Here is a 144,179-nt window from a genome sequence, read left to right as displayed (position 1 = left end):
TCATCTTGTAAGGTTAATATCTTTTGACTTCAATCGATTTCCATTTCAAACTGATAATCACTGCTTAAAGAAACACCATATGAAAATATGAATTGTGTTGGAATATACTGGAACTGCTGCTTCTGCCATCTTAATGCAATGCTAAAATATATCTTGTCAACTTTAAGATTTTTATTCAAATACATAAACAACTAAACTATTTCACATATCACTGGTTTACTACTAAATTAAGTATCATTCATTCATTAATTTTGTAGGCATTTCCGTAACACCATTTCAGACTGCCATCAACCTCTGGCAGCGAGCTTTGCAGATGGGGTAGAGAATGCAGAGAAAAAGACCAAAACACACAGAGAATTGCTCACTCTATTCCCTAGCATCCTGTGCCTCCCACCTACCATTAAGCTACAGCATAAACGTGCTACTTCTATACTCAAGTGAAAAAGCACACACTGAACAGACAATCATTAAGTCAGTCTCACTCAGGATTGTGGGGCTAGCATTGCCTTACGCAGTATTTGCGTGCCCCCTGCGCACCAAGGACAGAACTGGAACAGAGGTAGGATGCGTGACGATTGGTTAACATGTCCGGATAGTGCTTCCGCAACTCAACAATTAAGTAGGACAGCCCAATCAGGGAATTCTGAATTCCCCGAGCCCGTCGGCTGGTCTGTGTCACTCATCTGAAGAAGCTATGCCCTGCTTCCTGCCACCCTGCCCGATAACCATGGTTATGTAAGCCTTTGAACTCCTGGATATTAAGTTTAGCCCAGTATTGGTAAATTATTGGATTTGCTGTTGTTTTGACCTGAATAATCGGACTACTGAATTACTGGATGTGTTGTCGTAACAACACAGATAATTGTACTACTGATGTCCTGCAGAAAGTGAAATTTTCCACTTAGCAAAACTACAAACCACCTGTGCCTTGGGAAAAGAATTTGGGAGGGAGCTAAAAGATATGAAAGTATTTGTTTAAGTAACGAACCGTGGAAAACTAACAGCTCTAACCTTGAAGAAGAGCTAACAAGCCGATAAAAGGGAACATCTTGGCACCAAAGACTGGAAGGTGGCCAGAGAAGCATGAAGTCCGATAAAACTGCAGAAACTGGGTGAAAGGTAAATGCTGCGAGGGGAGATCGCGACCACCGACTCAATTCAGGACCGAAAAGACTTGCCCCCCCCCCCCCCCCCCCCCCCCCCCACCTGAAAGGAGCATGCGTGCTAATTTACATAGCAAGCGAGGCTAATTTAAATACAGTTAACCAATAGTGTATGAAATGTTAATCACCAACCAATAAGTGTAAATTTAGGCAGGTTTATACTAATCATGTAACCTGACAAACATGCTGTAGTTTTGTATAACGGTGCGCTTGATTTGTGGAATTACCACTGAGCACCCTGCGCAAAATAAAGCAATGTCGGCTCTCTAAACTAGACTTTTAGTCTTTCGTTTGGAGGGTTTTCTCAATTACGTGCAACACTACTGACCTGTATTTATTACTGTACCTATGTTTAGCAATAACTTGTTTATCCCTAAAGCTGTTGGTCTAGCATCTGTTACTGTATCCCGAACCTATAACTTGGCGGTGCCACCTTGGGCCCTTACAAGGATCAGAGATAAATATCAATCATACTTTGGGATTTTGAGTATTTCAATAAAAAGAATCTGTTACATATTGACAAACTCCTCCCACTGCTAGAAAATTAAAGAAATCACATTAAAATGTATTCCCATTTTCCTGAGGTACTTGGAAAAGAGAAGAGGAAGTTAATCATAGAATGGCTTGGGCTGGAAGGGACCTTAAAAGATCATCTAACTCCAGCCCCTCTGCCATGGGCAGGGACGCCACCCACTAGACCAGGTTGCTCAGGGCCCTGTCCAACCTGGCCTTGAACACTGCCAGGGACGGGGCGTCCACAACCTCTCTGGGCAACCTGTTCCAGTGCCTCACCACCCTCACAGTAAAGAATTTTTTCCTAACATCTAATCTAAATCTCCCCTCTTTCAGTTTGAAACCGTTCCCCCTTGTCCTATCACTATCTGCCCTTATAAAGAGTCTCTCCCCCTCCTTTATATAAGCCCCCTTTAGTTACTGGAAGGCCGCCATAAGGTCTCCCCGGAGCCTTCTCTTCTCCAGGCTGAACAACCCCAACTCTCTCAGCCTGTCTTCATAGCAGAGGTGCTCCAGCCCTCTGATCATCTTTGTGGCCCTCCTCTGGATCCGTTCTAAAAGGTCCACATCTTTCTTGTGCTGAGGGCTCCAGAGATGGATGCAGTACTCTAGGTGGGGTCTCACGAGGGCAGAGTAGAGGGGGAGAATCACCTCCCTCGACCTGCTGGCCACGCCTCTTCTGATGCAGCCCAGGATACAGTTGGCTTTCTGGGCTGCTAGTGCACATTGCTGGCTCATATCCAGCTTTTCGTCCACCAGGACCCCCAAGTCCTTCTCTGCGTGGCTGCTCTCAATGAGTTCTTCTCCCAGTCTGTACTCATGTCTGGGATTGCCTCGACCCAGGTGCAGGACCTTACACTTGGACTTGTTGAACCTCATTCGGTTCATATGGGCCCACTTCTCAAGCTTGTCCAGGTCCCCCTGCATGGCGTCCCGTCCTTCAGGTGTGTCATCCGCAAACTTGCTGAGGGTGCACTCTATCCCACTGTCTATGTCATTGATGAAGATACTGAAAAGCACCGGTCCCAAGACAGAGCCCTGAGGGACACCACTCGTCACCGGTCTCCACCTGGACATAGAGCCATTGACCGCAACTCTCCGGATGCGTCCATCCAGCCAATTTCTTATCCATCGAGTGGTCCACCCTTCAAATCCATATCTCTCTAATTTAGAAATAAGGATGTCGTGTGGGACTGTGTCAAAGGCTTTACAGAAGTCTAGGTAGATGACATCGATCGGTCTTCCCTTATCGACTGTTGCAGTCGCTCCATCATAGAAGGCCACCAGATTGGTCAGGCACAATTTGCCCTTAGTGAATCCGTGCTGGCTTACTCGGATCACCTCCTTGTCTTGCATGTGCCTTAACGTTGCTTCCATGAGGATCCATTCCATGATCTTCCCAGGCACAGAGGTGAGGCTCAGTGGTCTGTAATTCCCCGGGTCCTCCTTCCTACCCTTTTTAAAAATAGGGGTGATGTTACCCTTTTTCCAGTCACCGGGGACCTCACCTGACCGCCATGACTTTTCAAATATGATGGAGAGTGGTCTCGCAACTACATCAGCCAGTTCCCTTAGGACCCTGGGATGTATGTCATCAGGTCCCATAGACTTCTGCTTGTTTAGTTTTATCAGGTGGTCTCGAACTTGCTCTTTGCTTACAGTGGGAGGGCCTTCACTCCCCCAGCCCTCTCCTAGAGGTTCCGGTACTTGGTAGGTGCAGGAAGCCTGGCTGCCAGCAAAGACTGAGACAAAGAACTTGTTGAGCACCTCAGCCTTCTCCATATCCGTTGTCACCAGTTCCCCATTCATGTTTATCAGAGGGGGGACGCTCTCCTTGGCCTTTCTTTTCTGACTAATGTACTTATAGAACCCCTCCTTATTATTCTTCACATCCCTTGCCAATTTCTGTTCCATCTGTGCCTTGGCCTTCCTGATCCCATCCCTACATGTCCTAGCCATTTCCCTGTACTCTCCCCAGGCTACGTGTCCCTGCTTCCACTGGCTGTGCATTTCCTTCTTATGCCTTAGATTGAGGAGGAGGTCCTCGCTCAGCCACACCAGTTTCCTTCTTGCCCTGCCTGATTTCTTACACAGGGGGATGGAGAGCTCTTGCACTCTAAGAAAAGTGTCCTTAAAGAGTTGCCAGCTCTGTTCCGTTCCTTTGTCCTTAAGGACAGTTTCCCAGGGGATCTCATCCACTAAATCTTTGAACAGCTGAAAGTTCGCTTTTCTAAAGTTCGGGGTCCTGACTTTGCTCTTTGCCAGGCCCATGTTTCTTGAGATCACGAACTGAACCAGGGCGTGGTCACTACAGCCTAAACTGCCTCCAATCTTCACCTCTTTAACAAGTTCCTCTGCATTGGTGAGCACCAGGTCCAGCAATGCTTCTTCTCTGGTTGGTTTGTCTAATACCTGGACCAGAAAGTTATCTTCAGCAGGCTCCAGGAGTCTCCTGGATTGCTTGCAGCCTGCTGTATTGCTTTCCCAGCAGATATCTGGGTGGTTGAAATCACCCGTCAGGATGAGTGCCGGCAAGCGCGATGCTTCCTGCATCTGAAGCAAGAAGGCCTCATCAACAGGCTCCTCTTGATCAGGCGGTCTATAGTAGACCCCAACCACAAGGTGACCTTTATTGGTCTGATCCTTAAGTTTTACCCACAAGCTCTCAACTAGCTCATGGTTGGTTCTCAGAGGCAGCTCTTTGGAATCTATCCATTTCTTAACACACAGGGCAACACCCCCTCCCCTCCTTCCCAGTCTGTCTCTTCTGAATAGCTTGTAGCCTTCGATTGCCATGTTCCAGTTGTGTGAATCATCCCAACATGCTTCTGTGATAGCAATCAGGTCATAGTTATCCAATTGCACCATGGTCTCCAACTCCTCTTGCTTGTTACCCATGCTGCATGCATTAGCATAGAGGCAGTTCAGCTGGGCTGCCAACCTTGTCACCTTTTGGGAGGAGCCTTCACTAGTTTCTTTGGGATGATTTACAGGCATTTCCCTGCTGCCTCCTGAGGTGTTCCCTTGTTCTTCCCTGTTCCTCTGAGGTACATCCCCTCCCCCCGCTGAATCTAGTTTAAAGCCCTGTTAAATGTATTAGGTGTTTGCTTATAACATTAAAGTGACAGATCTTTGTTCTGGTAATAAATCAGGAGTTCGATTCTATAAAAGCAGATGGTATGACTACAAAGAAAGGACACTTCCAAAATAAAGCATCAAGACTGAAAGGATACAACTTACTATCAACATACAGCTAATTTAAATGACTTAACTAAGAATGGTAAAAAACTGACTTTGTATTAAAATAGATGCATGAAAAAGAAAAAGGTTTCTGATTATTTTAGTTAGCCAACAACTTTTTTTTTTTTTTTTGAAAAGTCACAAAAAGGATAGGTTACGAAGAAAAACCAGTTAAGTAGATGGAGGTATAAGTTTCTGAATCAATTTTTTAAAAATCTATTTTACTGCTTAGATGTTTTTATATTAAAGTATCTGCAAGAGCAAATACTCAACTACACAGTTATGCTGGTCCTGCAAAGACTTCAATATCCCTTTTGTCTTAATAAGGTAAGTAGCCTCATCGACCAATACAGAAAATTAGGGCCTTCGCAGTCTTCCCCCTAGAACATGCTTTTTGTCAGAAATTTTGTATCCTCTTTTATGAAAGTTAACCTTCATGCTATCATATGAGTTACAAGACAACACTCTGACAGCAAAATCCACTTACATTTGTGAAAGTAGTAACAATTACTTAGTATCAAATACATGATCATTCATCAAGAATTACCCCTCTTTCTAAAAATATTTCCAAAAAAAAAGACTACTTTCTGAGAAAACAGTTCTAAGAGAAAAAGCAGTCTGATCTTTCAGAGAGAAAACCAGAAGACCAGAATTCTGTATCTCTCTGACTTAATACACAATACTGAAGAAGTAACTTCACCTTTATCTAAACTGTCTGATTATATTGCTAGCTCTTTATGAAAGTGTACAACTTCAAAATTATTCAAACACTGTCTTCACAAAACAAAGTCTTATCCTTTATTAACTTCCACAAAAAGTCAAAAATTTAAGAGAGGAAAGGATTAGTAGAAAGCCTGTCAAGGTTAGAGAGATTAATTCAAAAAAAAAAAAAAAAATCATTTAATATTACAGTTTACCTCCTCCTTACAACTGCAATGGCTTCTGAAACCTTGGAAATACCTGAAATAATGCAGAAGTTAACTCTCTGACACTGGAGTTATGAGAGAAGGTAAAAATGAACCCAAATTCAGATGGGTTTTCAGATGAACTTTGACCTATACCTTGAACGTATCTGCCATCCTGTATCTTGAAACCCTGTTATCCTCTATACTTACTATAACTTCAGGAATAACATATTTCTAGATACCAACGCAAGCAATTTAAGCCTTTGAAACTGTTTCATTTTGGGGAGAATAAGGTACCTGCTTGAGGGCTGTTCCAATACAAGCCTTGCAACCTTTTTATGTAAATCTGCAGACTTTCTAGAATTAGTTCATTGTTAAATCCAAAGGTTGTGTTTAGAGTACTCGCTAGTTACATGAACCCTATATAACATTATCTGATTTTTTTTTTTTTTATTTCACAAAATATAAACACAGAACTGCTCTGCCTCTAGTGCAAGATTCTTTATATAACTAGCACTGTAGGAATCCCGATTAACCTAATGGAAGGATAAGTATAATAAAAACCTTAATGAAGACTTGCAGTTTCTTTTTTCAATTGCCTCTTCTCCCCAAACATAACCTAATTAAAAACTTCTGCGACACTTCTGTGGAAGCTTGACACAAACTTTCCACTGAGAAAAGGTGGGGGCCCGACACCGCGCTCCCCGCTGTGGCGCTCCCGCTCCCCCTCCCCACGGGGGAAGTGCCCAGGGGTGGCGAGCGCCCGGCGTGGCACGGAAGCGCTGCTACTCACTGGTTCGTGGGGGGAGCGTTGAGCGGGATGGCCACCTCCTCCTCTTCATACTCCGGCCCATCCAACGAGTCGCCTTCGTCCACGGTCCCCAACCCCCCCGCCAAGGAAGGTGGCTGTGGCGGCGGCGGCAGCGGGGGAAAGGCGACAGTACTGGGTTTCGGTGGGGGCAGCACCCCCCCGGACACCTCCGGCCCCTGGCCCTGACCAGTTGCTGTCACGGCGCCACCGCCTCCGGACACCAGAGGGGCAGGCCCCGAGCCTAGCGCCAGGAACCCCAGCGCCGAGCACAAAGCCGGACCGCCGGCGCCCGGGCTGTCCCCGCCGGAGCCCACCAGGAAGAGGCCCTGCGGCCCCAGCTCCTTGCCCCGGCATAAGGTGGGGTAGTGCTCCGACTCAGCTCCGCCAACGGCTCCCACCATCCCGGCGGAGGTAACCGAGCCGCCCTCCTCAGCCCCGGCCTCGGCCGCCATCATGTTGAGCCTCGCCCCCTCCTGCCTCCCCCCGCCGACCGCCGCACGCCGGGGAGGTGGCGACGACTTCCCCCTCCCCGCGCCTCCGCCTGCAGGGAGCAGAGCCGGGACGAGGGGAAGATTTCTCCAGCAGAGACGAACTCCGAACAATAGCCGTCTGGGCGCCTAAAGCAACTCCACAAGGCCCCAGCGCTGCTGCCTCATCCCCCTGCGGCCGCGAGGGGAGCAACTCACGCAGAGACACAGCTCCACGCTCTCACCCCACTCCGAGAGCCAGCGAGGGCGCGCGACTGCATGGGCGGGGCAAAGAGGAAAAGAGGGAGGGAGGGAGGTAGCTAGCGACAGAGAAAAGAGCAGATTGGTGAGCTGCACCTGCGTGTTTAGTGGCTCGGCTCGGCTTAGCTTAGTTTACGCAGGGAGCAGGCAGCAGCTAGCGGAGCGCGAGGTAGCCGAGAGAAAAGATGGGGGCAGGTTTCCTGCTCCCTCCTGAGGGGTGTAAGGGATACAGGGAGGGGAGAGAAGAATAAGGAGTTCCCCACCATCCCCGCCTCAGGAGGAAAAAAAAAAAAAAAAGGCAAAATAACGCCACAACAACCAAACCGGAAAAGGCGGATCTCCCCAGATCGTGCCAGAGTGTATTCCTCTCCCGAGTTACGGCGTCGAAGTTGAAAACAACTGTGCGAGCCTCTTGCATTACCAAAGCGTGAAGCAATAAATACACACGTAGGTCTGTAGGGAAAACAGGGTGGTTCGCAGGTCATTCCAGCGTGATTAAAAAAAAAAAAAAAAAAAAAAAAAAAAAAGCAGGAATTTGCTCAGTGCTATGCTGCTGCCTACAGGGAGAACAGGTCTAGTGAGGCACCGTAGCGCGGATGCTGCAAGTGCGGGGAGAGAGCGGGCGTGCTCGGCGAGGGGCTGGGGAGGGGGGAGCAGATCCGGGTGGGGGGCGGTGCCACAGGCTCCGGCCATTAGGGGCGGGGGTGGCAGGGGATCGAGAGGAAATCGGTTTTTGTGCCCAGCCGCCGTATACACGGTGATGAAGGTCTCGCTGGGTACTCACGTGCTTATTCAGACGGTGGTGTGCTTCGAGCCGCAAGTGGGGCCTTCCTGGTGGGTTAGTTTCTGGGTAAAATTGGGTAGTATTCTGACAGGATTTAGTCAGGGGTAGTTTTTGGTGATGCTCTGGTACTTGGATCCAGACTTTCTCAGCACACTGAAAGTTGCTGTGCTTGTACAGTGGTTTGAAAATACTGCATAAGAGCCTAGATGCAAAAAGCCCAGAACGATTCAAAAGATCTAGCATCAATTCACCACTTCTGGGCCTGACTGTCTTCACGCAGGATGACGACACTGCTCATGGAGATGGGGTTTTGTATAGTGTGGTGGGTTAACCTTGGCTGGCCACCAGGTGCCCACCAAGCTGCTCTATCGCTCCCCCCCCCCCCATCAACAAGATGGGGAGAAAATACAACGAAAACCTTGTGGGTTGAGATAAGGACAGGGAGATCACTCAGCCATTACCGTCACAGGCAAAACAGGCTCGATGTGGGGAAATTAATTTAATTTATTGCCAATTAAACAGAGAGTAGGATAATGAGAACAAATCGTCCCCCCCACCCCTCCCTTCTTCCCGGGCTCAACTTCACTCCCGACTCCTCTACCTCCTCCACCCCCAAGCGGCGCAGGGAGATGGGGAATGGAGGTTGCGGTCAGTTCATCATGCGTTGTCTCTGCCGCTCCTTCCTCCTCATGCTCTTCCCCTGCTCCAGCGTGGGGTCCCTCCCACGGGAGACAGTCCTTCACGAACTTCTCCAACGTGGGTCCTTCCCACGGGCTGCAGTTCTTCAAGAACTGCTTCAGCGTGGGTCCTTTCCACGGGGTGCAGTCCTTCAGGAACAGACTGCTCCAGGGTAGGTCCCCCATGGGGCCACAGTTCCTGCCAGAAAACCTGCTCCAGCATGGGCTCCTCTCCATGGGCTGCAGTTCCTGCCAGGAGCTTGCTCCAGCATGGGCTCTCCATGGGCTGCAGCTTCCTTCAGGGCACATCCACCTGCTCTGGCGCGGGGTCCTCCACAGGCTGCAGGGTGGACATCTGCTCCACCGTGGACCTCCATGGGCTGCAGGGGAATCTCTGCTCCGGTGCCTGGAGCACCTCCTCCCCCTCCTTCTTCACTGACCTTGGTGTCTGCATAGTTGTTTCTCTCATATAGTCTCACTCCTCTCTCCCAGCTGCTGTTGTGCAGCAGTTTTTACCCTTTCTTAAATATGTTATCACAGAGGCGCTACCAACATCGCTGATTGGCTCAGCTTTGGCCAGCAGCAGGTCCATCTTGGAGCCGGCTAGAACTGGCTCCTTCTGACATGGGGGCAGCTTCTGGCGTCTTCTCACAGAAGCCACCTCTGCAGCCCCCCCCTTACCAAAACCTTGCCACATAAACCCAATACATAGAGAAATTCACTTAAAAACAAACAAACAAACAAACAAAAAACAGGATCCTTTCCTTTGTAAATTATTATAAAAATTTACAAACACCTGGTATTCCAGCAATAAGAATAAAAATACATACCACAGTCTACAAGATATTCTTTATCTTGTAAGAGTAGCAACTACATTGCTACTAAAAATGTATTTAATCTGCACTTTCCTGAAATTATAGTGTTTTTTCTTATTAGCCAAGCCCATGAGCTTTCACGCCCAAACTTATCTTTGTCATTAGATAATTCTGCTAACTTCAGTGGGTTTACTTGGATACATTAGGTTCACCTCATAGGTAAGTACCTCCATGATCAAGACATTGTGTGACACTTTACCAGGCAATATAACATGTAGATATCTTCTGATTTTTTTTTCCATTATTAAAAGAGCTAACAAAAAATAGCATGTTGACACTTGCATATCTCTCAAGAGTTCTCAGAAGGCATCTAAACATTCAGGTTTTCAAAGCTTTGTATTACCCAAAAGTATTAAGTGAATTTCTCCTGAGGCCACTAAAACAAACTAATACTCCCACTTTCACAGCTTTCTGGCCAACATCCTTTTATCTGCTGAAATGAAGTTTCATATCTTGCCTACTAAAGGCAAAAGTTACTTCTGGTTACACCACTAATGTCAGTGGAATTATGCTGGATTTGTGCCAGTGTCAATGAAAGCAGAATCAGGCTCAAGTCCTCAGTTTACAGGATTCTAACACATTTATACCCTGCTGTTTTTCTGTTTAAGAAATTGCAGCTTCGATAGCAATCTCTTATGACTTTGATTTCTGTATTACCATGTTTCAGTATTATATATGTAATTTCAAATAATCTTGTAGTTTACTGTCTCTGTGGGCTTCTATTTAGTGCTGTTTGCTTTTCCTCACAGATTTTCAAGTAAAATGATTTTAGCACAATCTTGTTGCTTTTGTAGAAGTGATATTCTGAAATATAGAAATGCAGCATAAATATTTATAGGATTCCCTTTATGAGGCAGTCTTTTCTAAGTGCCTTCAAGGGCAACAGCATGTGTATAGGTATGTGGGAACTAGAAGGACAGCTGCGCTAAGAATTCCTTGCAGGAGAGGGTAATGTAACTGCAGCCCTCCTTCATGAGATTTGTTTTAGGGAGAGCAGTTTTAAATTCAGCAAGGATTCCACAGAAAGAGAGCTTCTTGTAAGATCAGCTAAATTGTTGCATCTCTGCCTCTGACACACCATTTCTTTTCATTTTACAGGCAAAGCTGTCTGTCCCAGGTTGCTTGGCATTGCAGGTAACATTAATACCCATGCGTTTCCTCTTTCTCTCTGTTAAGGCCTACAAGTTGTCTTCCATTATACAAACTTTCATGGGGCTTTATTTACATTACTATATTTGGATGAAGGAACGCTACCAAAAGCTTGCCATGCAAACCCAATACAGGCCAGCAGGCTGGGGGCAGGCAAGAGGTTGGGAGGGGACATAGCCAGGACAGCTGACCCAAACTGACCAGAGAGATATTCCATACCATATGACGTTGTGCTCAGCAATAAAAGCTAAGAGAAAGGAGAAGGAGAGGGGGCATTCGTTATTAAGTGGCTGGACATCGCCTGCTGATGGGAAGTAGAGAATAAATCTTTTTGCTTTGCTTTGCTTCCGCGTGCAGCCTTTGCTTTTCTTTATTAAACTGCCTTTATCTCGACCCACGAGTTTTTCATCTTATTTTCTTCCCCTGTCCCACTGAGGAGGGGGAGTGAGAGAGCAGCTTGGTGGGCACCTGGCAGCCAGCCAAGGTCAACCCACCACATGGTGGCTGACCCCAGCCAGTAGCCAAGCACCCAAGGGTAAGGTGAAAAGAATCCCCAAAGCAACTTATGCCCCACAGAGAGAAAGGCCTCTGGGTGAGCTCTTTGGTCTGCCACTAGTCTGCGTGTGGCTTTTAACCAGATAGTCCACATGGAGTTCAAAACCAACTACATCTTATGCTGTCTCTTCCTCAGGCAGTATTTAGGGAAGAAAAGAAGAAATAGTGATAATGTGGGAAGATGCAGGAAGCAGGAATGCACAGGAATGTACGGCACAAATACATAAGAAACTTCTCCTTATGGAATTGCTTGGCTGATTTTAACCTTCTTGCAGACTCAGCTGAGACCTTGCTTCTCTGTTGCCAAGGTACCGTTCTTAAATATGCTATATTTTCTTTTACTGGTTTTGTCTGGGATAGAGTTAATTTTCTTCATAGTAGCTAGTATGGTGCTGTGCTTTGTATTTGTGATGAAAACAGTGTTGATAACACACTGATGTTTTAGTTATTGCTAAACAGCATCAAGGCATTTTCTGCTTCTCACACCACCCTGCCAGTGAGTAGGCTGGAGGTGGGCAAGAAGCTGGGAGGGGACACAGCTGGGACAGCTGCCCCCAACTGACCAAAGGGATATTCCATACCATATGACATCATGCTCAGCATATAAAGCTGGGGGAAGAAGAAGGAAGGGGGGGGACATTTGGAGTGATGGCGTTTGTCTTCCCAAGTAACCGTTACACGTGATGGAGCCCCGCTTTCCTGGAGATGGCTGAACACGTGCCTGCCGATGGGAAGTAGTGAATGAATTCCTTATTTTGCTTTGCTTGCATGCGCAGCTTTTGCTTTACCTATTAAACTGTCTTTATCTCAACCCATGAGTTTTCTCACTTTTACCCTTCCGATTCTCTCCCCCACCCCACTGCAGGAGGAGTGAGCGAGAGGATCACAGAATCATAGAATCGTCAAGGTTGGAAAAGACCCTTAAGATCATCGAGTCCAACCGTTAACCTATCACTGCCAAGTCCATCTATACCATGTCCTCGAGCACCACATCTATCCGTTCTTTAAATACCTCTAGGGATGGAGACTCAACCACTTCCCTGGGCAGCCTGTTCCAATGCTTGACCACTCTTTTGGTGAAGAAGTTTTTCCTAATGTCTAACCTAAACCTCCCCTGGCGCAGCTTGAGGCCATTTCCTCTCGTCCTATCACTCGTTACTAGGGAGAAGAGACCGACCCCCACCTCGCTACAACCTCCTTTCAGGTAGTTGTAGAGAGCAATAAGGTCTCCCCTCAGCCTCCTCTTCTCCAGACTAAACAACCCCCGTTCCCTCAGCCACTCCTCATAAGACTTGTGCTCTAGACCCTTCACCAACTTCGTTGCCCTCCTCTGGACACGCTCCAGCACCTCAATGTCCTTCTTGTAGTGAGGGGCCCAAAACTGAACACAGTACTCGAGGTGCGGCCTCACCAATGCTGAGTACAGGGGCACTATCACCTCCCTGGTCCTGCTGGCCACACTATTCCTGATACAGGCCAGGATGCCATTGGCCCTCTTGGCCACCTGAGCACACTGCTGGCTCATGTTCAGGCGGCTGTCAACCAACACCCCCAGGTCCTTTTCCGCCAGGCAGCTCTCCAGCCACTCCTCCCCCAGCCTGTAGCATTGCATGGGGTTGTTGTGACCGAAGTGCAGGACTTGGCACTTAGCCTTGTTGAATCTCATACAGTTGGCCCCGGCCCAACGATCCAGCCTGTCCAGGTCCCTCTGCAGGGCCTTCCTATCCTCCAGCAGATCGACACTTCCACCCAACTTGGTGTCATCTGCAATGGATGTGTGGGGCTTAGCTGCCTACTGGGGTTAAACCACAACGTTTCTATATCTGACATCTAGGATTTGCTTTTACTTCTTCCTAGACTCTGATAAGACCCACGATCTTAGCTCGGGTGAGGAATCACGGCACAGGTCTATCTAAAAAAGCATGTTTGCTAGCTATGCTGATATCAAAAGTGTAGGATAGAAAAAGGCACATGTCCAAGCCCTAGCATTCAAACAGAGATCTTATCAGGCATTGGTGATGTCCAGGGGCTTTATTCCCTGGGAAATAGAGGTCATACCAATAAGTAGATTGGCTGGTTAGGACAATGAAGTGTTTGGAAGGGTGAGTAATCAGAACAGGAAGGGAACTGGAGAATTGCTAGAAAGTTTGGCATGGATGCAACTAAATAAATTTATTTTAATGCAAAACACTCTTCATGCCCACAGGAATAAATTATCCAGAGGAATTATTAGTTACAGAAATGTGAGTTAAACTTAAGTTGTAGTCTGGAACAGCATTATGTACACTGCTGTAAACCTCTCATATACACAAGCCCCTAACTTTTTAAATTAACATCTGCTTTATCCTGAGACATGAAATCGCCATACATTTAACGGCAATACAATTAATGGTAGGAGGTGATGTGGTAGCGCACAATTTCCCTACTCATACACAAAAAATCAGAAGCACCCTTTGTTAGGGAGAAGGGACAATTCTGTTTTCTTGTGCAGACATGACACGACCTAATCTCTCATCAGTTCTATAGGAAAAACATATTTTAAATGAAGCAGCAGTAAGCTCAAAAGCCTAGATAGGTATGCACTAGTAAAGTCCCATCCCCACTGCCAGCTCTAATTCAAATAGATAACTTAAGCCTTGCCTGAGACTTGCCAACCTGACTTTATTCCTTTTCTAGTTGCTGACTATCAACCTACATGGATTTAGCCACAAGCCAGAACCCTTTGTTCTCTTGAGAGAAAACGGCTTCTGATTTACTGCAGCCTGTCTCACCAGCCCCAGAGGAAAACCTCCAGTCTCTAACCTTGAGAGCTTCATTGATCCTCCTCTAACCACCAAATGCAGAGGTACCTTTAGCTCATAGCAGTCTTTCAGATACAAGCTTCTTCTCTCAGAAAGCAAAGACTCTCAAAAAAAACAACTGGACTATATCTAGATCATCTGCTTCCTCTTCTTTTTGAGGTACTATTAAATTGTTTTTTGTCTTAGTGTTATAAGAAGTAGCACATTCCAACACGTAGCCTCTATGATCTCTTGATGCAGGGACTGTGAATGTGCTTATTACTTCTGTATGTCAAGGAGGCTTCTTGGTTTATAAATTCATTTTAACCTTGTACACTGAAACTTCTCATTAGTTGGGTTTTAGTATTTAACCTCCTCTAATTTTCCATTTACTGAGCTAATACTGACTAGAATCTGCTCCTGTTATAAATTCTGTGTATATGTACTGTATAGAAAAATTCTCAGAATAGAGGCCATAGCTTTGTGTATTCCTATTATATACCGATTGACATATTTCTCTAAATAGTTGCACCTTTCACAGTTATTCATATATACATATATATAAAAAAAGTTTAATCATTGATTATGAGGAAATTAATATCATTGCAAATTGCACTACCTCACGGAAAGTTGCAAAGACATTCCTAGACTCATATTCCTACTCTTTATGACTGTGGAACTGATTTTAAAGTCAGTAAAAGAAATGCAACTGTCTTAAAAGAATTTCATACAAACAAATACTATCATAAGCAAGAAATAAAATAGTAATAGAAATAGAAATAAATAGAAAATCTGAAAAAAGTATACATTTAGATTAACAGATTATAAGGTCAGAAAAGTTATGAGTCTGGGCAATTACATAACATAGGCCATAGAATTTCACCTAGCAGTTCCTGCAACTAGATTAATTCCCTGTCTTAATTAAGCATACCTACCTCCTTGTATCCTATAAAGAAAATAACTAAAAATTGGTTTTAGCACACTGGATTTTTTTTAACATTTTGTTTCTTCTTTCTACTTTAGAAACATTTCATAACTGAAAAATTTATCCTAGGATGGAGGACGTATAGGAACTAACCTGTAGGTAGAAAAACTGGACACCTAAATTATCCCAGTGTAATACTTGAAGGAACTTGTGTCATGGGAGTATAAACATACCCATATGGGAATAGGAATCTTCATATACAGAATAGATACTTTAGATGTGTAAATATGACCTTACACACAGTTACCAATTTTGCAAATACATTTTGTATGCCTAACATGAAAATATTGGTTTCTGTACATTCAGTAGGTGTATACACAAATTTTGTTGGCACCATGTAAGTAGCCATCTGTCGAGGACTGTTATGGAACCAGAATTGTCTCGACATTGCCGTTATACCGCCATCTTCTGGCTTCGACATCCAGCCCCCGACGAAACCGCCACAGGACGCCTGCGCAGAGACCAGGGCGCGAAAGGCAGGAGCATGAACTGCACGTACGCCTGCGCAGAGACCAGGGCGCGAAAAGCAGAAGCACGAACTGCGCGTACACAGACACGTTCTGCGCATGTGCATGGCCCTATAAAAGGACCGCGTGCGCCTTTTGAGGGTCTCTTCTTCTTCTTCTCCTCCTACCCCGCGCACTCCTCGGAAGCTGCTCCTGCGGACGCAGAGCCTGGACCGTCTGGACATTTGATCGACGGGATAACGCCGGACTCGGAGTGATGGTAGCTAGTTCCCCCACGTGGCCCTCTTCTCAACTGTCTGAGCACGCTCTTTCTCTCTCTTTTCTCTCACCCGCTCTCTTCCTCTTTTTCCCTCTCTCTCTTTCCCCCCCTGTCTCCCTACCCGGTCCTCACCCCTTTGTTCACCAAAATAAAGTCCAAGGGTTGTACGGCATCTGACCTCTTTTGCGTCTTAATCTCATCCCTGGGATCGTATCGAAACCTCCCCTGACATTGGATTGGGACACCATCTTTAAAAATTACTGGCTACTGATTTGATGTGTGGGATATCTGAAAAGCCAAGGACATGTAGTGAGCAACCCAGACTCAGACTATGTGGACTTAATCTGCATTTAACTCAAGAGGAATTCAAGGATGCTGCAAAGGTCGACTGCGGTTTGGAAGACATGAAACAAGCAGATTAAGAGGAAGAAACTATTGGCTTGCAATGTTGAAAACAAGATATGGGAGAAGCGGGCGGTGCGTGTGAACTATTGTTATGAACGAATCAGAATATTGCTAGTAGCGCATGAACAGCATATTGCCAAACATAGTTAACCAATTAGCGATAAGTTTATGCATGATTAGGAAGGCAAGAAACTATATTAACTAAGCTGTGTATGTAATAAACCGACATTTTGCTTGATCATATTGATCGTGTGCTGTGTCCGTGACTTCCGCGTCAGCAGGCAGCGCCCGAACAGGGACCCTCAGATCGGAGTTGGATTTTCTGACGAAACCGAGAACGCAGGGGGCGGAAGCCGGCCGAAGGTGAGTGCTGCCCCGGCACTCGGGAAACGCTAGCGCGAAAGGTGGAATCTCACCCTGATCAGGTGAGCGGCCGGGGAGGAGATGGGGGCTACCATGACAAAAGAAGAGTCAGCGGTGGTTAAGCTCCTCCAACATATCCTCTCAACGAGAGGTATAAGTTGTGACTCGTCTACTCTGAAAGCATTATTGCTCTGGGCAAAAGGAAAGGATTTGATCCCCACGGTTGGAGTTGCCTTTGATGCTATGACATGGGAGAAAATAGGGGCAGAACTGTGGGGAGAAATAAGTAAAGGATCCAAAGAGACGAGCAAATTCCCCACTGTGTGGAGACTGATTAATGAAACTTTAAAAAGCATGGGGGAGGAGCGGCAAGTCGCTGCATCGGCATTCGCGGCTTTGACTCCAGGGGGCGGGCCCACCTCTGCAACCAATATGTTGTTTTCGGGTCCGACAATCCCTGCAGCGACCCCAGCCCGCATTGCAGGAGGGGTCCGGATCCTAGCAGGGACTGCAACTGCAGCTCCCACCGCCACCGAAGTGCAGTCACCAGAAAAAAACGCTGCGGAGGCTACTCCACCATCTCCCGATGTACCACAGTCGGACCGCCCTCCGAGTTACGATGAGGCTGATCCACCAAATCGACCTCCCTCACCGGTGGTGACCACCTCACTTTACCCTCCTTTGCCACCAGGTGGCGAAGAGGAGGAGGAAAACAATGGTGTTCTAGAGGAGAAAGCTGAATTACAGGAATTGATAAAAAGACTAGAGACTTTAGAAGCGCGATTGGCGGCCCCGCCAGAAAACCCACCAGCGTCACTGTCCGCATTATACCCAGGACGGTCAGCACCCAACGTTTTTGCTCCAACTAGGACACCGGTGGAAACTGGTGCTTTTCCGTCTTTGCCACCACAACAACCATCGGGGGGGGGGGTGTATTCGGGCAAGGGATGTTGGTGGGAGGAGTTGGGGATCCGTCAATGCGATGGAAAGGTGTTATCCGAGATGCCATGGTAGAGGGACAGGTTTTACCCATGGCTTTTCCTGTTGTAGTTGGTAATAACGGGAGAGGTGTATGGGAAGCACTGGACTGGAAAATACTGAAAGAAGCGAAAAGCGCTGTTACTCAATATGGTTTAAAATCACCATATACTCAATCTATATTACAGCACATTTTTTCAGCACAGTTATTAACTAACTCCTTATGATTCTAGAATGATTGTCCAGATGCTATTACCACCATCGCAACAATTACAATTTTTCCAACATTGGCAAACTGCCTGTGATAGGGCAGCTTCAATACCTCGACAACAAGGCGATCCGTTATTCGGAATCCAGGCTCAAATGTTAATGGGCGCAGGGCCTTTTACGCGACCTGATTGGCAAGCGCAGTTTGCTACCGAGGTATTGCAATTGAGTCAGGAGTTAGCTTATAAAGCTCTTATTAACGTGCATGATGAGAAAATTAGACCTGCTTTTACCGCTGTAAGGCAGGGACCCACTGAATCGTACGGCAAGTTTATTGATCGTTTGCACGCTGCAATTATGGCTCATCCAGATATGGATGAGGGAATGAAAGTAAAGTTCTTAGATATGCTTGCTTTTGATAACGCTAATGAAAAAACAAAAAGAGCACTCAGTGTGTTGCCAAGAGGATCCAGCACAGGACAGTTGCTAGAGGCTGCTGAACGAATGTTAGAACAAGAAAAGGCTACGGTTATGGCCGCAGCTGTAGGTGCAGCACTGAAGCCGTTGGTATCAAAAAAGCAAGAGGGAAAAAAGGACAAGAAGTGCTTTAATTGTGGAAAACTAGGCCATTTTAAAAAAGAATGTAGGAGTCCAATTAATACTGAGGGTCAGAAAGAAAAATGGTGTACGAATTGTAAAAAAGATAATCACGACACCCAAGAATGTCGAAAATTGGGAAACACGGCGCGGAGCGCGCCACACCCACGCGTGAAGACACAAGTGCAGGGTGCTTGGACCGCTGCGCAGCCGCCACAGCCGGTAGCGCCGGAGTGGACCTGGCAACAGCAGTAGACATAACCTTAACAACGTCTGAGGTTAAATTAATTGATTCAGATCAACAAGGACCTCTAGGGCATGGGTTGAGTGCATTGCTCATAGGCCGTTCTTCAATATCACGAAAAGGTATATTTATAGTATCAGGACTCATCGATGCGGATTTCTGTGGAACCATAAAGATTATGGTATATACCTTAACGCCACCACTTACAATACCAGCACAGTCTAAAATAGCTCAATTAATACCATTTCATGCGTGTGTCCCTAAAGCGCATTCAATTGTACGTGGGCATGGAGGTTTTGGATCCACAGGAGTACCAAATGTGTTATTAGCAATAGATATTGCCAAGGGAAAACCTGAAGAAAGGGTAACATTAAGACATCCTAATGGACAATCTTTAGTACTGTCAATGTTAATTGACACGGGGGCAGATGTAACTATTGTCCCTATCACAAAATGGCCTCGTAATTGGCCACTGGTACCTGCAGCTACCAGTGTTGTGGGAGTCGGGGGGGGCACAATGCACGATGATTAGCAAATTACTGATAGCATTCAATTTTGAAGACGGTGCCACTGTTACCACAAGGCCATATGTAATGCACTTGCCTGTAGCTCTTATAGGTCGGGATATATTATCCCAAATGGGAGCCAAACTTGTAACCCAGCATTTTTAGGAGCGGCCATGGTTGAGCAGCCCATCTTAAAACTCACCTGGACTACGACAACGCCAGTGTGGGTAGACCAGTGGCCGCTGAAACAGGAGAGGCTGCATATTTTACAAAATTTAGTTAAAGAACAACTAGAAGCAGGTCACATTGTGCCTTCTACAAGCCCTTGGAACACACCCGTTTTTACCATCCCCAAAAAATCTGGAAAATGGCGATTGTTGCATGATTTACGAGCGGTGAATGCTGTAATGCAAAATATGGGGGCATTACAGCCAGGATTACCCTCCCCTGTGACGATCCCAGAAAATTGGGACTTACTCATCATTGATTTGAAGGATTGTTTTTTTACTATTCCTTTGCATCCTGAAGATGCAGAAAAATTTGCATTTACAGTACCATCAATCAATAAACAGGAACCGGCAAAAAGATACCATTGGGTGGTACTACCTCAAGGAATGAAAAACTCACCTACTCTGTGTCAAAATTTTGTAGCATGGGCCTTACAACCATTCCGAATGAAACATCCATTTTTACTAGTTTTTCACTATATGGATGATATCTTAATTGCTGGAGAAAAAATGGATGTGGAAGGAACTTTACAAAGGTTAATAGAAACCTTAGAACCGAAAGGTCTTAAAATTGCTCCAGAAAAGGTACAACGACAAAATCCATGGCAATATTTAGGATGGACAATTACTGGGAGCACAGTCAGACCACAGAAGATCATACTCAAAACAGACATTAAGACGCTCTCAGATGTTCAAAAACTAATGGGAGATTTACAGTGGGTAAGGTCAGTTAGTGGAATAACTAATGATGATCTAGCTCCCTTGATGCCTCTGTTGGGAACCTCAACCAGAGCCGATGAACAACGAAGCCTGACGAAGGAACAAGAGCAGGCATTGGATCACAATATAAAAAAGGTTTTGACAACAGTTGTACAAAGAAAAATTAGTGATTTGCCTTTGCAATTTTTAATTGTTAACTCATCACCCAACCGAAAACACTTCATAGGACTGATAATCCAAATAGATAGCCCACGCATCAACATTTTAGAGTGGGTATTTTTATCCTATCAGCCAAAAAATACCGTCTGTACACGGATTGAACTATTAGCTAATATGATCATCAAAGGTAGAAGAAGGATTTGTGATCTGACAGGACAAGAACCTGAAACCCTGTTTGTACCTATAGCACAGAATTATTTAGATTGGCTTTTAGCAACATCAGAAAGGTTTCAAATCGCTTTAGCCGAATATCCAGGTACTGTAACCAATAACTATCCTTCCACGAAAATTTTGCCGCTTTTACAAAATCAGGACTTTGAAGACATCCCTTATAGATCAGAAGTACCAGTTGAAGGGCTTACAGTATTTACTGATGCTGGTAGAAAATCGAAACGAGCTGCTATTGCTTGGTATGACAATAATCAATGGAATCATCAACTTCTTACAGGTCATACCGCCGACTCTTTACAAACCCTCGAGCTGAGAGCGGTGTTATGGGCCTTTCAACGCTGGCCTGACAAACCTCTAAATGTAATTTCAGATTCGCTCTACGTAGTAGGAACGGTACAGCGCCTAGAACGCGCTATGATCAAATCACTGAAGAATAACACCTTATATATGTTATTAATGCAACTTTTATTTTTATTGAATCAACGCACTAAACACTATTTTGTGACACATATTCGTAGCCATCAATTTGATCAAGGCTTGTCGATTGGAAACAACATAGCCGACAAGTTGGTTGCTACCATCTGGAAAAATCAAAATATTAACCTGTTTGAGCAGGCCCGTTTATCTCATGAATTTTTACATCAATCTGCAAAAGTATTGGCGAAACAATTTGATTTAAAACTATCAGATGCCCGAGGCATCGTCCAATCCTGTCCTGCCTGCCAAAAATCAGGATTCGGTTTAGGTCTTGGGGTCAACCCTCGAGGTCTGGGAGCCCTACAGTTATGGCAAATGGATGTCACCCACATCACAGAGTTTGGACAGCAAAAATATGTACACGTTAGCATTGATACTTATTCGCATGCAATCTGGGCCACTGCTCAAACAGGGGAAACAGCCAAACATGTTGTAAAACATCTGTGTGCAGCCATCGCTGCTTTGGGGATTCCTCAAGAGATAAAAACAGATAATGGTCCTGCATATATCTCTAAGACATTCAAACATTTCTGCCACTTGTGGGGCATTCGCAGAATCACAGGCATACCACACTCTCCTACAGGACAGGCGATCGTAGAACGCGCACATGCTACGTTAAAATCGCTGTTGCAAAAACAAAAGGGGGGAGAAATAGCCCCTGCTGAACGTCTTGCAAAAGCGATTTACGTTTTAAATTATTTACGGTTAACAGGGGACCGTGAATCTCCTCCAATTGTTATACACCATATGTCATTTCAATCGGGAATACAGAAGATCGATTCAGTATCGGTAAAAGTACGATATCGTGACTTAAAAACTGGAGAATGGAAGGGTCCTGCAGAAATTAAGATGACAGGTCGAGGATATGTTTGTGTTTTGACAGACGAAGGTCCGAGGTGGGTGCCTAGCCGCTGGGTGAAACCATGGAGAGAAGAGTCGGGACCACAACAGGAGTTACCATGATAGGTTTTCTCACGTCATTCCTCTCCATCATTGGTAGTGGTCACTCATGGATTTCAGTACAACCACGTACAAATGTTTGGGTAACTCTAGCTAATAAAACAGGGCAAGATTCAATCTGTTTAGCGGCAGCAAATGCAGGCAACCCATTTATGACATGTTTAGTGGGGACTCCGATTGGCGGTAAAGAGCGGGAGTATGTTTGTAACTCCTCCACCATCAGGCATGCATGCAGAGATATAGCTAACGACGTCAATGATTTTGAATATTAAAAAACAAACCCACAGATCTTGAAGAAGTATTGAAAAATATTCAAAGGATTGTAAGTCAGATTTAGATTTCTGGACAGCAGATACAACAATTGTAGAAAGACTAGCTCTTTAGGTTTTAATTCATGGTTAGCTGGGTTAGGCATTTCAGGTTGGGGAAAAGATCTAATTATCCATGGGTTTATATTATTATTGGGATTATTATTATTAACTATACTTATATTAAGATGTGTTTTTAAATATTGCATGAAAGCCGTGGAGCGTATGATGAATGGAGTCTGGATTGCTCAAAAACAAAAAGGGGGATTTGTGGGATATCTGAAAAACCAAGGACATGTAGTGAGCAACCCAGACTCAGACTATGTGGACTTAATCTGCATTTAACGCAAGAGGAATTCAAGGATGCTGCGAAGGTCGACTGCGGTTTGGAAGACATGAAACAAGCAGATTAAGAGGAAGAAACTATTGGCTTGCAATGTTGAAAACAAGATATGGGAGAAGCGGGCGGTGCGTGTGAACTATTGTTATGAACGAATCAGAATATCGCTAGTAGCGCATGAACAGTATATTGCCAAACATAGTTAACCAATTAGCGATAAGTTTATGCATGATTAGGAAGGCAAGAAACTATATTAACTAAGCTGTGTATGTAATAAACCGACATTTTGCTTGATCATATTGATCGTGTGCTGTGTCCGTGACTTCCGCGTCAGCATTGATGTCCATGAAATTAGATCTAGCTACATCATGGCTAAACTCATGTCTGTTACATGAAACCGTATTTCCTGATTTTTCAGTTTTCAGTGACACCGTTCATGAAGATTTTCATTTTTAAATGCCAGATCAAGTAAGCGATGCTTAAAAAAAATAACACAAATGTTCTGAATGTCTATAAATAGAGTTGCTCAATACATATAGGCTCAGGAGAGAATCCATACTGGCTTTATGTGCATATTTCAAAGCATAAGTTATAAATATAGACAAGTATAAATAGACAGGTCTCTCACGTTTAAATATATGCAATAATAGGGAATGGAAATTAAAGAACTGCGAATTAAGACTGACAGAGCATTCACGTAGCACTTCTTTGGTATGAGACGTACTCTTAGTACGAAGCGAGTGCGGAGTCCTGACTCGCAGTTTCGTTGTCCCGCGAGGGAAACGGCCGGAGACAGACGAAGCGAAAGAAAAAGGTTGTATGGATGTAAAACAGTAATTCTGTAACCCTCTAAGTGGTAAAGTGTGGACCGTGGAACTAACTGTTAAGATACTGCGGGAATATGGGAGAGAACTGGGACCAATAAAACGGGAGGGTCACAACAAAGTAAAGAGATACCAAAGAAAACTCCATTAGGTTGCATTTTATACCACTGGAAGGACATAGGGGGTCCTCCTGGAGGAAATGTGAGCAAGAAAACTCTAATCAAGTATTGGGATTAGTGGTGGTCATTGTATAAATTAGAAGATGAAGAAAAGTGGCCTTTGAATGGGACTCTGAAGTATAATGCCTTGCTGCAACTCCTGTTATTCTTAAGGAGGGAGGGAAAATGGGACGAAGCTATGTATGCGGATATGTTTTTCACCCTCCGAAATCACCCTGAGTGGCAGAAAGACTGTGGTTTTAATTTTGCTCCCCAAGATCCCATGGTGTTGGCTTTGGAAAAGGAAAATCAGAAAGAGTTAGGAAAGTTGAAGTGATGTTGTTCAGCATGTAGTATTGGACAGAGGTGTTTGAAGGTGAAAGAGAAACCCAGAAAGGCGGAGGAAAGGATAGAGGACTATGTGGCACCCCCGGGTCCGGGACCAGCTTCAACTTCAACCTCTCCAACAGTCCCAGACAGTGAGGAGGAGGTTTCGGAAGGAGACGTGGGACCCTCTATTTCCCCGAGACATACTCCAATTACCCGCAGTAAAATGAGACCTATTATAGAGGCGCCTTTAAGGCAGGCAATGGGCCCTGGGGGACCCACGGTAATAAGGGTGCCTTTCCAGATGGATGATGTGGATAAGTGGAGGGATGCAGTTAAGGGGTACAGGGAGGACCCAAGTGGGGTTGCGAAAAGGTTTGAGTGGATTACTAAGAATTTGGACCCGGATTGGAAAGATGTGGATCTTATGCTAGATGCTATGACTGAAACTGAGAAGCAGCTTGTATTAAAGGCAGCCTGAGCTCATGTAGAAACACAGATTGAGGGACAAGTTTTACAGGGCACAGCCCTCTAGGGACCCGGCTTGGGACCCTAATGATCCAGCTCAGTACCGTTTGTTGCAACAATACTGAACCTGGATTAAGTTTGGAATAGAACATGCGATCCCAAAGGCAGTTAATTGGTCTGCTCTGTATGCTATCAAGCAGGGGCAGAATGAAACGCCCATGGAGTTTTTAGATCGCTTACGGGCTGCTGTGAGAAGATTTACTACCATGGAGCCAGAATCAGAAGCTGCCACACAGCAGTTGGTATCATTATTTTGGGGACAATCCACTAATGATATCAGAAGGAAACTTCAGAAACTTAAGGAACCAGATATAAGGAATTTAGAAAAGTTGTTGGAGGAAGCGTGGAGAGTATATCGGAATAGGGAAGGAGAGGACAGAAGGAAACTTGGAAAGGAGATAGTGGCTGCTTTAGCTCAGCAAAATTTGGAAAGAATGCAAACAGGAGGAGCTGGGCAAGTAGGGCAAGGAATGAGTAACAGAGGTAGGGGTAGTTTGAGATATAATCAATGTGCTTATTGTAAAGGGTTCAGACACTGGAAAAAGGAATGCCCCCAGCAGACACGTAATTTGAAGACTGTGGCAGAATTACAAGAGAATGATTGACGGGGACCAGGGGAATCCTCCCTAGCGGAACCCTTGGTAAAAGTTCAGCTAGGGAAAGAAGAGAAACCTGTAGAATTTTTGATAGACACAGGTGCCACATTCTCTGTATTGAATCAAACCTTATTACCTATAAGTAAACAAAATGTTAATGTTGTGGGAGCAACTGGGCAGGTTGAAAAAGCTTTTTTCTTGAAACCACTAAAATTTAGAATTGGGAAGAGTGTGGGGATTCACAAATTTCTCTACCTGCCTGAGGCTCCTAGACCGTTACTGGGGAGGGACCTATTAGAACAACTAAATGCCGAAATAAAATTTAGAAATGGGGAAATTGAATTTAAAATACCAGATGAAAATCACATTGAAATGTTAAGTTTGGTTCTTACTGAACCCCAAATTGGAGAAGAAGAAATTATACAAGAAATAAAAGACTAGGTATACCCAGGAGTATGGGCCTCAGGAATACCTGGAAAGGCTAAAAATGCTGAATTGGTTGTTGTTAAACTCAAAGAAGGGGCACGACCTGTTAAGGTAAAACAATACCCCTTGAAATTGGAAGATAGGGGAGGGGTAAGAAGTATTATAGAAGAGTTTATAAAATTTGGACTATTAATTGAATGCTCTTCAGAATATAACACTCCCATTCTGCCTGTCAAAAAGCCTGATGGCAAAACTTATCGATTGGTGCAAGATTTGCAGGCAATAAATCAAATAGTTGAAGATTTGTATCCAGTAGTGGCAAACCCATATACTCTGCTGACTGGTTTAAAGGAAACCTATGAATGGTTTACTGTGTTAGATTTAAAGGATGCATTCTTTTGCCTTACCTTGGCTCCAGAAAGCCGCAATTTATTTGCCTTTGAATGGGAAAACCCTGATACAGGACGAAAAACCCAACTGACCTGGACAGTGTTACCCCAAGGATTTAAAAACAGCCCTACCATTTTTGGAAATCAATTAGCTAAGGAATTAGAGACCCAGGAGAGGCCCTCAGGAAATGGGATTCTTTTGCAATATGTGGATGATACCTTAATAGCCACAGAAAAGGATGAAGAGTGTAAGGAATGGACTGTGAGCTTGTTGAATTTTCTGGGATTAAGTGGTTACCGAGTCTCATTACAGAAAGCCCAAATCTTGAAGAAGGAAGTAATATACCTGGGATTCGTGATTTCTAAGGGACAAAGACAGCTCGGGAATGACCAAAAGGAAGCTATCTGCAGAACTCCAGAACCAACCACGGTAAAAGAGCTTCGAACCTTTTTGGGAATGACAGGTTGGTGCCGATTATGGATCTATAATTATGGACTTTTGGTTACACCTTTATATGAACTGTTGAAAATAGCCAGACACAATTAATATGGACTGATGAAGCTAAGAGGGCATTCAAGGAAGTGAAACTGGAGCTAACGAAGGGTCCAGCTTTGGGTCTACCAGATGTAACGAAACCTTTCTGGCTGTTCTTGTATGAAAGGCAAGGAGTGGCTCTGGGAATTCTGGCCCAGAAGTTGGGTCCTTATAAACGAGCTGTAGCATACTTCTCTGAACAATTGGATGGAGTAAGCAAAGGATGGCCGGGATGCCTTCGGGCAGTGGCCGCCGTTGTTTTGATTATCCAAGAAGCTCGAAAATTTACTTTGGGACAAAAGATGATTGTGCACACTTCCCACACTGTAACCTACGTTTTAGAACAAAAAGGGGGACACTGGCTTTCACCATCAAGATTCTTGAAATATCAAGCAGTTTTGATGGAACAGGATGATATAGAAATCGTCACATCTACAATTATCAACCCTGCTTCCTTTTTAAGCAATAAACAGGAAATGGAGACTGTTGTACATGATTGTATAGAAACTATTGAAACTGTATATGCAAGCAGACCAGACTTGAAGGAGGAGCCGCTGGAGGAAGCTGACCACATGTGGTATACTGATGGGAGCAGTTTCGTAAAGAATGGAGTTCCAATGGCAGGATATGCTGTAACCACCACAGACCCACTGGTGGAAGCAAAGTCACTCCCTAAGGGTACATCTGCACAACTAGCTGAAATAATTGCTCTAGTGAGAGCGTTGGAGCTGGCCGAAGGGCTGCGAGTAAATATTTGGACGGATTCAAAATATGCCTTTGGTGTAGTCCATGCCCATGGAGCAATTTGGAAGGAACGAGAACTCTTGACTACTCAAGGGAAAGGTATAAAACATGCTGATATAATTTTGCGACTTTTAGATGCTGTACAACTTCCATCATCAGTGGCAATTATGCACTGCAAAGGACATCAGAAAGGTAACACTGACAGGGAAGTGGGAAACAAATTGGCTGATCACGAGGCAAGACGAGCTGCAGAACAAGGTGAGGTATTAAGTATAATTCCTGAAAAATCTTTGCCACTACCGGAAACAATTGAATATGATGAAAAGGATCAAAAGCTGATCACTAACTTAGGAGCTGAAATCAACCCATCAGGATGGGCACTGTTGAAAGATAACAGAATAATAGTTCCCTTCAGCATATTATGGAAACTTATAAAAACAGAGCACGACAAAAGTCATTGGGGAACTGAAGCCTTATACAACTCTCTTACTAAGCAAATTGTAGCTAGAAGTTTATATCAGACTCTAAAGACTGTAGTTAATAGATGTGAAGTATGCTTAAAGAACAACCCAAAAGCGGAAAACCGTGTGAAATTTGGAAATATCAGCAAAGGAAATGTTCCAGGTCAAAATTGGCAGATAGATTTCTCGGAACTCCCCAGAAAAGGGGGATATAGGTATTTGCTAGTATTAACTGACACTTTTTCTGGATGGCCTGAAGCCTTCCCTTGCAGAACAAATAAAGCCCAAGAGGTAACGAGAATTCTGTTAAAGGAAGTTATTCCTAGATTTGGAGTACCAGAGGCGATGTCTTCTGACAGGGGACCACATTTCATATCACAAGTGGTCCAGCAAGTTAGTAAGTTTTTAGGAATCAATTGGAAATTACATACAGCTTATCGCCCGCAAGCAAGTGGGCAAGTGGAGAAAATGAACCATTTAATAAAAACACAACTAAGTAAAATTTGTCAGGAAACCAATTTAAGATGGGATCAAGCCCTCCCTATTGCTTTGCTAAGACTCAGAACCAAACCAAGGACTCAATTTGAAAAATTGAGCCCTTTTGAAATCCTATATGGGAGACCATTTCAAACCAGATATCAGGGGCAAGATCTTACCCATGTGGGAGAGATAAATCTGCAACAATATTTAATAGCATTAGGGAAACAATTACAAAAGGTAAATGAATTAGTGATGTCCAATAGAGCATGGGGTTTAGACTCCCCGATACATCTGTTTAAAGCTGGAGATTGGGTTTATGTTAAAAATATTTCAGGTGATCCCCTCGAAGAAAAATGGAGCAGCCCTTTCCAAGTTCTGCTCACCTACACTGCGGTCAAGCTGGAGAAGCACGCTGCCTGGATCCACTATTCCAGGATTAAAAAGGCTCCCGCTCCATGGACAGTAGAACAGCAAACTCCTCTCAAACTGAAACTGAAAAGATTATGATTGGACTTTACATTTTATCTATGACTATCATAGTAACCATGGGCCAAATTTGGCCGGACTCACAATGGAATCAAAATCTCCACTTTGTTATGACCCAGGAAATTGCTCAAACCTTACACAAGAATGATTGTTGGGTGTGTACTTATTTTCCCGAACACGGCAATAAGGGAGTGCCCTTAATAGGAACACCAATTCCTTTTAATACATCCTGGAATAATTTGTGTATAAATCCCAAATTCACCAAAAAGAATGAAACTAACCTTCAAATTTGGGATGTATGGAACCCTAATCTTTCAAATGTCAAGTGCGTAACAACAAACAAGACTGGAATGGGTAATATTTCAGTAGGACATTACCCATATTGCGATTGGTCGATGCAACTACAAGGAAAGAAACAGCAGAATGATTATTGGAATGTTCCTAGAGGTAGCGGTTGGTATTGGTTATGCGGTGGTAAAGCCCAAAAAGCCTTGCCTCCAAATTGGTCGGGAACATGCACACTAGGAACAGTGGTCCCTAACATGACAATAATCAATAGGTTACAGGAACAAAGTGGTTGGATAAAAACCTATGTTAAACGAATTAGAAGGGCTCATAATGCCATAGCAGATCGCCCTCATACTTTTCACAGCTTTGTAAGATGGTTCCTCCCTTGGCTTGGAGTAAGTGAGCTAGAGAAAATAATCGTAAACATATCTGCTGCAATGGAAAAGATAGATAGTAAATAGAACCACAGACACCATACAGGCGTTACAAATCGAAGTATCCAGTCTGTCTCAGGTAGTGTTACAAAACAGAATGGCCCTTGATTTATTGCTGGCCTCACAAGGGGGAGTCTGTGCTGTAATCAATACCAGTTGTTGTATGTATGTCAATCAAAGTGGGAAGATCTCTACAGAACTGGCAGAAATTTGGGAACAAAAGTCCTACATCAGACTGCCCAAGACAACACATCCTGGGGTTTTGAAGAATTATGGCATGATCTTACCTCATGGCTACCTAATTGGACATGGCTAAGGAATCTGTTTGTAATAGGGATAATGGTGATCTCTGTATGCATCCTAGCCTGTGTTATGATACAATGCTGCTCTTGTATTTCCAGTCTCCCTAAACGTTGATTGAGGCTTGAGCTCTAAAGAGCTACAACCCTCAGTAGGTAAGGGGGGAATGAAAGGGTTAAAAACCACAAGAGCAAGAAAGATGTTGTAAATACCTTAGTCACTTAATTAGATCAGAAGACACCCTGGTGTGATTTAAGGGTGTTGTGAATGCCTTACAGTTTGATGTGATTTAGGGAGTAGCTAGAAGAATAGTTATAAGATAAGGGGGGCTCCAGGATAATCTCGTTACAGACAACTTGGCCTTGGGAGAACAGATGCACGGAACCATGAAGATAGGAAGACACAGAAGAATGGCAACAATAGTCTTGAAGGACAACGTCTACGTGATCCTAGGACTGAGTTTGCGCAGAAGCAAGGGTCAATCAGCAAGCACAGTGAAGGAGACTACGAGCCTTCATCTGAAGACCCCCAAAGACCCCTTGAAGACCACCATGGGAGAGGACTGCGCATGCGAATTGGATATTTACATATGCTAATAAGTTCCTGGAAATCTCATGTTTATGTAAATGAATTCCTGGAAATCCTGTGAATATGTATGATTGTATAGTATATATCCTCTAAAAATTCATTAACTCGTTGGAGCACTTATGGTGGAGAATCCCCAGTGCTGCCCAGCGCTGCAATAAAGGATACCTGCTTAATAGTAACTTCGTTGCTATTGAGTTTCATTTCAGGGACTCTCTGAATACTCCGTTTCTCCCTTGGGGAGATTCGGACTGTGAGGAGAAGCATCCGTGAATTTTTGTATCACTGCCACCAATCCAAGTCCGGCGTTATCCCGTCGATCAAATGTCCAGACGGTCCAGGCTCTGCGTCCGCAGGAGCAGCTTCCGAGGAGTGCGCGGGGTAGGAGGAGGAGAAGAAGAAGAGACCCTCAAAAGGCGCACGCGGTCCTTTTATAGGGCCATGCACATGCGCAGAACGTGTCTGTGTACGCGCAGTTCGTGCTTCTGCTTTTCGCGCCCTGGTCTCTGCGCAGGCGTCCTGTGGCGGTTTCGTCGGGGGCTGGATGTCGAAGCCAGAAGATGGCGGTATAACGGCAATGTCGAGACAATTCTGGTTCCATAACAGTCCTCGACAGATGGCTACTTACATGGTGCCAACAAAATTTGTGTATACACCTACTGAATGTACAGAAACCAATATTTTCATGTTAGGCATACAAAATGTATTTGCAAAATTGGTAACTGTGTGTAAGGTCATATTTACACATCTAAAGTATCTATTCTGTATATGAAGATTCCTATTCCCATATGGGTATGTTTATACTCCCATGACACAAGTTCCTTCAAGTATTACACTGGGATAATTTAGGTGTCCAGTTTTTCTACCTACAGGTTAGTTCCTATACGTCCTCCATCCTAGGATAAATTTTTCAGTTATGAAATGTTTCTAAAGTAGAAAGAAGAAACAAAATGTTAAAAAAAATCCAGTGTGCTAAAACCAATTTTTAGTTATTTTCTTTATAGGATACAAGGAGGTAGGTATGCTTAATTAAGACAGGGAATTAATCTAGTTGCAGGAACTGCTAGGTGAAATTCTATGGCCTATGTTATGTAATTGCCCAGACTCATAACTTTTCTGACCTTATAATCTGTTAATCTAAATGTATACTTTTTTCAGATTTTCTATTTATTTCTATTTCTATTACTATTTTATTTCTTGCTTATGATAGTATTTGTTTGTATGAAATTCTTTTAAGACAGTTGCATTTCTTTTACTGACTTTAAAATCAGTTCCACAGTCATAAAGAGTAGGAATATGAGTCTAGGAATGTCTTTGCAACTTTCCGTGAGGTAGTGCAATTTGCAATGATATTAATTTCCTCATAATCAATGATTAAACTTTTTTTATATATATGTATATATGAATAACTGTGAAAGGTGCAACTATTTAGAGAAATATGTCAATCGGTATATAATAGGAATACACAAAGCTATGGCCTCTATTCTGAGAATTTTTCTATACAGTACATATACACAGAATTTATAACAGGAGCAGATTCTAGTCAGTATTAGCTCAGTAAATGGAAAATTAGAGGAGGTTAAATACTAAAACCCAACTAATGAGAAGTTTCAGTGTACAAGGTTAAAATGAATTTATAAACCAAGAAGCCTCCTTGACATACAGAAGTAATAAGCACATTCACAGTCCCTGCATCAAGAGATCATAGAGGCTACGTGTTGGAATGTGCTACTTCTTATAACACTAAGACAAAAAACAATTTAATAGTACCTCAAAAAGAAGAGGAAGCAGATGATCTAGATATAGTCCAGTTGTTTTTTTTGAGAGTCTTTGCTTTCTGAGAGAAGAAGCTTGTATCTGAAAGACTGCTATGAGCTAAAGGTACCTCTGCATTTGGTGGTTAGAGGAGGATCAATGAAGCTCTCAAGGTTAGAGACTGGAGGTTTTCCTCTGGGGCTGGTGAGACAGGCTGCAGTAAATCAGAAGCCGTTTTCTCTCAAGAGAACAAAGGGTTCTGGCTTGTGGCTAAATCCATGTAGGTTGATAGTCAGCAACTAGAAAAGGAATAAAGTCAGGTTGGCAAGTCTCAGGCAAGGCTTAAGTTATCTATTTGAATTAGAGCTGGCAGTGGGGATGGGACTTTACTAGTGCATACCTATCTAGGCTTTTGAGCTTACTGCTGCTTCATTTAAAATATGTTTTTCCTATAGAACTGATGAGAGATTAGGTCGTGTCATGTCTGCACAAGAAAACAGAATTGTCCCTTCTCCCTAACAAAGGGTGCTTCTGATTTTTTGTGTATGAGTAGGGAAATTGTGCGCTACCACATCACCTCCTACCATTAATTGTATTGCCGTTAAATGTATGGCGATTTCATGTCTCAGGATAAAGCAGATGTTAATTTAAAAAGTTAGGGGCTTGTGTATATGAGAGGTTTACAGCAGTGTACATAATGCTGTTCCAGACTACAACTTAAGTTTAACTCACATTTCTGTAACTAATAATTCCTCTGGATAATTTATTCCTGTGGGCATGAAGAGTGTTTTGCATTAAAATAAATTTATTTAGTTGCATCCATGCCAAACTTTCTAGCAATTCTCCAGTTCCCTTCCTGTTCTGATTACTCACCCTTCCAAACACTTCATTGTCCTAACCAGCCAATCTACTTATTGGTATGACCTCTATTTCCCAGGGAATAAAGCCCCTGGACATCACCAATGCCTGATAAGATCTCTGTTTGAATGCTAGGGCTTGGACATGTGCCTTTTTCTATCCTACACTTTTGATATCAGCATAGCTAGCAAACATGCTTTTTTAGATAGACCTGTGCCGTGGTTCCTCACCCGAGCTAAGATCGTGGGTCTTATCAGAGTCTAGGAAGAAGTAAAAGCAAATCCTAGATGTCAGATATAGAAACGTTGTGGTTTAACCCCAGTAGGCAGCTAAGCCCCACACATCCATTGCAGATGACACCAAGTTGGGTGGAAGTGTCGATCTGCTGGAGGATAGGAAGGCCCTGCAGAGGGACCTGGACAGGCTGGATCGTTGGGCCGGGGCCAACTGTATGAGATTCAACAAGGCTAAGTGCCAAGTCCTGCACTTCGGTCACAACAACCCCATGCAATGCTACAGGCTGGGGGAGGAGTGGCTGGAGAGCTGCCTGGCGGAAAAGGACCTGGGGGTGTTGGTTGACAGCCGCCTGAACATGAGCCAGCAGTGTGCTCAGGTGGCCAAGAGGGCCAATGGCATCCTGGCCTGTATCAGGAATAGTGTGGCCAGCAGGACCAGGGAGGTGATAGTGCCCCTGTACTCAGCATTGGTGAGGCCGCACCTCGAGTACTGTGTTCAGTTTTGGGCCCCTCACTACAAGAAGGACATTGAGGTGCTGGAGCGTGTCCAGAGGAGGGCAACGAAGTTGGTGAAGGGTCTAGAGCACAAGTCTTATGAGGAGTGGCTGAGGGAACGGGGGTTGTTTAGTCTGGAGAAGAGGAGGCTGAGGGGAGACCTTATTGCTCTCTACAACTACCTGAAAGGAGGTTGTAGCGAGGTGGGGGTCGGTCTCTTCTCCCTAGTAACGAGTGATAGGACGAGAGGAAATGGCCTCAAGCTGCGCCAGGGGAGGTTTAGGTTAGACATTAGGAAAAACTTCTTCACCAAAAGAGTGGTCAAGCATTGGAACAGGCTGCCCAGGGAAGTGGTTGAGTCTCCATCCCTAGAGGTATTTAAAGAACGGATAGATGTGGTGCTCGAGGACATGGTATAGATGGACTTGGCAGTGATAGGTTAACGGTTGGACTCGATGATCTTAAGGGTCTTTTCCAACCTTGACGATTCTATGATTCTGTGATCCTCTCGCTCACTCCTCCTGCAGTGGGGTGGGGGAGAGAATCGGAAGGGTAAAAGTGAGAAAACTCATGGGTTGAGATAAAGACAGTTTAATAGGTAAAGCAAAAGCTGCGCATGCAAGCAAAGCAAAATAAGGAATTCATTCACTACTTCCCATCGGCAGGCACGTGTTCAGCCATCTCCAGGAAAGCGGGGCTCCATCACGTGTAACGGTTACTTGGGAAGACAAACGCCATCACTCCAAATGTCCCCCCCCTTCCTTCTTCTTCCCCCAGCTTTATATGCTGAGCATGATGTCATATGGTATGGAATATCCCTTTGGTCAGTTGGGGGCAGCTGTCCCAGCTGTGTCCCCTCCCAGCTTCTTGCCCACCTCCAGCCTACTCACTGGCAGGGTGGTGTGAGAAGCAGAAAATGCCTTGATGCTGTTTAGCAATAACTAAAACATCAGTGTGTTATCAACACTGTTTTCATCACAAATACAAAGCACAGCACCATACTAGCTACTATGAAGAAAATTAACTCTATCCCAGACAAAACCAGTAAAAGAAAATATAGCATATTTAAGAACGGTACCTTGGCAACAGAGAAGCAAGGTCTCAGCTGAGTCTGCAAGAAGGTTAAAATCAGCCAAGCAATTCCATAAGGAGAAGTTTCTTATGTATTTGTGCCGTACATTCCTGTGCATTCCTGCTTCCTGCATCTTCCCACATTATCACTATTTCTTCTTTTCTTCCCTAAATACTGCCTGAGGAAGAGACAGCATAAGATGTAGTTGGTTTTGAACTCCATGTGGACTATCTGGTTAAAAGCCACACGCAGACTAGTGGCAGACCAAAGAGCTCACCCAGAGGCCTTTCTCTCTGTGGGGCATAAGTTGCTTTGGGGATTCTTTTCACCTTACCCTTGGGTGCTTGGCTACTGGCTGGGGTCAGCCACCATGTGGTGGGTTGACCTTGGCTGGCTGCCAGGTGCCCACCAAGCTGCTCTCTCACTCCCCCTCCTCAGTGGGACAGGGGAAGAAAATAAGATGAAAAACTCGTGGGTCGAGATAAAGGCAGTTTAATAAAGAAAAGCAAAGGCTGCACGCGGAAGCAAAGCAAAGCAAAAAGATTTATTCTCTACTTCCCATCAGCAGGCGATGTCCAGCCACTTAATAACGAATGCCCCCTCTCCTTCTCCTTTCTCTTAGCTTTTATTGCTGAGCACAACGTCATATGGTATGGAATATCTCTCTGGTCAGTTTGGGTCAGCTGTCCTGGCTATGTCCCCTCCCAACCTCTTGCCTGCCCCCAGCCTGCTGGCCTGTATTGGGTTTGCATGGCAAGCTTTTGGTAGCGTTCCTTCATCCAAATATAGTAATGTAAATAAAGCCCCATGAAAGTTTGTATAATGGAAGACAACTTGTAGGCCTTAACAGAGAGAAAGAGGAAACGCATGGGTATTAATGTTACCTGCAATGCCAAGCAACCTGGGACAGACAGCTTTGCCTGTAAAATGAAAAGAAATGGTGTGTCAGAGGCAGAGATGCAACAATTTAGCTGATCTTACAAGAAGCTCTCTTTCTGTGGAATCCTTGCTGAATTTAAAACTGCTCTCCCTAAAACAAATCTCATGAAGGAGGGCTGCAGTTACATTACCCTCTCCTGCAAGGAATTCTTAGCGCAGCTGTCCTTCTAGTTCCCACATACCTATACACATGCTGTTGCCCTTGAAGGCACTTAGAAAAGACTGCCTCATAAAGGGAATCCTATAAATATTTATGCTGCATTTCTATATTTCAGAATATCACTTCTACAAAAGCAACAAGATTGTGCTAAAATCATTTTACTTGAAAATCTGTGAGGAAAAGCAAACAGCACTAAATAGAAGCCCACAGAGACAGTAAACTACAAGATTATTTGAAATTACATATATAATACTGAAACATGGTAATACAGAAATCAAAGTCATAAGAGATTGCTATCGAAGCTGCAATTTCTTAAACAGAAAAACAGCAGGGTATAAATGTGTTAGAATCCTGTAAACTGAGGACTTGAGCCTGATTCTGCTTTCATTGACACTGGCACAAATCCAGCATAATTCCACTGACATTAGTGGTGTAACCAGAAGTAACTTTTGCCTTTAGTAGGCAAGATATGAAACTTCATTTCAGCAGATAAAAGGATGTTGGCCAGAAAGCTGTGAAAGTGGGAGTATTAGTTTGTTTTAGTGGCCTCAGGAGAAATTCACTTAATACTTTTGGGTAATACAAAGCTTTGAAAACCTGAATGTTTAGATGCCTTCTGAGAACTCTTGAGAGATATGCAAGTGTCAACATGCTATTTTTTGTTAGCTCTTTTAATAATGGAAAAAAAAATCAGAAGATATCTACATGTTATATTGCCTGGTAAAGTGTCACACAATGTCTTGATCATGGAGGTACTTACCTATGAGGTGAACCTAATGTATCCAAGTAAACCCACTGAAGTTAGCAGAATTATCTAATGACAAAGATAAGTTTGGGCGTGAAAGCTCATGGGCTTGGCTAATAAGAAAAAACACTATAATTTCAGGAAAGTGCAGATTAAATACATTTTTAGTAGCAATGTAGTTGCTACTCTTACAAGATAAAGAATATCTTGTAGACTGTGGTATGTATTTTTATTCTTATTGCTGGAATACCAGGTGTTTGTAAATTTTTATAATAATTTACAAAGGAAAGGATCCTGTTTTTTGTTTGTTTGTTTGTTTGTTTTTAAGTGAATTTCTCTATGTATTGGGTTTATGTGGCAAGGTTTTGGTAAGGGGGGGGCTGCAGAGGTGGCTTCTGTGAGAAGACGCCAGAAGCTGCCCCCATGTCAGAAGGAGCCAGTTCTAGCCGGCTCCAAGATGGACCTGCTGCTGGCCAAAGCTGAGCCAATCAGCGATGTTGGTAGCGCCTCTGTGATAACATATTTAAGAAAGGGTAAAAACTGCTGCACAACAGCAGCTGGGAGAGAGGAGTGAGACTATATGAGAGAAACAACTATGCAGACACCAAGGTCAGTGAAGAAGGAGGGGGAGGAGGTGCTCCAGGCACCGGAGCAGAGATTCCCCTGCAGCCCATGGAGGTCCACGGTGGAGCAGATGTCCACCCTGCAGCCTGTGGAGGACCCCGCGCCAGAGCAGGTGGATGTGCCCTGAAGGAAGCTGCAGCCCATGGAGAGCCCATGCTGGAGCAAGCTCCTGGCAGGAACTGCAGCCCATGGAGAGGAGCCCATGCTGGAGCAGGTTTTCTGGCAGGAACTGTGGCCCCATGGGGGACCTACCCTGGAGCAGTCTGTTCCTGAAGGACTGCACCCCGTGGAAAGGACCCACGCTGAAGCAGTTCTTGAAGAACTGCAGCCCGTGGGAAGGACCCACGTTGGAGAAGTTCGTGAAGGACTGTCTCCCGTGGGAGGGACCCCACGCTGGAGCAGGGGAAGAGCATGAGGAGGAAGGAGCGGCAGAGACAACGCATGATGAACTGACCGCAACCTCCATTCCCCATCTCCCTGCGCCGCTTGGGGGTGGAGGAGGTAGAGGAGTCGGGAGTGAAGTTGAGCCCGGGAAGAAGGGAGGGGTGGGGGGGACGATTTGTTCTCATTATCCTACTCTCTGTTTAATTGGCAATAAATTAAATTAATTTCCCCACATCGAGCCTGTTTTGCCTGTGACGGTAATGGCTGAGTGATCTCCCTGTCCTTATCTCAACCCACAAGGTTTTCGTTGTATTTTCTCCCCATCTTGTTGATGGGGGGGGGGGGGAGCGATAGAGCGGCTTGGTGGGCACCTGGTGGCCAGCCAAGGTTAACCCACCACACTATACAAAACCCCATCTCCATGAGCAGTGTCGTCATCCTGCGTGAAGACAGTCAGGCCCAGAAGTGGTGAATTGATGCTAGATCTTTTGAATCGTTCTGGGCTTTTTGCATCTAGGCTCTTATGCAGTATTTTCAAACCACTGTACAAGCACAGCAACTTTCAGTGTGCTGAGAAAGTCTGGATCCAAGTACCAGAGCATCACCAAAAACTACCCCTGACTAAATCCTGTCAGAATACTACCCAATTTTACCCAGAAACTAACCCACCAGGAAGGCCCCACTTGCGGCTCGAAGCACACCACCGTCTGAATAAGCACGTGAGTACCCAGCGAGACCTTCATCACCGTGTATACGGCGGCTGGGCACAAAAACCGATTTCCTCTCGATCCCCTGCCACCCCCGCCCCTAATGGCCGGAGCCTGTGGCACCGCCCCCCACCCGGATCTGCTCCCCCCTCCCCAGCCCCTCGCCGAGCACGCCCGCTCTCTCCCCGCACTTGCAGCATCCGCGCTACGGTGCCTCACTAGACCTGTTCTCCCTGTAGGCAGCAGCATAGCACTGAGCAAATTCCTGCTTTTTTTTTTTTTTTTTTTTTTTTTTTTTTTTTTAATCACGCTGGAATGACCTGCGAACCACCCTGTTTTCCCTACAGACCTACGTGTGTATTTATTGCTTCACGCTTTGGTAATGCAAGAGGCTCGCACAGTTGTTTTCAACTTCGACGCCGTAACTCGGGAGAGGAATACACTCTGGCACGATCTGGGGAGATCCGCCTTTTCCGGTTTGGTTGTTGTGGCGTTATTTTGCCTTTTTTTTTTTTTTTTCCTCCTGAGGCGGGGATGGTGGGGAACTCCTTATTCTTCTCTCCCCTCCCTGTATCCCTTACACCCCTCAGGAGGGAGCAGGAAACCTGCCCCCATCTTTTCTCTCGGCTACCTCGCGCTCCGCTAGCTGCTGCCTGCTCCCTGCGTAAACTAAGCTAAGCCGAGCCGAGCCACTAAACACGCAGGTGCAGCTCACCAATCTGCTCTTTTCTCTGTCGCTAGCTACCTCCCTCCCTCCCTCTTTTCCTCTTTGCCCCGCCCATGCAGTCGCGCGCCCTCGCTGGCTCTCGGAGTGGGGTGAGAGCGTGGAGCTGTGTCTCTGCGTGAGTTGCTCCCCTCGCGGCCGCAGGGGGATGAGGCAGCAGCGCTGGGGCCTTGTGGAGTTGCTTTAGGCGCCCAGACGGCTATTGTTCGGAGTTCGTCTCTGCTGGAGAAATCTTCCCCTCGTCCCGGCTCTGCTCCCTGCAGGCGGAGGCGCGGGGAGGGGGAAGTCGTCGCCACCTCCCCGGCGTGCGGCGGTCGGCGGGGGGAGGCAGGAGGGGGCGAGGCTCAACATGATGGCGGCCGAGGCCGGGGCTGAGGAGGGCGGCTCGGTTACCTCCGCCGGGATGGTGGGAGCCGTTGGCGGAGCTGAGTCGGAGCACTACCCCACCTTATGCCGGGGCAAGGAGCTGGGGCCGCAGGGCCTCTTCCTGGTGGGCTCCGGCGGGGACAGCCCGGGCGCCGGCGGTCCGGCTTTGTGCTCGGCGCTGGGGTTCCTGGCGCTAGGCTCGGGGCCTGCCCCTCTGGTGTCCGGAGGCGGTGGCGCCGTGACAGCAACTGGTCAGGGCCAGGGGCCGGAGGTGTCCGGGGGGGTGCTGCCCCCACCGAAACCCAGTACTGTCGCCTTTCCCCCGCTGCCGCCGCCGCCACAGCCACCTTCCTTGGCGGGGGGGTTGGGGACCGTGGACGAAGGCGACTCGTTGGATGGGCCGGAGTATGAAGAGGAGGAGGTGGCCATCCCGCTCAACGCTCCCCCCACGAACCAGTGAGTAGCAGCGCTTCCGTGCCACGCCGGGCGCTCGCCACCCCTGGGCACTTCCCCCGTGGGGAGGGGGAGCGGGAGCGCCACAGCGGGGAGCGCGGTGTCGGGCCCCCACCTTTTCTCAGTGGAAAGTTTGTGTCAAGCTTCCACAGAAGTGTCGCAGAAGTTTTTAATTAGGTTATGTTTGGGGAGAAGAGGCAATTGAAAAAAGAAACTGCAAGTCTTCATTAAGGTTTTTATTATACTTATCCTTCCATTAGGTTAATCGGGATTCCTACAGTGCTAGTTATATAAAGAATCTTGCACTAGAGGCAGAGCAGTTCTGTGTTTATATTTTGTGAAATAAAAAAAAAAAAAATCAGATAATGTTATATAGGGTTCATGTAACTAGCGAGTACTCTAAACACAACCTTTGGATTTAACAATGAACTAATTCTAGAAAGTCTGCAGATTTACATAAAAAGGTTGCAAGGCTTGTATTGGAACAGCCCTCAAGCAGGTACCTTATTCTCCCCAAAATGAAACAGTTTCAAAGGCTTAAATTGCTTGCGTTGGTATCTAGAAATATGTTATTCCTGAAGTTATAGTAAGTATAGAGGATAACAGGGTTTCAAGATACAGGATGGCAGATACGTTCAAGGTATAGGTCAAAGTTCATCTGAAAACCCATCTGAATTTGGGTTCATTTTTACCTTCTCTCATAACTCCAGTGTCAGAGAGTTAACTTCTGCATTATTTCAGGTATTTCCAAGGTTTCAGAAGCCATTGCAGTTGTAAGGAGGAGGTAAACTGTAATATTAAATGATTTTTTTTTTTTTTTTGAATTAATCTCTCTAACCTTGACAGGCTTTCTACTAATCCTTTCCTCTCTTAAATTTTTGACTTTTTGTGGAAGTTAATAAAGGATAAGACTTTGTTTTGTGAAGACAGTGTTTGAATAATTTTGAAGTTGTACACTTTCATAAAGAGCTAGCAATATAATCAGACAGTTTAGATAAAGGTGAAGTTACTTCTTCAGTATTGTGTATTAAGTCAGAGAGATACAGAATTCTGGTCTTCTGGTTTTCTCTCTGAAAGATCAGACTGCTTTTTCTCTTAGAACTGTTTTCTCAGAAAGTAGTCTTTTTTTTTGGAAATATTTTTAGAAAGAGGGGTAATTCTTGATGAATGATCATGTATTTGATACTAAGTAATTGTTACTACTTTCACAAATGTAAGTGGATTTTGCTGTCAGAGTGTTGTCTTGTAACTCATATGATAGCATGAAGGTTAACTTTCATAAAAGAGGATACAAAATTTCTGACAAAAAGCATGTTCTAGGGGGAAGACTGCGAAGGCCCTAATTTTCTGTATTGGTCGATGAGGCTACTTACCTTATTAAGACAAAAGGGATATTGAAGTCTTTGCAGGACCAGCATAACTGTGTAGTTGAGTATTTGCTCTTGCAGATACTTTAATATAAAAACATCTAAGCAGTAAAATAGATTTTTAAAAAATTGATTCAGAAACTTATACCTCCATCTACTTAACTGGTTTTTCTTCGTAACCTATCCTTTTTGTGACTTTTCAAAAAAAAAAAAAAAAGTTGTTGGCTAACTAAAATAATCAGAAACCTTTTTCTTTTTCATGCATCTATTTTAATACAAAGTCAGTTTTTTACCATTCTTAGTTAAGTCATTTAAATTAGCTGTATGTTGATAGTAAGTTGTATCCTTTCAGTCTTGATGCTTTATTTTGGAAGTGTCCTTTCTTTGTAGTCATACCATCTGCTTTTATAGAATCGAACTCCTGATTTATTACCAGAACAAAGATCTGTCACTTTAATGTTATAAGCAAACACCTAATACATTTAACAGGGCTTTAAACTAGATTCAGCGGGGGGAGGGGATGTACCTCAGAGGAACAGGGAAGAACAAGGGAACACCTCAGGAGGCAGCAGGGAAATGCCTGTAAATCATCCCAAAGAAACTAGTGAAGGCTCCTCCCAAAAGGTGACAAGGTTGGCAGCCCAGCTGAACTGCCTCTATGCTAATGCATGCAGCATGGGTAACAAGCAAGAGGAGTTGGAGACCATGGTGCAATTGGATAACTATGACCTGATTGCTATCACAGAAGCATGTTGGGATGATTCACACAACTGGAACATGGCAATCGAAGGCTACAAGCTATTCAGAAGAGACAGACTGGGAAGGAGGGGAGGGGGTGTTGCCCTGTGTGTTAAGAAATGGATAGATTCCAAAGAGCTGCCTCTGAGAACCAACCATGAGCTAGTTGAGAGCTTGTGGGTAAAACTTAAGGATCAGACCAATAAAGGTCACCTTGTGGTTGGGGTCTACTATAGACCGCCTGATCAAGAGGAGCCTGTTGATGAGGCCTTCTTGCTTCAGATGCAGGAAGCATCGCGCTTGCCGGCACTCATCCTGACGGGTGATTTCAACCACCCAGATATCTGCTGGGAAAGCAATACAGCAGGCTGCAAGCAATCCAGGAGACTCCTGGAGCCTGCTGAAGATAACTTTCTGGTCCAGGTATTAGACAAACCAACCAGAGAAGAAGCATTGCTGGACCTGGTGCTCACCAATGCAGAGGAACTTGTTAAAGAGGTGAAGATTGGAGGCAGTTTAGGCTGTAGTGACCACGCCCTGGTTCAGTTCGTGATCTCAAGAAACATGGGCCTGGCAAAGAGCAAAGTCAGGACCCCGAACTTTAGAAAAGCGAACTTTCAGCTGTTCAAAGATTTAGTGGATGAGATCCCCTGGGAAACTGTCCTTAAGGACAAAGGAACGGAACAGAGCTGGCAACTCTTTAAGGACACTTTTCTTAGAGTGCAAGAGCTCTCCATCCCCCTGTGTAAGAAATCAGGCAGGGCAAGAAGGAAACTGGTGTGGCTGAGCGAGGACCTCCTCCTCAATCTAAGGCATAAGAAGGAAATGCACAGCCAGTGGAAGCAGGGACACGTAGCCTGGGGAGAGTACAGGGAAATGGCTAGGACATGTAGGGATGGGATCAGGAAGGCCAAGGCACAGATGGAACAGAAATTGGCAAGGGATGTGAAGAATAATAAGGAGGGGTTCTATAAGTACATTAGTCAGAAAAGAAAGGCCAAGGAGAGCGTCCCCCCTCTGATAAACATGAATGGGGAACTGGTGACAACGGATATGGAGAAGGCTGAGGTGCTCAACAAGTTCTTTGTCTCAGTCTTTGCTGGCAGCCAGGCTTCCTGCACCTACCAAGTACCGGAACCTCTAGGAGAGGGCTGGGGGAGTGAAGGCCCTCCCACTGTAAGCAAAGAGCAAGTTCGAGACCACCTGATAAAACTAAACAAGCAGAAGTCTATGGGACCTGATGACATACATCCCAGGGTCCTAAGGGAACTGGCTGATGTAGTTGCGAGACCACTCTCCATCATATTTGAAAAGTCATGGCGGTCAGGTGAGGTCCCCGGTGACTGGAAAAAGGGTAACATCACCCCTATTTTTAAAAAGGGTAGGAAGGAGGACCCGGGGAATTACAGACCACTGAGCCTCACCTCTGTGCCTGGGAAGATCATGGAACGGATCCTCATGGAAGCAACGTTAAGGCACATGCAAGACAAGGAGGTGATCCGAGTAAGCCAGCACGGATTCACTAAGGGCAAATTGTGCCTGACCAATCTGGTGGCCTTCTATGATGGAGCGACTGCAACAGTCGATAAGGGAAGACCGATCGATGTCATCTACCTAGACTTCTGTAAAGCCTTTGACACAGTCCCACACGACATCCTTATTTCTAAATTAGAGAGATATGGATTTGAAGGGTGGACCACTCGATGGATAAGAAATTGGCTGGATGGACGCATCCGGAGAGTTGCGGTCAATGGCTCTATGTCCAGGTGGAGACCGGTGACGAGTGGTGTCCCTCAGGGCTCTGTCTTGGGACCGGTGCTTTTCAGTATCTTCATCAATGACATAGACAGTGGGATAGAGTGCACCCTCAGCAAGTTTGCGGATGACACACCTGAAGGACGGGACGCCATGCAGGGGGACCTGGACAAGCTTGAGAAGTGGGCCCATATGAACCGAATGAGGTTCAACAAGTCCAAGTGTAAGGTCCTGCACCTGGGTCGAGGCAATCCCAGACATGAGTACAGACTGGGAGAAGAACTCATTGAGAGCAGCCACGCAGAGAAGGACTTGGGGGTCCTGGTGGACGAAAAGCTGGATATGAGCCAGCAATGTGCACTAGCAGCCCAGAAAGCCAACTGTATCCTGGGCTGCATCAGAAGAGGCGTGGCCAGCAGGTCGAGGGAGGTGATTCTCCCCCTCTACTCTGCCCTCGTGAGACCCCACCTAGAGTACTGCATCCATCTCTGGAGCCCTCAGCACAAGAAAGATGTGGACCTTTTAGAACGGATCCAGAGGAGGGCCACAAAGATGATCAGAGGGCTGGAGCACCTCTGCTATGAAGACAGGCTGAGAGAGTTGGGGTTGTTCAGCCTGGAGAAGAGAAGGCTCCGGGGAGACCTTATGGCGGCCTTCCAGTAACTAAAGGGGGCTTATATAAAGGAGGGGGAGAGACTCTTTATAAGGGCAGATAGTGATAGGACAAGGGGGAACGGTTTCAAACTGAAAGAGGGGAGATTTAGATTAGATGTTAGGAAAAAATTCTTTACTGTGAGGGTGGTGAGGCACTGGAACAGGTTGCCCAGAGAGGTTGTGGACGCCCCGTCCCTGGCAGTGTTCAAGGCCAGGTTGGACAGGGCCCTGAGCAACCTGGTCTAGTGGGTGGCGTCCCTGCCCATGGCAGAGGGGCTGGAGTTAGATGATCTTTTAAGGTCCCTTCCAGCCCAAGCCATTCTATGATTAACTTCCTCTTCTCTTTTCCAAGTACCTCAGGAAAATGGGAATACATTTTAATGTGATTTCTTTAATTTTCTAGCAGTGGGAGGAGTTTGTCAATATGTAACAGATTCTTTTTATTGAAATACTCAAAATCCCAAAGTATGATTGATATTTATCTCTGATCCTTGTAAGGGCCCAAGGTGGCACCGCCAAGTTATAGGTTCGGGATACAGTAACAGATGCTAGACCAACAGCTTTAGGGATAAACAAGTTATTGCTAAACATAGGTACAGTAATAAATACAGGTCAGTAGTGTTGCACGTAATTGAGAAAACCCTCCAAACGAAAGACTAAAAGTCTAGTTTAGAGAGCCGACATTGCTTTATTTTGCGCAGGGTGCTCAGTGGTAATTCCACAAATCAAGCGCACCGTTATACAAAACTACAGCATGTTTGTCAGGTTACATGATTAGTATAAACCTGCCTAAATTTACACTTATTGGTTGGTGATTAACATTTCATACACTATTGGTTAACTGTATTTAAATTAGCCTCGCTTGCTATGTAAATTAGCACGCATGCTCCTTTCAGGTGGGGGGGGGGGGGGGGGGGGGGCAAGTCTTTTCGGTCCTGAATTGAGTCGGTGGTCGCGATCTCCCCTCGCAGCATTTACCTTTCACCCAGTTTCTGCAGTTTTATCGGACTTCATGCTTCTCTGGCCACCTTCCAGTCTTTGGTGCCAAGATGTTCCCTTTTATCGGCTTGTTAGCTCTTCTTCAAGGTTAGAGCTGTTAGTTTTCCACGGTTCGTTACTTAAACAAATACTTTCATATCTTTTAGCTCCCTCCCAAATTCTTTTCCCAAGGCACAGGTGGTTTGTAGTTTTGCTAAGTGGAAAATTTCACTTTCTGCAGGACATCAGTAGTACAATTATCTGTGTTGTTACGACAACACATCCAGTAATTCAGTAGTCCGATTATTCAGGTCAAAACAACAGCAAATCCAATAATTTACCAATACTGGGCTAAACTTAATATCCAGGAGTTCAAAGGCTTACATAACCATGGTTATCGGGCAGGGTGGCAGGAAGCAGGGCATAGCTTCTTCAGATGAGTGACACAGACCAGCCGACGGGCTCGGGGAATTCAGAATTCCCTGATTGGGCTGTCCTACTTAATTGTTGAGTTGCGGAAGCACTATCCGGACATGTTAACCAATCGTCACGCATCCTACCTCTGTTCCAGTTCTGTCCTTGGTGCGCAGGGGGCACGCAAATACTGCGTAAGGCAATGCTAGCCCCACAATCCTGAGTGAGACTGACTTAATGATTGTCTGTTCAGTGTGTGCTTTTTCACTTGAGTATAGAAGTAGCACGTTTATGCTGTAGCTTAATGGTAGGTGGGAGGCACAGGATGCTAGGGAATAGAGTGAGCAATTCTCTGTGTGTTTTGGTCTTTTTCTCTGCATTCTCTACCCCATCTGCAAAGCTCGCTGCCAGAGGTTGATGGCAGTCTGAAATGGTGTTACGGAAATGCCTACAAAATTAATGAATGAATGATACTTAATTTAGTAGTAAACCAGTGATATGTGAAATAGTTTAGTTGTTTATGTATTTGAATAAAAATCTTAAAGTTGACAAGATATATTTTAGCATTGCATTAAGATGGCAGAAGCAGCAGTTCCAGTATATTCCAACACAATTCATATTTTCATATGGTGTTTCTTTAAGCAGTGATTATCAGTTTGAAATGGAAATCGATTGAAGTCAAAAGATATTAACCTTACAAGATGAAATAGGTTGTCAAAATACTGTCTTGTTGAAACAAAAATCCTACCCACGGTAAATGTATTCTTACAGTCACTCTTGGTATCTGTTGAGGCAACATATTGGGGGGGGGGGGGGGGGGAAGAGTTGAAGATAGAGAGCTGGGTAGAGAAACAGTAAATAAACATGGTTTGAGTGAAAGTAAAAAAATGTTTTGTCTCAATGTAGTGTGAAGTTATCCTTTCTTCAGATGAGCCTGTCAGAGGTAGCAAGTCCAGAGTTCTATAGCATTTGTTTATTTCAGTAGCTAATAAAAGAAAACAATGCTTTTCTGAAAGTGCATAGTTTTACAATAATTATTGAAGGCCATACTCTGTACCAAAGAATAAATTTGTGTTGTGTTGAAAACTGAGGGGAAATGCTGTTGGCATGTTTGGACTCTACAACCTCTCTGGGCAACCTGTGCCCAGTGCTCAGTCACCCTCACAGTAAAAAAAGTGTTTCCTTATGTTCAGACAGAACCTCCTGTGTTTCAGGTAGTGCCCATTGCATCTTGTCCTGTCACTGGGCACGACTGAAAAGAGCCTGGCTCTGTTGTCTTTGCACCCTCCCTTCAGGTATTTATATACATTGATGAGATCCCCCCTGAGCCTTCTCTTGGCTAAACAGTCCCAGCTCTCTCAGCCTTTCCTCATAGGAGAGATGCTCCAGTCCCTTCATCATCTTTGTGGCCCTTTCCTGGACTCTTGCCAGTATGTCTGTGTCTCTCCTGTACTGGGCTCCAGGTGTGGCTTCACCAGTGCTGAGTAGAGGGGAAGGATCGCCTCCCCCGACCTGCTGGCAACACTCCTCCTAATGCAGTTCAGGATACTGTTAGCCTTCTTTGCAGCAAGGGCACATTGCTGGCTCACGTTCAACTTGGTGCCCACCAGGACCCCCAGGTCCTTTTCTGCAAAGCTGCTTTCCAGCTGGTAAGTCCCCAGCATGTGTACTAGTGCCTGGGGTTATTCTTCCCCAGGTGCAGGATTTTGCACTTCCCCTTGTTGAACTGCATGAGGTTCCTGTCAGCCCATTTCTCCAGCCTGTCAAGGTCCCTCTGGCTGGCAGCATGACCTTCTGGCGTATCAGCTGCTCCTCCCAGTTTTGCGTCATCTGCAAACTTGCTGAGGGTATGCTCTGCCCCATCATCCAGATCATTAATGAAGCTGTTGAACAGGACTGGACCCAGTATTGACCCCTGGGGTATACAGCTAGTTACTGACCTCCAACTAGTAGTGGCTGCTGACCACCACCCTCTGGGCCTGGCCGTTCAGCCAGTTTTCGGTCCACCTCACTGTTTGCTCATCCTGCCCATACATCAACAGCTTCTCTATGAGGATCTTATGAGAGACGATGTCAAAAGTCTTCCTGAAGGCTAGGTAGACAATATCCACTGCTCTCCCCTCGTCTACCAAGCCAGGCATTTCATCATAGAAGGTTATCAGGTTGGTCAAGCAAGACTTCCCCTTGGTGAATCCATGCTGACTACTCCTGGTGATTTTTCTTGTCCTTCATGTGCCTGGAAGTGGTTCCCAGGATTAGCTGCTCCATCACCTTCCCCAGGGATTGAGGCGAGGCTGACTGGCCTGTAGTTCCCTGGGTCCTCTTTCTTGAAGATAGGGGTGACATTTGCTTTCTTCCAGTCTTTGGGCACCTCTCCCAATCGCCATGATCATTCAAATGTTATCGAGGGTGGCCTCGCGATGGCATCAGACAGCTCCCTTGGCACTCGTGGGTGCATCCCATCAGGGCCCGTGAGCTTATGTACATCCAGTTTGCTTAAGTATTCCCTGACCTGATCTTCTTCCACCAGGAGTACATCTTCCTTGCTCCAGTCTTTCCCCCGGTCTCTGGGACCTGGGATTCCTGAAGGCCAGTCTTGCCAGTAAAGACTGAGGTGAAGAAGGCATTCAGTACCTCAGCCTTTTTCCATGTCCTGTGTCACCAGGCCCCCCGCCCCATTCAGCAGTGGGCCCACGTTTTCCCTAGTCTTCCTTTTGCCACTTGTGTACTTATAGAAGCCCTTCTTGTTGCCTTTGGTGGAGGTGATCCTTGAATATTAACCAGCTTTCTTGGGCTCCTCTTCCCTCCAGGGCCTTATCCCATGGAACTCTTCCAAGCAGATCCCTGAAGAAGCCAAGACTGCTCTCCTGAAGTCCAGTGTTGTGATCTTGCTTTTTGTTCCCCCGAACTCCGCCATCTCATGGTCACTGCAGCCAAGGCTGCCTTTGACCTTCACATCCCCAATGAGCCTTTCCTTGTTTCTGGGTATGAGGTCCAGCAGAGCACCTCTCCTCGCTGGCTCCTCTATCACCCGTGTCAGGAAGCTGTCGTTGATGCTCTCCAGGAACCTCCTGGATTGCTTATGTCCTGCTGTGTTGTTCCTCCAGCAGATATCGGGGTGGTTAAACTCTCCCCCCTTCTCCCCCCCATCCATTGTGGACGTGAGGCTAATTCTAGCTGTCTGTAGCTGTGATGTAACTTGATTTTAGTGTATGAGGTTTCTCTTCTGTTTCACAGTTAATGTGGTTAGCAGGTAACCTTTTTTTCTTGAGTTAACGAGTGTCTCTTACTAATGCCTGTTCTCGAATTGTAGAGGGAAGATAAACCCCTCCCCCCCCAAAGTTGCTGGGTATTTTGCTGATTTGTCCAGATCTTATAATTTGTGTACTTACAGAATAGAATTGTATATAAATCTGGTTTTATTTCTGTCTGAATAGATGGTGTCAGAAATGCTATTTTAAAAGAATGGTTAGGAGCAGCAGAACAAAATTGTACTTTAACCTTATGTTGGAAGCAAAGCAGTAAGTAAACTGAACATAAGTACATATATAAATGGAAGCTTCAGATTTGGAAAAACAAAAGTGGAACAACATTTGATGCTGGAAAAGGTTTGAAGAGGAATTTTTTTGGGGGGGGAGGGTTGTTGTTGGGTTTGTGTGGGTGTGGGGTTTTTTTTGTGGTTTTTTGGGTTTTTTGGTTTTTTTTTTTTTTTTGTCAGTACTTCTAATTAACATCAGTCGAAGGTTATTTAATCTAAACAGTGAATAGAGACTCTTAACCTGTACTTATTTTGTTGTATATTGCCTCCTAGAACTTCAACATGGGACTTATGCACTTCAGCTACTGGCCTACCCTATTGAGAAGCATACTATCATACTATCATGCCATATTTCTTCACCTTTTGTCTTCCTTTTGGACTCTATGCTCTTAAAGGTCTTTTCCAACCTAAATGATTCTGTGATTCCTCTGTTTGTGGGTTTGGTTTTTTGGGGTGTTTTTTGGTTTGGTTTGGTTAGGTTTTTTTTGTTTGGGGGGGGGGGGTGTTTTGTTTTTTTTTTTTTTTTGGCTGGGAAGGAAGACTAATTTTGCTGTTAGGAGGCATTAGATCTCTTCAGCGTAGGAACGCATCTGTTGTTTCAGCCATAAATTCTTAGGATTCCTGCAGTAGTTTTCCTGTTTTCCCCCATATCTTCCGTTTTCCTTTAAAAAAATCCCTTGATATTTATCTCGCTTGTGGGCATAGTAAGAGGACGGAGAAGGCATCTTATTTCAACATTGTGTTTGTGTTGCATAGAAGTATCCCAATGAAACAAGAATTCTGTGTTATTCTGCATTATTCTGTGTTCCTCTAGATTATGGTCGGCACCAATAAAACTTTACCGGTTCTTGACAAGTTCCCTCTACTGTTTTATATACTTTCAGACAGTCTTAATTATTTTTTTATTTTCATGTAAAACATTTGCTTGATCACTCTGGAATAGAAAAAAAAGTTAATTTTTTTTTTTGCATGGATCTATCTTTAAATTATGTTTTGTATATTTATAAATATACTGTTTATAGTTGAGGACCATTATTAGGGGACCTGCTTACTGAAACTTGTTACTTGAAATAGTCTGGGATTATGTCAGTGGGAACAGTTATTAGCAAAGGCTTTGAAGAAAAGTGCAAGAAAAGCCGAGGTGGATAAACAGGGTATTTTATTATTTTCTGTATAGGCAACTTTCCTCCTAATTTCTTCTGTAGAAGCTCAAGAATTCGTCTTGTCTTTTTTAAATTCTTTCTAAGGTAGCTAACAGTGTTGCTTAACTTTAAAAAGGTACACATTACAAAATGATTAAATATTTATCTTTCTATTAATTATTAATGTATAGAAACCAATGTTGCTAAATAAACTTGTAAGCTGTGGTAACACTTGAGGAAAGGTGCAGCCAGCTTGCTAGGGTGCTCAGTGTACCCATTCAGTGTTCTGATAAGTTAGTTAGAAGTCATTCTCATCTTAATGTTCAACTTTATATTTTCAACAACTTCTTGGGACCAATTTCACATAGAAGTAATTTATTTTTTTTTTATTAAAGGTTGGTTGTTTCATTCTGTTTAACACTGAAATTGTAATACTTGTTCATCCTTAAGTGGGATTTGAGATTATATAAGTATAAAGTTTCCTCAGGTTGGAATATGGATGTTAAGGTATTCTAGCTATATGTAATTGTATTTAAAGAAGTTGAGTATGTAACTATATGGAAATATTTAAAATCTTAGTTTGCTGTTAAGGAATCCTGTTATCGGCTCAGCAGGGGTGGGTATATGATTTTCTCTTGTTAATACCTACTTATAGATATTTGGAAAAGGGTTTCTTTTATGAACTTCCCCATGCAGAGTACGTTGCTTTATTTTTCTGGGATAGTTTCCAGAAACTGAGGTTAACGATGCGTTTAGATTTAGCTAACATTTGATAATCAGCTTGGGAGTCTATGGTGATTCTGTGTAGTTTGTATAAGCAGTTTTTTTCTTAATAAATAAAAAATTAAGTCTACCTGTTTTTTCTGTAAAATTAAGCATATGTATATACACGTTCCCCCATATGTAGTATCCCCCCAAAAGGATATTCTGTCTGTGGCTTACTCATTGGGTTTTGCTTGGTTATTTTATAGATAACATTATTTATATTATATATATATATATATATATATAAAATATAAATAAAGTTTGGTGCAATTTAAGAGGAATCATAAATCAATTAATTCCTTTTCCATACATCCATCTGTTAGTAGAATAAATAACATTGGAGACTTTGCAAGATCCAAGCTTGAATATTTGCTTAGTCCAGAAGATTAAGGAATGGCTTGCATTGTCTTGTTCAAACTACAGCCAGATTTCTACACCCTTTCTTCTTATAAAGATTTCCTGAGCATCTGTGGAGAGAGGGTATTTTTTGTTATTCTTTCTACTCCTTGGCAATCTAAGGGATGCTACAGAAATGTCTTTATCTTTCCAAAAGCAGAATGTAACAAATAGCCTCTGTAGTAATCATCTTATTCTATATTCAAGTCTAGAAACAATGTTTTATTTATACCCATACACACACACACACACACACACACACACAAAATTAATAGAATCATGAGGTTGCAAGTCATTCAAAACAAGCATTGAGTTGGATAGTTTACATCCTATTTGTTCTTTTCTTAGTTCTACATGCAGTTCTTTTACATCACGCTATTAGATTCAGTGTGTATATGGATCATACTCTATAGGCAATTCCCGCCTGTTCCTATTGCAGGTGTGAAGCATTGAACATCTATTGATTTAGGCATTGTTTCTATCTTGGATTTTAGTGTATAAAGCTCTAAACTTCAGAGTTTAGGAAACTCTGAGCAGCAGTTCTTCACTGATGAGACGTACCTCACTAGTGAGGCATTTTAGCATCAAAGATTAGGTGAGAGTGGAGCACAAAATAAAAAACAAACTGTGCTTGGTTAGTTTGGGCTCTAATCTAGAGCTGTGCTGCTGACTGGGAGGTGAAAACAAAGATTGGTATGAAGTAAGGTTCAGCACTAGCAGAGGCAGGGACTCTCTATTTTAGCCCCTTGGAACACCAGTGTTGCTTCCAATGAGCAAAGCTGACTGAGTGGGTAGAATAGTAAAAGGATGAGGAGAAAGTCCAAGAAGGCTGGAGGCAGGAGAGGAGGAAGTGCAAGGAGAAAGTCAAGGAAACGGTGGTACTTTTAATGAAATTAATGGCAGACAAGACAAATAACACTTTAGAAATTCTTAACTATTGCCAACCAAAATCTGGTGATTTGCACAACAGTATTAATATTGTTTCCATAGGAGCATTACTCCTAGTTTAAATGGAAAAAGGCATATCTTTGACCTGAGGGCACAAGAATGAAGCATGTAAAAATGAGATACTTCTTGCTGAGAACTCTAATGAGTCCCGGAATTCATTTCTGAAGCTGAGCTTTCAGTAAGAAAATGCGAGCTGCTTCAAGAGCCTATTTAGCTAAATTTCACCTATTTATTGGTGCCTTCCCCCCCCCCCCCCCCCCCGAAATCTTCTGGAGTTGCAAAGCTTGATCTTATGCTGTTGTCACATCTCTGTCTGTTTTAAAGCTTATTATACTGTTTGTCCTTACAGTACTTGAAACTTTTAGAACCTTGCTTTAATAAAGTTATTAAAATGTATTACCTTTTGAATGTACACTTATTTCACCTTCTGTCCTTCTTTACTCTTTTTATGAAGATTTATTGAGGTTTTTGGTTCATGTTTTGTGTAAGTCCATAGTTTGTGTACACTCTGAAGGTATTTTAATGGCTGGTATTGGTAATGTGTACAACTCCCACAGTTAATGTCTTGGCACGGCTGGTATACTGAGGAATGTCTATGAGAGTGACTTTCCATTTTAGTTGCCTGGTTCCTAATCTTGAAGTGCAGTAGTGTTCTATTTTTCTACATACCGTTTCAAAGGGGTTTTAGAACAGGTAACTGAGAAAGGCAGACTTATTCTTTATTAGGCTTATATTTGCTTTGTACCTCCACTTAGAAAAATGTATAGGGATCAAAAAAGGATTAAAAAAACCCACTTTCCTAGAAGAGTGTGAAACACTCTTAATTTCATGTATGCTGGATAAAGGACAATTGCTTGGCTTTTTTGGTCCCTCCCCCCCCCCCCCCTTTTTTAGCTTCAGGTTAGTTTGAACTCTTCTGTTTCATTATCTTACACATGCATCCATCCACTGTAGAAGTTGAAAGGTTTGCAGAGCTTTTTCTGTCAGGAAGTTTTGTAAAGTGGAGAACTGCAAAGACCCAGTCAAAAATTGGTAACTAACAAGACAGAGGAAGGCAATGAATTTAATAAAGTATGAGTGAAACTAAACTTACCTTAATTTAATCTTTATGAATAATGCGCATAAAGGAAATAATGCAACCTTGCATGATATCTGCATAAATCTAACAAAGATGGGACAAGGTGTTAAAAGGCATAGTTTGGATAACTGCATTCTTAGCATCATCATTTTTTAACATTTTAGGCTGAGAGAAGCTAGAAAGGCTAATATGAAGCTTGAACAGTGAAATATGAACATCAACTCTTCAGCTATTTATTATCAGGGATGGAAAGCAGAATAAAAAAGAAACAAATGAGAATACAGGATATCTTGGTTGTTTTCTCCTGTCTTCATGAAACTGTTCTTGAGATTTCTGTATGCCACTTAAATTGAGGATTTTTTCCTGGTTCAAGGTAATCGTATCTCTGCTCCTAATGGGAATAGAACTCACATAGCCTCAGGAAATGATAATAAGATTCTGTAATGTTGTGAAAGGGATGAAGGTGGTGATTGTGAATTTATAGGTAGGGAGCTTTGACCATGTCTCCTAGAAGTTCTCCACTCTTCTTCTGGATTTTGTTGAAGCAGTCAGGTATGGCTAAGGAGAAGAGTGAAATGAGCGTGGCATTTGATGATGGATTTTTGTACTCACTATAATTTGTCTTTTAGACTGAAACAGGGAGGTTTCCAACAGTTATCAACATTTCTACTAAGTTGCTGAAAAACATTTTTGCTCCCCTCCAGTGCTTTTTCCTTCCGTTCCTTTCTCCCTGGGCTACTGTGTTCCTAAGTTAAAATTGCAGCATACTGTAAAAGCAAAATGCTTTAGTGGAACAACAAAGCCTCAGACTATTTGATTTTCCCATCTGTAAAAAGGAAATATGTAAATAAAGGGATTTGGTTGAACCACATGACCTGCTTCCACACGTGGTAGCAACTGCCTCCTTCCAGATGGTAAATTCACTTATCTACTACCTCTCTGTGAACAGCCTGTCTTTCATGAACCTTGTAGTGCTTCAATGTTGGGGGCTGCTAAGTGTCCTGTGATTGTCCCATGAGCTTGCTAGGGGGCTGCAGTGCAATAACATTCCTGCTCACAGTAGAAGGTGTGTTAGCTGGGCCTAATGAGACTGGTGTGACTAGATTTCTGGTACCTAGCTTCTTCAGTGGAAAACTAAGGAGCTTTTGTTTGTAGGCTAGAGATAACTCTCTAACTCCCTGTGCAACTCGTTTCATGAAATTCATGACCTGGCTTATGGCTCTTAACTACATAAAGTGGCTGAAGTGTCAGGAATGGTCTCTTATGCAGCTGTATGTTGCTTGTGCATATATCACAATGCACAGAATCCAAACTGTTTATGATTTCATAGCTGTGTCTTCATTCTGTTTGTTTACTGTAATTAAGGTTGTGATGCATAGGGTTGGAGTTTTGAACATGCTGCTTTTGATTTAAACTGACAGATGGAAATATTTCCTTGCGCAGCATCCGATTGCTTTGTGAAGCATGGAAGTCTATTATTGATATTCTCAGAATTAAATAAATAAATAAAAAATTGCAATATAGGTAACAAGTTAGTTGTAGCAATGGTTAAACAGCTGGTCATGGAAGCAACTACCTAAACCTATGGTCTATAATTAGAAAGACATCGTGTTGTTGGATCATTTCATAACCTTCTGTTGCAAGGCTACTTACGTTTTCTCTTTTGATGCATCTGATAATAGCTATTGTATTGTCAGGGCACTAGCTGTGTGATTCAGAATGTTGTTTAATTATATTTGCTCAAAACATTGTGAAAATAGTGGATTATTGTTGTGGTTTAACCCCAGCCAGCAATTACGTACCATGCAGCCGTTTGCTCACTACCCCCCCCCCCCCCCCCCCCCCCCGTGGGATGGGGGGAGAATTGGAAGAGAAAACTCGTGGGTTGAGATAAAGGCAGTTTAAGAATTAAAAAAAGGAGGGGAAAAAACAATGGGGGGGGGGGGGAACCCACCAACAAACCCAAGAAAAACAAGTGATGCAAAAGAAAACAATTGCTCACCACCAACTGACTGATGCCCAGCCAGTCCCTGAGCAGCAGCAGCCCCTGCCAACCTCCATCCCCCCCAGATTTATTGCTGAGTGTGACGTCATATGGTATGGAATATCCCTTTGGTCAGTTGGGGTCAGCTGTCCCAGCTGTGTCCCCTCCCGACTTCTTGTGCACCCCCAGCCTACTCGCTGGCAGGGCAGTGTGAGGAGCAGAAAAGGCCTTGATGCTGTGTAAGCACTGCTCAGCAGTAACTAAAACATCCCTGTGTTATCAACACTGTTTTCATCACAAATCCAAAACATAGCCCCATACAGGCTACTATGAAGAAAATTAACTCCATCCCAGCCAAAACCAATACAATTATAATTGCTTAAAACTTGCAAGGTTAATGTTGGAAATACAAAAGTGTTCCTAGTTAGGACTAGGCAGGAAAATAAGAGGTGACTAGAAATTATAGGGAACTCATCCTTGGCAATGATGAAGGGTATAAATCTTAGTAGTGGTGAGTTACTGTTTGGAATGAGTACACTTGATAAGAGTCATGGCCAGAGGGGCAAGGTTTTTTTTACTTTGATACCCTCCTATCCAAACTTTAATTCTTTTCATGAAGCTAATATTATAGTACACTGTAGGTAAGACAGCATTTTGCATCTCTTCAGGGGAAAAAAATATATTTGGTGTAAAGCTGAGAGATGCTAAGCATTGCTTCTAACTGAATGCATTAAGCATTTGGCAGTCGGAACAGCATCAAATTGAAGTTATTGATCTTGACCTATAAAATTCTAAATGGTACAGAGACTTCTAAGAGAGTGTCCTGGGTCTGGCTGGGCAGGAGTTAACTTTCTTCGTAGCAGCCCCTGTGGTGCTTTGTTTTGGATTTGTGGCTAAAACAGTGTTGATAACAGGCTGGTATTTTGGCTGTTGCTGAACAGTGCTTGCACAGTGTCAAGGCTTTCTCTGTTTCTCTCTCTGTTCCCCCTGCCCTCCAGCAAGTAGGGTAGGGGTGGGCAAGAAGTTGAGAGGCAGCCAGGACAGCTGACCGAAATTGGCCAAAGGGATATTCCATACCATATCGAGTCATGCTGGGGGGGGGAAGGAAGGGGGTGTGTGTCTTCCAAGGTAGCCATTGCTCAGAGACTGGCTGGGTGTTGGTCTGCTTGTGGGAGGTAGTGAGTGATTGCCTTTGCATTGCTTCTGTTGTTTTGATTTCTGTTTCCCCCAGCCCCCTTCCTTCATTCTTCCTTCACTTATTAAACTTTATCTCAACCCACGAATTTTCTTGGGTTTGCTCTCCCTATTCCCTACCCTGTTCTGTTGGGGGGAGTGAGCAAGCAGCTGTGTGAGTGGTTAGATGCTGGCTGGGGTCAACCCACCACAGACATGATCTTTCTAACATTGCCTCAAGTGCTATACAGTTGTACAGACAAAACAATTCTTTCGCTGGTTTAATTTGTTTTAATCAAGATGAGGAGAAGCAAAGGAGAGAGCTATGCTAACAAGACTGCAGCTTTGCCGATGTAAACAATATCTACACTGGTACTGCTTCTGCTGGTATATGTGATCTGTATCTGTATAGTCTATTTGACTTTCATTCTGATAGAAGTTCTCAAAGCTAACTTTCACTTTCATTTCATAGAAAAAAATGTTTCTGGCAAGTTTTTTATCAACAGCTAAGCTGTTCTTTATTTTTTACTCTAAACGTTGCAATTTTTTTTTTTCTTGTGTATGTTAAGCCAAAAGATCACTTTAATTTCTTCCAAAATGCTTTTTGCTTTTTTTTTTTTTAACTCTTGCAAGACATGCATGAACTGGTAGAATCAATAGGTGAATGGTCTGAAATAGTTGGTAATTTAAATAGTATAAAACAGTAGCTGTATAGAAGTTTTCCTTTTTAAGAGGTTTTGAGAACAACACTTGGCTTTGCTTCAATTGCTCCCTCCACGGCTGCTTCCCCCTCCATTTGATTGTTTGGGGTAGAAAGAGGTCTGACTAGAGTTTTGTAAATAAAAGGAAATTGAGGTAAGGGTAAGGAATGTTTGAATGATGAGTCTAACCTTTGCCTTAAACTGAAGTGTTCTTTTGTCATATTTTGCAGTCTGTGATTTGCTGTGCATCTGTATTTGCTTTTAATAGGCTGTGTGTTGGGTTTGGGGAAGACTCTTTTTTGGCTGAAATATGGTCTGGTGACTGCTTAAATTCAGGTTATAGCCTGAATTGAAGCCTGAGTAAGCTTAAAATACAACAGTCTGACTCAGATCAGTTACCTCTGGTTCTGCTCGTTTACTGAAAATGAGCAAATTGGGGAGGAAAGAAAAAGCTGGTTATAGAGAGCCTTTGTCCTCTTTGGATGGTTCAGAGTGCTTTCCTCCAGTTTGAGTTATTAGGGGAAATGGCCTATCTGAACTTGTGAAGTTTTTAAAACTCTGTGCATTGGAAATAAGTAATTTGAGAGAGGTTGCACATGTAAATATCTGATAACTTTATTTGAAACAAAAGTTTGGAATTGCATCAGTTTTAACTGAGAACTTTCATTAGTTTCACAGGTCTGGTCTGTGAAAATAAACAGAAGCCTTAAATTCTAAGGACACCCATTGTTACATTGTTTTTTAGGTGGTATCATGGAAAACTCGACAGAGCAATTGCAGAAGAACGTCTTCGGCAAGCGGGAAAACCTGGAAGTTACCTTATTCGAGAGAGTGATCGGAGACCGGGTTCATTTGTGCTTTCATTCCTTAGTAAAACAAATGTCAATCATTTTAGGTGAGAATTAAATGTTTTCTTTTAAAATGCTGTAACCTGTTTATTTGTGGTTTTAGAACTTAGTACAGCATAGAAAACAATTGTGTTATAAATTGAATATTTTTTACTTCTCTTTTTATCCATGTATGGTATGGCTCTTTACTAGGGTTTAATTGTTTTAAACGATGCTACTAAAAAATTCCTTTGTAGGCTAAAGAATGAAAATCTGAGGAAATCAACATCATCAGAACAGAGAAGCTGCTTGTTGTGGTTTAACCTGGCAGGCAGCTAAACACCACACAGCTGTTTCTTCACTTCCCCCCCCCCCCCCCCCAGTGGGATGGGGGAGAGAATAGGGGGAAAACAAAGTTTAAAAAAAAAAAAAAAAAAGGTAAAAAAAAAAAAAAGGAAGCGTAAAATTTGTGGGTTGAGACAAAGGCAGTTTAAGAGGACAGAAAAGGAAGGGAAAATAATAATAATAATAATGTTGATAAAAAAAATATACAAGTATAAGTGATACACAGTGCAATTGCCCAGACAGTTCCCGAGCTGCGGTCACTGCCCTGCTGGCCACCCTCCCCTGAGTTTATATACTGAGCATGATGTCATGTGATATGGAATAGCCCTTTGGCCAGTCTGGGTCAGCTGTCCTGGCTATGCCCCCTCCCAGCTTCTTGTTCACCTGGCAGAGCATGGGAAGCTGAGAAGTCCTTGACTGGTGTAAGCACTACTTAGCAACAACTAAAACATCAGTGTTTTATCATCAACATTATTCTCATCCTAAATCCAAAACACAGCACTATACCAGCTACTAGGAAGAAAATCAACTCTATCCCAGCTGAAACCAGGACAATATCCACCCCTTATTCCATACCATCTACATCATGCCCAGGTCTTACACTTTCCAATACATTCCAATTAATCACCACCGCTTTTCCTGTCTTTTGCTATATACACACAGATAACATTCCCTTAGTCTATTAGCCATCCCTCTAAAATGTCTGATGAGTTCATTTAGTCCATGACTTTGGGTTCCATCCGTCATAACAGTCTTTCAGGGCAGGAGAGATGGTGTGTGGTGTTGGATTGTTGCATGCTCAAGCCAGTTCTGGTTCCATCACAGTTCCATCTGGTTCCATGCTCGGTTTCATCGAAGTTCATTCTTCATTAATCTGGGTCATTCTTACTGTAATACTGTTGATATGGCATATAGTAATCACAGAAGTGATGACATCCAGTATTATATAGCAGTTAACATCACAAAATTCAGTTCATTGGCTATTTTCACCCAAAATCAAATCCCCTTGAGGTACACATCGGACTTCCCCATCCTCCCCCATCACCCACCAAGTGCACCCAGGTCATTGAGCAAAAGCAATCCCACAAATGGGTTTACCTCTGCCTGAAGCAGGAGTAACCCAGACTGTCTTCCCCATCATATTTTTTAGGTGCACTACAGGGACTTTATCCCCCTCTACAGTACATAAACAGTTTTGACTGGGCAGGGCCAGCTCAATTGGCAGGTCCCCTAGTGTTGCCTAACCAGGTGGCCTTTGCTAAATGGGTATCCCAGTGTTTGAACGTCCCACCGCCCATTGCTCTCAGTGTAGTCTTTAACAGTCCATTGTATCGTTCGATTTTCCCGGAGGCGGGTGATATACCCACTCAATGCCATGCTTTTTGGCCCAGGTGTCTATGAGGTTGTTTCGGAAACGAGTCCCATTATCTGACTCAATTCTTTCTGGGGTGCCGTGTTGCCATAGGACTTGCTTTTCAAGGCCCAGGACATTGTTCTGGGTGGTGGTATGGAGCATGGGATATGTTTCCAGCCATCCGTATTTATATTTCAGCCATCATTCTCCATACCAGAGAGGCTTTAACCACTTCGCTTGCTTGATTGCAGCGCATGTTTCACGTTCATAGATAACCTGTGCAATAGTGTCCATGGTCAGGTCCACCCCTAGATCACGAGCCCATCTATATGTTGCATCTCTTCCTTGATGGCCTGAGGTGTCATGGGCCCACCAAGCTAGAAACAATCCACCCTTCTGTTGCCAGTCCAGATCCACCTGAGCCACTTCAATCTTAACAGCCTGATCCACCTGCTGGTGGTTTTGATGTTCTTCAGTGGCCTGACTCTTGGGTCCGTGAGCATCTACGTGACGTACTTTTACAACCGGGTTCTCTATCCGGGCAGCAACATCTTGCCACAATGGGGCAGCCCAGATGGGTTTGCCTCTGCGCTGCCAGTTGCTCTGCTTCCATTGCTGCAACCACCCCCACAGGGCATTTGCCACCATCCATGAGTCAGTATAGAGAGCGAGCTCTGGCCACTTTTCTCATTCAGCAATATCTAAAGCCAGCTGGATGGCTTTCACCTCTGCAAACTGACTCAATTCACCACCTCCTTCAGCAGTTTCTGCAACTTGTCGTATAGGATTCCATACAGTAGCCTTCCACCTCCGATGCTTCCCCACAAGACGACAGGACCCATCAGGGAACAGGGCATATTGCTTCTCATTTTCTGGCAGTTTATTATACGGTGGGGCCTCCTCGGCACGCGTCACCTCCTCCTCTGGCGATATTCTGAAATCTTTGCCTTCTGGCCAGTCCATGATCACTTCCAAGATTCCTGGGCGACTGGGGTTTCCTATTCGAGCCCATTGTGTGATCAGTGCGACCCACTTACTCCACGTAGCATCAGTTGCATGATGTGTAGAGGGGACCCTCCCTTTGAACATCCAGCCCAGCACCAGCAGTCAGGGTGCCAGGAGGAGCTGTGCTTCAGTACCAATCACTTCTGAAGCAGCTCAAACCCCTTCATATGCTGCCAATATCTCTTTTTCAGTTGGAGTATAGTGGGCCTCGGATCCTCTGTATCCCCGACTCTAAAACCCTAGGGGTCAACCTCGAGTCTCCCCCGGTGCTTTCTGCCAGAGGCTCCAGGTAGGGCCATTCTCCCCGGCTGCAGTGTAGAGCACATTTTTTACATCTTGTCCTGCCCGGACTGGCCCAAGGGCTACTGCATGAACTATCTCCTGTTTAATTTGTTCAAAGGCTTGTCGTTGCTCAGGGCCCCATTTGAAATCGTTCTTCTTCCGGGTCACTTGATAGAGAGGGCTTATGATCAGACTGTAATTTGGAATACGCATTCTCCAAAAACCCACAACGCCCAAGAAAGCTTGTGTTTCCTTTTTTCCTAGTTGGTGGGGACATGGCTGTGATTTTGTTGATTACATCCATTGGGATCTGACGACATCCATCTTGCCATTTTATTCCTAAAAACTGGATCTCCTGTGCAGGTCCCTTGACCTTACTTTGTTTTATGGCAAAGCTGGCCTCCAGAAGGATTTGGACTATTTTCTTCCCTTTCTCAAAAACTTCTGCTGCTGTGTTGCCCCACACGATGATGTCATCAAAGTATTGCAGGTGTTCCGGAGCTTCATCCTGTTCCAATGTAGTCTGGATCAGTCCATGGCAAATGGTGGGGCTGTGTTTCCACCCCTGGGGCAGTCGATTCCAGGTGTACTGGACCCCCCTTCAAGTGAAAGCAAACTGTGGCCTGCACTCTGTTGCTAAAGGGACTGAGAAAAACACATTAGCGATGTCAATGGTGGCATACCACTTGGCTGCCTTTGACTCCAATTCATATTGAAGTCCTAACATGTCCGGCACAGCAGCACTCAGTGGTGGCGTGACTTCGTCCAGGCCCCGATAGTTTACTGTTAGTCTCCACTCTCCATTAGACTTTCGCACTGGCCATATGGGACTGTTAAAAGGTGAGCGAGTCTTGCTGATCACTCCTTGGCTCTCCAGTCGATGAATCAGCTTATGGATGGGAATCAGGGAGTCTCTGTTGGTGCGATATTGCCGCCGGTGCACTGCTGTGGTAGCGATTGGCACCTGTTGTTCTTTGACCCTCAGCAACCCCACAACAGAAGGGTCCTTTGAGAGACCGGGCAAGGTGGACAGCTGTTTCATTTCCTCCATCTCCAAGGCAGCTATACCAAAAGCCCACCGGTACCCTTTTGGGTCCTTGAAATAGCCTCTCCTGAGGTAGTCTATGCCAAGGATGCACAGAGCCTCTGGGCCAGTCACAATGGGGTGCTTCTGCCACTCCTTCCCGGTTAACTCACTTCAGCCTCCAATACAGTCAGCTCTTGGGATCCCCCTGTCACTCCAGAAATACAGATGGGTTCTGCCCCTTCATAGCTTGATGGCATTAGGGTACACTGTGCACCGGTGTGCACTGGAGCCTTCTACTCCTGTGGGTCTGATGTGCCAGGCCATCGAATCCACACAGTCCAGTACACCCGATTGTCCCTCTCCTCCACCTGGCTGGAGGCAGGGCCCCTGTATGTCTGGTCATAATATCCGTTATTCACTTCTTGTAAATAAGAGTCAGGAGTTCTTTCATTACAGTCAGGAGTAAGATCAGCCCTTCTGCTCTGTCTGGGGAACTGCTCACTGGAAACTGGAGCAGCATTTTTCCTGGGAGAACCCCCTTTTGCAACTTTTTTTTTTTTTTTTTTTATTCCCGGGAGGAGGTAGTTGGCCTCCTGCCCAAAAATAAAAAGTTGCAGAAACGACGAGCATCAACTCGGAGATGGAGAAAATCAGTAATGAAGTGAGGAGGAGGAGATGGAGCTGGATCGGTCATGTCTTGAGGAAAAAAACAACAGAAGACTGCGCCGTGGCCCTTGGGACTCCAGAGCACGCAGCCGCAGACCGATCGAAGTGGAAGAACGATGTTCACGCCTTGTGTGCCTCCTGGCACTGAGAGAATTCAGATCAGAGATTCAGAACCCCTTTTTGTAGTTGTTTTTCCTTGTAACTCATGTACCCGTGCCTCTAGGGTTGATGTAGGTTTTCCATCCCACTTCCTCATGTCCTCTCCACGGTCACACAGGTATAACCACAGGGTGGCCCATGGTGTGTATCCACTATATTCTCTCTTTTGAGCAGAAGGACACTTACTCCTAATGGCTAAGATACTGGTCTGTACAGGTGGAGAGTCGGACATATTCTCTTTGAGTTGCTGGAACTCCTGGGACAGCTTTATCGGACAGTTTTTCCACAACTGAGTTGCAGGCCCATAGGGAGGAAGAGAGACTTTCTTCGTATTGTCAGAGTTGGCCAGCCATTTCATCCACCGTTCGTTCCTCTCCGTCTTTCCAGGTCATTACTGATAATGAGTTTACACGTGATGATGGTGCGCTCCGTACAAACTTCCGCCACATGGGTCATGTGCACCTGACTTCATCTGGATCTTTGGATAACTGCTTGTTGTCTAGGTCACCATAAATCACCTCCAGCACAGCTAATTCCCTCAGGTACTGGATACCTCTCTCCATGGTGGTCCACTTGCCTGGGTGACATATAACATCTTCCTTGAAGGGGTACCTTTCCTTCACACCTGACAGGAGTCGCCTCCAGAGGCTGAGGGCTTGTGCCCCTTTTCCAATTGCTTTGTCAATGCCCCCTTCCCTAGAAAGGGATCCCAGCTGCTTGGCTTCCCTACCCTCTAATTCCAGGCTACTGGCCCCATTATCCCAGCATCAGAGCAGCCAGGTGACGATGTGCTCGCCTGGATGGACGACGACTGAAATCTTTTCGCATATCTCGCAGCTCACTCAGGGACAGGGATCGGGTGGTTACCATCTCATTTATGGGTTCTGCCTCTTCCTCCTCCTGCTCTCTTGATGGCCCTGGTTCATCTACATCCCTTACTAAACGAGTTGATTTTCTTGTGTATTTTTTCTTCTGTATAGGGGCGACTGATACCAGCACAGGTTGGTTCTCTGGATCAGCTGCAGTGCCTGTCATGGGGGTTGGAGTAGCTGCATTGCCTGTTGCCGGGGTTTGAGTAGCCACAATGCCTGTTGTGGGGGTTGGAGTAGCTGCAGTGCTTGTCACCAAGGTTTGAGTAGCTGCAGTGTGTGTCGCGGGTGTTGGATTAGCAGCAGTGCCCATCGCAGGAGTAGATCTCTGGATGGTATTCTTACATAGTTGGTTAACCCTAAACAAGACCTGAACCACATTCAGGAGACATAACAATAGGAACATGCTGGTTCAAACATCCCAAGGATATTCAAAATTCTCAAGAGCTGTTTTAACTAGCCTGAAGGAGAAAGGGAAGGTGAGGGAGAGGGGGAAAGTGTCCCCCCTTGTCTCCCCCATAGACTGGTTCTCCGAGGAGAAGAGGTAAAAAGTGTAATTATTAATAGTTTATGAGAGATGGCTCCCGAAGCATGGGGATGACAGCAGCACTGAGTACAGTCTCATGACTGATAATTTTATCATACCATAAACTGGTGTTACACAATACAGCAAAGTGATAACTTTAATCCAACTCCCAGAGGTGATAAACAGCACCACAGGGAGTGCATATGGCAAGTAAGGTGATATAACACAGCTCTGAGAGCAAATAAATCAACATTGTGACCAGCGACTAGTCAACTAGTATAATGAATGCTTATCACAAATTTGTTTTAACACACTCTGGTCAGATCTGTTGTTATCTCAACCCTTCGTGCCCCACGTTGGGCCCCAGAAAGGACTGTTGTGGTTTTACCTGGCAGGCAGCTAAACACCACACAGCCGCTCGCTCGCTTCCCCCCCTCCCCAGTGGGATGGGGGCGAGAATCAGAAAAAAAAGGAAAAAAAAAGTAAAATTCATGGGTTGAGATAAAGACAATTTAATAGGACAGAAAAGGAAGGGAAAATAACAACAACAACAACAACAATAATAATAATAGAATATACAAAAATAAGTGATACACAGTGCAATTGCTCACCACCTGTCAACTGATGCCCAGCCAGTTCCCAAGCAGCGGTCACTGCCCCCCCGGCCAACTCCCCCCAGTTTATATACTGAGCATGATGTCAGATGGTATGGAATAGCCCTTTGGCCAGTCTGGGTCAGCTGTCCTGGCTGTGCCCCCTCCCAGCTTCTTGTGCACCTGGCAGAACAGGAGAAGCTGAAAAGTCCTTGAGTAGTGTAAGCACTACTTATCAACAACTAAAACATCAGTGTATTATCAACATTATTCTCATCCTAAATCCAAAGCACAGCACTATACCAGCTACTAGGAAAAAAATTAACTCTATCCCAGCCGAAGCCAGGATACTTGTCTAAAGCTTTTGTGACTAAATTTACAGTAACATGCAGGCTTCTTATTAGTAGTCTGAGGAGATTGTTTTGAGTCTATTCCTCAGTTATTGCAGCTCACAGGACATACTTGAATGTCAAAGTCGTTGCAAATCTGGGTGCTTCCTTTATAAGAAATAAATAACGAGGAGAAACAAAGAGGTTATGTGTTTAATAATACGAGGATTTGCTTGAATCAGCTTTCAGTATGCGTTAGAATTAATTGTTCTAAATACAAATAGCCCTTTATTTGAAATTGTAACCAGGATTATTTTACCATTAGTAAGTTATATACATTAATTTATTCTCATTTAGTTTAAATGAGATATGTGCTGGGAAGCGTTTGAATGTTAGTCAGCAAGTAGTGTGCTGCAGTGTAATGTTCGTCTTCACAAAATAGGATATCAAGTGCATCTTTAGCAGTAGAAAAAAACCTTTGTCAGCTGTCTAGATAACAAGAAATAAACAGAAAGCAAATTTACTTGTAAAGCAAACAGAAACAGCATGCTCATGTTTGCATCATACTGTCTGAGCTAACAATTCTTGCTTCTCAGCTATACTGATTCTTGTTTGGGAACTGATTACTATGTAGCAGTAGTAGAAAATTAAATTATGTTAATACTTGCTTTTTAAGTGCTGCTTTCAACAGTCTTATTTTTAATAACTTCTGCTTATTGTAGCCAATATCAGGTGTTGAACGTTGGTTCATGTCCACCATAAAATTGTTTCTGGCGTCTTAGATAGAAAATAGGAAACCATTAAAGACTTTCTAAGAAAGGGACCCTTAATAATCTTTTTAAATCTTAAAGAATCTTTCCTTCTTGGATCTATTAAATATGTGAAGAGATAACTATTCAAAGGAAACTAATTTGTTTGCTGATACTGTTCTTCGTAGAACAGACCTGTTTTTGGTTTCATTTGTTGACTGCAGAGTGTATATGTTTTTTTTATTGGAAGGGCAGATGCTACACTCAAACTTTTTTCAGTCTCCAGAATAGCAGTCTTGAAGTTATTTCAGTCAAATATAGGGGTGTGTCCACTGGGTCCCACAGACTGGAAGTGTCACTTTCACCAAAGCTTGTTCTTTGCCAATTGCAGCCTTACAAAAATGGGTGAAATTTCCGTTGCTCAACAATCTCACTGATATTTTGTTTCCTAAAAGTGATATTTTTCAGATTAAACTTTCCTTACATATTTCTGTTTGAGTAAAATACCAATATTTTAGGTGAAAATTCTCCAAATCCCCCCCCCCAGTTGGATATGGGCATATGTTCATGCAGCATATGATTGACAGATAGTTTATGAGTCCATCAAAACTAAATTCTTTTTGGCTGAAGTAGTGTGTTTTTTGGTGAGCTGTTGAGTGATATAAAATATTGGGAAGGAAAATCTTTATCTTTTCATCTTGTCCTTCAGAATTTTCTGTGATTACAGAAGTCTTTGTATTTACTAGTCCCATGTGTTCTGAAGAAAGGTTTCATTTGAGCTTGATTTAATAATAAAATGTGAAACACTAAATTTCTTTTAGAAGCCTAATTTCTGAATAATTTACCATGGATTTTATAAGGAATCTGGTAGAAAATATGCCAAGAGATCTAGTCTAGATCCTTAAAGTTATATTATTTGCTGACTCCCCTTGCAGTGATATATGCTTAAAAACTTCAAATTTCATCTCTGAAGATTGATCTTAGTACACGTTTTACACTCCTGTTTGGGAGAAATAATATAGTTTAAACAACTGACCCGAGAAGAGATTTTTAAAGCAGGAATGTATCCGAATACTGACCTGTTAAAGAAAAATAGAATAAAAGTGTAAGAAACCAACGACAGATAAATAATATACTTATCTGAGTTTCTCAGTAGTTAAATTTTTTTCCTTTTGTTTTTGAATTGTTCATGAGCTTTGTAAAGAAGTCAAATGCGAAGTACAAAACTAAGTAGAGTCAGACATGTTTAACCTTTTTTACTGTAACTTGTTTTGAAATATCTAGAGATGTAACTTGTCTTCTGGAAACTGGAGAGTGAGGTAACATGATGTTAGATGTTAAGTTTTTTCTTTAAGTGAAATTTGATTAGTTGACTAATAGTTTCTCTCAATTTCTTGTATTTTATTGCATATTTTTATCTTCACTGATCAATGACATTATATATTCTTAGACTTCAGTTTGTGAAGGTGTGTCATAAGACTTCCTCCTTTGGTGGAAGTGCTCACCAAGCCACTTTCAATCATTTATCCCCTGGCTAACTGGGGAGGTCCCAGTTGACTGGAGGTTAGCAAATGTGATGCCCCTCTACAAGAAAGGCTGGAAGGAGGATCCGGGAAACTACAGGCCTGTCAGCCTGACCTCAGTGCCGGGGAAGGTCACGGAGCAGATCATCTTCAGTGCCATCACACAGCATGTATGGGACAACCAGGGGATTAGGCCCAGTCAGCATGGGTTTATGAAAGGCAGGTCCTGCTTGACTAACCTGGTCTCCTTCTATGACAAGGTGACCCACTTAGTGGATGAGGGAAAGCCTGTGGATGTTGTCTGTCTGGAATTTAGTAAGGCCTTTGACATGGTTTCCCACAGCATTCTCCTGGACAAACTAGCTGCTCATGGCTTGGACGGGCATACTCTTTGTTGGGTAAAAAAACTGGCTGGATGGCCAGGCCCAAAGAGTTGTGGTGAATGGAGTCAAATCCAGTTGGCGGCCGGTCACGAGTGGTGTTCCCCAGGGCTCAGTGTTGGGGCCAGTTCTGTTTAATATCTTTATCAATGATCTGGACGAGGGGATGGAGTGCACCCTCAGGAAATTTGCAGATGACACCAAGTTGGGTGGAAGTGTTGATCTGCTGGAGGGTAGAAATGCCCTACAGAAGGATCTGGACAGGCTGGATCAATGGGCCGGGGCCAACTGTATGAGGTTCAACAAGGCTAAGTGCCGGGTCCTGCACTTGGGTCACAACAACCCCATGCAAACGCTACAGGCTTGGGGAAGAGTGGCTGGAGAGCTGCCTGGTGGAAAAGGACCTGGGGGTGTTGGTTGACAGCCGGCTGAATATGAGCTGGCAGTGTGCCCAGGTGGCCAAGGCGGCCAATAGCATCCTGGCTTGTATCAGGAATAGTGTGGCCAGCAGGACTAGGGAAGTGATCGTCCCCTTGTACTCGGCACTGGTGAGGCCGCACCTTGAATACTGTGTTCAGTTTTGGACCCCTCACTACAAGAAGGACATTGAGGTGCTGGAGCATGTCCAGAGAAGGGCAAGGAAGCTGGTGAAGGGTCTAGAGCACAAGTCTTATGAGGAGCGGCTGAGGGAGCTGGGGTTGTTTAGTCTGGAGAAGAGGAGGCTGAGGGGAGACCTTATTGCTCTCTACAACTACCTGAAAGGAGGTTGTAGCGAGGTGGGGGTCGGTCTCTTCTGCCAAGTAACAAGCAATAGGACGAGAGGAAATGTCCTCAAGTTGCGCCAGGGGAGGTTTAGGTTAGACATTAGGAAAAATTTCTTCACTGAAAGGGTGGTCAAGCATTGGAACAGGCTACCCAGGGAAGTGGTTGAGTCCCCATCCCTCGAGGTATTTAAAAGACATGTAGATGTGGTGCTTAGGGACATGGTTTAGTGGTGGACTTGGCAGTGCTAGGTTAATGGTTGGACTTGATGATCTTAAAGGTCTTTTCTAACTTAAATGATTCTATAATCCTAAAAATGATTGGGTTTTGGCACTCTTCAACAAGAGTTCTGGTGGAAAGTATGATGTTTTTCCCATTTACTACATAATTTATTGGAAACTAGCATTCTGCAGGTTTTATAAAACTGCTGATTTCACAGTTTTTACCAAAAATTATAGTCTTTAAGTAGATCAAATGTCTCGTTCACTTTTTTTTTTCCTATGCATAACTAAAGGAATAGTTCAGTCCCTCTGTCAGTATTTTCTGCCTTCTCCAAGTTGCTTTTCCAGATAGCTCTTCACATTTTTAAAGAAGTGTTATTACTCAGGACTGTTGTCCAACTTCTGCGTTGCTGGAAAAATTCAGGTCCTCTTGATGCCATCAATTTACATAACTGATTATTTCTTTGGATTGTCTGGTCGAAAATATTGTTTCAACTTATGTACTTTTTTTCCTTGTACAAATGACTTGTGTAATAAAAATGTTTTAAAAACTGTTAACTCTCTTACCTAAATCAATTCTTTCTGCCTGTTTTTAGAACTTGTATTGCATAGCAATATGAACAGACATGATATTTTCCATTTTTTGGTATGACAAGTGCGTTCACGAATCTGCGTTCATCCCCACCACTCCGCAAAAAAAATAACCACCCCAAAACAAACACCCCCCCCAACTACATAAGTTAGCGAGTAAGATGAGCAATTTTATAAGAATTTTCTTTTGTGTTAAAGTATTGAAATGTTTTTTAAGCGTTTTTCCTATTTATTTAGCAGGCTTTTAAATTGAGTACATTATTATTACAAAGTTATTTCTTATTTTTTAGCATGGATACTATAGTAACTGTAGAAAAGTGGCTAGTTTTTGAAGGTATTTCAGTATTCTGCACTGTATAATTAAGTGCAGTTATTTTGTTACCAAAATATATTGATACTTTGCCAAATTTATACAGGCCTATGATATAAGCTCTATGTCCTGCATGATAGAAGTATTAGCACTGCTACTTCTACTAATGTAGTATGTCATTTGTCCAGGATGCTGGTAATTACATTTTTGTGTTTAATTTCATTTAGTTCTAGCAAATCTGCTTACTTTTTTGTGAATCTACATCTCCTTTACAGTCTTCAAATATTTTATGTCATGATGTTTATCAGTAATTGCTGATGACATATTCATTAGTTAAGGAGGGGTGTGTGTGTGTATATATATGAGAGAGAGAGTTTGTAATATTGCATTTTGTTGAACGTAGACAGCCTGCTTTAAAAACTCAACGTTATCCTAACTTCCTTTTAAAGAAATAAAAAATCACAAAACCAACAAAAAAACCACCCCAACGATTTGTAGCAAAAGATTTTCTTCTGTCAAGCTTCCTTTTCTTTATTAACAGGATTATTGCCATGTGTGGAGACTATTACATTGGTGGACGTCGCTTTGCTTCACTCTCGGACCTAATTGGTTATTACAGTCATGTGTCTTGTTTGTTGAAGGGGGAAAAACTATTCTTTCCAGTAGCACCTCCAGAGGCAAGTAGTAAAATTTTTAAATGTCGTTTACTTAAATATTAATATCATTAATCTTGCATTTGATATTCAGAGTTTTCTATGGAAAAAGCATTGTAGACAGCTTCCCCTAGTTCTAGAGCTGTCTCAGCGTATGGTGAAGTATAAGGAATATATAAACATGTTCTTACTGATAGAAAGTAATGATAAAAATTTGTTTTTTAATGAAAATCTGTAATGCGAAAGCTAGATATCAGGTATTACAGTTATCTCCAAATGTAGTAATGAGCCAGCAATGTGCCCTTGCGGCCAAGAAGGCCAATGGTATCCTGGGGTGCATTAGGAAGAGTGTGGCCAGCAGGTCGAGGGAGGTTATCCTCCCCCTCTGCTCTGCCCTGGTGAGGCCACATCTGGAGTACTATGTCCAGTTCTGGGCTCCCCAGTTCAAGAAAGACAAGGAACTACTGGAGAGAGTCCAGCAGAGGGCTACGAAGATGATTAGGGGACTGGAGCATCTCTCTTATGAGGAAAGGCTGAGAGAGCTGGGTCTGTTTAGCCTGGAGGAGACTGAGAGGGGATCTTATCAACGCTTACAGATATCTTAAAGGTGGGTGTCAGGAGGATGGGGCCAGGGTCTTTTCAGCATTGCCCAGCGAGAGGATAAGGGGCAACGGGCACAAACTGAAACACAGGAAGTTCTATCTGAATATGAGGAAAAATTTTTTTACTTTGAGGGTGACAGAGCACTGGAACAGGCTGCCCAGAGAGGTTGTAGAGTCTCCTCTGGAGATATTCAAAACCCGCCTGGACACGATCCTGTGCAACCTGCTCTAGGTGAACCTGCTTTAGCAGGGGAGTTGGACTAGATGATCTTCAGAGGTCCCTTCCAACCCCAACCATTCTGTGATTCTGTAATAATATCGTATGTAAACTGAGATAAACAAGAAAACATGTGGTTCTTGGCTAGGAAAGAGCACCACTGTAATGTAGTTAGCCTCTAGGGTTTTACACTGACTTAATAAAGTATTTTAAAATAATATTACTGTTTTGTAGCAAAGATTTCAAAATACACATCCTGGAAATAACCAAAGTTCCTGAAAGCTGGTCTTCTTTCAAGTGACTATCCTTAAGACAATATCAGTAATTAAAAAAAACCAAACAACCCAAACAAAACAGCCCCCCCAAAACACCTGCCAGACTGTGCCCCCACCCCCCCAAGATGTTTCTGAATGTTAAACTTTCATAAATTTCCACTAAGTGGAAGAAAGTTCTGAAATACTCTTTCATGGGAATTACATTATTGGTAATTTGATTTTTAGAGATAACGTGAGCAATAATGTTACAAGGCTAGAAACAAAATAAGAGCTTTTGTAGATAAATTTAGGAATTAAGCCTTTCCAGCTCTTACTATTTTTGACCCTTTGAAAAATTAAAACTAGCAAAGGGATACAAATGACTATTACCAGTCTTTTGCCACAGAATAGCATGATGTTAGGGAGAGGAAGTCTACACTAGAATGAAAGGGAAAATTAATATCTTTGCACTCTTCTTTTAAATTGTAGCCTGTGGAGGACAGAAGGAGAGTTCGAGCAATTCTACCTTACACCAAAGTGCCAGAAACTGATGAAATAAGGTATGTTTTAATAATAGGTAGAAGCAATCGTGAAATTCTTGGAGTATTTATAAATACTAATTATTTCAGTATATGTTCACTATGCAAATACTTTCCAATTGCATCTTAGACTTAATGCTCTGGGAGGTTAAAGGTATGATGCCTCTTTTTCTTTTTCTTTTTTTCTTTTTTGTCTCGTGTCTTGTCATCTCTCTCCTTGTCTTTTTTCTCTTTTTCTCCTCCCCCCCCCCCCGATATAGCAATAACACTTTTATTCTGGGTATACTGTTTGTATTAATTGTAAGGGGAGTTACATCTAATTGCTAGAACTATGAAACTTAGTTTAGAAGTAGAACATTACTAATTTCAAAGGCTTACCAACTTTGAGAAAAATGTAAATTTGTGCATGAAGGAATTCTGTACGAAAATGTCTAATGTGAGCGTTTGAAATAAATTGGCTTCGAATTTGCCTGAAGAAGTAACTAGTAACAAATAAATAGTTCAAGCCAAACCAATCTTGATCATTAGAAAAAGAATGTGAGAATTGACTCTGATAAAATTAAGAACAGTATTTTTAGTGTCTTCCTTGAAATAAGGAAAAAAAGGAGACACGGCCATAAAACTTGCCTTTAATGTTCTAGCACTCCTTTTGTTGCCTGTGCCTAAAAACTATTCTTAAAATGGAGCAAGAATGATTTCCTTTCCTTCTCTCTCTCTTTTGGAAAGAGTCTGTATTGAAATGATACTTTTAAATGTGTAATCTTAATATTTTAAGAAGTTATTGAATTGCCTCTCTGGATGCCAGGTGCCCTCCAAGCTGCTCTATCACTCCCCCTCCTCAACTGGACAAGGGGGAGGAAATATGACAAAAGGCTCTTGGGTTGAGATAAGGACAGGGAGATCACTCATCAGTTACCATCACGGGCAAAATAGACTCGGCTTGGGGAAATTAATTTAATTTATTACCAATCAAATCAGAGTAGGATAATGAGAAATAAGAACAAATCTTAAGACACCTTCCCCCCGCCCCTCCCTTCTTCCTAGGCTCAACTTCACTCTTGAATTCTCTACCTCCTCCCCCCAAGTGGTACAGGGGGATGGGGAATGGGGGTTGCGGTCAGTTCATCATACATTGTTTCTGCCACTCCTTCCTCCTCACACTCTTCCCCTGCTCCAGTGTGGGGTCCCTCCCACGGGAGACAGTCCTCCACGAACTTCTCCAGTGTGGGTCCTTCCCATGGGCTGCAGTTCTTCACAAACTGCTCCATCATGAGTCCCTTCCATGGGGTGCAGTCCTTCAGGAACAGACTGCTCCAGAGTGGGTCCCCCATGGGGTCACAGGTCCTGCCAGCAAACCTGCTCCAGCGTGGGCTCCTCTCTCCATGAGTCCACAGGTCCTGCCAGGAGCCTGCTCCAATGTGGCTCTCAATGAGGTCACAGCCTCCTTTGGGGCGCATCCACCTGCTTCAGCGTGGGGTCCTCCACAGGCTGCTTGTGGATATCTTTTCAACCATGGGCCTCCATGGGCTGCAGGGGGACATCCTGTTTCACCATGGTCTTCACTGCGGGCTGCAGGGGAATCTCTTCTCTGGCACCTGGAGCACCTCCTCCCCCTCCTTCTTCACTGACCTTGGTGTCTGCATAGTTATTTCTCTCACATATTCTCACTCCTCTCTCCCGGCTGCAGTTGTGCAGCAGTTTTTTCCCCTTCTTAAATATGTTATCACAGAGGCGCTACCACCATCACTGATTGGCTCAGCCACTGCTGCAGCCCCCCCCCCCCCCGCCAAAACCTTGCCACGTAAACCCAATACACTCTCTCTCATACTTTTTTTTTTCTGTGAACTGCTATTTATTTCCTTTCTAACGTTGATCTATCAAGAAAATCTATGGGATGGTCTTTACTCCCCACTTCTTTTGCATTTTCATGATATATGTTATGTGGAAAGGATGCAAAACCAACCATCCTATATCTAATTGAAGAACATATGCTAGTTGCTTGGAATTAATACTGCTTTCTTTAGATGTCGGTTTTTTTCCAGATAAAAAAAAAAACAGGAAGATTTGGAAGAGGTTTGTAGTGATTTCTAATGAGACCATCTTGGTTTCACAAGTTCATAGAACATTCTGGTTGAATTGGGAATTGGGTTCTTGATAGGACTATTAGCCTAAGATTATAGACAAAGGTATATGACAGCTTTATATCCTCATTGGGGTGGAAATTTATCCCAAGGTTGCGTGTCCAGTCCATTCTGACCTCTTTAAAAAACACTGTTAGGATATTCATCTTTGAGAAGACCTTCTAAGCATTCAAGAAGGTGGTAAGACAGGAGGGAACTCCCTAATTATGTATTGCAAGTAGGGCTTCTTTCTATTCTTATGCATAGTAGGATCCATCAAGTCCAGTAAATGCCTGATTGCACCTACCATCTTAAGAGGAAAAAGCATTTCATTACTCTGCTATGGTAAAAAGAATTGCAGGAAATTATACCTTCTCTCCCTCTTTTAGGATACAGCTGAAATGTAAAGTTCTATGTGTCTGGCTAGGCTTCCGAGATCTGCATGGTAAAATAGCTCTGTTCATAGCAAAGCTGGGACAAAGTACTCTGTTTTAGGTCAAATTAATGTACTATACTCTTGTACTGTAATATACTCGTGAAGATTTTATGTATTTCAGGGAATCTTGACTTAATTTTAATGTTATAATTAATATTTAGAAAGCTTGAAGTATTTCAGCGTTAATTTCAACCAGTCTTCCATGCAATAACTTACTGTGAACTTCTTTGTAATAGAACTGATGTAGAATGGCCTTGCTGTTTATTGTCCATTGTTAAGATTTAGGTTCATTAGTAGCTGAATTCATTCTAAGCATTTTCATTAGGCTTTTTTTATTCTTGCTGTTTGCTTTGTGCTCAAGTGAATGCATTTTCTGTTACCCTCTGTCGCAGATGAATTATCAAGAGAAGTCATCGTTGTGGGGTTAACTAAAAGAGTTTTATTAATGATTAAATGATGATCAAATGGTAATTAATCGATGATTGAATGAAAATCAAATGGTAATCAAATGATGATTAAGCAATAATTGAATGGTAATTAAACAGTGATTTAACAATGATTTACATTATCATTTAAATCATCATTTAAATTATCATTTAGACGGTGATTAGACAATGGTTTAGACAGCGGTCAAACACTCTACTGCTTACTGCACTTGTAATAATTAAGCTATAGTTGGATATAGAAATGTTGCTAGCATACAATATACTCTTAGGCCTAATGTAAAATGTTGCTTACTTCGTTATAGATATCAGATGCTGGGTAAGGGGTCTCTCAACCTCGAGGAGTAACCTTGAGAGGCGTTCTTTCTCAAGGGGGAGATCGCCGCCGTGCAGCCTGCTGCCATACAGGAGAGCTCAGTGGGCTCGGAGTGGGGGGCTACAGATATTTATAGCGTAAAGTGATTGACTCCTAGTCAAACCCCCTTTTGGTGTATGTGTAGTTGTGCAGCTGTAGCAGTTTTAGTTTTGTCTAGTCCCAGCTTGGGCTGATACTGTTAGCTCCTGATAAGACATGGCCTAGACTCCTTGGTTCCTGAGAAGATATGGCCTAGCACAGTTCTCAAGGTTTGCACAGCAGGGCTGATTTCAGTCAGGCCTACTTGTCAGTAATGCCTGAACCAAAGTACTGTTCACTCAGAGTGGGTGCATCTGTCACACCCTCTCAAATGAGAGATATTCCGTAGAAAATTGCTGTCTAATCTTGGATTGAACTAGTAGTTGATGAGCTTCAGTACCTCATAGCTATTGCCTGTATCCCTGATGCATCATCTGACTTGACTGAGAAGTCCCCCTGTGCTCCAGTGAAAGGTTTTCATATGACCTGATGTCGTGGTTTAACCCTGGCCAGCAACTAAGCACCAACAGACACTGGAGCAGTAATTTTCTTGGATGGATGCCTTTTGGCTATTGTTTTTTCTTGCTGTTCCTGTACTTGAGCTTCTAGTCTCCAGGTAGGTTCACCATCTCACTTCCTCATGTCCTCTCCCTGGTCACACAGGAAGAACCACAGGGTGGCATGTGGTGTGCGCCACTGGTAACCCACTCCCCTGAACACAAAATAGCTGACTTTTAATAGCCAAGACATTGGTCGATATGGGTGAGGAAGACATATCCTTCTTTAATTGCTGCGACAATTGTTGGTACAGTTTCTCCACAGCTGAGATGCAGGCCCATAGGGAGGAAGCGAGATTCTCTTCGAGTTCTCGGAGATGGCTGGCCAATCTATCCACAGTTGGTGCTTCCATGTGTCTCCAGCTCATTATTGCCAGGGTGTTGGCATATGACATCAGTGCACTTCGTATAAACTTTTGCCACATGGACCGTGTGCACCAGATTTCATCCGGGTCTTTGGATACCTGGTTGTCATCCAGGTTGCTATAGATCACCTCCACCTCAGCTAATTCCCTCAGATACTGGATACCTCCCTCAATGGTGGTCCACTTGCTTCAGGAATTTGCAAGATCTTCCTTGAAGGGATACCTGTCCTTCACACTCGATCGGAGTCACCTCCAAAGACTGAGGACTCCTGCCCTTTTTCCAGTCCCTTTGTCAGTGGCCTTATCCCTAGCTAGGGATCCCAGCTGCTGGGCTTCCTTACCCTCTAATTCCTGACTGTTGGCTCCAATATCCCAGCATTGGAGTAACCAGCTGATAATTTTCTCACCTGGTTGACAGCTTCTCATATCTCACAGCTTACTTAGGGATAGAGATTGGGTGGTTTCTGTCTCGTTTATGATTTCAGTCCATTCCCCCTCCTGTTCTTGTGACTGCTCTGCTGCAGAATAGGCTGCCTCTTCTGATTCTTCCTCCTGCTCCCTCTTAGGAGAAGCTTCTTCATTACTTACTAAATGAGTTGACTTCTGCTTCCATTGTTTCTTTTTAGAGGTGACTGATATAGTTGAGGGCTGGGTCTCTGGTTTATCCATAGTGTCTGTTGGTATGTTTTCAGATCCAGAGACCCTCTCTTCTCCTTGAGAGTGCTGAATAGTACTGAGCAGTGTTCAGGAGGTGCAGGCCAGGCCTCAACACAGTGCGATAACCTCTTTGGAATAGCCAGGGCATCTTTTTTTCAAACATTCTATCACTTCATCAGGATCTGGGAGTGAAGTTCCAGACCATTGGAGGTGACAACCTTTCTAGATACCTGCCCATATTCTCCCACATGCCTTGCCACCCATAACCACACTGCCGCGGGGCCTGGGTGATATTCCTAAATAGTTGGTTAACCTTGGAAAAAGCTGAAACAATATTCCGAAGAAATACCAATAGGAGTATTTTGGTTACCCAAGGATGTTCAAGATACTGAAGAGTTATTGTAACAAGGGAGAAAACATCACAGAAGAAGGTGGTGAAGGTGCCACTCTGTATTTCCTCCACCAAAAACCTCTTGGAGGAAAAAGTGTAATTGTTAATTGTCTCCATGAGATGGTTCCCGAATTACAGTAATGGCATCAGTACAGAGCCCAAATAGCAGATTAAGCTCAAGGTCAGTGTTTTAATAATAAATCTCCCAGGCAAAGCACCACTAATCACTACAGAGCACAGCAAACTGCAAAAGCCAAAACCAGTCTTTACCATGTACAGCAAAAACGGGAGCATGGCACAGATCAGATAGATAAACTAATATCGAGAACAGATAAATCAATATTGTGACCAGCAACTGTTAACAGATATAATAATTATAAATTCCTTCTAATACACTCTGGTCAAATCTGTTATTATCTCAAACCCTTCGAGCCCCATGTTGGGTGCCAAAAAGGACTGTCATGGTTTAACTCCAGCTGGCAACTAAGCACCACACAGCCGCTCGCTCACTCCCCCCCAGTGGGATGGGGGAAGAATTGGAAGGGTAAAAATGAGAAAGAAACTTGTGGGTTGAGATAAAGACAGTTTAATAATTAGAAAGAAATTTAAAAAAAAAATGTAAGAAAAAAAAAAAAACGACAAAGAGAGAGGAAAATAAAACCCAAGAAAAACAAGTGATGCAAATGAAAACAATTGCTCACCACCAACTGACTGATGCCCAGCCAGTCACCGAGCAGCGGCACTCCCTGCCAACCTCCACCCCCAGTTTTATTGCTGAGCATGGCGTCACATGGTATGGAATATCCCTTTGGCCAGTTGGGGTCAGCTGTCCCAACTGTGTCCCCTCCCAACTTTTTGTGCACCTCTAACCTACTCGCTGGCAGGGCAGTGTGAGGAGCAGAAAAGGCCTTGACACTGTGTGAGCACTGAACTAAAACATCCCTGTGTTATCAACACTGTTTTCAGCACAAATCCAAAACAAAGCCCCATACAAACTATATAACTTATACTAACCTTCCAGTAATGAAACTCCCTTGGACATTTTAATGCTTTGTATTTATGCTCTTATTGTAGCTAACTGCATGTCTTTTCGAGGAACTATTCTGTATCTTCTTTTTAGCACTTATGTTCATATGCAAAGACCTAAATAGTAGATATTCCATAGGCTTTATCATACAAAATTAGGTTTTGATAAAAGTATTATTTTCTTAGACTGTTAAGGGAATCTTTGTTTTTACTTGCGTTTAGTATTTGATCCCTCTTGATAAAAGAAGAATGGTACTATCTTTTAATGTTGTGGTGGTTTTTGTTTTATGCATCCTTAGCACACTTTAAAGTATCTATTAGATTCTAAATCTAAATCAAAGAAGGATAAATATTCATCTATCATAGCTACTTAAACTGTGTGAAAAATGCACAAGGTGTGCTTGGGATACCAATAAATGTATCTTTCATGATCAGATTTCCTCAAATGTTTTGCTGAAACTATGCTCAAGAATTCATCGTGTTCATTAAACTTTATATTATGATTGTACTTCTAACATAAATCTTACTGTAACTCTCTTCAGTTTCCTTAAAGGAGACATGTTTATTGTCCATAATGAATTGGAAGATGGCTGGATGTGGGTTACAAACCTACGGACAGATGAACAAGGTCTTATTGTAGAAGACCTGGTAGAAGAAGTGGTAAGTAATTTTATATTAAAATCTGTTGCAGAACTGAGATTTGATATTTTTTTTTTTTATTAATTGTGTGTGTGTGTAAGTTAACATTGAAATAAACCCAAACTAGTGGCATTTAACTGCCTGACTTTATGTACTTTTCTAAACCTTCCTGCAGTAATTGAATCTGCCAATTTTTAAATAGTGTAACAAACCTTTAAGTCTAATTCAGTATCCAAAGTACTTATTCACATGTTATCCAAACAAGTTCATGTGCAAATGAATGATACTGTGAACTTATTAGGCAGTTCCCTAAACTCACCAGTCCTGATAAAGAACTTGCTAGTCATTCAGTTGCATTCTTTTTTTGTTTGATTGTTTGCTATGAAACATTCATAAATATATAGACTGAAATTTTGCACTGTGGTATGTCTTTTTATTTTAAGGGCCAAGTGTGGATTAAAAAGTATATTGATGAGTTAATTATACCTAGAAGGGCTTATGCTAAGTCAGGAAGCTAACCAGGTGACCTAAAGATAATTAAATTACTGCAGGAGAAGAGATGATTTAATGGACAAAAACACTCACCCCACCCTCCCACATGCTTTTTTTAAAGTTCACCATTGTTTTGGAGTCCTGATGATGTTTGCTTTGCAGCATATATATTTTGCTATTAGTAGAATTTGCTTCACCTGTTTCTCACATCTATATATGTGAATGGCTAAATTGAAATGGCAGCGTTAGAGTATCTAACTGTAGATTTCTACATTAGTGGTTGAAGTTCAGGAAAGTTGTGATTTAAGTTACCATATGTAAAGAAGGACTTGAAGAGTGACAGAAACAATCTTTTGAAATAATGTGTTATGGCTGAATTTCCACTCTAGTGAATGAAGCTGAAAACCTCTTTACATGAACTGTGCAATAAGCCATCTAGTTCAAAAATGTCTTGGACTTCTTAGTGATGTTTATTTCTATGGAAAGAAGGTCTTAACCTATGAAGTTTACTTTTTGTAAACTCAAGCATACTGTTGTCATGCACTTAATATGTTAATTCTCCTATTAGGGAAGAGAAGAAGATCCACATGAAGGCAAAATGTAAGGATTTTTGTTTTGTTATTAAAAGCAAATCATAAAATAACTGTTTCTAAACTTTAGCTATGAGATTGGGAAGGTGAACCAGAGCTGTGTGTACTTGTTTTTTTGATCTTAAGACTTTTCTTCTGTACTAGCTGTTGAAAATGCATAGGTAATTGACATGAAGTCTTATATTAGTTATGCCTAATGTTAATGGGTTTTGCAGTGATAAAATCTTGGATGAGTCTCTGTGTGATCACTTTACCCAGAATATGTACAATGGAGGGTGTGGTGTTTTCCGATTTGTGTGGGTTTTTTTATACACATAGTTTGCCTTAGAGGTAACCTTTTTTCAGGTCTGCTCAACTCTAAATGCAGGAGAGGGAACAAAGTATCATTAGAGGAATGATAGTGTAATAGTAACACTTTCTCTATATTAGCCTTATATACCAACACTTAAAGCGAAACCCAGGAGACTACAGAATAATCTGTTTGCAGTGAATTCCAACTTGTTAAATACTTTAAAAAAAAAAAACAAACCAAAACAACAAAACCTAATACAATTTACAATGAACAATGAATTGATATTATGGGAAACTGTTGATTGTTATATTATTTTCAGTAGTAAAGATGAGTAGCAAATGAAAGTTACAGAAAATTTCTAGTAGCTTGATAACTTAATCTGTCCTCCATTTGCTTGGTATAATTGCAGCTGCTGCTTCCTGTATTTATTGCCCAGTTTGCGGTCTCTAAAGGACTGATGACTGAAGAAAGCATTTCTTGGGTTTTTTTTGTTTGTGTGGTTTGTTTTTTTTTTAATAGGGGAAAGAAAATCATTGGTGTGTGGCTTCAGTTTACTGGTCTCCAATGTTCTGCTAGTCAGTTTGGCATAGCAGCATAACAGTAGTAGGGATGCCTTCAAATACAGGATTTTTTTTTTTTTTTTTTAACAAAGTAGTTTGTAGCAGATTCTTAGAGCTTTGACACTGTCAGTCCAGTTACTCATGCTGCTCAGAGGATTCCAGGGGAGGCAGGGATTTCTGCAAATAATCCAATAGCCAGAGATTGTCCTGTAAAGGTAATATAGAAAGCAAGTTAGAACTAGAGCTCTTTTTTGATGCATAAAAGAGGCTTTCTTTTACACACTTAAACACACACACACACACACTCTCTCTCTGCAATGAAAGGCCATATTTCTAGCTTTCCTTTAAAGGACAGGATGAGCTCTTAAGACGTAGCATGTGGTGTCCCACATGTAAACTGAATAGCCATGCAACGTCAAGCTGTTTCCTATAATCATAGGTATCAGATTGAGACTGGATAGATTGCTGTATTTTTTAGGATTATGCTCTGATGCAAGACTGTGGAAGATGCAAGGTGTGAGATTAAAGCAATTCATATTCAATAGCCTAACAAAGCTAGGTTTTATTTTCTCAGCTTCTAGCCGAATTTAATTTTAGTTATTCTGTACAGTATTTAACTTTCATTAATCTCTTTGTTTGGGCTTTGCATTTCACACTTCAAATAAATTGCTATCTGAGACTAACTTCAAATATGCCTGTCAAATTATCTAGCTTTTAAACAATGACTTTTCATCTCTAAACACACTTGAATTTGAACATCTACTTTGTGTTGGACACTTGTATTCAAATGAGTTTATTTATATAGCTGTAGATATTTATTTTTCATTCTGTTGGTAGAAAAACAGAATCACTGAGTAACATAATGGTTGCTTATATAATCTAGATGTACTAGATTTTTTAAATAAAGATTAATTCATAGGTGTCAGAGCATTAGATGTCACAACAACTAAAAACGAGAGCTGATGATAGTCTTGCTTTCTAATTTTTCTCTTCATCTTTAAGATGGTTCCATGGGAAGATCTCCAAACAAGAGGCTTACAATTTGCTGATGACAGGTAATTGTATTTCAGATGGAAATACAGTGGTAGTGGAATGACACAAAGTAATCCTGTTTATAACAGACTGCAACAAAACCTGTTTTTTCTGTATGAACATATGAGCATCAGACCTGTGGTTGTTACTACATTGGAAAAAAAATCTCATGGCTGAGCATTGAGTATTTTTTTTATGTTCTCAAGTACAGTTAGTTTCATAATTCTAATTGAAATAGTTAAATATTTTTTTATTTTTGTAATATATACAAATAAAAAATATCTTGGGCTTCATCAAAATGCTGAGGAGAAAATACTGTTATGTACTTATGGGAGAATGTATTATAAACTTTTTTTAGTCCCCTCATAGAGGAAATAATTTTTAAAATGAAAACTTCAAGATTTCTGACTCATACTGTCAAATAACATACCTTAAATATAAGAACAAAAATCTTTAGTTTTTTTGAAAACATTGTCAAACCTCCCACATGCACACCATATGCTCTTGTAAATTGGCGGCAAAAGTGGGGATAGGTTGTCAGCTACAGCCAAATGATTTTGCGTTAACTTTGGCAGTTTAGTACTACTTCTTCCCATTTGGATGAAGAATGGGGATCGCTGTTGGAACTTACATCAGACTTTCTCCTTTAAGTGTGCAATTCTTGCTAATTTGTACAGAAAGAGCTTTGATAAGAGCTCATAAATGACACTAAGATAAGTAACAGTGAATAATACTCTATTATGATATCTTTTCAGTTGGTCAGGTGTGCAGTTTTCTTGTGAGGCCTTCAGATAATACACCTGGTGATTATTCACTTTATTTTCGGACCAGTGAAAATATTCAGCGTTTTAAAATATGTCCAACATCAAGCAATCAGTTTATGATGGGAGGCAGATATTATAATAGGTAAGTTTTAATAGTTGTGTGTATTTTATACTTCTGTAAAGAATTTGTATAATGTATTGCTGATAACTTACTGATATGATCATAAGATTTCAGTATTTCTTAAGAATATACTAAGAGTTTTAACTAACTTGCTTAGTAGTTAGTTGTAACTAAGCACATTCTAAAAGCCTTCAAAAGCTTAAGTGTAACTTGTTTCTTTTGAAGTATTTTTCTCCTTCTGTAAATGATTTTCTTCACCCTATAAATTGGATTATGACATGTAATTACATGGAGAAATGTAGGAGAATGCTGTGTTGTCTTGGAAGCTACTATTTATAATAGGGAGTTTCGTGTATATGAAAGGGGAAAATTAAAATGTTAGTTTTATCAGAGACATTCAGTAGGGATTTTAAAGTATAAATAATAGAAATGGGTATTGACAGGAAAGGGAAAAATTATCTTCATCGTTGAATAAAGTCATTAAATTAATCACCTTAAAATATGTGAATGATACTTTGGTCAGAAGTGCAGATCACTTCATTTAGAGTGATGAAACTTGGGATGGGTTTGTTTTGCCATGGGTATAAAAATATGGTAATATGTACAAAAAGAAATAACAAGAGAGAAGTTTCCCCTTTCATGGGAGAAGCTATCAATACAGCTCCATCCTTGAATCTGACACAACTCTATGAATAAGATTATCAAGACTTCTCAGTAGTGAAAACTCACCTTTCTCTTTTAATTGAGGCCATTGCCTGTCACATAATCAGAATTTTTCCAGACTTGTTCACCTAGAACCAGGGCATTCTTCATCCCAATAGAGAATTTCTGTCACTTCCAACTTGGCTTCTGAGCAGGTAGAGATCTAGCAGCTGGTGTGTCTGAGAAAATGTCAAGGTCTCCTAACTAAGAAGTTCAGTGGACTTCTTCATATGATTTCAAACAGACGATGGTTTGAGACTAAGCAATTGGAACCTTATTAACCTATGTGTATCCCACACACAGGCTGCTTGAGTACCTTCTACATTAATCAGTCTGGCCTCCAGACATCCTCATTGAAAATCAAGCTAGCTGCAGTGTCAGCCTTTGATGAAGGTAAATCCTCTTTTGCCCATTCTCTAGTTACATGGCTTATTAGGAGGATGATAGGCTAAAAGCCCACACCCTAGGTGATGTCAAACTAATTAGCAAATTAGTGGAAGTCTTATTAGTCTCAAATGGCTTTGCGACATTAGATAGTATAGCTCCAGAAGCTTACTGCAATAAGTTATTACTTTAGGAAATTAATTTCCCACTGCTGGATTCACTTGAAGTGTATATATAAAATACATTTACCTAGAGAAGATTCTTTCCTTGACACTGGATGGAAAACAAGATTAAAAGATTAAGCATCACTGTTATGATAATATGCTTTTAGAGGGTTTTTTGAATATTTTGGTACCTAGGTTACAAAAATCCCCCTTGGTGAAAGAGATCTGCTTGGCTGTGAAAGACTTCTAGGTTTAGTTTAATGTTTTTGGGAATTACTAATATACTCCTAGGCTCAAATTCTGTCCAAGTTAGTATTTACTAAAAGTTGATAAACTTCTTGGAAGTTCAAACAGTATGTAATGCAAGATAATAAGGATGCAAAACAAAGGTGGTAACTGCCCCAAATTTTTTACCATAAGATCTACTGCAGAGGGCAATAAATAAGAAGCAGGAAAAAAGGAATAACTTTCTGTGGGCTTTTTAATTCTTGCACTGGTTTATTTGTTATGGACGCTGGAAGAAGGAAGTCTTTAAATATATGAAGACTAAGGTGGATTGTTGTATGGAACAATCAGAAGTGGCTGAAAAGCATCAAACGTCATTGAATCCAGAACAGAAACATAGGAAGTATGAATTTATGCAAGATAATGAAATGATTTATGAGCATTTCTTGGGGCAGAGAGAACATCTGTTTTTCTTCTTTATAACTTATCTAAAAACATAGAGTTTGTCTTCAAGGTGAAAAACTAGAGGTTGAAGAAGTGCTGCTTGTTTAAATGCATCTGTTAAACGATTTTCATTGATCTTTCTATAATAAGCTATTTCTTTAAATGCTCTGAAGGTATCTGCTTTAAATCTGATTCTAGTATTAGACTGGAACTTTAAAAAAAATCATCCTTGGTAGTAGTGTTGTTTCTCTTAATATTCTTCTCTTGCTGTTTTAGTGATTGTAAGTGGGATTAAAAAATGGATAAAATAAAGCCAATTTGTTCTTTGTTTGCAGAGTATTGATTACAGTTATAGTGACATAAATTATAGACCAAGATTTTCCATAAAAAAGTAAGAGCCTGAAGAATAGTAAGGAAACCAACTCAAAAGTTAACTATTATTTTATTTCCCAGGTAATCTGAATATCCAGACATGGGACTGGAAGGTCCGCAACTTATATAAGCAATGCTACGTCTCTGCCTATATTCTGAAAGCAAGCCAAAATTATTCTGGGTGATCATGGCGAAAAATTCCTGGGTACATCTCGGGAATCTAGTGTTCTGTGATGCATAGGAAGACTACTTTTTCCACTAACCTTTTCTCTTTGCATGTTCTCCCACCATTCTGTATAAGAATTGCTCAAAACTTCTATTGATGAGTATAACTAACAGACTGTATTTACACTCTCTAATATGGAGGTCTGCTTTCATTATTTCTTATTCTTATATCATCTCTACAAAACAGCCAACTGTAGTCTTTTAGTTGTCTATTTGAAGGTCCTAATATATAGGAAATGTTAAATACATATTGAGTGAATTATTTTGATTATATAATGAAATAGTATTTTCCCATGGACTTCAGTAAAAAATGTAACTTCAGTGATCTTTCTGTTTATTCCATGGATAAGATAGGTGACTACTGGAGTAATATCTACTTTTTCATGTAAAAATTGGCAAAGTCCGTTGGGGGGGGGGCGATTTTACAAACTGCGTATCATGAAATCTCAAACAGAAAATGTATGCTTACTAGCCTGTGGCCACACAATCCTGAACATGCTCTGTTTCATCTCATCTCAGAAGCTAAGCAGCATTGGGCCCAGTTAGTACTTGGATGGCAGACTCCTTGGGAATACTGAGTCCAGGTGTTGTAGGCTTCTAGCAAAGGGCCATGAAGATGATGAAGGGATTAGAGTATCTATCTGTCATATGAGGACAGGTAGAGAGAGCTGGGACTGTTCAGCTTTGAGAAGAGAAGGCTGGGGGGGGGGGGGAATCTTATCACTGTGTATAAATACCTGATGGGAGGGAGCAAAGAAGAGAGAGATAGACTCTTTTTAGTAGAGGCCAGTGACAGAAAAAGAGGCAGTGGGCACAATTTGAAATATAGAAAATACCATCTGAACACAAGCCACTTTTTTTTTTTCTCTCTACTGTGAGGGTGATTGAACACTGGAAGAGGGTGCCCAAAGAGGTTGTGGAGTCTCCATCCTTAGAGGTACTCAAAAGATTTTTTTTATTGTCCTTCACAGTACTGGCCAGCTTCAGCAGTTTCCTAACATCCAGTCTGAACCTCCCCTGACGCAGCTTTGAACCATTCCCACGCATCCCGTCACTGGATTCCAGGGAGAAGAGATCAGCACCTCCCTCTCCACTTCCCCTCCTCAGGAAGCTGTAGAGAGCAATGAGGTCACCCCTCAGCCTCCTTCTCTCCAAACTAGACTAACCCAGAGTCCTTAGCCTCTCCTCATAGGACATGCTTTCCAGCCCTTTCATCAGCTTTGTTGCCCTCCTCTGGATGCGTTCAAGGACCTTAACATCCTTCTTAAATTGTGGGGCCCAGAACTGCACACAATACTCAAGGTGAGGCCACACCAACACTAAACACAGAGGGCTAATCGCCTCTTTTGACTGGCTGCTTATACTGTGTTTGATGCACCCCAGGATGCGTTTTGCCCTCTTGGCTGCCAGGGCCCACTGCTGACTCATGTTGAGCCTGCTGTTGACCAGCACCCCCAGATTCCTTTCTTCAGGGCTGTTCTCCAGCCTCTTCTCTCTCAGTTTATGCTTGTGCCTGGCATTACTGCATCCCAGGTGCAAAATCCAGCATTTGTTCTCATTAAATTTCATGCCATTGATGATTGCCCAATGCTCCAATCTGTCTAGATCCCTCTGCAAGGCCTCCTGTCCCTCAAGAGAGTCAACAGCACCTCCCAGTTTGGTATCCTCATCAAACTTGCTAATGGTGCATTCAACTCCTGCATCCAGATCGTCGATAAATATATCAAACAGAACTCGCCCTAGGATTGAGCCCTGAGGAACGCCGCTGGTGACTGATTGCCAGCTAGATGTAGCCCCATTCGCTACAACCCTTTGAGCCCTGCCCTTCAGCCAGTTCTTCACCCAGCGCACCATGTACCTGCTCATTTCACAGATGGACAACTTGTCCAGAAGGATGCTGTGAGGGACAGTATCAGAAGCCTTACTAAAATCCAGAAACACTGCATCCACCACCTTCCCTTCATCCACCAGGCGGGTGACCTTATCGTAGAAGGATATTAGATTAGTTAGACAGGACTTTCCCTGTTGTGAACCCATGTTGACTGTGCCTGATGATTGCATTGCTCTTCAAATGCCTTTCAATAGCACCCAGTATGATCTTCTCCATAATTTTTCCAGGAACTGAGGTTAGACTAACAGGTCTGTAGTTTCCTGGGTCTTCCCTCATGCCCTTCTTGTAAATTGGAATAACGTTGGCTAGCTTCCAGTCAGCGGGGACCTCCCCAGACTCCCAAGACCTTTGGTAGATGATTGAGAGGGGTCCTGCTGTAGCATCTTCTAGCTCCTTCAGTACTCTGGGATGAATCCCATCAGGCCCCATGGACTTGTGAACATTCAGCTGATACAGCTGGTCCCTTACAGTTTCAGTGTCCACAAATGCAGTCCTGGTCCTCCAGCTCAGGGGACCGGGCAGCCCAAGGTCGATCAGTATTATTAAAGACTGAGGGGAAAAAAAAGCATTGAATGCCTCCGCTTTTTCTTCACCCCTATTTGTCAGGTGACCATCTTCAACAAGTATCGGTCCAATGTTTTCCTTAGACCTCCTCTTGCTATTAACATACTTAAAAAAAAGCCTTTCTTGTTGTCTGACACAAGACTGGCCAGTTTCAGCTCTAGTTGAGCTTTGGCCTTTCGTGTCTTCTCCCTGCATATGCAAACCAGGGCTCTGTAATCTTCCTGCAAAGCCTGACCTCCCTTCCAGAGATCATACCATTTCTTTTTCCTCCTGAGTTCCAAGAGGAGTTCCCTGTTCAGACAAGCTGGTCTTCTGCCCCACTTGCTTGACTTGCGGCACAATGGGATTGCCTGCTCCTGTGCTTCTAAAAGGTGGTTCTTAAAAACTGACCAGCACTCGTGGACCCCTAAGCCCTCAAAAGCCGATGCCCGGGGTACTCTGCTAACTAGCTCCCTGAATACCTTAAAGATTGCTCTCCTGAAATCCAGGGTAGCAACTCTGCTGACCTTTTTCCTCATTGCACCGAAAATTTTAAACTCAACCGTTTCATGATCACTGTGGCCAAGACAGCCACCTACCATCACATCTCCCACGAGTCCTTCTCCATTCACAAACATCAAGTCTAGGAGGGCACCTTTCCTAGTTGGCTCACTGAGTACTTGTGTCAAGAAGTTATATCTTCCACAAGCTTCAGGGATTTCCCAGACTTGCTTGTCACAGCAGTATGGTATTCCCAGTTGATGCCTGGGAAGTTGAAATCTCCCATAAGGACCAGGGCTACCGATCCAGAGATTTCTCCTAATTGCCTATAGAATAACTCATCAGTGCTATCATCCTGGCTGGGCGATCGGTAGTAGACACCCACTACGACATCTGCTTTGTTTTCCATCCCCCTAATCCTCACCCAGAGGCTCTCAACCGCATCATCCATAACTGTAAGGGCTGTGCAATCAAACCTCTCCCTTATGTATGGTGCGACACCTCCACCTTGCCTGCCCTGCCTATCCCTCCTGAACAGCCTGTTTAATACCTTCATCAAAGACATAGTGGGTCCTGTCAGGCCCCAGCATGCCTTGTGTCTCAAAGACTCTTCCATGGTTATAGAAAGCAAAGTTCTGGTGGAGGCACCAGTCCTGGAGCCAGGTATTGATGTCTTGGGCTCGCCTGTTTCTTCCAAAGCCTCTCCCCATTACTGGGAGGATTGAGGAAAACACTACCTGTGCTTGCTTTTGGAATATAGGCAGAGACGTAGTATTTCTTATATAGGTTGTGGAACTTCTGGTCCCATGTCTGGATATGCAAACTACCTGGGAAATAAAATAATATTTAAATGTAATTTAGCATTTATTAATACTTCACTTCTGATTTTAGAAATCAGATATTTAGAAATATCTCTTGCCCCTTTCTCCACTCCATCTGTTTTCTTTCTGAAATCTAACCTTTCTAAGAGAGAGTTTTCCAAAAACTTGTAAAATTTAGCGGGGGGGCAGCAGCACAGGTTGTTGTATCTGGTGATTCCATGTCAAAGTAGAAGATAAGAAACATTGACCCAACAGTTATACATTGAACAAGCTTTCAAGTTATCTTTAATTTGAGAGGTGCGACAATTTGAGACTAGAAGACTGGAGTTGTTGGAAGCCTTTTTTATTTTAACTGATAGATTAATCCTTTTTTTGATAGGCTGAACAATGTGGGCTTAACATGTTAATTCTTTTTCTTTTTAATTTAATCATTTTACAAAATTGAAAGAAATCAGGCAATTGCTTCTTATGTTGAGGGGTGACTCCTGTTTTTTTAACCAAGGAAGGAGAGGAGACCTTGACAGTCAAGGTATTCTCAATTTGATGAATGAGGAAAAAATTATATAAAGCTGCTTTATTATTGATTGCCCTCATAACAAGATGTTGGCAATAGCTGTTCAACATGCAAAATGCAATGAGTGATTATTTTATGTAGTGTGATAAAGCTTAAATTTTAATGGAGAAAATAGCACATGCATATTGCATATCAATAAAAATCGAAATTTATTTGTTTTTTAGTAATACTGAGAAATTCAAGTCACTTTACAAACCTCAAAAATAAAAATGTTCATGGGAAGATTCATTGACTTAACAAGCATACACTAGTTCATAGCTTTAGAAGAGTGAGATAGAGAAAAAGCAAAGAAAGATGTCTTTCTATTGGTTTATTTACATGTTTTTATGAGCATTTTTATAGTATCCTCTATCTTTCCTTTGGACAAAATTTTATCCAACTGTAATAGGCTAAATATCTCATCATGTGTGCCTTATTGATTACATTTGCACACACAGCTAACAGTATATATGAAGTGAGAAAACACATAAAGTATATTTTTGTTCTCCACTTAATTACTTAGTTCTTTCTTTTCAGGTTGATATTTTGTATATGAATGATTCATCCGTATTGATGTTAACATTACTTCTCTTTATTACAATGTAACTTTCAATAACTGCAAAAATAAGAGCAACTCAAAGATACGTTGAATTTTAGCTTGCGTCTGTCACTACCTCTCTCCTGATCCTTCAAAATACAATTTAAACCTGATTCTGGTAATTAGAATGCAAGCTTCCCTGTAGAGGACTGTTACTGACTGGATAGTTAATTTAACATGATAGCTCAGTGATTTTGAAGTACAATCTGCATAATCCACATTACAGAACTTTTTTATTTCCCACTCCTGTCTTCCTAGAAAGAAATTGCTTTGCACAGTTTGAAGTATCTCCCATTGCCCTTCCCTAGTTACTCTAGGACTTTGAAAATTATTACCAATGAAATAGCAATTTTCAGCCTGGTTGGAGAGCTGGGAAATGTGCATGCGTTACTTGAATGTGGAAAAGGTAGTGTATTCATTTGGCATTGCGGTGGGTTGACCTTGGCTGGCCACCAGGTGCCCACCAAGGCCCTCTCTCACTCCCCCTCCTCAGTGGGACAGAGGGGGAGAAAATAAGATGAAAAAAACCTTGTGGGTCAAGATAAAGGCAGATTAATAAAGAAAAGCAAAGGCTGCACACGGAAGCAAAGGAAAACAAAAAGATTTATTGTCTACTTCCCATCAGCAAGCGATGTCCAGCCACTTCCTGGGAAGCAGGGCCTCAGTATGTGTAGCAGTTGCTTTGGAAGACAAATGCCTTAATAACGAATGCCCCCCCTCCTCCTCCTTTCTCTTAGCTTTCATTGCTGAGCATGACGTCATATGGTATGGAATATCTCTTTGGTCAGTTTGGGTCAGCTGTCCTGGCTACGTCCCCTCCCAACCTCTTGCCCACCCCTAGCCTGCAGGCCTTTGGGCAGGGAAGTTGGAGAGACAGCCTTGATGCTGTGCAAGCACTGCTCAGCAGTAGCCAAAACTTGGTTTGTTATCAATACATTCTATCTACAAATACAGAGCACAGCACTATGAGGGCTGCTATGAGGAAAGTTAACTCCATCCCAGCCAGACCCAATACAGGCATTTTCAACATTGAAAATGTTCTGTGGAGTTCAGAATTAATACATTATGAGTACAGTTCTGTGAATTTTCTTGACTTCAATGTATTAGTAAATTGTCATTGCTGCAAACGAGATTATGATGTTTAACACTTGATTTTTATTATAAATTTGTGAGGAAACGTAGTGTGATTGCATGGAAAAGCAAATTCTCATACAGAGGAAAAACTAACTGGTTTAACATTTTAAATCTTATTTTTCTTATTTGAACAGTATTGCTGAGATCATTGAACATTATAGAAAAGAACAGATTGTTGAAGGATATTACCTTAAAGATCCTGTTCCAATGCAGGTAAAACTTCATCTCTGATCACTTGTTATTGAAGATATTGACTTAATCCTCAAATATTTATAATATAGGAACTGAATTACAGCAGAAGTATCCATGATAGTTAAACAGCATCATCCTCTCCTGAATTATTGTTTTGAGCTTGTGTGTTTCTTTCGTTTTATCCTCATATACATTCACTTATCTAAGGTTGGCTTGTAGTAAACAGAAGATATGGTAAGCTTTGTCTGTGCTCTGGGGTGTAAATGCTCCATCTTGTGCCCCCAGCTCTGGTCCCTGATTGAACCAATGCTGTGCCTTAATACCATGTTGGGATGCGGGTGAACTGGGCTACCCTCTGTTCTTCTGTTTCTGGTGTCTTTCTTCCCCCAGAGAAAACCTGTACGCACAGAAAAGCTTCAGAGATGATCAAGGGGCTGGGATTGCAGGGCGTGTTCTGGAACATTGTTGCCCTGTAGCATAAATTTATCCTAAGAGACCACCGATAATAAAAAAAAACACATCATCTAGTTTTTCATAAAGTTATAGCTAGCTCTAAAGTATATTTGTATACTTTGTTCCCTATCTATTCTCAAACTTTCCTGTTTTGATGGTTAGAAATTTGGTTTTAATTTCCAACCTAAATAGTTGCCCCTTTGTTAGATCTATTTTATTAATACAAGGGCATTTCTTGTATTCTCCCTTAGTCAGCTCACTAAGCTGAGCATACCAAATCTGTTTTTTGTCTCTTCATAACATTCTTTTAGTTGCCCTACTACCACCAATTCCAGTGTGAGTTTGTGTTTCTTGAATGTGATGGACCAGAACAGCTCAGAATACCATGTCATTAGTAATTCCTTTTTTCTGTGAGAGTACTTACCAGATATATCCTAGATATTATCTGTGTTGTTATCGTAGCCACATTATATTATATTGTTTTCTATTGGTAAGTATCAGCAAATGCAAATTTTATGTTGTATTACTAGACTTCTGCCTTATTATTCTGATCGTTCCTTTATTGCTGATTGGTTTGACATCAATTCTTCCCAGCTGTCTGCTACTATTAACTCACGCTCTGTAATGTGGTTGAGACAGATATGAGGAAATTTGAATTCCGAGACTGATCCTTGAAAAGCTTAACCTAGTAACTTTCCTTGTTCTCCATAATTCTTTTTGGATCATGGCAATCATCTTCACTTTGGCACTTTGTATATCCACTTATGGTTCCCGTGCCAATAACTTTCTCTGCGTTGACTAATTTTCCGCGTGAGACTGCATCAAATTCTTTTAAGTTATTCAGATATATTTGTGACTTTCCTTTCTTAAAAAAAAAAAAAAGTTATTGGTGGTGTAATTACATTTGGTTGTGTGTTCTCCCACATACTGTCATGCTCTGTTTTTGAAGAAAAAAATTTCAGAAGTCTTGCATACTATTTGGTTCAATCTAATAGACTTCCTGTTTCTATTTTGGAATTTACTTTAAAACATTTTTTACTAGATCTGTTGTTTTGTACATTGTTTCTTTCATAGCTATGTTATGGAGATTATCTTGAGTTAGTAAAAATTTGGGTATTGCTTCCATTGTGAGTCCTGTAATTCCTATTACTGAAATGTTTTTCATCTTGCCTTTATCATGTTGTTCAAAACCATAATTCTTATAGATATATGGGGAAGAACGGAGAAAAGTAGAGTATTTAGTATGGAGCCAGTGCATATATCACTTCATCTCAATACTGTTGTCACTGCTTGACAGTCTTGCTTTTCATGTTTTCTTACGGCTAAAGAACTTTTGCTGATCAGCTGACTTGGTAAGGTCAAACTTGGCTTGGCTTTTGGCCATTCTAGCTTGGTATTTACATTTCCAGATCTTAGTTTTCTATGTGAATTTATCCTTTTTCTATTTCCTGTTTCTACTTTCTCCTATTGTTTTTTGTTAGAATGATACTCATTTAGGACGTGAGTGTTAATAAGATTAGTGAGGGACTGCGCAACTTTGTGTGTTAATCATTCAATTTTAATTGTGATCTGCACCATTCTTGTTGATTCAGAGTTATCCTCAATTACTCAGTCTCAAAAGCCTTGGTAGAAGACAGCTAGAAGCTAAATAACCTTTAAAGACTTGTGTAAATTTTGCATAAATCACTGAAAGATGCTGCTATCTATTTAGTGTTAAATAAATACAGATGTTACTTTGTGAAAGTTGGTCTGTATTTAAACCTTATTTTTCTTCTCATATTATAATTCTGGCCTAATCATTCCACAAGAAATAATTATATTACATTTCTGGAAAAGGTATTGTATTAAATTATATTAGTTTGTTAAGACATATGAGAGAATAATAATAAAGAATTGGTAGCATTCAATAAAATTTCGGTTGCAGCTTCATAGTGTGCAATTGTTTCACGGTGATTTCTGAGCTTAAAAAAATGTTGATTTCTTCTTTGTTTACCAGCATCAAGAACAGGTGCTTAATGATACAGTGGATGGAAAAGAAATCTATAATACAATTCGTCGCAAAACAAAGGATGCTTTTTATAAAAATATTGTCAAAAAAGGATATCTTCTGAAAAAAAGTGAGTTCTGTTTGCTTTTATGAATTGTTTTTTTCTAAAAAATGCAGATATGGATACATATTTTGTGTAGTACTGGTACTAGTGGAGGCAAAATTGAAGTGAGCAAAAGGTGGTAGAAAGCCTGTAAAGGGATTGAAAGGTTCTTTTTCCTTAAGAAGTACATAAATAGAAAGGCATAATACATAAAATGACATGCAATATAAAGATGTTGATTGGCAGCTCTTGCCGAAAAAATCAAAAAACAGCACAAAAACTAAGTGCCTTCTGTCAAAGGTAACATTTAGACTCATTAAATGAAGTACTTTTTCATAAAATGTATTAATATTTAATATACAACTTGTTTAAATTTAAGCTGATCACATGGATAAAGAGAGCTAGATTAATGTAAATCAGTATATTCATTGGAGACCAGAGCTGGTTTAATTTTGTTATTCCAAGTTAGGTAATATGTTTAGTTTTAAATGTGTATTCTGGTGTACAGGGTACATTGAGACTTTTTTAAGGTTCTAACACTGACAGTCAGCATAGAATAATTGGATTAAAAGCTGCCTGACTCATCTCAATATATCCCTGAAGAATTACCATTGAGCAAGATTTTGAAGTTCTGAGGAAGCTAGTCCCTTTCCAAGTATCATGATTTTACTTTTTCTGTTTCCACTAAAGTTGATCTAAAAAAAAAAATTTAAAAAAGAAAGAGTAATAACTTTTCTGCATATGACAAAGATAGTAGCTAAACCAATAAGTAACAGATAGTGATCTGGATAGCAAGCAAAAGTGATAAAGAAGCTAAGCATTTAAATATAGCCAAATTTAAAAGACGCATTCAAAGGTAATAAAAACCAGATCCTCTGAATAAAGCAAGGAAAGCATCTCTTCTCTTGAGAGTGCTAATTCTGAGAGAAGGTGTAGAGGGATGTGGTAGGGTGAGGAATCAGCTGAGAATGAACTTGAAGTGAAAATCTTTACCTAAAAGGGATAATGAGATACTTTAAATGTGCAAGCAGGAGTACTGAGTAGGTGTGGAGAGATGCACATACCTGCATACAGAACAGAAATTTAATAAAATCACTCTTCCATCTAGTAGATTATAACTGGATGTTAAAGTTAGTTTTCCAAAACAGTGAGTACTAGTGCTTGTTTATGAAGGGCTGTGGTGGATCTGTGATGATCAAGCTGAAAATTAAGGCTGAATGTTTTTCTTAAAGGTACTGTGGTTTATATATGAATTAGTTGCAGCAAGTTCCTTATTAGTTGTAATTCAGAGGACATTAAACAATGAGTGATTTATTTTTGGTTTAGTCAGTGGCTAAATCCACATTTTACTGATACATCTAATGTGTCTTCCAACAAACCTTGACATTTAAATCTCTGGTTATTAAAATTTTTTTTTAATGTTTTTTTTTCTGAAACATGTGGAAATGGTCAAATTTTTGGATATAGGTGTGTTTGGGGTATGGTTGTGATACAAGTTTGTATATATTGCATTCCCATTTCTATTCTTCAGTCATTCTGATTTAAGATATTGTGATGCAATCTGTTATGCTGATCAGTTGATTAGAGTTTAGGAATAATTTTCTTATGTCAAGAGAAATTATTTCTTAATTAAAATAGCCATAATAAATTGGATCGCTTACAGCATCACACATTATTTGCAAACTGTGTAGACGCAGTCTTCCCACTGATATGAATGGAGCTCATATGCACTTGCTTAATCCTGTTGAGATTAATGAAAATGTTTAGAGAACCATCTAAAATTGATTCAATTGTACTTGAATCTGTGAAGAGGGTCTAGTATTAGCTACATGCTGCAAAAAATTGAGTATGTATACTGATGTTATTGCTTAAGCGTGATTAACTGTACATTGTTCTTCTGTTTGTATTTTGACAAAAACCTTACTGCCCTCTTTTTTCTTCATTTACAAAATTTACATTTTCTTTAAAACATTATTGTAACTTCTTACTTGCTTTCCTTACAGGTAAAGGAAAGAGATGGAAAAACTTGTACTTTATATTGGAGGGAAATGATGCCCAGCTTATTTATTTTGAAAGTGAAAAACGAGCCACAAAACCTAAAGGATTAATAGACCTTAGTGTGTGTTCAGTCTATGGAGTACATGACAGTTTATTTGGCAGGTAGGGCACTGGCTTTTAATTCTTGTACATGCAGCAGAACAGTTAACTACTAGTTTGAGGCATATACAAAATAGGGACAATATGTCACTAATGAACAAGTTGGCCTGGCACAATAAACTTGCTTTTTGACACCTGAGCCCTGGTAATTGTCCACGTGTGTTTTTTTAGCTGTTGCTGATTGTGAAATGAAAGCATTGTGACTCTTGGTTCATATTGCATTTTATTTCATAGTTGGCGTAGATTACAAGAGCATATGTAGACAGATTTAACTGATTAACGGTAACTTGTTAAGCCATGGGAACTTGATTGCTAGCAACTGTTCATAAACAACTTCTAGTAAGAAATTTTAGAACTTAGTCTTAAGATTTTCTCATGTAATATGATGTGATAATGATTTGGCCTTTTGCATTGTCATTTTTCAATATTGTGTATTAATTGTTCCACATTTTGTATTACAGGCATTAAAAAGATTATGAAGCAACTGTATTGAGGGTTTTAATCCTATTGAATCAAGAATTGATAAGATCAAGAATTTTGTCAATTCCAAAAGACCTGCATTATTTTGTTGATAGGTATTAGTAAGCTAAATTAGTTAGATAACTTATCAGTGCTTTTCCATTTAAGAATCAGTAAGAATCAGATTAGACCAACATTAGAACAGTAAGTTAGTTCATATAAGCAAACATTTTACAAATTATTTTTGCAAGATAGTTAGATTCAGAGATCATTTTCACAGTTTCATTTACTGTACTAATTTTGATAATTCACAATATGTCAACTGCAAGTGATGTGACTATTGGCAAAGAAGTTGAGAATCAAAACACTTTCTCATATCATTGGTAACTAAGATGAAAGAGGTCACATCTTTTTTTTCATTGTTAATTACAAAAAAATGCGCAGTCCTGTGTGATATAGAAGAAAAAGATGCATTTACTCCTACAAATGTTATTATTTTGTCATAACAGATAGAAAACCACATTAAACAGAAGCTCTGGTTATTCCATGCATCTTAATATTTATTAAAAGTATTTAATCAACTTTAAGTCTTTTCACAGAGATAATGTGTAGATGTTTAAAATTAGTGGCATTTCTTAAGCTGCAAAGATCTGGTGTTCTTGCACCATCTGATTTTTATACATTTCTCAATCATTTTGAAAAATCTACGCAACTATTGGAATGAGGAGCCATAGATATGAGAGTACCATTTAAAAAAAAATTACTGAAATGTTCCTCATGTAAGTTGGCAATTATACAGGAAGCTTTGGTGTAGACTGTAAACAAGGAACATTTTGGTTAATGGTGACTGTCTGTTGAGCAGCTTCTAAGAAACACTGTACTGTGGGTTAAAATGTAGTTGAATAATAAGTAACACTAAAAGTGTGAGTAGAAGGAGATGCATGATTGCACCTGCTTGGGAAAGCTGTTGGTGAAGAACTGTAGCTGAGACAAAATTCCTCTTATATTTTAAGTAGGTGGTAAAAACTACCTTTTCCCTTTTCTCAGAAGTACAGTGAGGGCTGTAGCTTTGCATGTCTTTGGTGACAATGATTTAAGTAGCCCCTGACCTGGCTACTTCTTGCCCCCCTCTCCAATCCTCCTTTGGGCATGGCCACAAAATGCCATGCCAGTATTTCCCTAAGCAATAGATGGGGGGAAGGGAAGACTGAAACATCATTTGCAAGTGAAGTAAGATCCTTCATGTAACCCTGTTTTTGGGAGAACTAAATTCCCTTGAACATAATGTGGAAGGCTATGAATCAAGTGTGCACTTTAGCTTGTAATGTAACAGTACAAAATATTTTTGATACTTCTTGACAAATGAGTGTAGACACATAAAATGGCAAAGATGTTATAATTGCATTTAAAGCTTTAGAAGTTTATATCACATGTATTCAATGATTAGTATGTGATACAATACATACATACAATTAGTCGTGAGAGCTGTGGAATGCTTTCAGATAAGGAATTCCTTATGTTAATATAGTTTCCTGAACTCCTAAAACAAGAAATCCATAATGCATGATTAATTGATTGGGAACTAATGCTGAACCTGTGCATCATTTAAAATGTTTGTGGGGAATAGTCCTTGTTAACAAGTCTTTTATGTTATCAGGTGTATTTTGCCTCAACTGTAAGTCAGTGTACATGCATGTTCAATACAAACTGTTCCAAGTTTCTTAAATATTCTGAAACAAACTAGTTGAACTGCAGTGCAATTTTCTTGAAATTACATAATTCATTCAAACCAAAATGCACTTCTGAAGCATGTAGAAACTTTTCTTGTTGGGATTTTTCCTGTTTCCAAGTGTGATGATGCTACATTCTTGTTTTGTTTGTTTTTAAGGCCAAACTGTTTTCAGATAGTAGTTCAGCACTTCAGTGAAGAGCATTACATCTTTTACTTTGCAGGAGAAACTCCAGAACAAGCACAGGTGAGAGCTTTTGTTGGTAAATATAATTTTAAAAGTAATTTTTTGTTTTGTAGTGTTTAATAATATTATCCTTCTCTAATAGAAAGCAAGCGTACCACAGATGGTGGCTATGTCTACATTAGCAAATATTACTATGCAATAGTAGCAGATCTGTAAGGGAAATAGTTGGTGCTGAGAATCCAGCACCTACATTACCTGCACTTTAGGGATTTTACTTTGGACAAGTTCTAGTCTGGTCCTATGGACTGAACTTCCATTAGATATTTCTGGAGAATATCTTTCGGAGTAGTTCAGTCCAAAAAAATTGTTTGCTCTTCAACACTCTTCCATGTAATGAACCAGAGCATGGTAAGTGGGAGTTTTGCTTCAAGAGCATGTTCCTGATATGAACTAAAATGCTAATGCACCTATGCCCACCAATCAAATTCTGTTGAGCCTTTTACAGTTATTTGCCCTGTCCATAAATTGGCCCTGATCTTGCACGAAAAATAAGGTGGGGTTTTTTTGTTTTACATTGGTATCATTCAGTTATTAGCTCTCTAGCAGTTAATGTTTGCTGATTAAGAATGGAGTCTAATTCTCTAAAAGTCACTCACCAACAGGAGAGCATATGGAAGACGTGACAATGTTCTTATTCATTAAGTTGTTTTGGTATTCTAGAGCTCTGAAATATACCTGTTGTGTCAGAAGTTAAGCTATGCATTTGATTTTATTTAAGAATGTGTAGTAGGCAGAATATCCTGTCAGGACAGGCAGAATATCCTGTCCTGTTTTCTGAACATTTGGTATAATCTGCTTTTAGTTTAGATTTGCTTGACACTTAAGCTGTTCACTGCATTTATACAGAATACTGGGATTTCTTTTATAAAATTATTCTGGTTCAGGCAAGTCAGATGTTTTACTGATACTTCTGTTCTCAGAAGTTACAGCTGTCTGTACCTTGTAACATTTCACAGAATAATAGTTTTGTTGGTATACTAAGGAAAACTTGATGGATTTCATATAATGTGGTAAATATCGAAGCAGCTGTCCAATGGATTGCATGTTGTCTGAGGTTTGTACAAACCATTAAGTGAATGTAATGTAAAGTGTAGCCTCATATGCTAGTGTCATTGTGCATACTATGGTGCATTGCTCATACTTGCTGCTATAAACTTTGGTATTTAAGGGGATTGGTTTTCCTGTTAAGAGGGGGAATAAAGATGACTTTGTATCTAGGAAATATTTAGATTAATTTAGAGTATTTAGTAGGTTCTATGGTTCTTTATTTGCTTTTCCTTATTTGAATAAGAAAGCAAGCTAATAAAAATGTGATGCATAGTTGACAGTTCTTCCTTTTGTGGAAGGTTTTGAAAGCTAAAACTTTACTCCCAAAGTGGTTTACCTGAGAATAGCTGCAATATAGAATGTACCTGTATTTTAAAAATGTGGAAGGTAATGTAAAGGGTAAGACTGAAAATGTTTTTTTTTTCTTTAATGATATTATTAAATTGTACTTTGAGAGTAGGTAGCAGATCTTTGAGCTACACCCTTATGAATGTTAGTCAAAGCCTAAATTTTGTGCTTCATAAGAGCTTACAAAATTTGAGGGGGGGGTGTGTGTGTGTGAAAACATGAGAATGAGGCTATAGCATATCTTCCACCTTCCAAAGTATCTACTCTGCTTTATGTATTTGTGAGCAGAGAGAATGGGGGTGTAGGTTATACTTTTCAGTGTTTTTCTGTTAATGCTGCTATGTTTTTTGTCTGAAGCATATGGAGTAAAATACGACTGCAATATAAAAATAGAGGAGAGAATGATTAGAACAGTTTGACTTGTTGACTCTTATTTTCTCAGAAGCAACCAAGTCTTGCTTCATTTTATATACCATTTTTTTATTTAATTCAATATGACTAATCTGGAAAATTGATAAAGGTCACACTGTATATCCATTATTAATGCTTGGTATTTCTAAAAGAGAAACTTTCAGATTTGCAAATGCTTTATTTAGTTTTACTGAGAAAGATATGAATTTTGCTTTACTATTCAAATTTTCATACTTTGAATTGCATACAAGTTGGTTCTTTTTAAGCTAAAGAAACAACTTCAGATACTTCAATGCACTTTTTTTTTTAGACATGTCTGTTCTACTGCAAGATGCTGAATCTGACTTTTTATTACACTGTTTTGTGCCTTTCTCTCTTAGGACTGGATGAAGTCTCTGCAGATGTTTTGCACTTTAAGAAAAAACAGTCCAGGGACATCAAATAAACGTCTACGTCAGGTGAAGCTATATAGACACAGGGAGGGGGGGGAGGTTGTCTCCTTGTTGCAAAATGATGATGATACATCTCAGAACTTTCCTTTCAACAATAGTAAATCCTGCATGTACTTTCTTTTTCTTGGAGGTATGCAGTACCTTTGTTAAACCAACTGGAATGACTTCCACATTATTATAATATCTATATACACAAATAACAAGATGTTTTTAGGCAATTGGCAGATGCTTTGCTACGTATTAATTTCTGACCACATTTGAGTAAAAGTGTCAAGAATTCAGCATTTGTATTGTGTTAACTTTTAAAATTCACCAGATTTGACAGACTTATGTCACATGTAACCAAAATACTAGTATAACTAATATTATTCATTTTTCAGTGACAAATACATGCTGAACTGTGATTATGGCTTAATTTATTTTGGTTTTCTGAGAGTACTGTTGTGGCCAAAGGACAAATAGTCATAAATGGCTACATCAGTGATGATTGGAGAATAACAAGAATCAAGAATCCCTGGTGTCTTTGAATGCTACGAATGTTGGAAGTAGCTGGTTTATCAGTCTATGGAAAAAGGAATAAAATTGTTGTTTAGGAAATGCAGAATTATTCTGTGGTCAACATTAAAGATGATTAAATACTTCTGAAGAACCAAACTAAATTAGGTAAACCAATATATGAACTGGCAGAAGAAATTGGGAGCCACAAAAGCGAAGCACCTACAGAGAGATCATCTGAACTAATTCTGTACTTCCAAAACAAAAGAAAATGTTAGGCTGCATGAAGGAATAGAATAGAATAGAATAGAATAGAATAGAATAGAAAATAGATGCTATTTAATATTTATGGTATTCTTATTTAGGATACAGTTAGTTTTGATCATCTTGTATCAAAATGCATAAAGGAAATGAGAAAATTATTTTCCAAGTAAATAAGTGTGGGAAGTATTGGACTATTTAGAGAGGTGAAAAGTATAAAAAGCATGAATGATCAAGGTAGATAAAGTGTATAAAGATCAAAAAATCATACCTCCATGACTGTCTTACATAAAATTATATCAGTTTCAGGGTTTCTTGACCTGTCCTTTGAAACTTCTAGTACTGAATATTTGAATTTAAATGGCATTTTGACCTGATCAAGTATGATATTTCCTGTATTTGTTTAAATTGACTTCAGTTCATATCAGTAGATATTTGATTAAGCTATGAATTGCATGCAATTTAGAAGTTCGTAAAATAATAAACTGTTAAAAATGTATTTAATGTAAATGATTTCAGAGAGTTCACTTCTCATATTCTGGAAATTGAGTTTCCAAGTGCTATTATTTTAAGAATCTATAGTACAGACTAATATCTTCCTTTTAACAGGGAGAAAACAGTGTAGTGTGTTAAACAAGGGAATTTTATGTAATCTACTGTAGTTTAGAATAGAATAGAATAGAATCTTTTCAGTTGGAAGGGACCTACAACGATCATCTAGTTCAACTGCCTGACCACTTAAGTTAAAGCATGTTACTAAGGGCATTGTCCAAATGCCTCTTAAACACTGACAGGCATGGGGCATCGATCACCTCTCTAGGAAGCCTGTTCCAGTGTTTGACCACCCTCTCGGTAAAGAAATGCTTCCTAATGTCCAGTCTGAATGTCTCCTGACACAGGTTTGAGCCATTCCCACACATCCTGTCACTGGATTCCAGGGAGAAGAGATCAGCACCTCCCTCTCCACTTCCCCTCCTCAGGAAGCTGTAGAGAGCAATGAGGTCGCCCCTCAGCCTCCTTCTCTCCAAACTAGACTAACCCAGAGTCCTTAGCTGCTCCTCATAGGACATGCTTTCCAGCCCTTTCACCAGCTTTGTTGCCCTCCTCTGGATGCGTTCAAGGACCTTAACATCCTTCTTAAATTGTGGGGCCCAGAACTGCACACAATACTCAAGGTGATACTGCACCAACACTAAATACAGTGGGATAATCACCTCTTTTGACTGGCTGCTTATACTGTGTTTGATGCACCCCAGGATGCGTTTTGCCCTCTTGGCTGCCAGGGCCCACTGCTGACTCATATTGAGCCTAATCTGTTAGGAAAGCACCAAATATGGCATTGTGTTTGGAATTGTACATGGCTCTTACTCAAGATAAAGGTCTTTGACTTCAGTAGAATTTTCTATGCATAGAAAAGTTAGTACTTGCAAATCTTAATGTCTCGTAGTAATGGTTTTAAAAGTAAAAAATAAGATGAGTTAAAATTATGGTGCTGGAGGTTTATTTTCAAGTTATTATTTGAGTTGCTCTTAATTTGTCACTGGTGCCTCTTAAAATCTTGTTCCATTATTCCTGTTCCCTGCTCTTTCTATTAGTAAATTATATTTTGTATTTAATATTTATACCTTAACATTAAGCCTTCACATGGGTGGGAATTCCATTCTTTCTTTAAAAAAAAATAAATAAATTTTTTGTATTTTCTCTAGGTCAGCAGTCTTATTTTGCATGTAGAAGAAGCTCATACGCTCCCAGTAAAACATTTTACTAATCCGTATTGTAACATCTACCTGAACAGTGTCCAGGTAGCAAAAACACATATCAGGGAGGGGCAGAACCCTGTATGGTCAGAAGAATTTGTCTTTGAGTAAGTCTTAATCTTATTGAATTACTGAATTTCACTTGAAAGTTGCATTGTGTTTAAGATTCTTTACGCTGTACTGTTTTGCATATGCTTTTTAAAAATACTGTATGCATGGTTATATATCAGCCACCTTTCAGCCACAAATGCATGGGTAGAATTTTATGTATGCATCTAAGTATCTTTGTTAATATAATTGTCTTTGGCTGATCATGAGAACTCAGGATTGAAATAACTTTAGAATAAGTTTAAATGTTGACCAAGTATAGTATTAATTGAGGCTTTCTGTCTTTTCCCCTAGTGATCTTTCATCTGATATTAATAGATTTGAGATAAGTCTTAGTAACAAAACAAAGAAAAGTAAAGATCCAGATATATGTAAGTATTTTTCTGTAAAAGATGCATATATATTGCAACAACGGATACAATTTTCATTGCTCTTGTCAAACATTGTCACAAGAGAATTAAGTATATTCAGTGATTACCATACAGCTTTATTGGTATGTTTTGGATGTCTGTTATTAACTCTACGTTAATGTTTTTACAATAAGAATCTGAATGTTTTTTAGTAGTAAAATGCATGGTAATCCAATCCTATGTATCTGATGGCTTTTCTAGCTCTATTCCAGTATACCTATTATGTTATACTGTGACCATGTTTACAAAAAAAAAAGAGGAAAGAGAAGCTGTCGGAATTAATCTGCTCCATAAAATGTTATGTTCCACTAAGTTAATTTCTTTAATCTGTTTTAAGCCCAACTGTGTGGAATTTCTTTTGTCCTTTTCAGGTTTTTGTTGCTTCCAGTGAGAAAGAGGGAGGAAATGTAGTACTTTCCTCACTTAAAAATAAATAAATAAAAATCCAACTTGACAGTCTGTAGAACAAAATTTGCCTCAGTCCTGTGTCATCCTGTTCTTCCCCCCCATTCTCTCTCATCTGTGTTCCCAAAAATTCACTTTCCTCCTGTTATGTACACAGCTTCTTCAGCTGTTTTGTTTCTATTTTTCTGTTCCAGCAAAGTACTAGCAAGATGGTAAGACTTCTCAGCTTTCCAAAAAAAAAACCCAAACAAAAAAACACCCTCCCCAAAAAACCCACACATGGATTCTGAGCCACACAATGTGTTATTTTGGCTTTCAAGGTATTTTGTTTCCCACCATACTTGTCTTGTAACTTCAGCCCTTTGCTTCTTCTCTGTTGCCTGCAGTTCAGACACCCCCCTGCCCAAGATTTGTTCCAAGTACTTTTCTGTTGTGTTCAGACCTGTCTCAAAGCCTGGCACAGTATTTATAATCTGTTGCTGTTTTTGGTTTGCATGTATTATGTTATTGGCCTGTTATGTTTGCCTCAGTGTCAATTGCTTTCTCTTTTTTTCCTCTCAGAGAAGAGATTTGTAGGGAAACCTTGACCAAAGTAGAAGAATTACTTCTAAGACTGAATGCTCTTGCAGAACCTAATTCAATTTCAAAACTCTTGCCGTTTCCTCTGACTAGAAAAGTTTCTGCATAGCAGAAGGAAAAAAGATGTATTTCATTTGACAGACAAAAGGACTTTCTAATTGCAGTTGTGACCTTGTTCTTGCAGTTCTTCTACTCATTTGAGCTAGAAAATTCTTTATCTGGGCCAAAGCTTTGGTTAGTAAAAGAACCTTTTAAAGGATAATTCATTAATGGAATACTTCAGTAACTTCTTTTAAAGTGTTTTTGTAGTTTCCTTCTCTTTGTCCAGATTAAGGAGATTGTGCTACCTTTAGATGTATCCAACTGGTGGAAGGTTATAGATTGTTTCCTTATCTAGGCCAAGAGGATTGGCAATGTTTCTTGATTATGGTTAGGTAGACTGTTAGAGCATAACCTAACATTCCTTTCATTTTGGGATAAGGATTAGACCATATCAACTTGAATTAACAAGCATCTCTGCCTACATCCCCATCCCTATTAAATATTTGAAGTATATGGGGGGGAAAACTGAGCTAAAAGAGACCTTATCCAAATTGCCTGTGTGCTGTGTTACCTAAACCCTTAACCTCTCCAAAAGCAAGAAAATGGGTTGGTTACCTTTCTGAACATTTTGGTTACCTTTCTGAACATTTCTCCTTTGTAGCCACAGTTAATAAATGTGGATTGCTCTGAAGTGGGAGTAATGTGAAGCTCATTTTCTCAGCTAACCCATTAAGTCAACTTTCCTGCTTGTTTTTTCCTGTCATATAAAGCAGATTGAGGGCCCAAAACTCTGGTATTGCTTTCACTGCATTTTCTTCTATCGTAATACACAAAACTAAATACCAAAATGATATGAGTATGAGGGCTATTTTTTTCAGTATTTGTGGCGGGTTGACCTTGGCTGGCCACCAGGTGCCCACCAAGGCCCTCTCTCACTCCCCCTCCTCAGTGGGACAGAGGGGGAGAAAATAAGATGAAAAAAACCTTGTGGGTCAAGATAAAGGCAGATTAATAAAGAAAAGCAAAGGCTGCACACGGAAGCAAAGGAAAACAAAAAGATTTATTGTCTACTTCCCATCAGCAAGCGATGTCCAGCCACTTCCTGGGAAGCAGGGCCTCAGTATGTGTAGCAGTTGCTTTGGAAGACAAATGCCTTAATAACGAATGCCCCCCCTCCTCCTCCTTTCTCTTAGCTTTCATTGCTGAGCATGACGTCATATGGTATGGAATATCTCTTTGGTCAGTTTGGGTCAGCTGTCCTGGCTACGTCCCCTCCCAACCTCTTGCCCACCCCTAGCCTGCAGGCCTTTGGGCAGGGAAGTTGGAGAGACAGCCTTGATGCTGTGCAAGCACTGCTCAGCAGTAGCCAAAACTTGGTTTGTTATCAATACATTCTATCTACAAATACAGAGCACAGCACTATGAGGGCTGCTATGAGGAAAGTTAACTCCATCCCAGCCAGACCCAATACAAGTATTTAGAAATATTACTTTAGTTTTCAAGTCTTTCACTTTGAAATTTGCCTATTATGAGTATTTGTTCCATTATTATTTTTGTATTTTTGCTTTTAAAAGGGGTTTCAAATATGCAGAAATTATACAAAACACTTCAGCATCAATTCTACTTGTTTTCATTGTTTCTCTAACAGTTTGTTAATAATTTATTCAAATAAATATGGCTTGGAAAAAGAAAAAAAAAAAAACCTCTGGAATATATTGTCAGATTTCATCTGTTGCTACTGAAAATTGGGATGCTCAAATTTGATCAGACAGTTAGATCAGTAAATGTCTCAGGGCAGTTCCACATAGGGTTCAGCTGGAGTGGAAGTTCTGGTTTGGTTTTGCACCAGGATAGTTGGGTAATTTCAGATTAATTCACGTTGAAAAAAAAAATATTTTTTTACTAGAGGCAGTCACCTCATGCATTCAAGTCCATAGAGCAAAATCATAGAATGGTTTGGGTTGGAAGGGGCCTTAAAGATCATCTAGTTTCAACCCCACTGCCATGGGCAGGGATACCTTCCACTAGATGAGGTTGCTCAAAGCCCCATCCAAACTGGCCTTGAACACTTCCAATGATGGGGCAGCCACAACTTCTCTGGGCAACCTGTTCCAGTGTCTCACCACCCTCACAGTAAAGAATTTCTTCCTTATATCCAATCTAAATCTACCCTCTTTCAGTTTAAAACCATTCCCCCTTGTCCTATCACTACACTCCCTGAGAAAGTGTCCCTCCCCATCTTTCTTATAAGCCCCCTTTAAGTACTGGAAGGCCACAATAAGGTCTCCCCGGAGCCTTCTCTTCTCCAGGCTGAACAACCCCAACTCTCTCAGCCTGTCTTCATAGCAGAGGTGCTCCAGCGCTCTGATCATCTTTGCGGCTCTCCTCTGGACCCGCTCGAGCAGGTCCATGTCTTTCTTATGCTGGGGGCCCCAGAGCTGAACACAGTACTCCAGGTGGGGTCTCATGAGAGCAGAGTAGAGGGGGAGAATCACCTCCCTCGACCTGCTGGCCACACTTCTTTTGATGCAGCCTGGGATGCAACAGCCTTTCTGGGCTGCGAGCACACATTGCCTCTGTCTCTACTTTCAGGCAGTTTGTATTTGCATTAGTGCCACGGCTTGTTTTTGAATTTGGTATTTGAGAATATGCAGCTGGAGGAAAAAAATGTCACTGTGCTACACATTTATCACTTCTGTGGCACTAGGAAATAAGCCTGCTATGGTAGGTTATAGATTTGGCTCCTTCCCTCCCATACTCTCCAGGAAATATGCGCTAAACACATTAAGTGCAAAGTATGTAGTAAATGCTCTCACATAAACATGGGTGGACTTTGGACAAGGGGGAGAAACTATGGAGCCTATCAAGCACTTGTTAATGGTAGTAACAACATACTGTCTACCAACACTAGGTACCAAAAATAAGATGTTGACATCCCCTTCTTTGAAGAACAAAGTGTAAGAGGTTCCAGTCCTTAAAGCTCCTCACTGCCTTGTAAATGGATTGTGCTAACATGTCAGTGAGCTGTGGGTGGGAAACCCAGGATTTAGTATGTCCATGTATTAAGTAATTTCTTCTTTGTCAACATTTAGATAGGCTTTTATTCTGAATCAGTAACTGTAAATGTTTTTAGTTTGGGGTTTGTTTTTTTTTGAGGGAGTGGATGCTTTTGGTTGGTTCTGGTTGGGTTCAACAAAGGCTTCACTGTAAACTTAAGTTCATTTCCATTCTGAGGAAAACATAAGTTTGAACCACTTTTATGTTTGATTTCCAGGTTATAATTATTAATCATCAAAATATAAACTTGTTACTAAATATTAATCTTTATTTGCAAATAAACCATTAAGAAACCTCAGTCTTACTTTTTTTTGTGCTAATGTTCATCACGTAAAATATTCTTGGATCAAGATTGTTGTATATAGTTCTTAACTGTGCTTGCAGAGAAGGGATCAACTATTGATTTTTTTCTGTATATTTGTTATTCTATCATAATGTTCTAGACTGCAAAGTGTAAACATCCTTAAATTCTCAACTAATGGCAGTCTCTTATTGAACATAGCCTAATAGTTCAATATACGTTGCTAAGTAGCAGAAAGTGTTCCTTTAAAGTCTTTGAATATAAATTACGATAACAAGTATTCTGCAGTCCATATATTGATATTTCTGTTTCAATCTTTTAAGATCAAAACAAGATTATAGTATTTATATTATTGCTAGGAAGTGCTACTATATAACCATGGGAAAAATTAAATCATCAGATTATTTTGAATCCTGTATCTCACTGTTCCTGTCAATGAGATACATGCCTTATATGCACAAGCAAAACAAGAAGGAAGCACATTGCTCAGTTGAGGACACGAGAGCTTTGCTCAGAAGAAATATTTTGGGAAAGTCAATTGATTATCTGGTCTAAAGATAGTCCAATGCACACTTGTGATAAGTAGCAGATGATGATGAATTGGTTTACCTACTCCTTGACTGACTTGGATGTGTTACCTTATCAGTTCATCAACTCCAAAGAATATGAAATATGAAGTGTATATTAGAAATTATTCTGTTCCATTATCTGATTATGCAAATGATGTCCCAACATATTGCTGAATTGGGGCAGTGGAAAGTCTATTAGAACTGTTCATAGGCTTTGTAGAAAAGTGAAAAACATGCATGTGATGGTGTTTTTGATTGTGTTTTGGGTTTTTTTTTTGTTTTTTTCGGGGCTGTTTTGGTTTGTTTTGTTTAAATGTGAGGGACTTGATTAAAAGTAGATTTCATTGAGAGTTACAGAAAAAGGGTGTTTGCTTGGAAGTTCCAGACAGTCTGACAGGCTAAATGTGAAACTGAAACTGTGTATCTCCTCTTGGAACTTTGTGGGTATATCATAGGTAGAATGGTGTCTCTGCAAGCATCTGGGCCCTTTCTGTGTGAAGTAACTCAGTTCAGGAGGGCATGTGCTTATTTTGGAATGGTCAGTGGTCTAACTGCTGCAGCTTACTAGTCAGCTGTCAGACCAGACTTTCAGTTATGGTTGAATAGGCTGGTGCAGGTCATTGCTTAGTAATTTTAAGGTACCAACACCACAAAAAAGTGAATTAATGATTTTGTCATTCTTGGTTGACTTTTGTCATTATTTGGGCAGTAAGCTGTCTGGGAATGCTTTTTTATATGGTTTTCATAAACTGTTATACCCTTAACCTGGGAGTTCCTAAGTATTAAAGAAATACATCTGGCAACATTTGGGAAAGTTGTAGTAATGCTAATAATAAATACTAAAAATAGTAACAAAGTGGTTCAAGAACAGACCTGATGGAGGTATGAGCCCAAGGCTTCAAAAGAGGACAATGAATTCTAATCACTTTACCTGTTTTAATTTTCTGATTGCTGCCTAGGTTTGCTGGGTAGCTGGGAGAGAGGGGGGCTTTTTCCCCTATTTGGGTGTTAGAAAGAAAACTTTGTTAATATTTGTGTGTATGCATTATTTACAGCATGCTTTATATTTCAGCTTCAGTTTTCAGGAGTCTGTTAAACCATCTAAGAGATAATCTGTCTATATTTGATGGCACAAATTTTGATCATTTTTATTAATACTCTTTTGCTGAAACAAGATGACGTGCTGAAAAAAAACTTTTTTTATTCAATACTAGCACTGTTTTGCTGGAGATAACCTTCTTAATGCTTTTTTCCTAAAGTGTTTATGCGTTGCCAATTAAGCCGATTACAGAAAGGACATGCAACAGATGAGTGGTTTCAACTCAGTTCCCATATACCACTGAAGGGTATTGAGCCAGGATCTTTGCGTGTTCGAGCACGTTATTCTATGGAGAAGATCATGCCAGAAGAGGAGTACAGTGAGTTTAAAGAGGTATTAAGTTTGTTTCCTCAGTTATTCTGTCAAAATTCACTTTCTCTGTTGTTTGAGAGAGATTTCAATAACACTAATAGGCATCGCTAAATAGTATTTGTAGTGACTCTTATGTTAGGACAAGTTTCTGAGCATTATTCTGGTTTTCTTTCAGCTCATACTCCAGAAAGAGATGCATGTAGTCTATGCCTTATCACATGTTTGTGGACAGGATAGAACACTGTTGGCTGGCATTTTATTGAAGATTTTTCTTCATGAAAAGCTTGAGTCACTATTGTTACGGACACTAAATGACAGGGAAATAAGCATGGAAGGTACTGTACTAATTACACTAGCATTTACTGAAATTCTGGGGAGGGAATGGTCCCCATGTCTTCATTTCTGTCTCCTCCCTTAATTGCATCATATATCAAACTGTGAACACAGCATATTTTTTCCTCTGCTTTTTGTTGTCTCCTTTTCCCAACTTTTCACTTTATTTTTTTTTCAGATGAAGCTACTACTTTGTTTCGTGCCACCACTTTAGCAAGTACACTTATGGAGCAATATATGAAAGCCACAGCAACACGTTTTGTTCACCATGCACTGAAAGACAGTATATTAAAGATAATGGAGAGCAAGCAGTCCTGTGAGGTGATACCTTGAACTATGTTTTTTTTAAATTTTCATTTGTTGAAATGATGATCTACTGGTTGTTTGCTTTGGAAGCTTTTATTAATCCTTCAGAAATAATTTCAATACTGGAACTGAACTGATAATGAGTTTTTTCTAAATGTTAGCTTGAACAATGTTCATAGCATCACTTTTAAATAAGTTCTTTAACTCAAATTTCTTTAAATTACGTATTTATTCTTTAGCAATTGTAGGTTCTTTTGTAGCAGTTACTGAGTGGCCTACCCTAAATAACTTGTGGTAAGCTCCAGATATACTAGAAGTCAATGTCTGAACTTAGTTTCATTTTAAAACTCCCTTACATTAACTGCTTGTGTTAGATCCTATCTTTCTTTCCAAAATGACCCTCCTAACTTCTGTTTCATTTAAACTTAATTATGGAAAGGGGGGGGGTGTCCTCAGAAGACTGGATTAAAAGATATGAAAATATATGTAGTTAAAAAAGATGGGTAGTTATGGATAGTGTTAAATGCCTGTGCTGTTAAAAGCTTAGTGCACTAGAATTTAAAAACATTGCTTTTTCACATTAGTTTCCTGGCTAGCCCTTGAAGCAGATTTGTAAGTTCTGTACAAGTCTGAGATTTGTACAGCAGTAGAATATTTAATTTATTTTGAAATAGTATTCAGTGTGTAATATTATCAAATTGTATATGTAGTTCTATTCAAGAGAAGAAACTAAATATTTTTCCCTTTTGGTTTTAGTTAAATCCCTCAAAATTAGAAAAAAATGAAGATGTAAACACTAATTTGGCACATCTACTCAGTATACTTTCAGAATTGGTGGAGAAAATATTCATGGCTGCAGAGATACTGCCTCCGTAAGTTTGCACTCTTCTGTTCAAATTTGTACTTGAAAATTCCTGTTTGTGTGATTTACACTGTACCATAAAATGGTGTTCTTATTGTTTTATCTTATACTAATCAGTCCTAAGAAGAATTTCTTTAGGGCTGTTGTATGTACAGAGAAAAAAATAACACTTGAATGAATTGTGCTTTTTGCACATGCGGTCGGTTGACCTTGGCTGGATACCAGGTGCCCACCAAGCCGCTCTATCACTCCCCCTCCTCAGCTGGACAGGGGAGAGAAAATATAATGAAAGGATCATGTGTCGAGATAAGGGCAGGGAGATCACTCAGCAATTACCATCACAGGCAAAAAACAGACTCGACTTGGGGAAATTAATTTATTACCAATCAAAATCAGAGTAGGATAATGAGAAATAAAACCAAATCTTAAAACACCTTCCCCCCACCCCCCCCTCCCTTCTTCCCAGGCTCAACTTCACTCCTGATTTTCTCTACCTCCTCCCCCCGAGCGGCGCAGGGGGATGGGGAATGGGGGTTGCAGTCAGTTCATCACACGTTGTCTCTGACCCTCCTTCCTCCTCACACTCTTCCCCTGCTCCAGCGTGGGGTCCCTCCCACGGGAGACAGTCCTCCACTTTTCCAACATAGGTCCTTCCCACAGGCTGCAGTTCTTCACGAACTACTACAGCGTGGGTCCCCCATGGGGTCACAAGTCCTGCCAGCAAACCTGCTCTGGCATGGGCTTCCCACAGGGTCACAGCCTCCTTCGGGTGCATCCACCTGCTCCAGCGTGGGGTCCTCCACAGGATGCAGGTGGATATCTGCTCCACTGTTAACCTCCATGGGATGCAGGGGCACAGCCTGCCTCACCATGGTCTTCACCATGGGCTGCAGAGGAATCTCTGCTCTGGCACCTGGAGCACCTCCTCCCCCTCCTTCTTCACTGACCTTGGTGTCTGCAGAGTTGTTTCTCTCACATATTCTCACTCCTCTCTCCCAGCTGCTGTTGCGCAGCAAATATCACAGAGGCACTACCACCGTCGCTGATTGGCTCAGCCTTGGTTAGCGACGGGTCCGTCTTGGAGCCGGCTGGCATTGGCGCTCTCGGAGATAGGGGAAGCTTCTAGCATCTTCTCACAGAAGCCACCCCTGTAGCCCCCCCACTACCAAAACATTGCCACGCAAACCCAATACACTGTTACCGCAAACTGGTCAAAAAAACTTTCTAACACCAATTTGGCATTTAGAAAGCAGTCATTCTTTATTGCAGCGCTGGATGCATGGGGGATACCTCCACCTAACGTGCATACCATCATACAAAACTACAGCATATTTATCAGGTTACATGATTGGTATAAACCCGCCTAAATTTACACTTATTGGTTAGTGATTAACATTGCATACACTATTGGTTTACTGTATTTCAATTAGCCTCGCTTGCTATGCAAATTAGCACGCATGCTCTTTTCAGGTGGGGGGGGGCAAATCTTTTCGGTCCTGAATTGAGTCGGTGGTCGCAATCTCCCTTTGCCGCATTTACCTTTCACCCAGTTTCTGCAGTTTTATCAAACTTCATGCTTCTCTGGCCACCTTCCAGTCTTTGGTGCCAAGATGTTCCCTTTTATCGGCTTGTTAGCTCTTCTTCAAGGCTAGAGCCCTTAGTTTTCCACAGTTCGTTACTTATACAAACACACTCATCTCTTTTAGCTCCCTCCCAAATTCCTTTCCCAAGGCACAAGTGGTTAGTAGTTTTGCTAATTGGAAAATTACTGTTTCTGCTTAGCTTTAGAAACTATTTACAACAGCACGTCGGTTTGCATAGTACATTCTGTGTATGCATGCACCTTGTGTGCACTATGTGTGGGTGCACGCAGTGTCTGTGAGCACCCTACATCTATGTACGTGATTGATACCCCAGCTAGGGTATCAACACCACAAAAGCTAGCACGTGCTTTTCTTTGAGGGAGAAGCTACTAGATCCAAGGGGTCAGTGAAAGAAGAAAAAAATTAAAATATCAATATATTATCTCCACAAAGAGGTAGAGGACAGTACTAGTTAGTAGACAATTGTATATATTTAAGGTGGTTACGAGTTCTTTCCAGTCCTCTTACTCTGAAAAAGTGATGGAATTATTAACAGCATTAAAAATACAAATGGGTAGTAGTAGAATGATACCCTGCTGTGATTACTTCTGTTTATCAGGGAAATACACAGGTTATTCTTTTCCTTTTTTTTAAAAAAGCTAAAAAAACTTATTTAGACTGAAACCATTGAATAAAAAGTGCGCAGCGCTAACAGTTTTCTTTCACTTTTTTATCATTAGCTTTTAATGTAAACAAAATGGTGAATTTTGCATTGTGTACTGGGTCTGGCTGGGATGGAGTTAATTTTCTTCATAGTAGCTGGTATGGTGCTGTGTTTTGGATTTGTGACCAAAACAGCATTGACAACACACTGGTATTTTGGCTACTGCTGAGCAGTATTTGCACAGTGTGGAGGTTTCCTTTTTTTGTCCTCCTTTTTGTCACTCACCTGCTGCCTGCTGTTCCCCCACCGCCCAAAAAAAAAAAAAGATGAGTAGGCTGGGGGTGCGCAAGAGGTTGAGAGGGTACGCAACCAGGACAGCTGACCCCAACTGACCAAAGGGATATTCCATACCATATGACGCCATGCTCAGCAATAAAAGCTGGGGGAAAGGAGGAGGAAGGGGGGTGTTAAGAGTTATGGCATTTGTCTTCCCAAGTAACTGTTATGCATGATGAGTTCCTGCTTTCCCAGAAGTGGCTGGACATCTGCCTGCCAATGGGAAGTAGTGAACGAATTCCTTATTTTGCTTTGCTTGTGCACACAGCTTCGCTTCACCTATTAAACTGTCTTTATGTTGGCCCATGAGTTTTTCTTGCTTTTGCCCTTCCGATTCTCTCCCCTATCCTGCTGAGGGGAGTGAGGGGGAGTGAGCAAGTGACTGGGTGGGGGCTTAGCTGCTGGGCAGGGTCAACCCACCACAGAATGGCAGAATAGCACAGAAGTTTCTTTTGTGTCAGCGATGGCAAGGTTAGCATTAAAAGCTTCATTCTTTTAAGTATATAGTGCATCTCTTAACAGATGGCAAGGTTAGCATTAAAAGCTTCATTCTTTTAAGTATATAGTGCATCTCTTAACATTTTCTGAAATACACCAGAGTGCTCCCATTTTTTGATAGGACTATTGCTTAACTACTTTTAAACACCTAACCTGTATTTATGGATACACAAATTGTTATTCATTCAGTTAAAAAGTGGAAAAAAAACAAGAAAAAAAGCCACCGAACCATCATTTTTTTCATTTTTAAAAAGGAAACACTACTTAAATAATAGGAAAAATAGTATTATAAAACATTTAATGCACATGTGAATAATCAGAATTTTACCTGCACAAATAGAATAGTGTATTAGTCGAGGACTTTCTTTGCCATTTGTAAATGGACTGTCATAGCAGATTTTAAATTAATTTAAAGCTTATGTCTGAATTATAAACCTAGTGTTGATAATAATTCTGCATTAAGCAGGAGGTTGGACTAGATCCTTTCTGACCAGCTTGTTTTATTCAGTGAAGTTTTTTAATGAAATGATTAATTAGCTATTATTTTTACAGGACGTTGAGATATATTTATGGATGCTTGCAGAAGTCTGTTCAAAATAAGTGGCCAGCTAATACCACAATGAGAACAAGAGTTGTTAGGTAAGTTACTTGTCACTTTATTCTATGCTGAAAATAATCTTTTAACGTCTTATTACTGTCATACTTAAGTGTGCTTATCTATTTTTTCTTTTAGTGCCAAAACTTTATAGTACTTATATAGGTTACAAGAATATTTAAGATCATTATGGTACTGGGGCATGCTATCCCAATTAAGGATTGAGAGCTTGCTAGATTCTTAGTCATGCTGTTGGAACCTTGCTATAGCTGTAGTATAGAGGTCAGTATAGCTATACTTAATAGCTTTAACTTTGAATTTACTTGTATTTTGTTAAGTTTTACAAACTAATCTAAAATATTGATTTCCTTTTTCATGTTGGGAAAGAGAAAAAGTTCTCTCAAAGTGATAGTTAACCTTTGTGATACCTCTGGAGAGCAGTGACCTGAAGATGATGTTCCTGTCATACGCCATCTGGGAGGACCATGCCTTATCCAGGGGCTCCTATGTAGTGTGTGTTAATTATTGGAAAAATCTTACACATGCTAAGATCAATGTCCTTTAAAATGCAGACGTAACATGTTAAGGAAACTAATACCTTCTCAGAAAGGTGATTGGACTGTCATTAGATTTCACTGAGGTACTGTCTGCATTGGAATATATAGTTCTCTGCATCAGTGAAGACTCCCAGTGCTGATCATCAGAATCAACACACTGTTCATTTCTGAAAATACGTACTTCTATGCTGTCCCAGTTTTGTTTCATTTCTCTGCTCCATCCCAATCATGTTGAAACATTCCAGAGCCTCTGTAAAAATGTTGCAGGCTACTGAACCTGGCTCCTCTGAACTGGCACTGAGTACAAAAACGCCAGTCTGCATTCAGAAATCAATTGAATAAATAGTTCTTCCTTTAACACTATCAGTTGCCAGTGCAGGTCAAAAAAATCTTTGACAAAAATGAGGTCTTGACACTGTTGTTCTAAATGATACTGGGGGTTTAAGGGTATTAGAGCCACATCTCTTCTACATTTGCTTTACCTTTTTTTGCAAGCCTAGCTTGCTGGTAGACCAGTATCTGGCACTGATATGATTTGCTGAGGTTAATCTCCCATTGAACAGAGTCTTCCAGATGATTTTTCATTGGCTCTTGTTTATCACTTTGGCTGGAGACAGAAATGAAGACATGAGAGCCCTTCCTTCCCCAGAGTTTCAGTAAATGTTAGTGTAATTAGTACAGTACCTTCCATGCTTATTTTCCCTATCATTTAGTGTTTGTAACAATAGTGACTCAAGATTTTCTTGAAGAAAAATCTTCAATAAAATGCCTGCCAACAGTGTTCTGTAGGGGTTTTGCCTTCAAATTGAGGCTGCTCTTATCAGAGGTGTTGGGGCTAGCCTATTGCAAGGGTGTAGAACTTAGAAGCAAATACCATGTCTCTTCCTGTTCCTTCCCATCTCCAGAGAGAGCCATGTGGGTTTCCTTAAGTGGATAGAGCTGACATTCAGAATTTTCCTGGGGTCTCTGCTGGATACTATAAATATTGGGTCCCTTTCTCTCATCATCTTAGCCTTCATAAGTGGATACTTGTGACTTGTCTAGTCTAGAGTACAGGTTTTTTTGCAGCCTCCAGTGAAGAATATTATATTTTATCGCACTGGTTTTGGTCCAAGAATGATTACATATTCAGAGACAGGTGGATAGTTTTTAAGTGTCTGGGTAGCTTCCCTTCTATATCATTCAGAAAGTGCTGCCATTTCTGTCTGGTTGTAAAAACCCATGTATAGGTATTGACTCATTCTTAATTTAGACAGCTTGACCAGTGTAAGAAGCACCAAATCTTCTGTATCTGCAAGGTCCATTACCCCAGTTGTCTTCAGCTTCAGGCCATCTACAAGAGAAATGGGTGTATGTGCCATGGCTTCAAAATTATTTACTTCCTCATAGCTTTAAGTTCATCTCATAGAAAATATTTTTGTTTCACACTGGGCCAGGAGTGTTTTGTCAGCCCATAATCCATGGTTCTTGGAGAAATAGGAAACTTCTGTAACAGTATATATTGGAATTCAAGTGTCTTAGAGGTGTGTTAACCTCACTGATACACGTGTCACTTCTAGTTAATAATGGACAACGCCATCACTGTATACTTAACAAGCAAGGTAGTGCAAGGTCCACTTCCATTCTTTTGTAAGTGGTCAGGCTTTGGCATTGCTGTAGTGAAAAAGCAGTCTGCTGGTAGCGTCCGCGCACTCTGAACAAAACGAGAGGTGAGTTGGATTGCTTTAGTTGGTCCATGTCACTTCATTTTATAGCAGTCTTCCAGAATTATGGTACCTGAGATGGATATTTTTTACTTCAGTTGTCAACAGAAAGTTAGATTTTTCTCACGCTAAACTGAAAGCTATTTTGGGTTTCTGTTTAATAAGTTCCTAGTTCTGCAGTCAAACTGAGCACTTTTCCCTAGCTTTCTAGATTGTCTGGGTGGCAGCAATTACTTCTGTGAGGAAAGTAGCTGATCCAGTATTATTCTTCTAGGATAATAGTGTACTGTTATCAGGATATGGATCAGTTCAAGCCGAACTAAGGCCATGTTGCTGCCAAAAGAGAGGTTCCATTCTGACTGTGCACTCTTGCTCTCCTTATGTTGGCTTGGGGAAGCGAGTGGCTACAGGATGAATTACTTGCTGTAGTAGACAGTGGAACACTTGTGGGAGGCAGGAGACGAAGTGCTCCTCCTTTTTAAAGCCAGTGTGGTCTTAGACTACAGGCTTCAATAGGGCTTTACAGTTAAGCTTTTCCCAGGTGGTTTCAGAGGTTCACCTTAGTTGGGAAATCAATATGCCTGTTTTTATTTCAGTTTTTATCATAGTTGAAATCATAACAAGACATTCTTAATTAACAAACATATTCACAGAGCACAGGCTGGTTGTTTGTCATCTATCTCAAAAAGATTTCCACACTGACTTAAATGTTTAAAGACCACATAATTTTACATTAATTCTTTAACTTTATTATTGAACAAAATACATTTTTTTTTCCATTTCAGTGGCTTTGTTTTTCTTCGACTGATTTGTCCTGCTATCCTGAACCCAAGGATGTTTAATATCATCTCAGGTGACTATGCTTCAGACTGAATTCATACTTTATGTAGTAATAGGCATGAACTTTAGTGCCTAATTTAGCAAAATATGAAGTCTTTTGAACACTGTGTCCAAAGTCATGTTATCCATATCAATTGATTGACTTTCTCCCTAAGGCAGCCAGCATATAGTTTTCACCCTCAAAGGTTAGACAGTGTTTATTCCCAATGTCTTGTTTTAAAGTAAAAAAAAAAAAAAAGAAAAAGTGAATGTTAAAGAAAAGTGTTTCATAAAGAAAATTGTTGTGGGTTAACCCTGGTGGGCAGATAAGCACCACACAGTTGCTTGCTCACTTCCCTCCTCACCCTCAGTAGGATGGGGAAAGAGGAAAGGAAGAATAAAAACAAGAAAACTTGGGGGTCAAGATAAAACAAACAAACAAACAAACAAAAATTAAATAATTGTTTAATAAGTGAAGGATAAATGGAACAAAACAAAACAAGTGACGCAAAGGCAATCACACCACCTCCCATGGGTAGACTGATGCCCAGCCAGTTCCTGAGCAAAAGATGGCTAACACCCATAAACCCCCCTCTTTTCCCTTTTATTGCTGAGCATGACGTTATATGTTATGGAATATCTCTTTGGTTAGTTTGGGTCATCTGCCCAGTTGTGTCCCCTCCCAGCCTATTGTGCACCCTCCAGTCTATTCACTGGGGAGGCAGAGTGAAAAACAGAAGCGGCCTTGATGCTGTGTAAACACCATTCAGCAAAAGCTATAACATTAGTGTGTTATCAGCACTGTTTTGGTCAAAAATTTAAAACAGCACCATATGAGCTGCTATGAAGAAAATTACCTCTATCCTAGCCAGGCCCAGTACAAAAGCGTTACCCTGTTTTTTGATGCTCTCTTTGTAGAGTGCATCTCTATTAGTAAATAAAACAGTGACAGGGGCTATTCCTGTTTGCTAGAACAGGATTCTGAAATTGCTGTGCTGATCTGTAGCACAGTTCTGGCTGATATCAGATAGCATTCTCCTAAACAGTTCTTAGGCGTGATTTGGGTGTTGGCCTGCATCAGGGACCACATCTGACACAGTTGGCGTGGGGCTTTGTTGTGAAGCTTTAACGGTGAGGGCATGGATTATTCCATGGCAGTTGGCTTAAGCACCTAGAAATGTTTCTGAACATTTTAACTTACAGATGTAGTTGAGGTCTTACAGATGCAACAACTAGTATGTGTGTTACTGTTGTTCTAGACATAAGGCTGTGTTGATGGGATTTCAGGTTTTAAGTTTTGCTGTATTCCTTTGTGGTGGATTGACCCTGGCTGGACGCCAGGTGCCCATCAAAGCCGCTCTATCACTCCCCCTCCTCAGCTGGACAGGGGAGAGAAAATATAACGAAAGGCTCATGGGTCGAGATAAGGACAGGGAGAACATTCACCAATTACCGTCACAGGCAAAACAGACTCGACTCAGGAAAACTAATTTAATTTATTACCAATCAAATCAGAGTAGGATACTGAGAAATAAAAACTAAATCTTAAAAACACTTCCCCCCCTCCCTTCTTCCCAGGCTCAACTTCACTCCTGATTTTCTCTACCACCTCCCCCCGAGAGGCGCAGGGGGATGGGGAATGGGGGTTGCAGTCAGTTCATCACACGTTGTCTCTGCCCCTCCTTCCTCCGCAGAGGGAGGACTCCTCACACTCTTCCTCTGCTCCAGCATGGGGTCCCTCCCACGGGAGACAGCCCTTCACGAACTTCTCCAAAGTGGGTCCTTCCCACGGGCTGCAGTTCTTCGAGAACTGCTTCAGCGTGGGTCCTTTCCATGGGGTGCAGTCCTTCAGGAACAGACTGCTCCAGCATGAGTCCCCCGCAGGGTCACAAGTCCTGCCAGCAAACCTGCTCCAGTGTGGGCTCCTCTCTCCACGGGGTCACAGGTACTGCCAGGAGCCTCCTCCAGCATGGGCTTCCCACGGGGTCACAGCCTCCTTCGAGTGCATCCACCTGCTCCAGCGTGGGGTCCTCCATGGGCTGCAGGTGGATATCTGCTCCACCATGGACCTCCATGGGCTGCAGGGGCACAGCCTGCCTCACCATGGTCTTCACCATGGGCTGCAGGGGAATCTCTGCTCTGGCACCTGGAGCACCTCCTCCCCCTCCTCCTTCACTGACCTTGGTGTCTGCATAGTTGTTTCTCTCACATATTCTCACTCCTCTCTCCCAGCTGCTGTTGCGCAGCAGTTTTCCCCCCCTTCTTAAATATGTTATCACAGAGGCGCTACCACCATTGCTGATTGGCTCAGCCTTGGCCAGCGGTGGGTCCGTTTTGGAGCTGGCTGGCATTGACTCTATCAGACACAGGGGAAGCTTCTCGCAGCCTCTCACAGAAGCCACCCCTGTAGCCCCTCCCCCTACCAAAACCTTGCCACGCAAACCCAATACATCCTCGTGGGAGGAAGAAAGGAAAGGCATAAACTACTGGTGGGAAAACCGTAGTACTAAAATATTGGGACACCTGAGTTCCATAGTTTTAAAAAGTTTGCATATGTTATACTTGATCTTTGTTTCATTGTACCCCCTCCTTTTTTTCTTTTTTTTGGCAAAGATTATCCCAACCTAGAGTGCATTTGGTTTGCACTAGCCATTGTTTTTCCTCCTTCTCTCCCTAACGCCTTCTCAATTTTACCTGTAAAATACTGGTTTGGAAATAGGAAGAAATCAGAAATCACTTGTGTCAGAAACCCTTTGGGGAAAAAACTTTTCCTTTTTTGCCTTTATAGGCAGCTTTTCAGACAACATAGCAAGTTTTCTGTACTCTCTCTATAAGCTATACTAAATGAGAAGGCCTGACTGAATCAGTCCAAAAGTTCCTTTCTCCTTTTAATCATTTTCATACACACTTTGGGGAAAGCATTTAAGAACCATGGTCTCGTATATGGTGATCCTTTCTTTATTATTTTTATCATCTTCAGATTTGTGAGTTACATATTTTCTAACTTGGGGACTGCATTGAGACCACTGTGTCTTTAGCTGTAAATGGAGTTGTTATCCATAAATTTGTGTAATCCCTTTTAAGCTTGTCTGTAAGTGTTAGCCCTGTTTAGAAGTTCAGATAATATTCTTCATTTTCACTAAGGTAAATTTATGGACTCTAAATGGGGCTGTTAGAGCTGTTAAAAAAAAAAAAAAAGGAAGTGGGCTCTCTTTCTTTTGGAGCAAAGCTTCTAACATACTTCTGTGCTGTAATGGGGTGGGGAGGGGGAGGGGGAGGGGAAATATTCTGAAGGCTGGGTGTATAGATAGAGTTCAATTTCAGCAGCAGTGTGCCTATCCTGTCACCTCAACAACTGTTCTGAAAAATCTTTACTGAAAAAGTTAAAAGTCCTTCATTTCAACCTTCTCTAGTTGTTTTTTTCTTAAGAATACACTTCTTTAGATCAGTTCTCTTTACCTGAACTTCCCAATTCTAAGGCTAGTAATGTTTTCCAGCATTGCTTCTTCAAAGGGATGTACAGTACTAAGCACGAGATGCAATGAACAACTGAGATTAGTTGTATGATTAGTGCCTCAGTCTAAGTTCCAGCTATGCCTAAAAAGTTGGAACTTATTTTTTAATTAATTGCAATGCTGAGCGGGGAAGGGGGCAGAAAGACAGAAGATCAAAACATGCAGATAGACAGTGAAGAGTATATAGCATTCTTATGAAGCACCGTGAAATTTAGAGTTTATATAATAACCATGTCAGTTTTGGAACACTTAAATGGCCTGTAAGTGGAAAGCCAGATTTGACCATAACTGTTTAAAAACAAACTAAAAAATCCTATGCTTAACACTAATCTCTTATTCAGTTAAAACAACTTTTTCCAACAAGTGATTGTACCAGGAGTTTCTAGCATTTGATTTGTGCAGTAAATAGCTGTATTTTCATGGAAATACAAGCCACGATTGCATGCAATGTTTAGTCTATTTTCCTGGTACTCATAATTTAAAGTATAATTTGCATAACAATGCAGGACGTACTTATATGGGTATGTGCAAATAAGGAAAAGAGTAAACTTAATTATTTTATTAGATTCTAACAACAAATAATCTTCCTTTTAACAGAGCTGTTTAATTTTTGTGAAAAGGGTTTTCACTTAATTCATAAAACTTTTGTTAACCTTAGGCTTCTAAGGAACACTTTATTTTACTTACTTTGTTCTGTAAGCAACTAGTACAGAAAGTCAGATATGCATATTAATATTTTTTGCGGACATAATTACTAAACCGACAAAAGTTTACTTGATCATGAGATATTTTCCACATGCAGTTCTGTTACAGCATTCAAAGTATTTAATTCCATGATAAATAACAAATTGTAGAAGAGCTTAACTTTCATGTGACTACTGGAAGTTTTAAATGAAATGGCCAGTAACTCTCTACTTTGTATTCCTATCAGATTCTCCTTCCCCTACTGCTGCAAGAACACTGACGCTGGTTGCCAAGTCTGTGCAGAATTTAGCAAATCTGGTTGAATTTGGAGCTAAGGTGAATATAATTTTGCACAGAACAGCCTGCATTTCCAATATATTTCAATGTTCCTGTTTAATACAGACAAAAATCTGTTGCTGTTTTCTTGTGCAAATCCTGATGTGTGACCTGGGTGTCTTCATCAGCAAGGAGGTCTCGTTCCTGCAGTTTCTTCTACCCTCTTCAGTTGGAGCTCAACAGGGTATTGATTTAAACTAGAGCAGTAGCATAAAGTCTGGCTGAATTGGAAAGAGGAGTCAGTCATTTGAGAATGAGTCATCTAGAAACTTATGTGAATGATTTGGTACATACCATGAAGATTTTGAATCTGGTAGTATGAACAACAGCAGTGACCTGTTAAAATAATTGATGAACCAACGATCATACTAGGAGGTATTATAAAGAGTGATGCAACCATATTTTCATGCTATGAGAACAGATAAACTCAGACATTTGTTCCAAAGACAACAGTGGAAGTATGTGGAATGTTTTTTCTGTCTGTCAATGACAAAAAGGGTAGCAGTCATACTCTAGTATTCATAGAATCATAGAATATCTCAAGTTGGAAGGGACCCATAAGGATCATCAAGTCCAACTCCCTGCTCCTCGCAGGACTACCTAAAACTCCTTGAACTCTGACAGGCTTGGTGCCATGACCACTTCCCCGGGGAGCCTGTTCCAGTGACTGACCACCCTCTCAGTGAAAAACCTTTTCCTAATGTCCAATCTGAACTTCCCCTGATGCAGCTTCATTCCATTGCCTCGTGTCCTATCTCTGGTCACCAGAGAGAGGAGATCAGCACCTCCCCCTCCCCTGCCCCCCTTGAGGAAGTTGTAGACTGCGATGAGGTCACCCCTCAGCCTTCTCTTCTCCAAGCTGAACAAGCCAAGTGACCTCAGCTGCTTCTTTTAAGTCTTGCCCTCGAGACCTTTCACCATCTTGGTTGCCCTCCTCTAGACACACTCTAATAGTTTGATGTCCTTCTTATATTGAGGCACCCAAAACTGCACACAGTACTCGAGGTGGGGGCCACACCAGTGCAGTGTAGAGTGGGACAATCACCTTCCTCGACTGGCTGGCTATGCTGTGGTTGATGCACCCCAGGACACGGTTGGCCCTTTTGGCTGCCAGGGCACACTGTTGACTCAACTTGCCATCAACCCAAACCCCCAGATCTCTTTCCGTGGAGCTGCTCTCCAGCCTCTCGTCCCCCAATTTGTACATATAACCAGGATTAACTAGAGCACAAGTCTTATGAGGAGCAGCTGAGGGAGCTGGGGTTGTTTAGTCTGGAGAAGAGGAGGCTGAGGGGAGGCCTTATCGCTCTCTACAACTACCTGAAAGGAGGTTGTAGCGAGGTGGGGGTCGGTCTCTTCTCCCAAGTAACAAGGGATAGGACGAGAGGAAATGGCCTCAAGCTGCACCAGGGGAGGTTTAGGTTGGATATTAGGAAAAATTTCTTCACCGAAAGGGTAGTCAGGCACTGGAACAGGCTGCCCAGGGAAGTGGTTGAGTCCCCATCCCTGGAGGTATTTAAAAGACATGTAGATGTGGTGCTTAGGGACATGGTTTAGTGGTGGCATGGCAGTGCTAGGTTAATGGTTGGACTTGATGATCTTAAAGGTCTTTTCCAACCTAAATGATTCTATGGTTCTATGATTACCCCATCCCAGGTGGAGAATCTGGCACTTGCTCTTGTTAAATTTCATATGGTTGGGGATTGCCCAGCTCTCTAGTCTATCCAGATCTCTCTGTAAGGCCTCTCTACCCTTGAGGGAGTCCACAGCTCCTCCTAGTTTAGTATCGTTGGCAAACTTACTTAATGTACATTCGATTCCTGCGTCCAGATCATTTATAAAAACATTAAAGAGCACTGGCCCTAAAATTGAGCCCTGGAGAACCGCACTAGTGACTGACCGCCAGCTTGACGTAACCCCATTTACTATAACCCTTTGAGCCCAACTCATCAGCCAATTGCTCACCCAACGTATTATGGACTTGTCTAGCTGTGTGGTGGACATTTTATCCAGAAGGATACTGTGAGAGACAGTATCAAAAGCTTTGCTAAAATCCAAAACCACCACATCTACTGGCTTCCATTGGTCAACTAGATGAGTGTTGGAGTTGGAAAAGTGGGAGAGGAGAGGCAGCCAGCCATCCCTCCACAAAGAAAACATCTATGTGATGGTAAAATGGGTAAATTTTATTTAGGAATATCCATATCAAAAAGACAACTGAGAAATGCTAGAGTAGAAATCTGTGATTAGAAAGAATCCATTCAAGAAGGATGTGTCATCTGCCTTAAGTAGATGATGGGAGCCTTTTTGCATTTCCATTGATTATTTGATGTCCAAATGGGGAGACATCTTTAAGTAATATGGGCATGTCTCAGTACAGAACCTTGAAATACATTCCACATCCATGTTCTTTTATATACTATATGAAATAATTCACTTTCAAATTGAGACCAATTAGGACTAAACTTCCAGCCTGGATATAGAGTATTTTAATTCTGAAACAAATGAGCAACTGCCAACCTCTGGGTCCCCCCCTACACACACACACTTTTCCTCTACTTATTCCTTAGACTGGTGTTTTCTGTTGGTACAGCATTTTGAAACACCCCTTTTATTTGTACTCATTTTCATATTGCTTGACATAATTTTGTAAATCAGTTTTACAAGTTGCACTAAAAAGCCTCAGCTTTTAATAAAGTTTCTATTGCATCACTAAAAGAATGCCAGCAACAATTGGTCTGTTCTGGTTCCCAAGTTGCAACATGGCTGAACAATAAAAATCTGTTGACTTAAGCATAATGAAAGCAAGCAAGTTCAGGCTGCCATTATAAAGCCATTTGTCTGATATACTCACAACTTGGAATGTAAGCATTAACGAAAGAACGAGAAGGAGGGCGCTTATGTCCTGATGTTACCTCTGAAAGTGTTTTCTCCATTATATAGCTGCAATGAAAAAAAGAAGTCCATCTTCAATATTTCAGAAATGTAAAATTTCATGTCACAATGCATATATAAACAATTTCAGAATCCATCTGGAATACAAAAAAGTGTAATCTTTTGTCTGGTTGTACACCAGTCATTATAAATTCACTTGAAAAAATAAAATCACTCCAGATGACACATTTGTGTTTTGCAGCGTCATTTGTCTCTGATTACAATGTGTTCACTTCGGGTATGACTATTAAATTGGTATTGATTTGTTCTAACAAATACTTTTAAAAATTACTAGGAGCCATATATGGAGGGGGTAAATCCATTCATCAAGAGTAACAAACATCGCATGATCATGTTCTTAGATGAACTTGGGGTAAGTGGTTTAAAAAAAAAATATTGGATAGCAATATTGTAAATTAAAATTCTTTACAGTTCTTGTTAACTAGCTCAAAAATGCATCAGCTTCCACACAATTTTGAATGCTTGTTACTGAAAAATTTTTCTTATGCATGTTTAGGAACTGCAGATTGCTGGCCTGTCACACAGAATTAAAACCAATCAATCAAATGTCCTGTTAGAAAGATTTTATTCATTTAATACTGCTGTAGACATGAGATCTATTTGAGCTTCTCCCTGAGGATTAGGGCTTTTGGCCAAAAATACCAATCTTTTAAAAAAATATTTTAAACCAAAAAATTCTTATGTGTAATTTGTCATGTGGTTTTGACCCGAGATTGAAAAAATTGAAGTTTTAAAAAATATTATGTTCCATTTTAGTTATACATTGCCAAATGTCTCGCTGCATGAATTCTAGATATTGTAGTTTAAAAGAAAATAATAATTGCAGTTCACTTTGAAATTGTTACTGTTTTGTGTATGATAGCTATAAGAAGAGTTAGGAGCTCATTTGCGTATATATGTATATGTTTAAACCAAGAATTTGTTTTAAAAATGAAGATGAATGTGCCTAGCTTCCTGAATTGATCCATTAAAAGTGACCTAGAAGACATCTCAGACTATTTTGATAATCTATGAGTGTTTTGAAGTGTGTCATTCAGGTGGATTGCCATATGTCACCTTTTTCTGGTTAAATGGCAACTTCTGCATATTATGATATACTGGGTTTTTTCTTTAAATGGCAGATTATGCATGAGGACTCAGAAAACTGTTGGATTTTAAAATAACTGATTAATCTACTGTTTTAATTATATTATTTTATTAGTGGATTTACTGACTTGATAGTTTGGGGGTTTTTTTGGTGTCCATTTTTGCTGCTGCTATTGTCTGATTTAAATTTAAAAAAAAAGCAAACAACACCTAATGGATGGATCCCCCTCATTTGGGGGGAGGATATAATATGAATCCCTTTTCTCAGTATCTTTCTGGCCAGCTCAGAGGTAGCATAGCAACATCAAACCTTTTCGTAGAACCCTCCTAGTAGGAATAGGAATTGCTATATATTTAGTAATCTCTCCATGTGAAATGTGTAACCATAATTAAAATAGATGCTCGTGGAGAGGAGGAAATATATAATTTGTATTAGATAACATGGACAGAAGACTTAATTGTGAAGAAAAACATTGCAGTACTTGCTTGCAGTATCAAAACAGCTGTTGGCGGGTCTGTAGAACTGTAATTTAATTTCTTATATGCCTGGGTACTCACCATTCTAAGTCTGCTCTCATAATTTTTGTTAAAGAATGTTCCTGAGCTTCCAGACACTACAGAGCACTCCAGAACTGACTTATCTCGTTATCTGGCAGCCTTGCATGAGATGTGTGTGGCACATTCAGATGAACTTCGGACACTCAGTAATGAGCGAGGTGTAATGCAGGTAAACTACAATGGTTAACAAAAATCACAGGTACAGATAGCATATCTTGAGCTATTGCTTAATATCGTGTTTCTTTTGTAATTTTTCCGTCCAGCAGTATGAGTGATAAATAACATGTACATTTCACCAGGAGGTTGCTAGTTGTAAAGTTAAAGAGCTCAAAACTATGAACTAAGTATTTATACAACAAAACCAAAGATGTTTTAAAGCAGTGGGTTGGGGTTTTTTGGTTGGTTTTTTGGTGTTTTTTTGTTTTGTTGGGTTTGTTTGGTTTGGTTTGGTTGGGTTTTGGGGGTTTTTTTGCTTTTTTTTTGTTTAGTTTCCAGGTGAAGTTTTTAGTTTCTAGAGGAAGCCTAAACCCAAGAAATTACTGTCTCCTGACAGGCTCTAGTTTTAGGATCTAGTTCTAATTGAGAACTAAATAACTAAATTTAATTTCCTTCACTTTCTATCACTACTTCATTTCTGCTTCCTGATTTATTATGTTTGTAAACAAACATGGCAAACTTCTCTAGCAAACACTATAAATGAGTGTTCTGTTCCAACTATTAAACTTCTATACAGCTTTTATGAAAACTTATTTTTTAAGAGGAAAAAATTCACACGACTTCATGCATTGTCTCAAAATACTACAAAAAAAATATACTCGCCTATGGTCTACTAATTATGATGAACTCAAGTCAGCAGTTCTACTTATTGCACAGTAATATGTTTTGGTATGCTTGACTAGTATACTGTGCTGTGCAGGAGATAATTTAAGTAGTCTTCCCTTTTTAATGCTAATGATTTGGGGACAGGGGCAGTTGTACTATAGAAAGCCTTTTTGTTTACAGATGGTCTTCCTTAAATTTAATCAGTATCAGCTTAAACTATATATTTAATGACTCATTTTCAAGAGGTAGTTTTTAAAATAGTTTTTGATTTAATTGTTTCAAAATAACTTCTTGTAATCAGATTTCTTATTCTCATGGTTTAAAGACTGGGCTTCCTATATCCTGACTCTTTGAAGGCCTTAATTTAAACCCAGGTAGATGATAAATCTATATTTCTTTCTCCTGGCAGCAGATGTTACTCAAATAATGCATTTTTCAGCAGTAACATTTTTTAAATAAGGGGATTACTGGGAACTCTTATGGTGATTTTGCAAAAAGGTGAAAATATATTTGTATTTAATCATCTTTGGCAGAAGAAAGGTCAAGGAATTAAAAATGAGATAATGCTTCATTATAGCAGTTCAAAACTAATCCATTTTAATAACTACTACAATTTACCTCTTCAGTGGGATATGAGGGAAAAAAACCAATCATGTTCAAGTTCACAATTCACTTACAGCTACTGCTAGTCTTGACAAAGAAAAAATGATGGCTAGTCTGGCAAGGCAGGATAGTAGAAGTTTGTAGTTGAACATAGTTCTACTTATAATGAAAAAATAATTGAACTCCTGACAGTGCATTAGCAATACAATTTCTCAGCCTGTTTTATGTGTATGTTCAGTTGCATTTGGTTTAGTTTAATGACCAGGTTTTCAGAAAGTTAAAAGAGGGTAGTTCTGCTTGTGCAGAAGTGAATTGTATTATCACCTTTTTTTTTTTTTGTCACCGGACTTTTTTTCATTTTCTTGGCCCAGTTCTGCACTTTCACATGGGGAAAATACCCAAGAATGGATTTTTGGTTTACAGATTGTTTTTAACAGATAGGAGAACTCTCTCTCATTTTGAAACTCTCAGGTTAAGTTGGCAAGACTTAATGGGTCTCCATGGGTGCAGATAAATTTCATATTGCTGTTTTACAGTTGCCTTTTGAAGTAGTGTCTTAGTGACTAGGGAACTGGAGCTGGGGGTGGGGTGGGGGGTGTGGGGAGGGGGGTTAAATATATTTTAAACTACCTAATTCTAAGTCTGGTAGGTTAATGTTGAAGATGCTTCTCAAGCAAGATGGGGTTTGGGTTTTTTTTAGTTGCTAATGTAGGGTTGTACTGGGGTTTTTTGTTTGTTTTTGTTTTTTTCTGCAGCATGTTCTTAAGAAGCTGTTGGCTATTACAGAACTGCTTCAACAAAAACAAAATCAATATTCAGTGTCTAATAACATCAGGTAGCAGCCCTCTACCTGAATTCTGCGTGGATCCAGCATGTCTAACATGGCAACTCACAGAAGTATCACTTTTTTTGCTCTTGCCAAAAATAGCACACCCTATCACATTCCCAGTGATGTGTGAACTATGCAAAAAGAAAACAAAGATTCTGTTAGTGAATGATTGTACCAGCAGATTTTTAAACTATCTGTGCAGGATATTTGCACTTTTTTCCACTTGAAACCAGTTTTTACAGTCTCTGAGCCTTGGTATACAGTTTACCTTCTGCAAAGAAAATGCTGTGACTGTCTTGAACTTTGAAAATTATTTTCAACACCTGCAGTTGCCAAAGTTTTTCTGTCTTGTTGGAAAAGAATTATCAACTGACAAGGAAAGAAATGCATTGTTTTGACAGCTACATGTAACTGGATAACATTTCTTACTGTAATTTCTGACTGGTTGCAATTATTATGACTTTGACTGTTTCAACCACTCGAACTTGTATTTACAGTTTCCAGAGTTTGATGGTTATGGTAAGAACAATCTTTCCTGTATACTTTTTATACCATGTTCTTTCTCTTGCTGGAATCATGTCAAAAGAATATGCAGAAGGGATCTTGTCAGCTTTATTCTTTAATGTGCCAATGATTCAGTCTAAATAATTCTTCCATCAAGGACTGTGTATCCATCCAGGTAAATCACAATGCTTTTGTAAAATGATTACAACAGTGATTAATTAGAATTCAGTAAATTTATTATCACTGTATCAGACATGCATGCATCCATTAAACCATTTTATAAAATATGTATTGGTTGGTCTTGTGTGTAATGTAAGGCTACCACGAATCTTATTTTTAAACCTGAAAAATGAGTTTTTTAAAACAATCAAGCTGTCAATAGACTCTTTATGGAAACTGGCTAACTTTGGGTGCAAGTAATAGAACACTGTAAAAATGAAATTTGGATAACAGATATGGTTGGCTATTTATCTACTATGTATAAAATGCATTGATAAAAATGACTGTAGGTAAATCTCAAAGTTGCATTTAGGTATGTATATTAAAAAATTGACACCACTACTTATTTCCTAAAACAGTGTGTGTGAAAATTAATGTTGTGGTTTACCCCCACACACACACAGCTACTTGCTCACTCCCCCCCCCCCCCCCCCCCCGCAAAGCAGGACGGGAGAGACGTGAGAGAACAAGGAAGAGCAAAAGCAAGAAAACTTAGGGGTTGAGAAAGGAAAGATGAAGAAAAGAAAAACAGAACAAGTGATGCAAAGGCAATCACTCACCGCCTCCCAGAAGCAGACTGATGTCCAGCCAGTCTCTGAACAACAGCTACCTTCCCCCCCAAAAAAAACCCCTTCCCTCCACTTTTATTGCTGATCATGACATTATATGGAATGGAATATCCCTTTGGCCAGTTCAGGTCAGCTGTCCCAGCTGTGTCCCCTCCAAACTTCTTGCTCACTCCCTAGCCTACTCCCCGGTGGGGCAGAGTGGGAAAAACAGAAAGCCTGGACACTGTGCTAACACTGTTCAGCAATAGCCAAAACACTGGTGTGTTGTCAAGATTGTTGCAGTCACAAATCCAAAACACAGCACCATATGGGCTGCTATGAAGAAAGTTAACTTCATCCCAGACAGATCCAGTACAATGAAATACTTCAACCTAGCTTTGGACAGCATATAACTACTTGAAGTTTTGGGTTTTTTTAATTATTCTCAGCAGTCCTCATGTACATTAGTCACAGTAATCTAATCTGAGATTATAGCTGCAGGATCAGCAGTTGCAGCAACAGGTTAAGTAACACAACTATGATTATGTCCCATACTGTAGATGCTGCAGTCTCTTTTTAACAGTACATTTGAGAAGAATGTTGGGAATGCTGAAAATGTTATAAGCAAGGTTGTTTTCTTTCAGTTAGTTCAATGACAAGCTTTGGAAGAAGGCAGCACATCCTGCTCTAAAGCACTTAAGGTTTTATTAACCTTAAGGTTCTATTAACATTCTATGAACCTTAAGCACTGCCCTCAGGGACAAAGGAGCTGAACAGAGCTGGCAGCTCTTGCAAGAGCTCTCAATTCCCACATGTAGGAAATTGGGCAAGGAAGGCAGGAGATCAAACTAAAGTGTAAGAAGGAAATGCACAGGCAGTAGAAGCAGGGACATGTATCCTGGAAAGAATATAGGGACCCTGCCCAGATGTGTAGGGATGGGTAAGGCACGGTTGGAGCTGAACTTGGCAAGGGATGCAAAGAATAATTAGAAGGACTTCTACAGGTATGTTGACCAGAAAAGGAAGATTAAAGAAAATGTACCCCCCCCGATAAATGAGACATGGGATCTGGTGACAATCCACATGGAGAAGGCTGAGGTACTCAACAATTTTTTTGCCTGTTTTCAATGGTAATCTCTCTTCCCACGTCTCTCAAGCCCTTGAACCTCAGGGCAGGGACTGGAGGAATGAAGTCCTTCTCATCGTAGGAGAAGATCAGGTTTGAGACCACCTGAGGAACATGAACATACAGAAGCCCATGGGACCTGATGAGATGCATCCCAGGGTCCTGAGGGAATTGGCTGATGTAGCTGCCAAGCCGCTCTCCATCATATTTGAAAAGTCATGGCAGTCAGGTGAAGCCCCCAGTGACTGGAAAAAAGGGAAACATCACACCCATTTTTAAAAAGGGTAGAAAGGAGGACCCTGGGAACTACTGACCAGTCAGCCTCGCCTCCGTGCATGGTAAGATCATGGAGCGGATCCTCCTGGAAGACATGTCGAAGCATATGGAAGACAGGGAGATGAAGCCAACATGGCTTCACCAAGGGCAAATCCTGCCTGACTAATCTGGTGGCCTTCTATGATGGAGGGACTGCATCAGCGGACAAGGCAAGAGCTACGGATGTTATCTACCTGGACTTCTGTAAGGCCTTTGATACGGTCCCCCACAATATCCTTCTCTCTAAATTGGAGGGACCTTGACAGGCTTGAGGAGTGGGGCCATGTGAACCTCATGAAGTTCAACAAGGCCAAGTGCAAGGTCCTGCACCTGGGTCAGGGCAATCCCCAGTGTCAATGCAGACTGGGGGATGAATGGATTGAGAGCAGCCCTGCAGAGAAGGACTTGGGGGTACTGGTGGATGAAAAATTGGACATGAGCCAGCAACGTGCGCTTGCAGCCCAGAAAGCCAATCGTATCCTGGGCTGCATACAAAGAAGCGTGGCCAGCAGGTCAAGGGAGGTGATTCTGCCCCTCTTCTCTGCTCTGGTGAGACCCCACCTGGAGTGCTGCATCCAACTCTGGAGTCCCCAGTACAAGAAAGACATGGACCTGTTGGAGCGGGCCCAGAGGAAGGGCCACGAGAATGATCAGAGGGCTCTCCTATGAGGAAAGGCTGAGAGAGCTGGGGTTGTTCAGCCTGGAGAAGAGAAGGCTCTGGGGAGACCTTATTGTGGCCTTTCAATACTTAAAGGGGGCTTAGAAGAAAGATGGAGAGAGACTTTTTACCAGGGCCTGTAGTGACAGGACAAGGGGCAACAGCTTTAAACTGAAAGAGGGTATGTTTAGATTGGACATAACAAAGACATTTTTTACTATGTGGGTGGTGGGACATTGAAACAGGTTGCCCAGAGAACTCGTGGATGCCCCCTCCCTGGAAGTGTGCAAGGCCAGTTTGGATGGGGCTTTGAGCAACCTGATCTACTGAAAGATGTCCCTGCCCACAGTGGTGGAATTGAACTAGATGACCTTTAAAGGTCCCTTCCAACCCAAACCATTCTATGATTCTATTACCAGATCTGTCACCTCCTTAGATTTATCCAGTTTGCTAAATAGCAAGTTTGACATTAGCTACTGCTGTGCTCTAATCTTAAACTGTTTATAAACCAAAACTCTCCCCTCGGTGGCAGATTTATAAAAGCAAGCATTTCAAATTTATGTTTGACTTTAAATTGATGAGGTTTTGGAATGGAACTACATCTACTTACTTTAGCAATGTCTAACGCTTTATTGTAAGATATTTCAACTGACAGAACAAATACCTCACAATACAGAGTAAGGAACCTGTGGTAAGCTTTGAGAGTTCAGTTAACACTTGCCACTGAAAAGTAGGTAGCCTGAGTAGGTCTGAATTGCAGTGGTTAAGATTCCATCTTCGTTCAAGGTTATAGTGAATCCACAAGATCGTCATCAGTCTATTCTTTCTAATATAAGGAAAAAAGCCATACCTTGAGCTGTGTGTGCAGTTGGTATGTTTTACAGTGAAGGGGACTAGGCTATACATAACTACAGGTACACAGTACTGCTGCAGTGTCAAATTAACTTCTATTATGCATGCCAGTTGAGAATTTAAGTAACACACACAGCTATCTTTTCATGTTGGTCTCTTTCAACTGTATCTACTATTGGTAACAGATTTAAATAGCAAGTCTAAACTTTTTTTAACCTTAGTTTAAAAAAAAAAAATGTGATTTGTCATGTCCACATTATTTGATATATTTGTCTGCCAGGACACTTCTGGAGGAAAAAGCACAGACCAGGGACAGTGGTTACTTGTGTTACACACTCCATTCTACTTCTGACAACCAACAGTGACAATCTTAGTTAACTTATAAGACTAGCTCAAACTAGAAATCAAAAGGAAATCAAAGGAAACCTGACCTCTAATACAATGGACAACGATCGCTCAACAACCTGAGAAGATATTTTCTTTCTTCAGCCTCCACGCAGTCTAGATTTGTGCTCAGACTTTCTCGCATTGCTAAATATGAGTACAGCACAAAGAGTTTCTTCAAGCTTTCCCTAGTTTGTTGCAAGACTCCAATTATGTTTTTCTTCCTGGGATCATTAAAAATGTCTCCTGCCCCTTCAGCAATATTACCCACTGTATTCAGTGTCTTTTGCAGGGGAAAAATAAAAACAAGTAAATGCATCAGAGAGAAGATTTTATTTTTAGTTAATGCTGACTAATCCCAGAAAACCTCCTGGATCCAGTCCAAATTTTTGCTTCTGCAAACATGCCATAAAGAAATAAAAAAACAAACCAAAAAAAAACCCCAAACTTTTGACCTCTTTATGCCCAGGATTTAGTATGTAGTGGCAGTATTCCGTGAACAGACTAGAGCCTAGAAAAACATTTTAACTGGTGTTGACTAAGCACTTTAAGGTTAAACCCAGTTACCTATGCCTACTCTAAAAGCCACACAGTCCCAATCATTTTAGCAGCCCTTTTTCATCACCTCTTTGAGGTTTAGCTCATCTGTCTTCATTATTGAGAACCGTGCACAGAATTCCAGAACTCATATTGGGACCTTTTAATAATAGCTTGCCCTTTTTATGGCTTCATTACTTTGGCAGCTTAGTCATCTACACTCAGCCAGTACCCTGTGGATTCCTTCTATCATTTCCCATTTGATCTCTCCACACCACTTATGGTCTTTGTATTGGTGTTAACTAACAACTTCATCTATAAACTGGTAAATCCCCCAAAAGATGTTATAAGTAGATTAGAACTGATTGTGCACTTATATATAATTATACCCTAACTAATTACAGCTATAAATATCAATATCAGCTATCTAGAGCATTAGTGAAGCCTCAAGGTGTAAACAGTGCACAGGTACTATAAGCTTTCAAAAAAAAATTAAGCTCAATTTTCCTTTGTGTACATGAATTGGCCAGCTCAAATCTGATCCTGCATATGATAATTACTCAAAAATGAAACTCCATAAGTACATACCCTTAGCATTTCAGATGCATTCATATTATTTTTAAAAATCCTAAAGTTTCTAGAGCTGTTTATTATATAAGAGCTGAGCTGAGCTGAGCTGAGCTGAGCTGAGCTGAGGTGAGAAAAGAGTTCAGTTGGAAGGGACGTATAATAATCATCTAGTCCAACTACCTGACCACTTCAGGGCTGACCAAAAGTTAAAGCATGTTACTAAGGGCATTGTCCAAATGCCTCTTAAACACTGACAGGCTTGGGGCATCGACCACCTCTCTGGGAAGCCTGTTCCAGTGTCTGACCACCCTCTCGGTAAAGAAATGCTTCCTAATGTCCAGTCTGAATCTCTCCTGACACAGGTTTGAGCCATTCCCACACGTCCTGTCACTGGATTCCAGGGAGAAGAGATCAGCATCTCCGCTTCCCCTCCTCAGGAAGCTGTAGAGAGCAATGAGGTCGCCCCTCAGCCTCCTTCTCTCCAAACTAGACTAACCCAGAGTCCTTAGCTGCTCCTCATAGGACGTGCCTTCCAGCCCTTTCACCAGCTTTGTTGCCCTCCTCTGGACGCATTCAAGGACCTTCACATCCTTCTTAAATTGTGGGGCCCAGAACTGCACGCAATACTCAAGGTGAGGCTGCACCAATGCTAAATACAGAGGGCTAATCGCCTCTTTTGACCGGCTGCTTATACTGTGTTTGATGCACCCCAGGATGCGTTTTGCCCTCTTGGCTGCCAGGGCCCACTGCTGACTCATATTGACCCTCCTGTCAACCAGCACCCCCAGAATCCTTTCTGCAGGGCTGCTCTCCAGCCACTCCTCTCCCAATTTACACTTGCGCCAGGTGCAGAATCTTGCCCCTCGAGAGAGTCAACAGCGCCTCCCAGTTTAGTACCCTCAGCAGACTTGCTAATGGTGCATTCAACTCCTACATCCAGATCATGGATAAAAATATTGATCGGAACTGGCCCTAAGATTGAGCCCTGAGGAACACCGCTGGTGACTGGTTGCCGTCCAGATGTAGCCCCATTCACCACAACCCTTTGAGCCCTGCCCTTCAGCCAGTTCTTCACCCAGCGCACCGTGAACCTGCTCATCTCGCAGTTGGACAACTTGTCCAGAAGGATGCTGTGAGGGACAGTATCAAAAGCCTTACTAAAATCCAGAAAAACTACATCTACCGCCTTCCCGCTCCTTCGGTTCTCTGGGATGAATCCCATCAGGCCCCATGGACTTGTGAACATTCAGCTGATACAGCTGGTCCCTTACAGTTTCAGTGTCCAGAAATGGAAAGCCACTGTTCCCGCAGTCATGGTCCTCCAGCTCAGAGGACCGGGCAGCCCAAGGTCGATCAGTATTATTAAAGACTGAGGGGAAAAAAAAGCATTGAATGCCTCCGCTTTTTCTTCATCCCTATTTGTCAGGTGACCATCTTCAACAAGTATCGGTCCAATGTTTTCCTTAGACCTCCTCTTGCTATTAACATACTTAAAAAAAAGCCTTTCTTGTTGTCTGACACAAGACTGGCCAGTTTCAGCTCTAGTTGAGCTTTGGCCTTTCGTGTCTTCTCCCTGCATATGCGAACCAGGGCTCTGTAATCTTCCTGCAAAGCCTGACCTCCCTTCCAGAGATCATACCATTTCTTTTTCCTCCTGAGTTCCAAGAGGGGTTCCCTGTTCAGACAAGCTGGTCTTCTGCCCCACTTGCTTGACTTGCGGCACAATGGGATTGCCTGCTCCTGTGCTTCTAAAAGGTGGTTCTTAAAAACTGACCAGCACTCGTGGACCCCTAAGCCCTCAAAAGCCGATGCCCGGGGTACTCTGCTAACTAGCTCCCTGAATACCTTAAAGATTGCTCTCCTGAAATCCAGGGTAGCAACTCTGCTGACCTTTTTCCTCATTGCACCGAAAATTTTAAACTCAACCGTTTCGTGATCACTGTGGCCAAGACAGCCACCTACCATCACATCTCCCACGAGTCCTTCTCCATTCACAAACATCAAGTCTAGGAGGGCACCTTTCCTAGTTGGCTCACTGAGTACTTGTGTCAAGAAGTTATATCTTCCACAAGCTTCAGGGATTTCCCAGACTTGCTTGTCACAGCAGTATGGTATTCCCAGTTGATGCCTGGGAAGTTGAAATCTCCCATAAGGACCAGGGCTACCGATCCAGAGATTTCTCCCAATTGCCTATAGAATAACTCATCAGTGCTATCATCCTGGCTGGGCGATCGGTAGTAGACACCCACTACGACATCTGCTTTGTTTTCCATCCCCCTAATCCTCACCCAGAGGCTCTCAACCGCATCATCCCTAACTGTAAGGGCTGTGCAATCAAACCTCTCCCTTATGTATGGTGCGACACCTCCACCTTGCCTGCCCTGCCTATCCCTCCTGAACAGCCTGTTTAATACCTTCATCAAGGACATAGACAGTGGGGTTGAGTGCACCCTCAGCAAATTTGCAGATGACACCAAGCTGAGTGGTGCGGTTGACACGCCTGAGGGACAGGATGCCATTCAGAGGGACCTGGACAAGCTTGAGATATGGGCCTGTGTGAACTTCATGAGGTTCAACAAGGCCAAGTAGAATTTGTAGCATGAATGTCTGATGTTTGTGAAGTCCTATGTGTCACATATTACTTCATTTCCAACTATGCTGTGTGTGAAACAGCTGCAGCTTCCTGCCGGCAAGAACAACAATTTTCAGAATAATTGCTGGCATTTTTACATTACAGCTTAGTTAATATACATTTGAGAGAGAGGTTTTTATAAACAAAAATCCCACAAATATACTGTAATCACCCTGATGATTTTTAATATTTTTTTCCTTTTTCATGTTTAGAAATAAATTTCCATCAGTTTATCACTTATTCAACCAATGATTGTATGGCAAGTGAAATATATTGTAATTCCATTGCACATGGGGTTTGACCTACATTGAATAATTCTGGCTAAACTTCAGTGTCTGGATATAAGCCTCCCAATTCCTATGGAAGGGTTTAGAATATGAGCCCAAATTCATTCTTCAGCTCCTGTCTCACTGAGAGTTTATTGACCACAACTCCAACTCAGGTGTGGAGTGCTGGGATGGAGGGCTACAGGCTGTTCAGGGGGGATAGGCAGGGCAGGCAAGGTGGAGGAGTTGCACCGTATGTAAGGGAGAGGTGTGACTGCACAGCCCTTACAGTTAGGGATGATGCGGTTGAGAGCCTCTGGGTGAGGATTAGGGGGATGGAAAACAAAGCAGATGTCGTAGTGGGTGTCTACTACCGATCGCCCAGCCAGGATGATAGCACTGATGAGTTATTCTATAGGCAATTGGGAGAAATCTCTGGATCGGTAGCCCTGGTCCTTATGGGAGATTTCAACTTCCCAGGCATCAACTGGGAATACCATACTGCTGTGACAAGCAAGTCTGGGAAATCCCTGAAGCTTGTGGAAGATATAACTTCTTGTCACAAGTACTCAGTGAGCCAACTAGGAAAGGTGCCCTCCTAGACTTGATGTTTGTGAATGGAGAAGGACTCGTGGGAGATGTGATGGTAGGTGGCTGTCTTGGCCACAGTGATCACGAAATGGTTGAGTTTAAAATTTTCGGTGCAATGAGGAAAAAGGTCAGCAGAGTTGCTACCCTGGATTTCAGGAGAGCAATCTTTAAGGTATTCAGGGAGCTAGTTAGCAGAGTACCCCGGGCATCGGCTTTTGAGGGCTTAGGGGTCCACGAGTGCTGGTCAGTTTTTAAGAACCACCTTTTAGAAGCACAGGAGCAGGCAATTTAAAGAATGAAAAGAAGAATGATTGCATATAATGTAACATTCATGTAATAGATTATGTATTACTTTAATATTATGTATGATGTTTGAAATATATTTTCAGAATATAACACAAAATTTAAAAACATTAGAAGGAAGTCACGAAATTTTGTATGCAAACATATGAATCCAAAACCCAATACATTTAGTTGTGCTATGTATGGTACTAGACTGCAGAGGGCTGCAAAGTTGACCATGAGGTGGAAAGCTCTTTTACATAAATGCTCCTCCTCCTCATTGTCTTGTCACTCATAATGCCTGAATGAATTAGCATTTTAATCCTTGCCAATATTTGGGTAACGAATATGATCTTCTCCAAAGTTCTTCCTTTCAAAAGATGGTATATGTGCCTTGATAATAGCTAATGTAAATGTGTAGAAAGAGGAGCCTTGACCTAGAAGTGTTCTGGGTTTTTTTGGAAGGAGTTGTTTCTCTGCTCCTTTTGCAAGTTTCTCACCCTTTCTTTATTTTAGTAAGTTTTCAGGTGACTGTTCCAGCAAATCTCTCTCCTGTAGCTTTAAGTATATAACTTCCCTAACAGTAGCACTACAGTTCTGGTTTAACCCTGTCCAGAAGCTAAGCACCACAAAGCTGCTCACTCCCCCACCCAGAGGGATGGGGAAGAGAATCGGAAGGGTAAAAATGTGAAAACTTGTAGGTTGAGATAAAGACGGTTTAGTAAGTAAAGCAAAAGCTGCACATGCAAGCAAAGCAAAATAAAGAATTAATTCACTATTTCCCATCGGCAGGCAGATGTTTAACCATTTCCAGGAAAGCAGGGCTCCATTACGCACAATGGTTACTTGGGAAGTCAGACACCATAACTCTGAATGCCCCTCCTTCCTTCTTCTTTCCCGCAGCTTTTATTGTTGAGCACAGCGTCATATGATATGGAATATTCCTTTGGTCAGTTGGGGTCAGCTGTCCCAGCTGCGTCCCCTTCCAACTTCTTGCTCACCCCCAGCCTACTCGCTGGCGGGGCAGTCTGAGAAGCAGAAAAGGCCTTGATGCTGTGTAAGCACTGTTCAGCAAAAACTAAAACATCCCTATGTCATCAACACTATTTTCATCACAAATCCAAAACATAGCCCATACAAGCTATTATGAAGAAAATTAACTCTATCCCAGCCAAAACCAATACAACTACCAAATCTCCTCATGTTCCTTCTGAATAACTAAACTGCTCGTATACTTTGTTTTATATTTATATACTTGCTCCAAGATAAATGTTGAAAAATATGTCTCTCCTAGAAGTTAGAAAGGATATTTGATTTCTATACAGTATATAACGTGATGGACTCATTTTTAAACAGGAGGTGTAAAAGGGAGCTATATATCAACTGCTAAGGTACAGTTTAAGCAGGGTATTTTTAACATCAGCATTTTACTTCTTATTCTGCTTTAGTATACACTTCTGCCTTAGGTAATTTACATAAACATATGAATAATGCATAAGACATTTTAAATGAAGGGCTTCCAGCTCCCACAGTGCAGTAGCGTACGCAACAATTTGATTGGCTCTGCTCTGTTTTCATTACTGGCAATTTCTGGGAACACAAAAAAGGTTGAAAAGGCTGACAGGAATGTACAATATTTATTTTGTGAGAAATATTTGTAGTCTTTTCAATACAGTAATACAATTGTGTTGCAAAGTTTTGCCTTTGATTGTTGTTCCTTGATTTTTTTTTTTTTTCTGGGAAGAATGCATTAAAAGGTCTGTGATTGCTCTTTTGTAGATCCAGTCAGATCTGTGATTTTTTTTTTTTTTTTTTTAAAGGATACTGCTGGATTTGTTCCCTATTTGCATAAATTTGAGCACAAGCTATAAATAAGTAAAGAACCATCAGATTTCTTAAGGTCTCTCAATTAAACTTAAAGTAACAAGGCAATGCCAAGGAGCAGCTGAAGAAGTAGTGAACTATCTTTCCATACAGAAATTAAAATAAAAGTTTTTCGTTGTAGTGAGAGACTAATTTGTGCCAGAACTTAGCACTAGTGACTAAAGTAAACCAAGCCTTAGGCTGTATGAATTGTACTTTAACCTTGGGTTTTATCTATGGAAATGTAACCCGTAGGTAAGGAAGTGTAAGTAGACCTTTAATTACAGGATATTCTGTAACAAAAGATAAGGAAATGTCTCAAGACACAGACAAAAAGGCTGCCTGGAGGCTGTGAGAGCAAATCAGAAGAAGAGAAGACCCCAGACTCCGCGAACAGGATTGGATGAGCAGAAGTGCCATCAAGAAATCAAGCGACCTATAGAGACTATAAAATCCAGTAACAATCGACAGGCGGGGTCCCTCTTCGGAGGCACCCAGCTCGAGCTGTAACTACTATTGCATATTAAACATAGTAGAAGAAGGAACTCTGTTTGATTTTTTATTAAAGTGGAACCTAGGGACGAGCCCTGTTGAGGTGACATCCGCATAATTCCTACCATGGTCTAGGTGGTGACTGTATAATTCCTACAGCATTAGTATTTTAGATTTTTTTCAGGAGAATCAAATGACTTCTAAAATGTACATGCATCGTTTACATTTGGGTCAGTCTGATGTTGCTACAGCATATAGATTAACCTTACCTTAAATTGTCATATGTATTTTTAACAGAGAACAAAGACACTGTACTAATGAAATAACATGCACAAAGGTTTTTCTTCTATCATCTTAGTCATGTCACTGCATTTATGCAGAAACAAAATAAATTCTTTCTCTTCCTCTCTCTCCCTAAGAATTGTCGTTTATTAAATGTTTTGGGGTCCTAAAAAATGATGCTGCTCATGATTATGATTTGACTAGTAATTTTTCAAGTTTTTCAAGCATGTTGACAGAAGCAAAATATATTTTTTGTGAAATAAAATGAAGGTCAGTAGGCCAGCCTGACTGTGCACCTTTAATCAACTTCAGTCTGATCCAGATTTACATACAAACAGAAGTTTGTTTTAGAAAATTTTATATATATTTTAAATATTTTATATAAATCTATAAATGACTTGACAAAACTTTTCTGAACTCTTTCAATATTATGGCAAAGTATCCAAGGTTGCTATAGCAAGTAGTTTCACAAAGTGTTTAACTGGCTCTGTAGATTATTACATCATGTAGAAATACTCGCTGTTAGCTGTGATTAATATTTTTAATAGCTGAGGATACTGTTATTTCACCATCTGCTGCTTACATTAATCATTCTGTAAATTAATTGGTTTTAGCTGCCTACAGGACATTGCATCTAAGCAACCAAAACACTGTGCTAAAATGTTGCCCTTTTTTCTCTTTTTAACAAGGATATCTGAACTTTGTCAAGCAGTTAGTATTTCAAGTCCATATCAGCTTGTTTGAGACAGGTTACCTGGGCAAAAATGTTTTTTCATACTCCTGATCTGACCAAGACAAATAAATGAATGAATGAATGAATAAACAAATAAAACTGCTGAGGTGTAAATAACCCATATAACGGCAAGGCAAAAATCAGTGCCTGCTCTTCCACACTTCCTCAGGGGCACAGAATTGCATCAAGGGAACAGAGGTAAATCAGGAGGAAGGTAAGACCATAGCTATTTTCCACTTGCACAAAGCTCAACTGTACAGAGTGATAAGCTCTCTGCACAGGGGAAGCTGGTAGGAAATATGCAGTCTCCAAGGACTTCCAGTCTGCAAGACAAACTCTGGCTTACACAAATATGTCTTCTATGTGTGCTCTTGTATTTTGCTATTTTGAAAACAAATTCTAAGATGCTGCTATTAAACAGTTGAAAATATTTAAAAGGAAGTGCTTCTTTCAATTTCCCTGCAAAATCCTAGTGCAGGATTATGTTTTGATTCTGTGATAATATCAATTCTATCATAAACACATACACAAATGTCCATAAAAACTATTTACCCAGCTGCTAAAATTTTAAACACCTTCCATGTTGCTAATCACCACAGAACAGAAGCTTTTTTCGAGAACCATGCAAATGTCTGGGATGAAATTCTGAGCCAGTGAACCTGCCAGGTTGCATGGTTCATTGCAAACTAAAAATTCAGATCATTTTTCTCTACGATTCACAAACCCAGGTCCTCTTTTTAGTGCACTTTGAACTAAAACAGCTTTTGATGAGATTTTTTTTTTTTGTTGTGATTAAATTTGGTGGAAAGATAGAAAGTTAAGGTTGGGGGAGGGGGGTGTTTGTTTTTTTTTTTTAGTTTGAGGAGCAAGAGAAGGCAATTCATGTGCAGTGACAACAAAGAATAATTCTAAATGAAAAGACAGAAGAAAAACCTTTTTGGTTTGCTCAGCTCTGATCTTCCCACAACTACTTTAAATTTAATACAGTGGAATCCTCATCAAGATGCCCTGGCAGATGGCCCTTTGTCTCCATTAAGAAGAATACTTGATTAATTGAAGATGTAACTTGAATAATAATTTTCTTTGGGAACATACAGTGCCCATCAAATGACTGAGAGACTCTCAAGCCAATTCCTCTGCAGGTGTAAGTCAGAACAGC

The 144,179-nt window shown here is 41.3% G+C and overlaps 1 protein-coding gene across 1 annotated transcript; it reads left to right on the top strand.

Annotated features, from left to right (window-relative positions):
• Window positions 1-39,222: 39,222 nt before the first annotated feature.
• LOC309601581 (ras GTPase-activating protein 1-like) lies at window positions 39,223-130,176 on the top strand (the record flags this gene model as incomplete). The annotated part of the gene is made up of 25 exons (XM_082334678.1): window positions 39,223-39,695; window positions 58,069-58,218; window positions 70,383-70,518; window positions 72,057-72,127; window positions 79,038-79,155; window positions 80,195-80,226; window positions 82,071-82,123; window positions 82,856-83,006; window positions 91,677-91,755; window positions 94,184-94,304; window positions 96,281-96,437; window positions 98,782-98,869; window positions 101,056-101,133; window positions 103,590-103,747; window positions 104,043-104,119; window positions 110,371-110,543; window positions 110,698-110,857; window positions 111,034-111,176; window positions 111,918-112,033; window positions 115,657-115,743; window positions 118,745-118,812; window positions 123,225-123,313; window positions 126,543-126,620; window positions 127,947-128,081; window positions 130,093-130,176. 25 exons carry the CDS (start codon window positions 39,223-39,225, stop codon window positions 130,174-130,176), a joined length of 3,075 nt encoding a protein of 1,024 aa, XP_082190804.1.
• Between the last annotated feature and the right edge of the window lie 14,003 nt (window positions 130,177-144,179).

The sequence above is a fragment of the Platalea leucorodia genome (assembly GCF_965183815.1).
Source record: "Platalea leucorodia genome assembly, chromosome: W".
Classification (NCBI taxonomy): Eukaryota; Metazoa; Chordata; class Aves; order Pelecaniformes; family Threskiornithidae; genus Platalea; species Platalea leucorodia.
This window is presented reverse-complemented; position numbering and strand designations above follow the sequence as displayed.